Raw genomic sequence first — 144,179 nt, 5'->3', positions numbered from 1 at the left:
GGTCCTGAGTCCAAAGTATTTGCAAACTACTGCTCTACACCAATCTCAACCTCAGAAGTCTATCCTTCAGAACCCAACCCCAAGTGATATAGCTAAAATACAAATCTGCCTATGCCATCCCCTGCTCAAAATTCCTTAATGAAATGTCCCTCTAAAGAAGAATGAATAAACTGCTGTACACTCATACAACAGAGCACTGGAAAGCAAGTAAAATAAATTAATTTCAGCTACATGATTCAACATGGATCTCACAATCATAAATGTTCGAAGAAAAAAGCAAGTTAAGAAGAATATATCTCTAATATGATGATTCCATTAATAAAACATTCAAAAACATGTAAAACAATATCACATATTGCTTAATGAAGCATCTTATATAATAAAAGGATCTAAATGGATAAGAATAATAATCACCAACTTCAGGACAATGGCTAGATCTGAGAGGGAAAGAGGTGAATGTAATTGAGGAGCATATACAGGAGGCTTCAAATATATTTATAATAATTACTCAACATGGGAGCACCTAAATATGTAAAGCAGCCTGGTCAGGCATGGCTCAGCGGTTGAGCATCGACCTAGGATCCAGGAGATTGCAGTTCAATTCCTGGTCAGGGCACATGCCCGGGTTGTGGGCTCAATTCCCAGTTGGGGGTGTGCAGGAGGAAACCGATCAATGACAACTCTCTCATCACTGATATTTGTCTCTCTGTCTCTCTCCCTTCCTCTCTCTCTCTGAAATCAATAAAGATATATAAAAACTAAATAAAGCAGCCATGACCTTATTTTAAATAAGTAAATAAATAAATAAATAAATAAAGCAGCCATGACCTTATTTTAAATAAGTAAGTAAGTAAGTAAGTAAATAAATAAGAAAGAAAGTAAGTAAGTAAGTAAAGCAAATCTTGATGGATATTAAAGGAGAGATTGATAGTAATACAGTCATAGTAGGGGATTTTAACACCCCATTGACATCAATGGATAGCTCTTCCGGACAGAAAATCAACAAAGAAATGGGTGCCTTAAATGCCACACTAGATCAGATGGATTTAATTGCTATCTTCAGAGTATTTCACTCCAAAAAAGCAGAATATACATTCATTTCAAGTGCACATGGAACATTTTCTAGAACAGACCACATGATAGGACACAAAATAAGTCTCAATAAATTTAAGAGGACTGAAATCATATCAAGCATCTTCTCTGACCATAATGGTATAAACCTAGACATCAATCACAAGAAAAAAACTGAAAAACACACAAAGACATGGAGGGTAAAAACATGTTACTAAACCATGAATAAGGTAACAATGAGATCAAGGAAGAAATCGAAAGATACCTTGAAGCAAATGAAAATGAGAACCCAACAGCCCCAAACCTACAGGACACAGCAAAAGCAGTCCTAAGAAGGAAATACAGAGCATTACAGGCCTATCTCAAGAAACAAGAAAAATCTGAAACAATTTAACTTTACACTTAAAGGAACTTGAAAAAGAACAACACAGAAAGCCCAAAGTGAGCAGAAGGAAGGAAATAATAAAGATCAGAACAGAAATAAACGAAACAGAGTCTAAAAAAATACAAAAGATCAATGAAACAAAGAGCTGGTTCTTAGAAAAGATAAACAAGATTGACAAACCTTTAACCAAGCACATCAAGAAAAAAAGAGAGAAGACCCAAATAATAAAATCAAAAATGAAAGAGGAGAAGTAGCAACTGACAGGAAAGAAATACAAAGGACTGTAACAAAATATTATGAACAACTATATGCCAACAAATTGGATGATCTGGAAGAAATGCACAAATTCCTAGAAACATAATCCTCCAAAGTTCAATCAGAAAGAATCAGAGAACCTGAATAGACAGACTATAACTAGTGAAATTGAAGCAGTAATAAAAAAAAAAACCTCCCAACAAACAAAAGTCCTAGACTAAATGGCTTCACAGGACAATTTTTACCAAACATTCAAAAAACTAACACCTATCCTTCTCAAACTATTCCAAAAAATTCAAGAGGAGGGAGAACTCCCAAGTTCACTTTACAAGGCCAGCATTATCCGAATTCCAATATCAGATAAAGACACTACAAATAAAGAAAATTAAAGGCCAATATCCCTGATGAACATAGATGCTAAAATCCTCAACAAAATATTAGCAAGCCAGATCCAGCAATACATTAAAAAGCTCATACACCATGATCCAGTGGGATTTATTCTGGGGATGCAAGGTTGGTACGGTATCTGCAAATCAATAAACATGATAATCACATAAACAAATTGAAGGATAAAAATCACATGATCATATCAATAGATGGAGAAAAAACATTTGATAAAATCCAGCACTTACTTATGATAAAAACTCTCAGTAAAGTGAGAAGAGAGGAAATTATCTCAATGTAATAAGGGCCATATATGACAAACCCACAGCCAACATCATACGCAATGGGCAAAAACTAAAAGCATTTCCCTTAAGATCGGGAACAAGACACGGATGTCTGCTTTCACAACTCTTATTCAACATAGTACTGGAACTCCTAGCCACAGTGATCAGACAAGAAGAAGAAATAAAAAGCAATCAAATTGGAAAGGAAGAAGTGAAACTATCATTATTTGCAAATGACATGATATTATATATAGAGAACCCTAAAGATTCTGCAAAAAAACTACTAGAACTGATAAATGAATTCAGTAAAATAGCAGGATACAAAATAAATATCCAGAAATGAGCTGCATTTTTATACACCAATAATGAACTATCAGAAAGGGAAACTAAGAAATTAATCCCCTTTAAAATTGCATTAAAAAAATCAAATGCCTAGAAATCAATTTAACCAAGGATGTAAAAGGCCTGTACTTTGGAAATTACAAGGCACTGAAGAAAGAAATTAAAGAAGATACAAGTAAGTGGAAGCACATACTGTGTTCATGGATAGGAACAATTAACATCATTAATATGTCCATACTACCCAAAGCAATCTATTGAGTCAAAGCAATTCCTATCAAGACACCAGTGGCATATTTCACAAACTAGAACAAATATTCCAAAATCTTATATGGAACCATAAAAGAACCTGAACAGCCACAGCAATCTTGAGAAAGAAGAACAAAGTTGGAGGAATCATGCTACCTAATATCGAACTATACTACAAAGCCACAATAATCAAAACAGCATGGTACTGGCCTAAAAACAGACATATAGATCAATGGAACAGAATAGAGAGCCCAGAAATAAACCTATGCCTTTATAGTCAATTAATATTTGCCATAAAGGTAAAAACATACAATGTGGTAAAGATAATCTATTCAATAAATAGTACTGGAAAAACTGGACAGGTATGAGCAAAAGAATGAAACTATACCACCTTCTTACACCATACACAAGAATGAACTCAAAATGGATTAAAGACTTAAATGTTAGTCTTGAAACCATAAAAATCCTAGAAGAAAACATAAGCTGTAAAATCTCGGACATTTCTTGTAGCAATATTTTATTAACCAATGTCATCCTACCAAATTCAATTAAAAAGTAAATTGAAAAAAACAAATATATTTGTAATAATTTATGTTTTTAGTTGTTATAAATACATAAATGTTCATTATATTATTCCTTATATCTTTTGGCATATTTGAAATATTTCATTTAAAATGAAATAAGCCCGGTCGGGCGTGGCTCAGTGGTTAAGCGTCGACCTAGGATCCAGGCAATCGGGGTTCGATTCCCGGTCAGGGCACATGCCCGGGTTGCGGGCTTGATCAATGACTCTCTCATCATTGATGTTTCTATCTCTCTCTCTCTCTCCCTCTCCTTTCCTCTCTGAAATCAATAAAGATATTTAAAAAATAAATAAAATAACATAAAAATAAAAATGAAATAAGCCGGGCCAGGTGTGGCTCAGCGGTTGAGTATTAACCTAGGATCCACGAGATCCCGGTTCCATTCCCAGGCAGGCCACGTGCCCAGGTTGTGGGCTCAATCCTTGGTCTGGGGAGTGCAGGAGGCAGCCAATCAATGACGACTCTCTCATCATTGATGTTTGTCTCTCTCCCTTATTCTCTCTGAAATCAATAAAGATATATTTTTTTAAATGAAATAAAACAAACTTATAATGGTTTCCAGTCACCTCAGGGGTAAGTTCAGCCTGCCTACTTTTTCAGCTTCATCTGCTTCCAGTGCTTGATCTTTAGGGTCAGGTATCCATAAACTGCTCCACACAGCCTTGCTTTCTTTGCTTATGCCTTTCCCTATGTCTTTCCTGCCTTTCTTTCCTTCATCAGTCCCTACTTACCCTTCAGGTATCACTCTTCTGAGAAGATTTTAACAAATCTCTGGCTAGACTAAGTGCTCTTCTCTGTGCTCCCAAAACTTCTGATGAATATCTCTATTATGGCTATGATGATAATACACTGAAATGGCCTACTGAACTTTTGTCCCTAGCACCAAGCCCAATGCTGGGGCAGACAGTAGACACTCAACTCCTGTGGAACTAAGTATTCTGCACCAGTTTGTGAAAATTTCTCCCAAGATGCAAACTAATCCAACTCAAATCTCTGATAAGAAAATTCAATTTACCAGTTACTAAGTGCTTAGTGTAGTAAAAGCATTATACCTGTGAATAGAAAACTATAAAAGAGAAAAGCAGATGGATGTGGGGGTGGGGGTGACTTGCCTCACCATATATTAAACATTCTACAAAACCAATGTAACCAAATCAGTATGATGTTGATATACACACAGACCTGTGCAATAGAAAAGAAAATCCAGAATTATACAATATAATGTTAAACAAAGATGTTAGAATTACACGACAAGAATTTTAAAGAAGTCATCATAAAACTGCTTCAGTGAACAATTACAAACATGCTTGAAACAAAAAAGAGAAATAGAAAGAGAAGATATAAATAAGAAACATGGAAATTTTGGAACCGAAACTTACTATAGCTGAAATAAATAATGCAATGGATGGACTCAACCACAGAATGGAGACAACTGAGAAGAGAATCAGAGAACTTGAAGATAGAATAGAAAGTACCCAATATGAACAAGAATGAGGAAACAGACTGACAGAAAGATAAACTTGGGGATCTAGGACTACAACAAAATATGTAACATTCATATAATCAAAGACCCAGAAGAAGAGAAATTAGAGTGTGTGGTTGAAAAAGTATTTAAAGAAATAATGGCTAAAGATATAAACCTATACATTCAAGAGGTTCAGTGAACACATACAATATAAACCCAAAGAAACCCATGCCAGACATTGCTGAAAACTAGATATGTGTATATATATACATATATGGAAAGTAGCAAGAAATGAGCATCATGGGAGAAAAACAATTTGAATGACACAGTACAAGAGTGGTTGACAGGGGCTGGGGGAGGGAGGAATGGGGAGTGACTGCTAATGAACACAGGGTTTCTTTCTAAAGTAATGAAAATTTCTAGTATTAGATAGCTGGTGGTTGCACAACCTTGTGAATATCTATCTATCTATCTATCTATCTATCTATCTATCTATCTATCTATCTATCTATCTATTTATTTATCTTTATTGATTTCAGAGAGAGGAAAGGAGAGGGAGAGAGATAGAAACATCAATGATGAGAGAGTCATTGATCGAGCCCGCAACCCGGGCATGTGCCCTGACCGGGAATCGAACCCCAATCGCCTGGATCCCAGGTCGACGCTCAACCGCTGAGCCACGCCCGGCCGGGCTGAATATTTTTTTTAAAACTGAACTGTACCCTTGAACATGGTTAAGGTTTATGGTATGTGAATTATGTCTCATTTTTTAAAAAGCATATTCAACTAAATGAAAATACAACATATCAAAATATGTGACACAGCTAAATCAGTACTGAGGGGGAAATTTATAGCACTAAATGCTTACATCAGAAAACAGGAAAAGTCTGAAATCGATTATCTAAGCTCCTGTCTAAAGACTGGAAAAGGGAGAGCAAAATAAACTCAAAGCAAGCAGAAGGAATAAAAACAAAAATAAAAGTAGAAATCAGTGAAAATGAAAACAGAAAACAGAAAAAAATCAGTGAAACAAGTGGTTTTTTTAAAGTTCAATAAAATTGATAAACCTCCATCAATATTCACACAGAATAAAAGAGAAGGCACAAAAAACTAGTATCAGGAAGGAAACAGGATTTCACTAGGGAATTGGAAGACATCAAAAGGATAATAGGGAAATACTATGAACAACTCTACACACACAGATTTCACAACTTAGATAAAATGGATCAATTCTCCTTAGCAGTATAATCAGAACTCACCCATTATGAAATAATTTGAATAGCCTAATAAAGTTTAAGAAAATTGAATGCTTATTGAAAACTTTCCCCAAAAGAAATCCCTAGGTCCATGAGATTGCACTAGAGAATTCTACCAAACATTTTGAGAAAATTTAACACTAATTAAGAAATCAAGAAAAAATCTAAATAAATGGAGAGACTTACTGTGTTAATGGAAGACTCAACATAGTAAAGATGTCAACTTTTCCCAAAATGAGACAACTGGGAGGGCTTTTTCAAAATACAAACACTCAAAGCCCACCCAAGACCTACAAATTCATAATTCTAGGGGTGAAGCCTAGGCATATATTGTTTAGGAGAAAAAGCCCCACCCTCGCCCCAGATGATTCTGATTTATAACCTACAATGCCAGCCTCCCAGTCACCATCCCTAGAGTCATAGGGCTTAGAGTCCTGTTCTCTCTTTGTCCACCAAACTGCCATTAGCCCAGTGCAAAGAAGTCTATCAACCTCCTCCTGGGCCTCCCCACCATTAGCTTTCCCAAGCAACCATGCTGCACACTGGCTACCATGTGACTTTTCTTGAGGTCCAGTTCTGAGCACTTCAGCTGATTTGAAAGGGATATCCCAATAATCAGATTGACACATTTTGGGAAGGGGCTGGCTCTGGTGCCACAAGCTCTCTTCCTCTTTCTTCCCTCCTGAAACACTCCCAGAGGGGCCCAGGAAAGACCTGTGGGAATGAAAAGTGTCTGTCCTTGCTTCACAGAACACTTGTAGCACTTGTCCACCTGGTCCCCAAAGAACATCTCATCCTGGTTAGAGGAGCTGCTCCAGCACTCAAAGAGAGTCAGGTTGGCATTTGTTGGGCGGATCAGGTAGAAGATCTTCTCACCCTGAAACAAAAAGAGGTTGAAATGCCAAAAACATCAAGGTTTCCAAATAAGTAAGTCCTCAGGGGGTCACCAAAAGGATATTCTCTCTCCCATGCTTCAAGACCATGTAGTATGCCAGAATTCTTTCCCAAACCCATCCAAAAATCATTTTTATGTGGATTTGGAAAACTTCAAAAGGTGCTTTTTCAATTTTAAGCTTCTATAAGAGTAACAAAAATAATTTGGAAAGGGTATTTCAAACAAAATTGTTCAACTTAGCACAAATGTACACCAAAGGCTCCTATTTTTCATGCAATGCCAAATGAAAAATGGCCTCTACAGATGAAAAGATCAATACTGCTAAGCTTAGGAGAATTTAAGGCCACATTACCAATGAGAAGAAAATTGAATTTGCCTTTAAATGCCATTTACAGAGAGTATTCCTTCTCACACCTGCAATCAAAGCTAATAAAAGTTTAAAAGTCCAGTAATCGCCAAAGGACTTCTGAAAGATTTTATGTTAGGAGATTATCTGATTATCATTTTATTTCCTAATTATGTTATGCCTGAATAATCACCAGATAGATAATTTGGCAGAAAAGACACAAAATGCCACTAGCACAAAATTATCCTTAAAACACAGCTTTATTACTTCAACCAATATTTCATGATATATTTCAATGAAGAAAAGCAACAACAGTAGAAATTATCCAAAAAAATTATCCATTATACAATTAGAGATATTTGAATCAGATCTGAAGATTAAATAATAGCATTATATCAATATTAATTTCCTGATTTTGATAACTATACTGTAATGCCCTTGTGTTTAAGAAATACACACTGAATTATTATGAGATAAAGGGATACCATGTTTGCAACTGCTCTCAATGGTTTCAGAAAAAACATATACATATAAAACCACTTTATTATGTTTGCTTTAGAGAAAGAAAGAATGCAATAAAATGGTAACCTTTGGAGAATCTGAGTGAAGGACACACAGAAATTGTTCCTGTTATTTTTGTATTTTTTCTATAAAAAGAAATTATTTAAAAATAGAAAAGTTAAATGTAACATTTGCATAATAGCTCTTTCATTTAAATGCTCCAATTTCTTCATGAGAAAATAATGGAAACAACTAGTTCAGGATTGGTGATCATGTGGACAAGAGCCCTATCCATTTTCTGCTCTTTCCCTGGCATTTCTGATAAGAAAGCTAAATAGTATAAACAATGGTAGAAAACAATCAAAATTACTTTAAAAATTTGTTTTCTAGACCTAAAAAATCCTTTGTAGTCATTGACAATTGAAATACTAATTACAAAATTGTAACAACAACTAAAAGAAAAACTATAAGAAGGCTGACATTAAAACAAAACTTCTCATACATGTTCTATCTTGATGGTGGTAGAAGTTATAAAACTATATATAAGTGTCAAAACTCATCAAACTATACACTTAAAACATTAATTTTATGGTACATAAATTATACCGGGGGGGGTTCTCAAGTTACCAGGAATTTCAGCAGTAAATATGGACATTTCCATATATCGTGGTAGTATATATTGGTTCAATTAAGATAGTAGTTGGAGAAAAGTTTAGGCATCTGCTGTATTAAAAAATATATATTAAGCACCAACTGTAAAGTAGTTAGTTTACATGGCATACGTACTAAGTACCCAATCCTGACAGAGTAGTTAAATGGAAATGTCACCCAAATACAATCTGGGAGGCAAGTAGGTCTCAGCAGCCTGTTTTGTGCTGCCACCTTTAAAAAACAGGGTGGTCCAAGGCCTGGCTGCCTCCAGAAGCCATATACATTCCTACCTTGAGCACATGGTACCAGACCGAGGTGCCTCCAAAATCAATGTGAAAGTCTGTATAGCTATCCCGCACACTCATGAGGCAGTACTTCTGCACATTGGGCCTCTCAAAGATACACTCTTCCGGCCACAAGTTCTCCACCCATGAGAGCTTCCGAACAATCTTGGGTGTCTCCACAAGGTTAGAAAGCCTAGCAAGGAAGGGATGGAGAACAGATGTCAGCTGATTAGGAACTGAAGTTGAAGTCTGAATAAAATGCCCTCCGTTCCAGTGAGAGTCAGATAAAGACAAAGTTGTTCTCGCCACAGAATCCCCAAGGGTACACAGGACATTGATTTTTGTAAATCTGGTCCGCATCCTCATTCCACTCAGCTCTAGGATTCCCAAGTCTCAGCTCCACAGCTTTCCCCAGTCAAAGGTGATCATTTCCTATACTAAATGTTCGCTCCCCCCACCCAGCCCACTCACTCGGCACTTGGTTTATAACAGTTAATTGTATTGTTCCCATCTCATAGTGTCTTCTTTATGAGGAACCATTAGAGAAACCTCTCTGGGCTCAGCTCCAGGTAAAGAAGTGTTTCTCCCAAACATCTGGTTGTTTTTATCCCATGTGAAAACAACAAATCTTGTAATATTGCATTCCCTTCTTTGTTGTAACCTTCAGGAAATTCAGTGAAAATGCTACAGTCCTTCTCCATCAACTATGCAGACATTCATACATGCATTTTGTGTGCAGATTACCACCAGATGTATCTTATCTCCCCACCTTTATTTTCCCTTTATTACAATTTTTTCTTTTTTTACCCTTTTTGCATCTTCATAAGCTGCTTGAAATAATCTTTCAAAATGAAGTGAGGTATAAAAAAACAGTTTTTTAAAACATCTTCAGGTTAACTTTGCACATTAAAACCAACAGCAAGGGTTTCAATATTGTACTATATTCATTGTAAGATGCTGCTATTGACGGAAACTGGCTGAAGGATACATGGGACCCCCTGTACATTTTTTTGCAACTTCCTGTGAATCTATAATTATGTAAAAATTAAAAGTTAAAGTAGTAAATAGACAGTAAGCTTCCTAAGTGCGAAAGGATATGTTATGATTTGGGGGGATTTCCCGTGGTTCTGAGAACAGAGAAGACTACATATATCTATTCAGTACATGAGTCCAGAAAGAATCTTTTAAAGGTCATAAGCTTTTTTTCTTCTTTTTAAATCTAAGAAACCTTATCCTTAGAGAAACTATTTGGGGGTAATTTTATTAAATCTATTTCCAGGGACAGAGGATCTATCCTGGGAATTAAACAAGTGACCATGCCACATTCTAAATATCAGAAGGTCTAAGAGCCCGGCCAGCGTGGCTCAGTGGTTAAGCATCAACCTAGGATCCAGGCGATCGGGGTTCAATTCCCAGTCAGGGCACATGCCCGGGTTGCGGGCTGCAGCCGATCAATGACTCTCTCATCATTGATGTTTCCAGCTCTCTCTCTCCCTCTCCTTTCCTCTCTCTGAAATCAATAAAGATATATTTTAAAAAAAAAAAAAAAAGGTCTAAGAAAGCTGTCCTAGTCTTGAAGGAGATAAAAATTAATTAAAATAGCTACTGTATAATCTATCCAATGCTAGCAACTGTAAAGGAGAAATATGATTTAGTTGTTATAATATGAGCATCTACCCTAGAAAAGTATAAACCAGCCCCCCATCCCCGAGGAAGTAACCACTAGGAGGAAGGGAAAGGAACACTAATATATATTCAGTATATCACAACTTCCAGGCATTTGTCAGGCTTTTTACTCACCCCTGTCCCTCCTACCTGGTATCGGAGAATTCCAAACTAATGACATTGAGGACTTTCTCTCTCTTCCCACTGTAGTAATATTTCACAAAATCTCCGAGCTTCATCTTGCAGTCAGCCTGGCGCGTCACATCAATCACATCAATCTCTTTGTCAGAACCTGGAGTAGAGAAATGGGTTCTGTACCAAGTGGTCTCAGAGACCAGGGAAGAGTCTCTCATCCCCTTACCAGTCCCTAGAATGGCCTTACACTCAGAACCTCTCCCCTGCCTGGCCAGGCATGGCTCAGCGGTTGAGCATCGACCTAGGATCCAGGAGACTGAGGTTCGATTCTCGGTCAAGTGCACATGCCCAGGTTGTGGGCTTGGTCCCCAGACGGGGGGGTGCAGGAGGTAGCTGATCAATGACTCTCTCATCATTGATGTTTCTATCTCTCTCTCTCTCCCTTCCTCTCTCTGAAATCAATAAAGATATATTAAAAAAAAAAAAAAAGAACCTCTCCCCTCAGACATTGTACTAGTAGTATGTGCATGTTTGAGAGGTGAGTGTAGGAATCCCTCATACTCTCCTAGACCTATGTGCTGGGTCCAGGACTGCTAGGGCAATAGAACTGCCTGACACACAGCCTCTCTCATAGCACAATCCACCTGCTTGGGCCCTGCTTCCTCACTTTTTCTCCTCGTATCCGCCACAACTCATGCTCAGAAGAACACTGGCATGTAAGGGCAAAAGTCAAAGGCTTTCTCATCTCAATAGAGGACAGAGAGACCATCACAATCTTTGGTATTCCACAGGTAAAAAATGGGGCTCTGCCTGGGATTTTGTGGTCTATTAGGAAAAAAAGAAAGAGAACAGAATTTTGGTTCTAACTTTTCCGAAAAATGACTCTGAGCAAGGCACTTCACCTGAGATTCCCAAAAAGGCTAGAAAGGAAATGCAAAAGGTAGGTTGAGGGAGAAGGGTCACAGGTCTTAATGAGGGTAAACAATATCACAATTAAGATGGTCTGTGTTGCTTACCAACATAGTGTTCCACGTCCCTCACAGTGAATGATGGTGAGGGTAGTGTCATCCCCAATCCATCCTTCTTCAAGACTAGGATGGGCACACTGAAGCTATTCTCTTCCAGGAATTCCACAGTCAGCTGACTTCCAGTGGGCTTCAGAATCACTTCATCTGAGCTGTGGGCCAATGAAAGAAACCCTGAGCCCCAAAGGCCCTGCCACTGAAGACCTCACTGGTGCTACCACTCACCCATAGGTGGGATCTTCCTGAAGGGACCTAAGGTAGGCTGGCAACTAATGGCATACACTTCATGTGCCAGAGAAGGAGGGACCTAATCTAAGGCAAGAAGCCAGGTCACTGGCAGAGGTGGGAAGCTTAACCCAGGATATGATTTTAACCCTGGCCAGTGTGGCTCAGTTGGTTGGAGCATTGTCCCATGCACCAAAGGTCATGAGTTCGATTCCAGGTCAGGGCACATACCCAGGTTTCAGGTTCGATTCCCAGTCAGGGTGCCTTTGAGAGGCAACCAATCAATGTCTGTCTGTTTCTCTCTCTCTCCCCCTTCCTCACTCTAAAAATCAATAAAATTTTTAAAAAGATATAATTTTAGATTAAAAAAAGCAAGATGCAGAATATAGAGTGTTTCTATTTATTACTTTAAAAGAGGAATACACACACAAACGCATACACATTCTTGTATAAGCAAAAACTATTTCTGAAAGAATGCACAAGAAATTGGTTGAATTTGGAGATCTGAGGGGTCTGAGGTAGAAAGGAGACTCACTGCCTTTAAATATACAAGTAAAACAAAAAATATTAAGTTGAAGAAAAAGTTATAATTCTAAATAACACAATTACAGGAAAGCTGAAAACAATCAAATGAATTAAAAACTAAGCAGAAGAGAGTTAACTTCATTCATTAACTTTTTAACTCATTATTTTTGCACAATTGATGTAATTTATTTTTAATAAGCCCATCTTAATTTTTTAAAAACAGAAAACTCTTTTTCTTGATTGCAAAAGAAAGACATCACTCAATTTTTTTCTTTATTTTTCAATGAGATAATTAAAGTTTCAGATCTTTAAGACTCCTTCTAGTTATAGCAATCCTTGGGTACATGTAAATATCCTCTCCTGACTTGGGCAAAACTGCCTCCCAATCCACCAAAAGTTTCCACAAGTGGATCTTAATGTACTCTGTACATCAAATGAAATTCTAGCAATGTTTCTCAGAAACTGACTAAAACAGAAGATCCCTCTCCAGAAGGAACTCTCAGAACCCGGTAGACACCTTCAAGTGTGGGAAGCACCTAATGGGACAACCAGCAGGAAAGCTGGAAAGAGAGGGTCCCAGCTTCCCAGAGCCCTGGAGTTCACCAGCCCTTGGGATAAGGGTACTCACCTGTCAAAAGTCCTACTGCGGAGCTCTCGGATGAATGTAGGGCTTCCAGTTTTCACTGGCTTTCCCTTGTGAGTATCATGTCCTTTTGAAGATACACGGCGTTTTTTCACTAAGCCAGAAAAAGACATGAGACCGTGAGTGAGAATGGCTGTGAGCTATGGTTCCAAGAGTAAAGGCCTCAGAAGATCCTGCTTCTCTTTCAATCTAATAACCCATTGGAGCACCTGGAGTCAACAAGGCGCTCACAGACTCAGGAAAGTTCCTGGTAAGGATAGGTGCTTCTTGTGAGGAATCCCTAGGAAGTGAGGGAGGTGAAACTCTGCACTCTGCCCTCTCAGTGGGGCAGCTGCTGTCCTGCAGGACCTACACAGCTTCTGCTATTTCCCAACAGAGATGAATCTGAAGCACCCAGACAAAGGCAATCCCCCTTCTAAACTTCCTTTGCTTTGTCTCTCCTCTGGCCCACTTTCTCTTGGAAACCCCAAGGTCTACTTACTAATGGAAGGCCCATGCAAGACCTCACAGTTGGGGCAGTGGTAGAGGTCAATGTCAGCAGCCTTCTCCTCTTCGACACCAACACAACTAGAAAAGACAAAATCAGCCAAAGTTTAAGGAAATTTTATTTTTCATAAGGTCTAGAACAGTGCTGTCCAGTACACATGACTATTTAAATTAATTAAGTAAAAACTTAAAAGCAGTTCCTCTATCATACTAGCTATAATTCAGTGATTAATAGTCATATGTGGCTAGAGGTTACCATATTGGGCAGATTATCAAATATTTTCATCAATGCAAAAAGTTCCACTGGGCTACACTGGTCTAAAACAATTATGACAGTTAAAAATGTACAGACACTAAACTTCATTAAGACTCAGAATGGCCCTGGTGGCTCAGTTGGTTGGATATTGTCCTGAGCACCGAAAGGTTGCTGGTACAATTCCAGTCAGGGCACATGCCCAGGTTGTGGGCTCGATCCCTGATAGGGGTTATGTAGGAGGCAGTCAATCGATGTTCCTCTCTCCCCCTCTCCCTTTCCCTTTCTCTCTCTCTAAAAATCAATGAAAGTATTTTTTAAAATATGTCTTTATTGATTTCAGAGAGAGGAAGGGAACAGGAGAGAGAGATAGAAATGTCAATGATGAGAGAGTCATTGATCAGCTGGCTCCTGCACACCCCCGAGTGGGGATCAAGCCCGAAACCCGGGCACATGCCTTGACCAGGAATAGAACCATGATCTCCTGGATTACAGGTCTATGCTCAACTGCTGAGCTATGCCAGCAGGGCAATACAAATATTTTTTTTTAAATGGCTCAGAATGGTCAAAGGTGAAAGAGACTCTAGAGCAGTGTTGTCCAATAGAAATATAATGTGAGCCAAATAGGTAATTTTAAATGTTCTAGTAGCCATATGTAAAAGGTAAAAAGAAACAGGTGAAATTGTTTTTTAATCCTCACTTGAGGATATTTTTTCCATTGATTTTTTTAGAAAGAGTGAAAGGGAGGGAAGATGGGGGGGGAGGGGGGAGGAGAGAAACATCGATGTGACAGAAACATATCTATTGGTTGCCTTCCTCACGTGCCCTGACCAGGGCCAAGGATGGAACCTGCAACTGAGGTACTTGCCCTTGACCAGGAATTGAACCTGGGATCCTTATGTCCACGGGCTGACGCTCTAATCACTGAGCAAAACCAGCTAGGGCAAAAGGTGAAATTTTAATAATATTTTATTTAACCAATATACCCAAAATATTATCATTTCAACATATAATCAAAAAATTTAAACTTCATTGAGTTGTTTTACTTTATTAAATGCAAAAGACTAAAAGGGTATTTTATTGTCAACAGTGGTTCTGAGTGAAGGATTACAGGCGATAATTTTTCTCTTCCTTATCTTTATTGTCTAATTTTCTACAATGAACATGTGTCACTTATTTCATATTGTAATGTCTAAAAAATATTTAATTTTGAAAATTGAGTCTGCATGTATATGAGGTGAAATCTCACAAAATTAAACCCTTCCTCACCAAAGAAGTAATTAGCAGTCCTCCAAATAATTCAGGCTAAGATCAAACTCCTAAAATCTTTTGGTCAGCCACACACAACAGGGAGAGTAAAAATAGGGCAGAGCTCCCATTATTTCAGCCAAGATCATGCTCACAAACTGACTTCCTGGCATCAGGACCCCGCCACTTCCTCAACTGCTAATCCTAATGCCTGTAAACCTACTGCATATCAATAAACTGGGGATATCATCATCAACTTGGTAGGATTTTTAAAAGGACTCAATGTATATAAAGTGCCTAGCACAGTGAGCACAGAATATGGTACACAGTAAGTAGTCAGTAATAGCTAATATTTTTGCACCCAGCCTAGACCTCACCCTTCACCTACCTAAACCTTCTTTAAATATATTCCCCAGAACTGGGTGAAATCTACAGGATTATGAGCAGGGATCTGATGTGATCTTAATTGTGCCTGGCTACTTCTGTTTGCCAGTGTACTCTTTTTCTCTTGCCCACTCTTTTTTGATGTTTCTTAGGGCCTCCTGCCTAGGTACTCTTCTCTCCTCGCTTTCCCTGACTGATCTCACACATTCCCAGGGCTCCATGTGCCCTCCATGCATCTATAGGTGTAAGCCATCTCTCTCTGCTGAGTTTCAAACCCTTCCCTTGAAATGCCTCCCACATCTCTCTATTGGATAGCCTATCTACATACTTTAAATTTAACATGTCCAAATTAAATTTCTCCCCCTGCCCACTCCCTAAACCTGCTCTCTCTCTTAGCAGCTGGCACCACAGCCTCACCAGGTATTTAAGCCAGAAACCTGGCAGTCACTGATGACTTGCCTCTCACCCTCTCCCTCCAGTATACCCTGAGTAGGCATTCAAGTGTCAAGAACTTAGGACTTTAAGGCCAGACTGCCTGGGTTTACTCCTGGCTGTACCTGCCATTTACTAGCTGTGGAATCTTGGGCAAATTACTTAACCTCTCTATGCTTCAGTTTCCTCATCTCTAAGGTAGGGATAAAAATTGTATGTACATCATAAAGTTATGAAAAATAAATGAGTTAATTTATATAAAGTGTTTAGAACAGTGCCTGGCACACAGTAAGAGTTCTGTGTTGTATTACCACCCTAGTTATTACCATGTCCTGCCAATCTCTCCTAATTAGCTATCAATGGTACCCTTCTTTCATACTCACTGCCCCTGCTCTAATCCAGGCTACTATTATCTCTAATGGGGATTATTGTCCTCCCCTCCTAAATGGGCTCCTGTACTTTACTCTGTCCTCACTCAACCAGCCCTCCGCACTACAGCCAATGGTATCATTTTAGAAACGCAAATTTGACCCTGTCAACCCTTGCTCAAAACGCCTCACAGGCTTCCTATTTTTCTTAAGATAAAATATAAACTTACCATGGCCTTGCCTCTCTGGCCTTACCTCTTGCCCCTCACACACAGCATCAGCTATATAATTTCTGGTGTCTGGTACAAATGAAAACCAGGGGACCCTCGTTCAGAAAACAGAAAAAAAAAAAAAAAAAAGCTTTTTCCCTTCTTCCAATGGTCTCTCTCTCTCAGTTTGTCATGGGGCTTATTGTTTCTATTTACTGTCATGCTCCCACGGGCATGGCAAGAGAGTGTAGGCCCTCACAGGCACCCAGGGGTCATGCCCTGTGACTCAGTACACAGGGTGCATACATCTGACCCTCACTCTCTTACGTCTGCACCCAAACCCAGCGCCCCAGGCAGCCAACCAAGAACTTGTTCGGGGAGGTGGGACTACACAGGAGCTAAAGTTCTAAGTCCCCAGGACCTGCTCCATTGTCCCACTGGACTTCATATATAAAACACAAATTCAAAGGTAAAATTATTAAGAATTTCAAGACAACAATCACAGAGCATTAAACCTCAAGAAAATATAAAGTTCTGTATGAATATGATGGTCATACTCCCATGAAGTCAGCTCTGCTCTAAAAAGTCAGCTGGACTTTGTGCCATACTCTTTCTGATCTCTGGGTTTCATCACACATGGCTGTGTCTTGAACATTCCTGCTCTTTCTCTTCCTTGCAACTGTGGAACCCCACACACACTACCCCTATTTCAGCACTCACCACATGGCCTTGCAAATGCTCATGTACTTGCTATCTGCCTCCACTGCATTCAGCAGACAACATCTATCTTGTTCACCAGAAGTCCTCACCTTATCAATCTCCCAGTCTTGCTTTACTTATTATTCAACTCAATTCAATATTCATTGGGCTAGATAACTCCCCACATCGGGAAGGCAGATGGATGAAAATCAGGCTTCTGGCAGCACTGTCTCAATAATTACCACCTAGGACAAAGGGTCCTAAATGCCATTTTGCTTCCTCAGTGAAGAAGATAATTATCACAGTATCAGGTCTTAAGATTAAGATGAATTATCCCCAGTAAGTAACACAGAGCCTGGTACATGGTAGGTACTCAATATTTGTTTAAGTAGGTGAGTGCATACATTCAATAAATACTAAGAACAGCTACTGCCCTCACGGAGTGGACATTCATTCTAGGTGGGGAGACAGGCAGGGTGGTGCCAGAACAGTTTCATAAGTGTTACCAAGTAAATAATGCAGGGCAATGAGGTGGTGAGTGAATGAGTAAATTTGAAGCCTGCATGAAATAACTGGGGAGAAAACTGAGCTATGAATTATACATATATCATCACATTTAATCTCCACAAATCAGGGCATTCTGTATGGTATTCAGAGGCACTATAGCAGAGGTTAAAAGCACAGAAGTTTGACTTGGGAGCCAAACTGCCTGGGTTTAAATTTCACCTTTGCCACTTAGTAACTGTGTGAACTTAGGCAATTTACTTAACCTTGCTGTGCCTCAGTTTCTGCACCTATATAATGAGACTCTTAATAGTACCTCACTGTATAGAGTTGTTATGATTAAATTAGCTAAAACAGGTAAAGAACTTAAGAGTATCTGGTACATGATAAGTATTAGCTATCATCATCATTAGCATTCTAATATAACAGATGAGAAACCTGAGTAACTAAATAACTTTTTGGCCATTAAAAAATGAGCAAGCAGCCCAGCTGAGCGTGGCTCAGCGGTTGAGCATCGACCTAGGATCCAGGCAATGGGGATTCAATTCCCAGTCAGGGCACATGCCCGGGTTGTGAGCTGCAGCCGATCAATGACTCTGTCATCATTGATATTGATGTTTCTATCTCTCTCTCCCTCTCCTTTCCTCTCTCTAAAATCAATAAAGATATATAAAAAACACACACAAACAAACAAAAACAAAAAAACGAGCAAGCAGCAGAGCAGGAGAAAAATCCAGATCTGTGTGACTCCACTATATCACGACAATACGTAAATAGAATATAGTTGTGGAAAAAGAATAATTCCATTCACAAAAAAAGAGGAAAAAGAGCATATTTTACCATTCTTCATTATTCAAAAAATACCAGAAAAATACAAATCAATTTCTGGTTTTCTGCAACAACCTTAACCAGGCCAAACACAATCTATATAAACAGGATGGACCATCCCTAGAAGCTGAAGCAGCCACTATTCCCACCAGTGGCCCCCTACCTCCCAGTACACAGGACTTGAAGGAGTACAAAGGACACTGAACAAGTTCTAGTATACCAGGGAAGTTTCTTTTTAGTCTACCTAGTCCCCTGCACATAAGTTTGCCAATAACAGGTGTCACTAAATTCTGGATGCACCAACACAATCACTCCATATGCACTCACATGCACATAAACAGGCTGTAATCTCTATCTCCAAAAATCCCAGCCAAACAAAAAATCCTCTTGTGACCATTTCAGTCACCACCCCATTACTCTGTTCCTCTACATACCAAAACCTCTCAAAATGGAGTCATCCTTTAGTCCTTTCCTTCATGGCCCCAATCCAATCCAGCAGCAAATCCTGTAACAGATTCAAAATCCAACCACTTCTCATCACCACTGGCTCTGGTCCAAGCCACCACTGCCTAACTATACCAGTGTTTCCCAAATATTAGGGGACATCAGAAACACCTGGAGGGCTTAAGACAGATCCCTGGGCCTCATCCCCAGGGATCATGACTCAGTAGGTCTGGGGTGGGGCCTATACATGTGCATTTCTTTTTTATATATCTTTATTGATTTTAGAGAGAGGAAAGGAGAGGGAGAGAGAGAGACAGAAACATCAATGATGAGAGAGTCATTGATCAAGCCCACAACCGGGCATGTGCCCTGACCGGGAATCGAACCCTGATCGCCTGGATCCCAGGTCGACGCTCAACCGCTGAGCCACGCCCGGCTGGGCAACATGTGCATTTCTAACAAACTTCTAGGTGATGCAGATGCTGCTGGTCCAGGGATCACACTGTAAGGAGTAACGACCTAACCCCCAAACAATTCTCCCACCTTCCATCCTTGTGCCTCACCTTGAGGCTGTCCTCACAATAGCCAAAGCATAAATCAGACTACAACTCTCCTTTGCTCAAAACCCTTCTGTGTTCCCATCCCATCTGGAATGAAAACCAAGTTCTTACAATGGCCCATAGGGCCCTATACCTGTGGTTCTCAAACTTTAGCATGTATCAGAATCTCCTGGAGGGATTATTAAAACCTAGATTCTTGCCATAGCCAGTTTTGCTCAGTGGTTAGAGCGTCGGCCTGTGGACTAAAGGGTCCTGGATTCGATTCCAGCCAAGGGCATGTACCTCGGTTGCAGGCTCCATCCCTGGCTCCAATCAGGGCACGTGCAGGAGGCAACCAACTGACATGTCTCTCTGTCTCTCTGTCTCTGTCTCTGTCTCTGTGTCTCTCTCTGTCTCTGTCTCTCTCTGTCTCTCTGTCTCTCTGTCTCTCTGTCTCTCTCTCTGTCTCTCTCTGTCTCTCTCTGTCTCTCTCTGTCTCTCTCTCTCTCTCTCTCTCTCTCTCTCTCTCTCTCGCTTCCACTCTCTCTGAGCAATGGGAAAAAAAAATATCCTCGGGCGAGGATTAAAACAAAACAAACACAGATTCTTACACTCCATCTCCAGAGTTTCTGATTTGGTAGAGGTGGGATAGGATGCAAGAATTTGCTTAACCAGTTCCCAGGTGATGCTGATCCCTGTTTGTCCAGAGACCACACTTGAAGGGCCACTGCCCTACATGATCTGTGCCAACCCCCCAGGGACCCTATCATCAGCTTCTCCTAATCCCCCTTCACTCACTCTGTCCATTGGCCTTGCTGGAACTGGAATGGTAGCATGCCAGGTGTACTCCCCACGCAGGGCCTTTATTTCCTCTACCTGGAACACTCTCCCCCCACTTACCAGCATGGTTTCCTCCCTCACTTTCCTTCAGGCCTCTGCTCAAGTGTTACCCATGAATGCATAATCACCCTTTTAAAATAACCACGCCTCCAGCCCTGGGGGTGGCACTCCAGTTCCTGTTCACCCTGTTTTATGTTTCTCTATACCACTTATTATCACTTGACACACTATATATTTACCTGCTAGTTTACTGTCTCATGTTCACTGCTGTATCCTACCCTTCTGGTGTCTAGAACAATGCTGGGAACATAGCACATAACTATTGAGCAAGTGAGTACATAAATGAGTGAATAAATTAATAAATCCATCTTATTTTCTAGCTTGAGATTACCTAGATAGCCCATGTCTTCATCTCTATCTCCCCTAGTTCTTAGCCTACTCCTTGGCAAACAATAAATATTCAATAAATATTTATTGCATGAACGTTCTAGGTGACAGCCAAAACTAAATATCTACCATATGCCAGGGACTACGCTAGATGCTTTATAGACATTCACTCATTAATCCTTACAACCACCATGTGAAGTATGGATTCTGTTTTAAAGCTAAGAAAGCAGAAGTGTAAACAGGTAAAATGACCTGCCCAAAGCAATAGAGCAAGTTAATGGAAGAACTAGGATTCTAGGTCTGGTTACCTTGACTCCCAAACCATGCTTTCACCACTATGCCTCTGTTTCCAAAGCAGATTTTCATTTAGCTCTCATAATTCAGTCCTGGGCATCATGCCTATCAGATCTTCCACTGTATCCTAAATTTTTTTAAATATGTTTTTATTGGTTTCAGAGAGAGGAAGGGAGAGGGAGAGAAAGACAGAAACGTCAATGATAAGAGTCATTGATCAGCTGCCTCCTGCATACCCCCTACTGGGGATCGACCCCGCAACCCGGACATGTGCCCTGACTGGGAAATGAACTGTGACCTCCTGGTTTCACAGGTCGACACTCAACCACTGAATCACGCCAGCCGGACTGTATCCTAAATTTTCAGGACACTCCTCTTGGAGACACTGACTACCCATTCTTTGGTACATTTGCCATTCCAAACCTCTTCCAGGTGAGCTGGGACAAAAATGCTACCCCAATGATGAAGGAATAGTTCTGTATTTTGATTGTCATGGTTAAACAAATCTACAAATGTGATAAAATTGTGTAGAACTAAACACACGTACACAAAACTATGAGTATATATAAAACTAGTAATAATGAAATAAGATTGGTGGATTAAGCCAATGTCAGTTTCCTGGTTTTGGTATTATACTATCAAAGTTACATAAGACATAAGGAAAACTGGGTTAAAGTACACAGGCATGCTCCATAAACTTTTTTGCAATTTGTGAGATTCTATAATTATTAAAAATTTAAAAATTCTTTAAAAACTATGCCACTCCAAGAGACATCTCAAGAGCCTTGACAGAGCAGGCTGTCCTCTGATCCTTCTAACTCTACACCCTACAAGACCTTCTCCAGGGCAGGGATTCTGCAGCCAATACATTATATCTAGCAAACCCTGGATATAAATGCCAAGACCTCTCTTCCCTTTGCGACCCCCCCCCCCCACACACACACATACACTTGTAAAGCTATGGGTTAGCCTTCTACTGCTTCAAAATAAAAAGTAGTGTAAACTTTAACTTGATTGCATTTGGAACAAAAATGTGGATTGCATGTGAGTTTATAAGTCTGATTTTCTCTATCCCCCACAACGTCTTGAAATAGTTTAGCCTGAACAGTGCTTTATACTATTACAGTACAGTATCTTATAGCAAGAGTCCAAGATATCCAGGTTTGACTGATTGTCAAGCAACTAACTGGCTATGTAACTTAGGGCAAGTTATTTAATTTCATGGGAGAAAATAACAGCTCCAAAGAGCTATTGTAAAGATTAATTGGTCACTTCTGGTTCTGGAACAATATGGAATAGACACACTTCTCCTTATTCCTCCCACTAACTACAGTTGAAAGTCTTGGACATTATATACAAAAAGCAAGGCAACTCTGAAAGATGGAAAGAAGAAGGCAACCTAACTAAGGACAGCAGAACCAGAGGTAGTAGGTGTCAACAGAGACCAAATGGGGAACCTGGAATTCCATTCCCTCCTGGTATAACAAAGTGGTACCCAATTCCCCTGCCACTGAAGTGCAGTGTTTGAAGAGACCCGAAAAACAGAAGATATAATATCTAGAATCTCATAGCACAATACCCCAAATATTCAGAACATAGTAAAAATAAATCATTCATCATATCAAGAATAAGGAAAATCACAACTTGAATGAGCAAAAAAAAAAAAAAAAATCAATCTCAACAATGAGATGACACAGATGTTGAAATTATCTGACAATGATTTTAAAGGAGCAATCAAAAAAAGGTTTCAACGAACAATTACGAACATGCGTGAAACAAATAAAATAGAAATGGTCAGCAAAAAATAGAAATAGAAGACATAGAAAAGAAACAATGGCACTTTTAGAAATGAAAACTATAATAAATGAAAACTCATTCAGTGGGCTCAACAGAATGGAGACTACAGGAAAAAAAAGTAAGCTTGAAGATAGAACAATAGAAATTACCCAAAATGAACAAAAGAAAGAAAATAGAATGAACTATCTGCCAACAAGCTGGACAACTTAGAAGAAATGGATAAATTCTTAGAAACATAAAATATAACCAGCATAAACCAAGAAGATAAAATCTGAAGAGATCAATTATTAGTAAAGAGATTAAATCAGTCATAAAAAAAAATCTTCCCAACAAAGAAATGCCCAGGACCAGGTGGCTTCACTAGTAAGTTTTACCAAACATTTAAAGAAGAATTAATACTAATTCTTCTCTAGCTCTTCAAAAACCCAAAGGGGGATTGCTGGGTCTTATGGTAACTTAAAAAAACCCAAAGAGGAGGAAACACTCCCAAACTCATTACATGAGACCAGCATTACCCTGATTTTTTAAAAAGCCAGATAAGTACATTACAAGAAAAGAAAACTGCAGGCCCTGATGAATATATAGATGCAAAATTCCTCAATAAAATACCAGCAAACCAAATTCAGCAGCACATTAAAAGGGACATTTACCATGATCAAGTGGAATGTATCCTTGGGATGCAAAGATGATTCATCATAAGCAAATCAATAAAGGTGATAGCCCTGGCCGGTGTTATCAGTGGTTAGAGCATCAGCCTGTGCAGCAAAGGGTTTCGGGTTCAATTCACAGTCAAGGGCACGTACCTGGGTTGCAGGTTCAATTCCTGGCCCCAGTGGGGGCCCGTGGAGAAGGCAACCAATCAATGTGTCTCTCTCACATCAATATTTCTCTCTCTCTCCTTCCCTCCCTCATACTCTCAAAAAAAAAAAAAAAAAAAATCAGTGGAAAAAAATCACTGGAGAGGATTAACAACAAAATAATAATAAAGGTGATACATCACAACAAAATGAAAAGAAAAATCATATGATCACCTCAAAAGATGCAGAAAAACCATCTGACAAAATGCAACATCCAATCATAATAAAAATTCTCAAAAACGGGATATAAAAAGAATGTACCTCAACATAACAAAGGCCATATATGACAAACACACAGCTCAATGGTGAAAAGTTGAAAGCTTTTCCTCCAAGATCAGGAGCAAGACAAGAGTGCCCACTCTCACCACTCCTACTTGACATAGTTATAGAAATTCCTGCCAGAACAATTTGGCAAGAAAAAGAAATAAAAGGCATCAGAAAGAAGTAAAAGTGTCTCTATTGGCAGATGACATGATTTTATATAGAGAATATCCTAAATACTGCACCAAAAAACTGTTTAGATTGAATCAACAAATTCAGTCAAGTTGTAGGATATAAATTAACATATAGTAACATCAGCAGCATGGTGACCTGAAAGGACCTCCAGGTTTCTCCCCTTCAAGTTACAATTGGTTGGACAGCTATAACTCAACAAAGGATTCCCTGCTCAACCCTCAAACAACATCTGAGGAATCTGCACATTGAGACATCTGAAGGTGGGCATATCAGAGCAACCAGGGGAAAGGAGTCAGAGTAAGAACAAAGATGAGAGCCACAGATGAAATCTGTCACTTGTTACACATGGGCCCAGTGAATGGGATAACAGTGAAAGGTCAGGGTGCAGCCCCCCACTGGGCGGGCCAGGCAGACCGGGGGGCAGAGGCGACAATCAGGCCTGAGTGGCTGGTACACACTGACGCTCAGGCCCAGGGTCAGGGTCAGAGAAGTGGTGTCCTTTGACGAACAAGTGGATAAAGAAGATGTACATTTATCAATAGAACAGTATGCAGCAATAAAAAAGGATGAGATACTGCCACTTGCAACAACATGGACAGATCTTGAGAGCATAATGCTAAGCGAAACAAGAGAGGTAAAAATGGACAAGAACCATATCATTTCACTCTTATGTGGAATAGAAAACAAAAAGCAACCAAAAAACAAAACAAAAAAAGAAACTCATAGACACTGGCAACAGAAGGGTTGTTACCAAAGGGTAAGGGGGGTTGAGAAGGGTAAAGTGGGTCAAATATGTGGTGATGGAGGGAGACTAGACTTTAGGTGGTGACCACACAATGCAATATACAGATGATATAAGAGTCACACACTTGAAACTTATATAATATTAACCCATGTCACCCTAATAAATTTAACTTAAAAATTAACATACAAAAAATCAGGATATCTATACACTAACAACAAATTATCCGAAAAAGAAATGAAGAAAACAAATCCATTTACAATAGTATCAAAAACTATAAAATATCTAGGAATAAATATAACCAAGGAAGTAAAAGATCTCTACACTGAAAACTAGAAGATATCAATAAAATAAATTGAAGAAGCCCTAGCCAGTTTTGCTCAGTGGTTAAGAGTGTTGGCCTGAAGACTGAAGGGTTCCGGGTTTAATTCCAGCCAAGGGAACATACCTCGGTTGCAGGCTTGATCCCCAACCCTGGTTGGGGCGCACATAGGAGGCAAATAATTGATGTGTCTCTCTCACATCGGTGTTTCCCTTCCTCCTTCTCTCTCTCTCTCTCTCTCTCTGAAAAGCAATAGAAAAAATATACTCAAGTGAGGATTAATGAATTAATTTTTTAAAAAGCCAACTGGTTTCTTTTAATGGATTTCTTCTACAACCTCAGCTTTCCAATAAAGGAGTATTTCTTATACTCTCCTAATCAATAAAATATACTTTCTTCCTTTATTTATCCAATTACTAAAAAACAAAACAAAAAAACTCACACAACTCAATAGCAAAAACAAACAAAAAAATAACCAAACAATCCCATTAAAAAACGGGCAGAGGCCTTAGCCAATCTGGCTATGTTTAGAGCATCGGCCTGTGGACTGAAGGGTCCCAGGTTTGATTCCAGCCAAGGGCATGTACCTCATTTGCAGGCTCAATTCCCAGCCCCAGTTGGGGCATGTGTGGGCGGCAACCATTGCTATATCTCTCTTGCATCCATGTTTCTCTCTCCTTCTCTCTCTCCACCCCCACACTCTCTCTGAAAAGCAATGGAAAAAATACCCTTGGGTGAGAATTAAAAAAAAAAAAAAAAATACAAAAAAAAAAAAACACACAAAGAAAAAATTCTGAAAACAGTGAGAGAGAAATGACACATTACCTAAAAGAGAACACCAATACAAATGACAGAATATCTCTCATCAGAAACTACAGAGACCAAATGGAAATAAGTAGCACAATAGTTTTCAGTGCCGAAAAAAAAGAACTGGAAACCCAGAATTTGGTATCAAATGAAAAGACCCTTCAGGAATTCAAGGGAAATCAAGACATTCTCATAATACCTGGAAACTAAACAACACAGTTCTATATAACTCATAGGTCAAACATAAAGTCTATAAGGAAATGAAAAACTACATTAAACTACATGAAAAGGAAAACATCAAAAGTTACGAGACACAGCTAAATCAGTACTAAGAGGGGAAACTAATAGTACTAAATACATTAGAAAACAGGAATAGTCACTGGCCGGTATTGCTCAGTGGTTGGCGCATCGGCCCATGCACCAAAGGGTCGAGGGCTCAATTCCTGGTCAAGTGCACATACCTGGGTTGTGGGTTCAATTCCCGGCCTGGTCGGGGCACATGTGGGAGGCAACCAATTGATGTCTCTCTCTCTCTCACATCAATGTTTCTTTCTTTCTCCCTCTCTCCCTCTTTCTCTTCCCCTCTCTCCCCCTTCCACTCTCTCTAAAAAATCAATGGAAAAAATATCCTCTGGTGAGGATTAACAAAAACAACACAGGAATAGTCTCCAATCAATAGCCTAAGCTCCCACCTCCAGAAATTAGATAAAGAAGAGCAAAATACACACAAAGCAAGCAGAGGAAGAAACAATAAAGTGCAGAAATCAGTGAAATTGAAAACAGAAAGATAATAAAGTCAATGAAACATAAAACTTGTTCTTTGAGCCCTGGTCTGTGTGACTCAGCTGGTTGGAGAGTCATCCCATGCACCAAAAGGCCGTAGGTTTGATTCCTGGTCAGAGCACATACCTAGGTCGCAGGTTTCAATCTCCGGTTGGGGCATGTGTGGGAGGCCACCCATCAATGTCTCTCTCTCACAGTGATGTTTCTCTTTCTCTTCCTCTCTGTCTCCCCTACTCTCTCTTTCCCCCTATCTCTTTCTCCCTCTCCATCCCGCCCTCCCTAAAAATCAATTTTTAAAAATAGTGTGTGAAAATAATGTTTAAAAAGTTCTGTAATTTGCCCGGCCGGGCGTGGCTCAGCGGTTGAGCCTCTACCCAGGATCCAGGCGATCGGGGTTCAATTCCTGGTCAGGGCACATGCCCGGGTGGCGGGCTCGATCCCCAGTCGGGGGCGTGCAGTAGGCGGCTGAAACATGACTCTCTCATCATGGATGTTTCTATCTCTCTATCCCTCTCTTTCCTTTCTATGAAATCAATAAAGATATATTTTTTTAAAATAAAAATAAAATCAATAAATTAAAAATTCTGTAATTAAAGAAAACTTGTTCTTTGAAAAGATCAATAAAAATGACAAATCTCTAGCAAGTCTGACAAAGAAAAAAGAGATAAGACACCCAGCCTGCAGATATGAAAAGGATAATAAGGGAATAATATGAACACACATTTGACAACTCAGATGAAATGAATAAATTCCTTGGAAAGTACAAACTACCACAACGTACCCAATATAAAACAGATAATGTGAATAGTCCTATAGCTACTAAATAGAGTTCATAATTTAAACTCAAAAAAGATTAAATGAAGATAATTAAGTGGTATTTGGCATATTCATTGCCACATTAGCTAGTAGGGCAAAAAACAAGGGCCATTACCATTTTATTTAAATCATCACAGCCACTCTCAGGGTAACAGGTTTCATGGAGATAAGATCCTTTGCTAAAATGTAACAGTCAGAATTTGAACCTAGATCTGAAGCCAGAGTCATTTCCTCCAGAGTTTATAGTCCATGCCACAGCTACCCCCTTTGGGATGTGCCAATCAATACTTCCTTTATAGATAGGAAAACTGTAAAGAGGTAAGGTTTTGCCAAAGCCCCAGGCATCAATAAATGCTTGTCAACTACCTTTCTCCACCAGTGTAGAACAATGATTCTCAAAAGTTAGAGTGCATTAGAATCTACCTGTCTGTTAAAATACAAATGACTGTGTCCGATCGCAAGAATTTGCATTTTTAACAAATTCCCAGTTAATGAACCACACTTTGAGAATGACTATATACAGTAATGATATGTTAGCCCAGCAATCCTCAACATCAGAAGCTGTCACACTCCACAGAGAGGGAAGGAACTGAGACAGAATAATGCTCTAAATCAGTGAAGGTGGCCTCCACTCACTCACAGTATCAGAAACCCTGCGGGTGGAACCTATTTATCCTGTTTTTTAGTAGGTCTTTTAAGTGATTCTGATGCACACTAAAGTTTGAGAACCACTGCTCTACAAATCAAGGTGCTTTGCAAAACCAAGCCATTTACAGTAGCAGGAATGGAGCAATACTATTTTTCCCTCACTTTTGGGAACCTAGGCTTTGGAGCCAGATAATTCTAAATTCAAATCCAGGCTCAGAAAGTTCAACTTTAAGTTAAACCTCCAAGAATTCCAGATTTTCACCACCAAAATGGGACAACCACCTTCCTTGCTATAAACTTTCCGGGAAGTCATCTGGCATTATTAATCCCTAACTGGACTTTAGGAAATCTAGCCTATGGAAGCCATCAGAGATGTCAACAGATTAAAATCACCTATGTGTGGAATTAACTATCATGAGCAACCATGAAAAGTCCACAATATTTAGTAATTTTCAATCGTGCTGAAGTACAAACTTAAATGGAAGTGTGTGCGTGTGTGAGCGATGTACTGAGAAGCAAGAGCAACCATGCACCAAGAACCTGATTCTCAGCTGGCCTTCTTGTTCTCTGGAAGCCCATAAAGACAAGCATGAGAAGAGATAAAAACTTTCATTAAAAAAAAATTAAGGCAGTTAACTTGTGTCAGGGTATGCACAGAAACACAAGACTCATCACAGAAATGTGATTAAGGAGGGGCCTGGCCCATCAACCCATGTCCATATTTGTAAATTTGGAACTCTTAAAGGCCTCAGTGGTGTTCCTTTCAAATGTCAAGTCTCTACTGTGCAAAGATGCTCACTACTATGTTTTTCTTCTCATTTTAACCAGCACCAATATTAAAATGCAAAACATTTCAGAACCCCTAGTTTCCCTCACATCACAATGTTATTTACAGTATAAAAAAGTAGAAACAACATAAGCATCCAATCATAGAGGGCAAATACATATGGTGATATAGCAGAAATCAAGTAAAATATTCACATTATAATATTAAATAGGAATAAAAACTCAGGCTATAGAATGGTATTTATAATACAATCCTATGTTGTAAAAATACATATTTATATTCTAAGTCAATGATGGGAGCTAGCCATGGCCAGTGTGGCTTAGCAGCTAGAGTGTCAACCCACACACCAAAGGGTCGCTGGTTCAATTTCTGGTCAAAGGCACCTACCTGGGCTGCAGGTTCATTCCCTGGCCCAGTTGGGGCACATGCAGGAGGCAATCAATTGGTGTGTTTCTCTTGCACATGGATGTTTCTTTCTGTTTCTCTCCCTCTCTCCCTCCTTTTCACTCTCTCTAAAAATCAATGGAAAAAATACCTTGGGTGTGGATTAACAACAAAAAAATGGAGTTAATGCAAAAAAAAAATTTAACAGTGGACTGTGCTGGATAGTAGACTCAGGTGATTTTTATTTCCTTCTTTATTCTTTTTTATTTTCTATAATAAGCATGTCTCAACTATATAAGGAAAAAAATTAAAACATTATTTAAAAAAGAAATATGTAACTTTTAGGACTGGGTGCAGGTTGAGATAATTTATGCAGTCCTATCATGGGGCCTGGCACACAGTAAGCACTGAGAAAGCATTCGTTCCTGTTTCTTGTTCCCAAACTGTGAAAACAGGGTCTCTATATTGCGGGTAAGAGTTTACTTTCCAGGTTTGAATCTACACACTTCCCACACAATCCAAAAGAAGGTCCACAGGAATAGCTCTTTTCATGAAGATTCATTCACTTCTTCATTCAAAAATGTAAGGGGTAGGGAGAGGATGAATTGGGTAAAGGGGATCAAATATATGGTAATGAAAGGAAACTAGACACTTGGTGGTGAGCACACAATAGAGTATATAGATATCGAATTATATTGTTGTACAGCTGAAATTTACATAATGTTATTAACCAATGTTACCTCAATAAACTTAATTTTAAAATGTACTCAGCATTGCCCTGGCCTGTTTGGCTCAGTGGTTGGAGTATCAGCTGGCAGACTGAAGGGTCCCAGGTTCAATTCCAGCCAAGGGCACGTTCCTCAGTTGCAGGCTCAATCCACGGCCCTGGTTGGGGTGCATGTGGGAGGCAATGAGTCGATGTGTCTCTCTCTCCCTCTCTCTCTCTCTCTCTCTCCCTTCCACTCTCTCTGAAAAGCAATGGGAAACATAAAAAAAATAAAATGTATTCAGTATCTATTAAATGTTTAGCACTAAACTAGGTTCTGGGAACACCAAAAATGAAGAGCTGCCCTGAGGTAGCTCCAGCTAATGAGTGACACAGATGTATTTATAACTATGATATGATGAAATAATTACTTTCGATAAGGATGTACACAAAGTGCAATGGGAAGTCAGAGGAAGGCGGCCTTTTATAGAAGAGGTATACTATGAGTTGTAAAAGAGAGGACATTAGTCAAAATAGAATGTGCAAAGACAAAAGAGTCAGAGAAAATTTGTCTTAGAACTATAAGTAGTTCAGTCTTGCTGAGGCATAAAGAACAAGGGAGAAGGAGTGGCGGGAACTGAGACTGAACAGTAGATCACAAAAGGTCTTGTTTGTCACACAAAGAAGACTGAATTTTCTTCTGTAGTGGAACCACCAAAATAATCTTAAGCAGAGGAGTGACTTGATCAGCACTAGCAAAGTCACTGGGAGTCCTGAAAGACATCTTAATTCCCACTTAATTTTAGAGGAAAGGAAAAGGCCCTACCCTCTATATCTGTCCCCTCTGAAATGAAATAACATGAGGCAGTAAACAGAATTCTGCACCTGGCACACAGTGAATACTCAATAAAAATCAGATAAATATGAATTTGGATGTGCCATATGAGGCAGTCCCTACTGAGAGCAGAATTTTAAAAACACCAGCACCTTAAGTTTGGTCTTGGGTGTGATAACAGGAACAGCTCCTTTGGAAGGGACAAGTGACAACTGAAAATTCTAAAATCTAACATGCAACAGGAGGAAGGTGCCATATACTGTTTTGTTGTACTCCAGTGTACAAAGCCCTCTCATAGTTTTCTTTCTATAGCAGGGATTTAAGTCCCAATAATAGGATAATATTACAGTTTTATTCCACACAATAACCTCTCTGGAATCCTGGATGACAGGTGCTCATGCGCACACATGGTAAACTGGAGGGGGTTCATCAGTGGTTTTACTCCTGCTGTTTTTACCCAATATCTCTTCTGCTTAATTCAATTTAGTTGGATGGTTCTGCAGATAAATACTATAGAAATAAAATACTGCTACATGTCTGCCTCCATTTACTGAGTGCATGCAAAATGCTTTAAATAATCAGGAAGGATGTATTAGATATATTTTATAGGTGAAGACAATGAGGATCAGAGAGGCAAAGCAATTTGCCCAAGGTAAACTTGTGATAAGTTGCAAAGCCAGAACTCAAATCCATGTTTGTTGGACTCAAGTATCTCAAAAAAGTAGTACTGTCTCCTCCAAAGTCTGGATTTGAGGTAAAACAAAATTACCAAATGATACCTTGCCTTGTGGCTGGAAAGAAAGTATGTTCTAATTTTTTTTTTTTTTTTAAAGTCAAAAGAAGGATGCAAAGAAAAAATACATATGGGAAAAGAGAAAAAAGAGGAGAAACCAGAGGCCAGTGTCAGCTAGACCCTAGTCTGCAAGGAGGAATGGAGAAACCTGGGTCTGGGAGATGGATTGGAGTTAATTCTCCCAGAGAGAGAGGGAAATAAAGTCTGAGTGGGAACCTGAAACAGAGCTGAGAAAAGCAAGTGAACATTACCACTGCACCCTGTCCCACCTGGCCTGCCCTCCTTACCTGCCGTGAAACCAGTCCTGGCACATGTCACACTCGATCATGAAGCGGGTCACATCGTAAGGCAGCCGGCAAAGGCAATACACCGGCACCGTGGCCATCTTCACCTGGCCTTGGAGCGTTCTGTAGCGAGCCAGGTTCGGAGCGTCCAGAGGAGTGGGAGGCAGCAGCACGTGTCCTTCCTGGACTATGGCTGGGCACAAACAACACTTTTTTACGGAGTGAATCAGGTGCCCCAGGGTACCAACCCTCAGTTCACAAATGGGAGTTACCTCAGCTGGGATGCAACACAGGGGTGTGGCTGTAGGGGGCAATCTGAGAAAGTCCACCCGCCTCCAGAATAGCTTTAACAAATAAAGACCTGCGCTATGCCCTGGAGGCTTTTTTTCCCCCCTCACTACCTCCTCCGGGCCCCCAGAGTCAGCGAGAACTTCTTTCTGGGCTTCAGGGAAATGTCTGACGCCTATAAGGAAGGATCTTTAATCCCTCACTGCACCCTCTTCTTGCCTGCAACCTTGCTTCCCAGAGCGCTCTTTATTATGACGCCAGAATGAGGATGGGGGAGCTCAGCCAAAGACCCTTCTCTCTGCCCCCAAATAGAGGCAACTGGAGAGAGATGAGGAATCCATGTATATGAGCTCGGATAGCTCCCAAATTACCTCGCTGCCTTCAAGAGAAAGACAGAGGCGCCCAACTCAAATCACAGTTCTGGGGTCTTGTTCTGAGAACTCTCCCAGTCATTCCACCCCTGACTAGTCCGGAGCCTCATCAGCCCAACAACTGAAATAAATCACAATTGTAAAACTCGTCAGCTCGTCCTCTATTTCAAACAGGGTTCTCACCGCACCCCTGAAACTAAAAAGGGTCACTTAAAACCCCCTGAAACTGACTACAATTTCCTCACACTTCTGCGACTGAGCAAGGATTTGTTTCCTTCCCACCGCTCGGACACTGGCAAGCATCTTCTCCCAACCCCCCAAAACTGACGAGGTCTCCCCGTTCCCCAAAACTGACCAGGATCTCCTTAGAGATCCCAAAACTGACAGGAACATCCCTGCAGCCCGGAAACTTACGAGAATCTCTTCACACCTCCCAAACTGGCAGGAACCTCCTCACGCCCCTCACCTGACAAGAATGTCTACCGTCCCGAGCCCTACAGGGACCTCCTCATCCGCAAAGCTGCTGGAATTACTCCCGCCCGCGGAGCTCAGACCCAGCAACGCGCCGGCGGCCGGGCTCGCTCCGGAGCCACTCTGCCCGTCGCTTGGCGGAGGCTCGGCCGGCAGTTCCGGCCCCACCGGCGGCGCGCGCCGAATTCTGGGATTTTCACTGTAGCGCAGCGAACCTTGCTTGTTGGCCCCTGCGACCACCCGCTGGGTCGCTCAGCCCTGGTCGCCCAGCGATGCTTCCGGGCAGCTTTCTCCACAGCACTTCCCCAGGCCGGCCGGTAGGGCCTACTGGAGACCGTGGCTCGGGCCTAGTCCAGAGGCCGCCCGGAGACCGGGCGAGTGGTGTCGTCGCTGGACCGGCAGGAGCTCGCTGCGAGCAAACCAACGAGGAAGGAGAGGAGCCGGCGGCCAATTCTGAGGAAAATGGCCCGAAAAGTCGCCGGGCTTCTCCCGGTAGCAGTGGGAGGCAAATTCGTAGTAGTCAATAAAGTTTATTCAAAACGAGGAAGTTGAAGCGGAGAGGGGAGGAGAATACAGGGTAAACAGCTACCATACTGAGAGTGGCGGCGCTACCACAAGGAGGCGACCCGACAGCCATCTTACGAGAGCCGGCACCCGAACGCCCAGCGGCACAGATGAAGCAGGGAGGGCCACCGGCTCCCGCGAGACGTCATCGGGGCGGGGCGCGGCCTTGAGAAAGGAGGGGGCGGAACTAGGCTACCTTTGGACCGGCTCTTCTCCTCTAGGTGCCCAATGGACGCCGAGGACCTTGAGCTTAGAGGCGGGGAAGCCGCCATCTTAGACGAGGTGGTCGTTTGGCTCCATTTTGAGAGGAGCCAGAACCTTCCAAGGCAAGGAGGTTGTTAAGCACCTCCGCCATCACTACACACGCACTCTTCCCAGCCTCGTCTCCTATGAGAGGAGGCGAACTCTGTCTGCAAATTGCAAAATGAAGAGGTGGCGGTGGGGGCGGGCTTGGGCCAGGACAGAGGCGGAGTATTCCCCTCAGCTCCCGTTCAGTGAGGTCCTTTGCAGGCTAAGCTCTTTCACACGATCTCCGAGTCATGTATTCACCCTGTAAGGAAGCTCTGTTACTACCCCAAAATAGGACACAGGTTTAGGGATGACTTGCATTTCAGAGCCCGGAAACAGCCTTACACCCTCTACTACCCCCGCGCTCTGTCCTCTGTCCCTCGTTTCCTCTTTATAGCTTCTGTCAATTTCCTAGCTCCCTCCGAACTCTCTTCTCTGACCCTGTTGCTTCACTTCAGTTCAGTTCAGATACAGTTCAAATATTTCCCTGCACATGTCCCACGATTTTCTGACTCCAGCCTGAGGGCTAGGTGGGAGAAGAGATTGAATGAATGGAGCTCCACACACCTGCTTCAAGATGGCGCTGGTTTTCTCAGGCATTTTTAAATGTTCTCCAGGAATCCTCTTATTATTTCATTTTCTCAAAGGGTCCCATGCTTTAAAAAAGAAAGTGGGTGTGTGCACACCTGTTTTCTAAGTGATAGTGGGTTAGGCCCTGGGGGTACAATGATGGAAAGAGGGACTGTGCAGTGAGAAATTGCCAGACCAGGAGACAAGCTTGCAAGTCAACAATTGGAATAAACGTCCAGTAAGCACACAGATACCTCTTGCAAATTGCAAAATAAAGCTAAGAAAGTGCCTCAGCAGCCGCTTGCTGCTGTCAAGGAAGATTTCAGGGAGACTTGGAGGATACATAAAATTTCACTAAATTAACATTGCAGATAAAAGGATCAACAAATACAAATGCATGGAGACACCCGGGGAAACAGTTGAAAAATGATTATTAGATTTTATCCTGCAAGCAATAACAAACCACTAAAGGTCTCTGAGCAAGAACAGCTGAGTTACATTTGTGTCATAGCCAGAGGAAAATCAAGGTTTAGCGGCACCTGAAGCTTACAGAGTTTGCGAGGTGGAACTTCTTAAAGAAAAGAATATACGCTTGTTAATACAAAATTAGGTTCAAAGGGTAGACAGTATGAATATTTCTAGAAGCCATTCCTGGGTAATAACTATAAATACAAGTTATAACGGCCACATATAAATGTCCCACTAAACCCAAACCAAATGTGTGCCCCAAATCAACTTCCACTTATCTGGATCTCAAAAATGTCTGAGGCAGCTCCAACACCACCTGATACAAGGGGAAATGTGACCAGGGAAACTCTCAGTAAGAAGGGACAGTAGTTTTAACCAATTGTGGTTTAAATTTATTTTACAAACTTTATAAAACATGACCATGTAACCATATGGCAAGCTTATTAAGAAAGCTTTCTTAGCTTCACAAGGAGGCAGGAGGATGCCCACTTCAGCAGCACGTGTATTAAATTGGAAAGACACAGAAGAGATTAGCATGGCCCCTACACAAGGATGATGTGCAAATTCACAACATTTTCAAAAAGAAGGAGGCATAGAGGTAAGAGACTGTGGCATTAGTCATGAAAAAAAGATGACGCCCGAGTCAGGATAGTTGTAGCAGGGGTAGAAAAGGATCAGATAAGTGGGATATTTTGGAGGTTGACTAGGCAGGGCTTGGGGACTGATTGAAAATAGTGGGTGAATGAGTGAAGACTGTGTGTTCATTTCTGGATTGGGTGTCAGAGTGGATGGTGATTGAGCTGGAGTACACGAGGAAAAGCAGGTTTGGTAAGGAAGAAGAGACTAAGTTTAGTTTGGAATATGTGGAGTTAAGGTATGTGTGGAACAGTAACTCACCCAACAATTCTTTGTTGGGCATTTACTGTGCACCAGGCATGGTGCTAGGTGCTGAGGATGTAGCAGTAACGCACATAAGGTCCGGGCCTTCATGGAGCTGACATTCTGCTGGGGGGTCAGTCAGTAAATAAATACAGTTTCATTCATATATTTATTGAGCACCTACTATATACCAGGCACTGTTCTAGACACTGGGGATTCAAGGGTAAACAAAAAAGAAAAGGTCCCTGCCCTCCTGCGATTCACATTCCAGTGACGGAGACAGACAATAAAGTGAGGCAAATAAGAGAATTTCAGATTGCAGAGAGTGCTATGAAGAAAATAAAACACATTATGAGAGAAAGATTTGGATGAAAGATAGTCTATTTTAGATAGGGTGGTTAAGGAAGGCCTCTTGAAGGTGACGTGATCTGAGACCTGAATGACAAGAAGAGTTGGCCAGGGGCAAGGCAGGAGAAATAAAAAGCACAAAATACCCATTGTGGTGGGAGGGCCAGTTCAGGGCACCCTCCCAGTTACACCTCCTGAGCATTTGTGATGGACTGGGAGGAGTACAGGTGGGGCTTTGGGTGGGTTCTCCAGACATGAATGAGAGACCGTGTGTGTATCCTAAAGGGATATTCGGACAATCTAATGAAGGAGGCAAGGTTCAATGTACAATAACAAGGCTGAAAAAGGTCAAACTCTGAGTGCTAACTAGAGGTTTGAACAACATGTGTGGGAACAAATGGAGCCATAATTAATTCAAATATGTTCAGTGGGTGTGTCAGGGAAGGCTTCTCAGGAGGTGGAATTTGACCCAGGTACGTTGGTACCCACCCCTAGAAGTTCCTCCCCCGTGTTCTTAGGAGGTGAGGTGGGGGTACTGAAGGATAGATGATGGGGAAGGCAAAGCTGTCAGGGGACTGAATCTGAGGCAGTTAAATTTGCTGACAAAGAATTCTTGATATTCCCATGGATGGCAGGCAGCTGGCTGCTGCCCTGGAAGTGTGCGCTCTGGTGCCTCTCACAGCATCAGTGCATGATCTGAATTGGCTGCCATAGCATGGGGCTGTCCTGGAAACCTCCCTCCCCTACCCCACCTCCACGTAACAGTTGTAAACACTTATTTGTAATTAGGCAATAGTAAATACATTCCCATTGCAGAGATTCAAACAGGCTGAAGATCCCTGCTGACCACCACTCAGTTCCTGCTTGCTTCCCTAGAGGGAACCTCAGCGGACTCTCTTCTGATTCACCTCTGCATACATGTACATGTAATTGTTGAGATGAAAAAAATGATGAGGGCTAAAGTGAACTATAAAATACACGAGGAAAGGGGTGGGGAGCATGGGAAAGAATTACATGAGAAAGAACAGGCTTGCTCCAAAATAGACTCGAAAGTAAAAGGACAGGGAAAACAAAAGACAGAATAATGAGAAATAACATTATCTGAGAATTTACTGTGTGCTCACCACTGCTCTAAACTCTTCACATGGATTAACTCATTCAATCCTTGCAGCAGCCGTTTTGAGATAGGTACTAGTACTAGCCCCATTTTATGGGTAGGGAAGCTGAGTATAGAGACTTTCTATCACTTGCTCAAGGTCCCTTAGCCAGTATGTATCCAATCTGGGCCTTCTGGCGATCTAGGTGACCACTGTATCTGGTGTGGATTTACAGCCACTAGTGTCTCTAAGATCCATGTAATGGGGGAAGGTAATCAATGTTTCTTCGCATGATTTGAATCAGAGTAACAAGATAGGGCTTACACTCACTTGGAATAAAAACTCTCAGGATGGTCCCCCAGGTGCTAAACTAGGTAGCTGAGAACACCAGCCCACTCCTCCAGGGCCAGCTTTAGGGTTCTGCCACCTGTGCAGGACTCAGCTCCCAGGAGGGGCTTCAGGCTTAGTTTAATGCTCTGCTGTCGCCATCTTGACATTCTTAATAATTTTACCTTTGGATTTGTGTCTTGTAAGTGTAGTCCCATGTGGCAATGGAGCATACACATGAGCAGAAGAGATACACTGGGTGGCAGTGTGCACAGCCCGTGAACACGGCAAGTGGCGCACATGCTGAGCAGTTGGTCAGGCTGTCTGGCATGTACAAGCGCATCTGGGGCATTATGGGGTACCATGGGGCCCGGAGGGGAGACACTGAGTCAGTGACAGTGGTGGAAGCAGTTGCAGAAGCAGTAGTGGTGGTAACAGTGACAGGACCATAGTGAGAAGTATTCTTGCCTTTCTGCTATCAGGGTCTGATCCTGCAGCATCTGCACAAATAGTAACTCTGGCCTGAGCACTGGGAGAGCGATTGCTGGTGATCAGGGAGCAAGCCTTGCCAGTAAATTACTACAAAATTAAAGCGTACCCATGGACTTTGCAGTAAAATATATCAAAAGGTTATTAGAAATATTGGAAGAGTTCAGAATCTCTGGTTTTGAACACTGGTACAACATTGTAAAGCAAATATCCAGAGGTTTAGAAATGGAAATTAAATTTAAAGATTGTCACATTAGATACATTAGATGAAAGTGTTGGATGAACTGATTATTAATGAGGAAGACAATTTAAAAGTGTTTTCCTTGTAGTTGAAGATGCAGTGGTAGAATGAACAAACAGGCATTTTGAATTATAAATAAATCATGAAGCCATTTTTAAATTTCTTTTATGACCTTGTCTTAATCTGTTCGGGCTGCTATAATGAAAATGCCATGGATTGGGTGGCTAATAAACAAAAATTAATTTTTCCTAGTTTTGGAGGTTGAGAAGTCCAAGATCAAGGTGCTGGCAGATTCCGTGTCTGGTGAGAGCCCACTTTCTGGTCATAGATGGCCATCTTCTTGCTGTGTGGTGGAAGGCGAAAGAGCTCTTCACCGTCTCTTTCTTTTTTTTCTTTTTTTGTATCCAAAATGTGTTTATTGGGATGGTTCCCCACTCATCTTAATTGGAGGCGCTTTTAGTGCTGCTTCCTTCTGAAGGAGCATCCTTCTGTAAGCCTTGCTTTTCCTCCTGTTGGCTGACAGAGAACAGTGGAGCAACCAACACACAAAACTGCCGTTTGTGCAGGGCTAAAGACGGTGGGGATTTTATAGCATCCTCGGCATTTCACATCCATGAAGTAGGAATTGGGGCTCTGCACCAGGCGCTTCTTCTTGTGTTTCCTCTTCTCCTCTTCCGGAGAGGGATGAAGGAGATCCTTAGCAAGAGGCATATTGTCGTGGGGAGGTCGTCACCGCCAGAAAGCCACCGTCTCTTTCTTAAGGGCACTAATCTCCACCCTCAAAACCTAATCACCTCCCCAAGACCCTACCTCCTAATACCATCAACATATGAATGAGGGGTGGGACACAAGCATCTGTCTATAGTACATCTCCGCAAATTACAGGAAATGACAGAGGAAACATTAAATGTTATTATATAAATTTATATTTAAAATTAGATTTACACAAAACTGATTTGTATGAAGAGTTAAATCTTTTTAGAAAATTTTTTCCACAAGAAATCATCAGCTCTAGATGCATTAACATTTATATTTTGAAATACTTTTTCAGAAAAAAGTCCAAAGCCACCGTCCTGGACACAGGTGTCCCCTGAGCCTCTGGGATCACCTGGCATCTGGCCTCGGAGGGTGCTTCCCAGGGTGGTGATACGCTCCCCTGAAGTTCAGCCACACTGCCTTCCAGGGAGCTGCAATGGATGGGCCACCGTCAGAACTCATGGAGCCCCCTCTGAGTCAGGAGATATTTTCAGACTTGTGGAATCTACTTCATGAAAACAATGTTCTGACCCCCGCAGTCTCCCAGACAGTGAATGAACTGCTGCTGCCCCAAGGCCTTGCAAACTGTCTGGACAAAGATCCAAATGAAGCCTCCAGTACACCAGCAACTCCTGCACCAGCAGCTGCTCTCCTAGCACCAGGCATCTCCTGGCCCCTGTCATCCTTTGTCCCTTCCCAGAAGACCTACCCCGGTACCTATGGTTTCCGTTTAGGATTCCTGAATTCTGGGACAGCCAAGTCTGCAACCTGCACGTACTCCCCTACCCTCAACAAGCTGTTTTGCCAGCTGGCAAAGACCTGCCCCGTGCAGCTGTGGGTCAGCTCCCCACCCCCGCTCGACACCCGTGTCCGTGCCATGGCCATCTACAAGAAGCCTGAGCACATGACAGAGGTTGTGAGGCGCTGCCCCCACCATGAGCGCTGCTCTGACTATAGTGATGGTCTGGCCCCTCCTCAGCATCTCATCCGGGTGGAAGGGAATTCGGGTGCCCAGTATTTGGAGGACAAAATCACGTTTCGACATAGTGTGGTGGTGCCCTATAAGCCGCCCGAGGTGGGCTCGGACTGTACCACCGTCCGCTACAACTTCATGTGTAACAGCTCCTGCCTGGGGGGCATGAACCGGCGGCCCATCCTCGCCATCATCACGCTGGAGGACCCCAATGGGAATCTGCTGGGACGGAACAGCTTTGAAGTGCGTATTTGCGCCTGTCCTGGGAGAGACCGGCGCACAGAGGAAGAAAATTTCCGCAGGAAGGGGGAGCCTTGTCCCAAGCAGCCCCCTGGGAGCACGAAGCGAGCACCGCCCACCGACACTGACTCCTCTCCCCCGCCAAAGATGCCAATGGATGGAGAATACTTCACCCTTCAGATCCGAGGGCGGGAGCGCTTTGAGATGTTCCGAGAATTGAATGAAGCCTTAGAGCTAAAGGATGCCCAGGCTGGAAAGGACCCAGGGGGAAGCAAGACTCACTCCAGCCACCTGAAGTCTGAAAAGGGACAATCCACCTCCCGCCGTAAAAAAACCCATGTTCAAGAGAGAGGGACCTGACTCAGACTGACATCTCCTGCTTCCTGTCCCCCGTTGATACCCCCACCCTTGTCCCCCTTTCCTGGCATTTTTGGGGGCTTAGGAGCTTCAACCTCTGCTTGGTTCAGGTGCGCCTCAGAAAGACCCGTTGGTGGACTGCGCAGCTGGTTAAGAGGAGGGAATTTCTAAGTCCCTTCTCTGCTGGTCTGGCCAAATCCTGTCTAACATCTTGGTGAACCTCACTACCTAAGAGGAGATCTCACCCGATCCCATACCCTGGAGGATTTCATTCCTTCCAAGATCTGTTTTACTTCCCGCAAATGTGCAAGATCAGTTCCTTCTACAGTCTGTAAGTCACATCTGTATTCCTCACCCGCACCCCTCTCTTCCCCTTTTATACCACATTTTTTTATATTGGTTTCTTATTTTACAATAAAACTCTGTTAGCAAAAAATAAAAAAATAAAAAAATAAAAAAATAATTTTTCATATATCTATCCCAAAGTTGTCACAGCCAGTGGTAACAGCTGCTTTAGCAAAACGCTCCCTCTCAAAATGAAAAGTTATCAAATATTATTTGCCATCTGTGACTGATGTTGCTTTTGATTATATTGATTGATAATGAAGTTGCTAAAAATAGAAATTTTGATGACTAAATTGAATTTGAAGAAAAGCAACCCAGAAAAATTATGAACTTTGTTATATAAATTATAACAAAAATATTGTTATGCGATTTGTACATGTATGTTGTTATTCGGGTATCACTATTATCCCTATACTGTTTTATAATAACATATTTTATTTATTTATTATTATTATTATTTTTTAAATATCTTTATTGATTTTAGAGAGAGGAAAGGAGAGGGAAAGAGAGAGAGAGAGAGAGAGAGAGAGAGAGAGAGAAACATCAATGGGAGAGTCATTGATCGGCTGCAGCCCGCAACCCGGGCATGTGCCCTGACCAGGAATTCGAACCCCGATTGCCTGGATCCTAGGTCGACGCTCAACCGCTGAGCCACGCCTGGCCGGGCACATTTTAAAGGAAAAAACAATATTTTAGCACTTTAACTGCACTTCCCGCCTCTCACCTGTTTTTTTATAAAAATATGTTTTTATTGATTTTTAGAGAGAAAGGGAGAGGTATAGAGAGAAACATCTATTGGCTGCCTCCTGCACGCCTCCTACTGAGGACTCAAGTCTACAACCAGGGCATGTACCCTGACCGGAAATAGAATGGGTGACCTCTTGGTTCATGGGTTGATGCTCAACCACTGAGCCACACTGGCCGGGCTCACCTGATTTTTGAACAAGGAGTCCTCCATTATCTTTTCTGTCTTATCTTTTCTTTTTCTTTCTTCCTTAATTCTCACCCGAGGATATTTTCTCCATTGCTTTTCAGAGAGAGTGGAAGGGAGGGAGAGGAGAGAGAGAAACGTTGATGTGAGAGACACATCGACTGGTTTCCTTCTGCTCATACTGGGACCAGAGCTGGGATGAAGCCTGGAACCGAGGTATGTGCCCTTGGCTGGAATCAAACCTGGGACCTTTCAGTCCATGAGCCGATGCTCTAAACACTGAGCCAAACCGGCTAGGGCAGGAGTCCTCCATTTTCATTTTGTTTTAAATATATCTTTATTGATTTCAGAGAGAGGAAGGGAGAGGGAGAGAGATAGAAACATCAGTGAAGAGAGAGTCATTGATCGATTGCCTCCTGCATGCCCCCTCCTGGGGATCAAGCCTGCAACCCGGGCATGTGCCCTGATTGGGGATCGAAACTCGATCTCCTGGATCTTAGGTCGATGCTCAACCACTGATCCATGCCTGGCAGGGCTCCATTTTACTGTTTTGTTTTGTTTTGGTTTTTAATTTATCTTTATTGTTGAGAATATTACAGGTGTCCCATTTCCCCCCCACAATTGACCCCCTCCACTTCGCTCCCACCCCCTCCCCAGGCCTTCACCCCACTATTAACTGTGTCCATGGGTTATGCATATATGCATATAACTTCTTTGGTTAATCTCTTCCCACCCTCCACCTTCCTTCCCTCTGAAATAGGATCGTCTGTTGCATGCGTCAGTGTCTCTGGATCTATTTAGTTCGTCAGATTCTTTTGTTCATTAGCTTCTTTTTAAAGAAGACCCTTCAACTTTTCCTGTAGTCCTAGTCTGGTGGTGATGAACTTCTTTAGCTTTTTCTTATCTGTGAAGCTCTTTATTTGACCTTCAATTCTAAATGATAGCTTTGCTGGGTAGAGCAATCTTGGTTGTAGCTCCATGTTTTTCATCACTTTGAATATTTCTTGCCACTCCCTTCTGGCCTGCAAAGTTTCTGTTGAGAAATCAGCTGACAGTCATATGGGTGCTCCCTTGTAGGTAACTAACTGCTTTTCTCTTGATGCTTTTAAGATTCTCTCTTTGTCTATAACCGTTGGCATTTTAATTATGGTGTGTCTTGCTGTGGGCCTCTTTGGGTTCCTCTTGTTTGGGACCCTCTGTGTTTCCTGGACTTGTAAGTCTATTTCTTTCCCCAGGTAGGGGAAGTGTTCTGTAATTATTTTTTCAAATAAGTTTTCAATTTCTTGGTCTCTTTCTTCTCCTTCTGGCACCCCAATAATATGAATGTTGGGCCTCTTGAAGTTGTCCCAGAGGCTCCTTATACTATCTTCATATTTCTGGATTCTTTTTTTCTTTTTGCTCTTCTGGTTGGGTGTTTTTTGTTTCCTCATGTTCCAAATTGCTGATTTCTCAGCGTCCTCTACTCTACTGTTGATTCCATGTAAATTATTCTTCAGTTTGTGTAGCCTTCATTTCAAATTGGTACTTTATTATGTTATCAATTTTCTCAGTTATTTCCCTAATAGTATGCTTAAACATCCTTATAAACAAAATTCTGAACTCTGTATCTGTTAGCTTGCTTGGATCTATTTCATTTAGTTCCTCTTCTAGAGATTTCTTCTGTTCTTTTGTTTGTTACACGTTTCTTTGCTTCCACATTTTGGCTGCTTCCAGGTGTTTGTTTCTATGTATTAGGTAGAGCTGCTATGTCTCCTGGAATTTGTAGAGTGGCTTTGTGTAGTAGGTGTCCTGTAGGGTCCAGTGGCTCAGCCTCCCCAGTCACCTGAGCTGGGCCTTCTAGGTGCTCCCCTGTGTGGGCTGTGTGCACTGTCCTGTTGTAGTTGAGGCTTGGTTGCTGTTGGCATCACTGGGAGGAATTGAGCCCCTGGCCAATCAGCTGTGAGGACCAGCTGCAACTACAGCCAAAGTGCTGCTGTGTTGGAGACACCCCTATGGAGCAGGATTTACTTCAGTGGGGCTTTGGTGTTCACCAAGTGCGCCCCTTGAGTGTCACTCGTGGATGTGGTAGGGTTGTAATCCAGCGTGGTTGAGTCTGACCACCAGGTGCACTGTCTCTGGGGCCTCCTGGGAGGTGCAAAATCAGCCTGTGCCAGTTCCTTGCCCAGGGCCGCCCAGCATGAGCTACACAGCAAACCGTAGTTGGCTGCTACTTGTGCTGGGCTTGGCATTGTCCAGGAGGCCAAGCTATGAGCCAATGCAGGCTGCTGCTAGTGCCAGGCCTGGGGCCACTTATCAAGCCCTATGGGGCACGCTGCTGCTTGTTTAAGAGATTTTAGGAAAGTCCTAAGCATGAGGCTCAGGAGACCACTTGCATAAAAACGCCACTGGAAATGGCTTGGATGAGCTTGCAGGTGGGGAGAGGCAGGGCCTCCAGGAATCACAGGGCGGGGCCAAAGGTGTGAGTCAGGTGCTGGGGATTCAAATATGGCACCTGCCTGCCTGCTGAGCCATGCCTGGCCAGGCTCCACTTTATTGTTTTAAAAGACCTTCCTTATCCAAGGCACCATCATATTATCTTATCATTTTTCTCATTCTAATATAGTGCATTACACTTAGGTTTTTAATCTACCTTAAACTCGTTTCCTTCTCAAAACTCTTGCATTTCTCCTATCTGGAACTCTCTGTCCCCTGATCTTCCTATGGCTGACACCTGCTGGGCTCAGCTCAAATATTGCTTCTTCAAAGAGGGCTTCCCTGACCACTCTAACTAAATTAACTACCCACTCTCCATTAAGATGTGCCCCATTTCATTACTTTATTTTATTCAGAGATCACCTCTATCTAAAATTATCTAATGTATTTGTTTATTGTCTATCTCTTGTTAGGTTGCAGACTCCATGAGAGTAGGGACTTTGTCTTATCCCCAGGATCTGGAATGCTTTTAGCTTATGCTAGTGAATGTGATATGCTGTAGGGATGACTTAATTTTTTTCCAAAAGGATAGCTGATTGTTTTTAACACCAGGTCTCCCTTTTCTAAAGGAGAAATATTTCCATCATCCTACTTTACATTTAGTCGAGAATGGTCATGATTATTCAGTCCAGTCGTTCTCCACCCTGGTGGTATAACAGAATTACACTTGGAGATTTTTTTTTTAAATCCTCACTCGAGGATATGTTTAGAGAGAGGAAGGGAGACAGAGAAACACTGGTGTGGGAGAGAAACATTGATCCCATCCACACCCTGAATGGGGATCAAACCCGCAACCTAGGTATGTGTCCTGACCGGGAATCCAACCCACAACATTTTGGTGCATGGGATGATACTCCCACCAACTGAGCCACACTGGCCAGGCTCTCAAGTGATGCTAATGGTGCTGGACCATTGGTCAAACTTTGGTAGCAGGAAAAAAGGAGAAGAGGAAAAGGAAAAAGGAAGGAGGAGGGTGCCATGAAGATGAAAAGGAAGGGACAGATATGAGACACTTCAGAAGTAGTAGGAGTTTGGGATGAGAAATGAGCCTTGGATGACAAAGTTTTTGGCCTGGGTGATATGAGGATGCTGGTGACATTAACCAGAGATAAAGGGATCAAACTAGATGAGGAGTTATAGGAAATAATGGAAGAGTGGGAGCAAGACTTCACATTTAAACATATTGGGTTGTGATTTTCTGGGAGAGTGTTACATGGACTTGTCCAGATGACTATTTGAACTCTGTATCTGTTCAGTAGAGTTTAGTTAGGGGTTGATTTGGGAATCATCCATATAAAGGTAAGAGTTGAGGCCATGGGATTAGATGAAACTGATGAGGACGAGAATAGTGAGAAGATGGTTGAAAACAGAAACTCTGACAAATGCTAATCTTAAGAGACATGCTAACGAGGGAAAGAAATAGAGAAACAGTGCAGAAGACTAAATATTCTGAAGGGCCCTCCTACTACAGAACTGGATCCTGCATAAAACATAATTTTTATTGTATTGCTGGATGTGGGAGTTAGCAACTGCTGCATAATAAACCATCTGAAAACTCAGTGGCTTGAAACCAAACTACTTATTGCTCATGAGCCTATGGGTTGGCTATATAGCTCTGCTCATCTGGACCAGTCTTGGCTGATCTTGCCTGGGCTCACTCACATATCTGTGGTTTGCTGGTGGGTTGGCTGGGGGCTGAAAGATCTAGGGTGTTCTTGGCTGGTATAGCTGGACCATTGGATCTCTCATCCTCCAGAAGGCTAGCCCAGGCTTGTTACAGGGGTCCAAGAGTGAGCAGAAGCATGCAAGACTTCTTGAGGCCTAGGCTTAGAATGGACATAATATCACTTTTGCAAGTCTACTCACCAAAGCAAAACACAAGAGTATTCCAGATTTGAAGGGTGAAGAAACAGATGCCATATCTTAACGGGAAGAGATGCAAAAGGTGTAGATGCATGGTGATGTGAACAGCTGTAGCCATTTTTGTAATCAATTTATCATGCTGATTTTACCAGAAGTAAAAGGAGTCTTTAAAGAGCAAGCAAAGCAAAGCAAGCAAGCAAACAAACAAAGCTATGACAACATAGTAACGAACCCCAGTGAGCTGGCTGGGGAGAACAGTGCTCTTGAGGACATTTCTAAAAATGAAATAGAAGTATATCCTTGGAAATTTGAGGTGGTATTACTGGAAGAAACAAGGAAAGGCTGCTGGTCAGGTAGAAAACAGACATCAGCCTCAGAATTCAAGTGTCTAGCCTTTTTTCATGAGAACATCCTAGAAATACTTTAAATTGACATGAAACCAGTATGCACATGGGGCAACTTTTAGGACTTTGAGCTTGGACTCAAAACCAGTATGTCAACTGTGTCTTCTTTTTCATTTTTATTTAATTTTTAAAAGTTGATTTTAGAGGGAGAGAGGAAGGCAGAGGGAGAGAGAGAGAGAGAAATATCAGTGTGACAGAGAAGCATCAATCGGTTCTCTCCCATACACACCCCAACCAGGGATTGAACCTACAACCTGGGTATGTGCCCTGACCGAGACTCGAACTGGTGACCTTTTGGTGCTCAGGGTGACCCTCAAACTATAGAGCCACACCAGCAAAGGCTCAACTATGTCTTCTTAATGTATTGGAACTGTTTTCACATCTATTAGCTTGTGCTATTCTCACAACTACCTGTAAGGGAGGGAGGTTAGTAACAGGCATTATTATTCCTATTTAACACTACTTTTGAAAACAATTTTTACACTATCTTATAAAGGCGAACATTTGATGCCTTAGGTCCCAGCAGGAGACATGTGTGAAAGTATTCGTAGCAACACTAGCAGAAACAAGCCATATTTCTATTGGACAGAATGGGAGGATAAATTATGATGTATTCACACAATAAAATACTATAGAAGTGCAAATGAATTAACTACAGCTACAGCAACAACATGTTTGAGTCTTAGAGAAATCAGTTGAGTGGGAAAAGGAAGTTACAGAAAACTACATAAAAGTAGCATTTTTATAAAATTTAAAAGCAAGTGCCTGGCCGGTGTGGCTCAGTTGGTTGAGCATCATCCTATGGGCCAGGAGGTCACCGGTTTGATTCCTGGTCAGGACACATGCCCGGGTTGCGGCTCCATCCAAGGTAGGGGGTGTGCGGGAGGCAGCCAGTCGATGTTTCTCTCATCATGGATGTTTCTCTCTCTCTCTCCCTCTCCCTTCCTCTCTCTAAAATCAATAAAAAATATTTTTTAAAAAGTAAAACCTAACAAAATATTGTTCAGGGATAATTACGTATGTGATAAAACTAAAAAGAAAATAAGAGAATGAAAAAATGCAAGAGATTGATTATCTCTGGGGAAGGCAGGGAGATGGGATAGTTTTTCGGTTGGGAAGTGAGCTTGATTGTTCATTTTATTATTGAATTTCATAACACCTGTTACATAAATCCTTTTTATCAAATATTACATAATAACTTTTAAAAGCAGTTAACAAAAGGAAAGAGAAACAGGAGAGAAGTGTTGGGGAAGCCAGACTTTCAGGAAATGGACTTGGTGACTGGGAGCACACTGGTCACCTCTGGAAGCAGCCACATGTAAATGGGGAGGGCTGAAGTCAGATTACAGGCTAGGAAGGAATGTGTTATGAGGAAGTCTGGAGTGGGAGCATAAACAAGTCTTTCATTTACTCCCATCTCCCCAAACCCATGACAATAGCTAACATTTATGAAGGCTGCATTATATGCCAGGTACTTCACGTACACTGTCATTTAACCCTAACCACCACCCCCACAGGGTGGGCTAGGGGAGCTAAACTCAATGCTTATGCTATTGCCAGATTATATTCACTTCAGCTCACATACAGAGACTCCCTATGACACTGGAGTGGGAACGAAAGCCTCACTATTCCAATCCAAATTTTAGGTACAATGACTCACGTGGTTAAGTAATGGCAACCAGCCAAAAGGTGATAAATCAAGTCTACTCAGGAATGGGTAATTTCTCCCTGTGATGCTATTATTGCAACTCACCAAACTTGCCTCTCCCTTGTTCTAGGCACATAGAATTGTACTATTCCACCTCTCTGAAATTAGGTGCAATCACGTGACTTGCTTTGGGCAATGGAAAGAGAGAAGTGATGTATGACATTTTAAGCTCTAAAAGTCAGTGTGCATTTTGCTCACATGCCTTCCCCTGACTCGTGATGAGGCTTCTGTTAGTCTGAGTTTCCAAGTGACTATGGATGCCAAAGCCCCCCTGCCAATTCACGGTGGACATATATGAGCAAAAAGTATACCTTACTTATGGTATTGAGATTTGGGGGTTAGTATTGTTGCAAAGCCTAGCCTATCCTGATACACTCCCCTTTTCTAGAGTTGGAGATTATGAATGTATGAGGACTGGAGGAAATGAAAATGTATACGATGTGTACAATAAAGTGCCTAGATCTCTCTCTGACACATACATCACTTTCTGTATCTGCTCCTGCTAAATGACCATGGAATCTTTATATTTCTCACACACAAATAAAGATTAGTTGTAGAAGGTGCAAACAGAAGGTAATGTTCCAGGCTTATATTATTCTGAATGCTTGTGATTTTAGAAGGGATATTTTCATTCCGTCAAATCCACAAAAAAAGCCCTACAGACCTGGCCGGTGTGGCTCAGTGATTAGAGCATCAGCCCGTGGACTGAAGGGTCCCGGGTTTGATTCTGGCCAAGGGCATGTGCCTCTGTTGCAGGCTCGATCCCCGGCCGTGGCCAGGGTGCGTTCGGGAGGCAACCAATCGATGTGTCTCTGTCACATCGATGTTTCTCTCCCCCTTCCACACTCTTGAAAAGCAATGGAGACATTATCCCCGGGTGAGGATTAAAACAAACAAAAAAAGCCCTACAACTGGCCCTGCCTGGGTCATATACCTCTCTCACCGGGGAAGGGTAAGCCGTGTAACTGATGGTCAACCCACCTCCACCCCAACGTAAGTTGGAGCAGTTCCGGATGCCGGGCAGGCAGAAATAAGTTATCTACTTGGTCAAAACGAACTTAGATTTAGAATCCTGGTTTTTATCACTTATTAGCTGTGTATGGACTTGGGTACCACTGAATCAGTCTGCTCATATGTAAAGTGGGGATAATGCTTACTTTGCAGAGTTGTTTGAAGATTAGAAATAATGTCCAAGAGCCTAGTACCTTGCCTGGTACCTAATATGTCCTCAATAAGTGGTAACTTTTAAAAGCCATATGCTAAACATTTCCTACTATTAGATTCTGAGTCCCAACACCCAAAGATCAAAAGGCTACGAAAAGACAACTACAACCATAAGGAACCGAATATAAAACAAAGTATGTTACAAATAATAGCGTTTCATTTAAGGGTAAAGTGTTTACAAGCTTCAGTAAGCCTCTAACGATCACCTTTAGGCCCAGCTGTTCCTTTTGTAATCTGTACACACAAGGCACAGAGCAGTAAGGGAGGCCAAGCCCAGCTGGCATCACTGGGCAGAAGCCATAAGGTAAGAGTGCCTTGAGTCCTGGCTTGAGACTCTTCTCGAGCATCCCTCTATTGTTCAAAGGTGACTCAGGGCTCAACTGTTTTCAGAGACCCACTTAAAAACACATTTAAATGAGTACCATTCAATGCTGAACCTTCATATTCAATTTTGTTTTTGCCATCAACATATCCTCTGCCTCGGAAGTTTATAATCTGCTTTGCACCAGGGAACATTTTCAAAGGTGTCTTAACTGTCCTTGATTTAGTTGTCAAATATTTACTAAGTACGTGCTAGGTGCTAGGTGACAAGAAGACAGAAACAAACAAAAAAATAGAACAGAGATTGTCATGTTTAATCGTGGGGGGCAGAGATGCAGCAACATGCTACAGGGCCTGGCTCTGATGAGTCTGTACAGGGATCCCCAGTCGAGGATCAGAAAAGAATCACAAAGACATGGGGCTGAATCTTGAGGCGGGACCAAGTCAGGAATGCACGAGACAAGGGGAGACGGGCATTCTAGGTAATGGTACAGCAAAAGAGAATAAATGGATATTAACAGCTTAATGTTTATGGCATGTACTTTAGTGTCACTGGAGGGGGTAGGGGTGGTTGGAAATGAGGCTAGAGAAGCAGTCAGGGGCACACCATGAAGGGACCATGGAGGCGGGAGTGCAGCATGTTAGAAGAACAGGTTACTCTGGAAGCTGATAAACACGATGGATTAAAGCAGTGGTTCTGAATGTCTCTAGGGTCACAGACTTCTTTAAGAACCTGAAAAAAGGTATGGGCCCTTTCACCAAGAAAAGGTACATACACTCAGACACTAAATGTTGCTTACAATTGCCTGGATAGGGACACGGGGAAGCAACTGCAACAATTCAGGGGACACATGAGGAGGCCGAAGCTAAGCCATGGCAGCAGGGACAGAAAAGATACAGATGTGAGAAATAGAAAGATGGTTGAGTGTTATTAACAGATCTTGTCACGATTTGAGAAATGAGGGAAAGGCGTGAGTCCAGGATAACGCCGTCGGTTTGTGGTTCAGAGTAGAAAGTAGTGTCACTCATGGAGAGGACTGGGCTTCAGAAAAGAGGATGGGTTCAGTTTAGGAAATGTCGAGTCAAAACTGCCTTTAGAACATCCAAATAAAGAAGTTTAGCAGGAAGCAAAATATGCCCTTCCTTCTGATGATTCTTATACTGGCGCTCTTGCCCTGATATTCAACTACAAATAGGGTACAACTCTCTGAGCAGCACTTCTGCACTGAGACACGTATATCCTGCATTTGCAGAAAGGGATCCAGAAAGTGGGAGAAGAAATGAAACTTCACACTCAAAATTATTTAACAATTTTTTACTAAAAGAATAAACTTTTATTAAGCACTGTAAGTTTCTTTCCATCCATTAACAGAACAACAGACCAATTTCCATCACAGAACAACTCCTGAGACATTTTTGTTCCTTTCTGAAACACTTCCATTAACTCCTGCAGTTTCCCCTAAGAAGCATCCATTCGAACTTACATTAATAAACTATGGAGCTTTTGTGGTGAGGTGGGCCAAAAAGGCAGGGAATTTGGAATCTGGAAGTGGGAAAGAGAAATACATATTATCCATCCACTAATCACACTGTCAAGAGCACAGGAGAAGAGATTAACACAGGAAAAAAACAATGAAAGAATTTCTTACTTTTGTCAATAACATCATTTATCAGGGAGCACAAGAAACATTGACTCCTTGCAGTTACAGCTTCTTTACCTAGTATGTTATTCTAAAAATAGAACAGAATAAAAAAAAGATGGGAAGGGAGGTGTCTTCTGGGAAGTAACTAAAATGAAGTCATCAGATTTGGCAGGGTTATGAGAGAAAACCTGAAATGTTTAATTTGCTTCATTTACATGAAAATTCACTAGTCATTAGTTGCTACTGACACGGACAGAAAGAGCATCTATAGGAGTACAATGGCAACGTCAAAAGCTGAAATGGGCACCCTAGCACAAGGGGTATTTTATTTTGCCTTTAACTTGGTAAAGATGATTTCGTAAAAAATGAAGTTATCTTCTTAGAACATCAAAACAACCTCTGGCAATACTGAAGATAATTATCGGTAACGGGAATAGCACACTGAGTTCTACCTGCACCAGCAGACTACTGCAATAAGCCGAGGAAAAAGAGAATGGAAAGTCAAGTAGAAGAAAATGCCAAAGTCACAAGAGGGAGAAAAATCTAGGGTGACACACACTGAACAGTAAAGTTACCCCCCGCCCCCGCCCCCCAGCATATTAGAAAATATGCATCGGGAAGTGAACAAGTACAACAGCTAAACCTTAGTAGGCTTGTACTAACTACTTCAAACTGTGGTCATTTCAAAGGAGGGGGGCTTAGCGGAGCCTTCTACGGTTCCAATGGACTAGATCACTATAACCGAACAGTGACTGCCACATTCTTCTTCCTACCCTACATAAGCACTGCTCCCCCCGCCTCAACTATCCTCCCTAATGCTTTGTCTGGTTGTTTTTCTCAGTGGTCAAAAAAAGTTAATGTGACTTGGCCAACAATGCCAGGAAATCAAGATGGAGACAAAAATCAAATGTCACTAGCTAAAGCAAGTGCCATTTCTTGGGCTTGAAAATCTACCCGAAGTCCTACTGGCTCAGAATGAAATGATGCAAGTGAGCAGAAGTTTGTCAGACCTGGTCCAGACCAGACTGGCCACTCAGTAAGGGTAGGAGTCATAGACAGACCCCAAGGCACAGCAGCAGAAATCAAGAACCGCAAGCCCTTGGGGATCAGTGTCTACAACCAACCAGGGGGCTTTTGCTTGTGGCCTTACAAGGTAAAGGGGTCATTTCGGGGGGTTGCTATGTTACTGTTCACGAGAGGCCACATCACCGTCGGAAATGGAACCTCAAGTGAAGGATGACAGTCTCTTCAAGTGGTACTCACAGCAAAAATCAGATCTGCCCTCTCCAATTTGTCCTCCAATTAGGAAAAAAGTTCATCTCCCAGTAATGAACCTTAGTCTTTCTGGCTTCCAAATTGCGTATTTTGGCAGATAAATTAAAATATATGAACGTGACCCTTTATGGTTCTTTTTTGTAACCTTCCAAACCCCAAATGCTGACTCTAAATAAAAATCAAGGTTGGAAGTGAGCCACTTGTTTCACCCTGGGCCAGCCTAGGAGAAAGTAGAGGTTTGTGGAAGGGAGAAGAGCAAGCCTTTTGGCAAACTGGAATCACCCCTGTCAAAGCAGCAATTGTACTTCTCACAGCGAATGCCTGCAAAATAAGAAATCTCCTTCATGCTGTGAGAGTTAACAATACTGTCATTTGATTGTATCAAATAGATTCAAGATGCACAGAAACAGCAACTGAAGAAAATACCTTTCCGTATAACTCCAAGTACTTCCTATTAGAAAATGGAGATCTAGATAGATTTACTTTAACACAGCTCAGTGACTCTGGTTACTTTTTGAGATCCTAAGTATTCCTCCCTCTGTGGCTCCAGAAAGAAATTTCCAAGCCATCTAAGCTCACTATTAATCCCTCCCCTGCTGGAGATAATGTCCTAACCTTGGAGATGTTGTTAAAGGCTGGGCAGGCCCAAGAGAAGAGGGGAGACCAAATTAGGGGAGCCAATTCCAAAGAGGTTTCTGTCCACTTTGTTCCTGGTTATATCTGGCTCGATGTGCACTCTTGTCATCCCACTTTGGTTTATGTAAGAAGTGTCTGGGCAGGGGGAGAGGCATTCTAGGGCTCCCTCCCCCTGCAAATTGTAGGTTCTCTTAAACTGGGCCAGACTAGGATTAAACAGTCTGAAACTGTTTTCCATCTCTCATGATACGCTAATTGTACGTGGGCAGTGAGCAAATAGCCTTCTGGTTGTCTGGAAAAAAATCACCAAGGACCTGCAGTGGGTTAAAGTGCATGGGGTTTTTCAAAGAGAGAGAGAACCCTGCTAGAAGTCTAGTCAGGTGAATTCCTGTAGAAATGGTAGTTCTTGGGCAAGAATATCACAAAGCCCAAAAGGAGGTGTGTGAGGCTGAAAGCCTCCATTCTTGAATGAAGACACAAGGCTAATCTGTAGCAAGCCATGTTCCCATCCCTCAGACTTAGACTGCTGAGGAGGGAAGCTGGAAATGCAAGGTTGTCTCAAGGGTATCTCTGGCAAGGAGTAGCCTCTTTGCCCTAGGCAGATTCTAGCCTCACCCAGGGCTGGGAATCTCTTACAGAAAGCCCTAAAGGCCCAGGCCAGAGCCCTCGGAAGTCTTCCTTGCAAAGCAAATGAAAAGGTCCAGTAGTCAAAATGTCAATGAACAAATGAAATAATCTAGGCATGTAAAATCAAATTGTCGATTTCCTCACACTTCCCTACCCCATCTTTCCAATTCTAGTCCTCTCCCCCTCAGGTATTCATGGCAATCAATTCTAGCCTGAGGTCAGTTGTTCCTGCAGTTCCAGATGAGACTTCCTCTGAATTGGCTGCAAACCTTGGTAATCACCTCCCAGCCCCCCCTCAGTCTAAGATCCAGGCGGCTCCTTCATATAAGGAAATGCCCGAATCTCCCCAATCCCATTCCAACCTCCTGTTTTCACCATATGGGATGTGAGGGCTCGGTTCAAGATTAAGCTTGTGACAACCCAACTGTTTGTTGTTCTGAACAGGCAATCTCTGGAAAGTACTTTTTGTCTGCTTTAGAGAAGCCCATCTTCCTATAATTGTGATGGGCTGTGACTTAGTAAGGATTTTAAAGTGTGGTCTTTTGAAATCCACCACTCCATAGCAGTGGAAGCATTTCTGGGAAATTCAGTAAATCCTCTGGGACATCACCATGTATGTATGTATGCATACATATATCTATATATCTACATATAGATATATGCACACACATATACATATATTTATATATAAAATATGTGTAGATAAATAGATCTGTCTCTTTATATAAAGGGTATGTGTATGCATATAGATACACATATTCATATATACATCCACACGGACACCCATACGCCAAGGCGCACACGCACGCACACACACACACACGCGCACACGCAAACACACAGACACAGTCTTTTGAGTTCCCTTTCGTACTCGCGTTTCATTACATTGATTCCCACCCCTCAGGGTGCGGGCAGCAGGGCGTGGGCGAACCGCACCACATCTTCTATTTTACAAACAACGCATTAGTTCAGAGGCAGGAAAAATCTGCCCACTACTTTTCTGACTCACTTGAATCCCCCAGTACAAAGGCCATTGGTAGTTTTTGTTTTTAAAGTGTATAAAATAAAAATAAAAATAAAATAAAATAAAATAACCAACACTACCTCACTACCCTGAAAACATCTACCTATCTGATTGTCAGGCCAGCGCTAGGGGCAATGGTATAAAATCCTGGGGTTGGTAAGTGCGGAAAAAGAGTGGTAAGGAGGAGAATAATGATTATATACAAAGGCCTCACTACTTCATGGAGCGAAAAGGAAGTTAGGAAGCCACAGAGGCAGCTGTCCCTACCACAACATGGGTTTTATAAACGAGTACCATGATGAAGACTCAGAAAACAAAGCCGGAACTTTCCTATATAGGGCCTCGTGTGATGACACCAATTTCTGACAGTCACTACCTTACTAGGCTCCCAGGGGAGATAAAGAGAATACTGGCATTTCATATTAAATCTGACAATAGAAGCCAGTCCTGTTGCCATTGATTTTTGACCAGAGCTTCCCCAGAAGCAGACCACTAGGTCGGGAGGCCCAGAAAAAGGTGGGGAAGGGAGAAGGATGGCTACAATAGGACACTCCAACAAAATCCTGGATAAACCTAGGGGAAGCATTTACGTGCTCCTCTAACTTGGGCCTAAAATCAGACAGGTATATGTTCTCCCCTCTTCCTGATCTGGTAAAGCCATCTGCAGCTTGTCATTCCTCCTTCTGTCGTGCCGCAGTCCCCAGCTTTTGCTCTCCCGAGCGGCTCTGCTCCCCATTCTTCACGGGGAAGTAGCGGCTCCCGCTGCCCTTGCTGCACGGGCCGCTGTCCCTGGGTAAGGCACACTGCGCGGGAGCAGGGAGATGAGGGTCACCCTTCTCTTCCTTGATCAATGCGCCGTTGTTTCCATTTACCTGGGAGCGGGACAGGCTTTGATGAGGCTCCAGGGATTTAGAAACTCCATCTGAAGTGCCCTGTATCAGAAAGAGAGACGCTCAGTGCAAATGGCAATCCCAAACCGGCTGACCCTTCCCAAGCATGGTCATAAGTTAGCCTACAGAAACTGCAAATTCTTCAAAGACGCCAAAGAGCCCACAGCTTGTTAACACCTAATATACTCTGATACCGTCCTGAGAATGTAGGCTGACAACGGATGGATCTGACTGAAATCCAACGGCAATGAGAGCACACAACAATGACACAACTACCATTTACAAGCTTTACAATATATTTTTCTTTCTTTTTTTACAAAAAGGGAGAGGGAGAGAGAGAGAAACATCAATCATGAGAGTCACTGACCCGCTGCCTTCTGCATGCCTCCTGCTGGGGATCGAGCCCGAAACCTGGGCAGGTGGCTGACCGAGGATCGAACTGTGACCTCCAGATTCTTGGGTCAATGCTCAATCGCTAAGCTACACTGGCCGAGCTACGATATATTTTTCTAATACTAATGGGGGCCATATATGGTAGATATTGTTATGCCCCACTTATAGATGAGGAAGCTAAGGCTCAGAGGGAGTAAAGTAACTTGCTCAAGGACACCCAGATAGAAAGAGATAGAAAGTGGTGGGACCAGGATTCCCCTCCAGGTCAGCCAGACGCTAAAGTCTATTCTCTTAACTGCCCTGCGATGCTGTCCAATGCTGACAGTTGGATATATAAATGAAAGGAAAGGAAAACAAACCATGAGATCTATGTGCAATATTCCTCAGAACCTTTCATAACTAAAAACATTGCCTGTTTTTCTTTTAATTCCAGGAATGTGACATTGAAATGCTAATGAAATGAATTGCATTACCTTGCAGCACAGTGCCGGCTCTCAATGAATGTTATTAGGAAATAATAACAGCTTGATTACTAAGTGGTTGGGCCTGACAGATACTCTGTTGTTCATTTTACATATAAGACACATGAGGCTCAAAAAGTAAAATGACTTGCCCAAAGTCATTGGCATGCCTAGACTTGCATCCAAGTCTGACCAACTCTCAAGACCTTTTCTTTTCACTAGGATACAATACATAATAAAAATCTAATTCCTGTTGAATTTGCAGTTAATTATAAATAATAACTACTATTTTTTATCAAGTACTTCCCATGTTCCAAGCTCTGTGCTAAACACTTTACATATATCATCTAACACTCATAACAACTCTCTGAGGTAGATACCAATTTCTCCATTTTACAGGTGAGAAAACCAAGGTACAGAGAGGTCAAATAACTTGTCCAAGGTCACAGAACTGGTAAGTGGCAGAGCCAGATTCAAAGCCAGATCATTTGGCTCCAAAGCCTGTACAACATGGGGGCTACTGTGGACTGTTGCTCAAGAACCTGGAAATAAGATGAAACTACTGTAGTAAAAAATCCACACAACTGATGGAATTAGCCAACTGAGGGAGCCAACAAAGAAAGCAAACCATTACAAATAAGTGACTTAAGAAGAAAACGCAAACTCCAGTGGCCTAGGAATACTCTCAAGAAGACAGGCCTATAATGTAAGCAGATGTAATAAGCTAGAAAAATAAATTATATCACACTCTGAAGAAAGGTGACTGACCAGAAAAAGGAGAGTTAGCAAGGCAACCAGTAGCAGCTCTGCCCAGGGAAGATGCCTTACCTAAAAACAAAGTCAGTACAAAGACTTCCTTGACCAGGCTACTTCTAGAGTAGATAACAGTGCCCTCAGCAATCTTAGTGAAGAGAAACAGCATGATCTACCATCCCTTGCCTCCCCCCGCTTCCTCACCTGTGAAGTAGAGAAAATAGCATCTATTTCATAGTTTCCTGTAAGGGTTCCTGAGGCACTCACTGTAAAGCACTTTGACACGGTGTAGCTGGCACTGTAAGAACTCATTAAATGCCAGCTACTTTTTTGTTCTGATTTCAGGTCCCTAAGCAAACTTGTGATACTGTGGCCTTCCCTGCAGTTTGCACTTAGAGAAAAAAAGCTCTGGTAGACATGGTGAAGAGCACAGTCACTAGAGTCAGTCAGAACTACGTCTACTTCTTGTTTCTAACAATTCAAGTTGTTACACTGTGTTGGAATCAGCACAGCACAGGGCTTTGGATTTAGTCAGCTCAGCCTAAAATATCAGCTCTGACACTGACTTGATGGATAATTTTGAGCAAGATACATCATTCCTCTGAACCTCAGTTTCCTCCTGCTTAAAATGAAGAATACTGCCCAGCCAGGTGTGGCTCAGCGGTTGAGCATCAACCTGGGATCCAGGCGATCGGGGTTCGATTCCTGGTCAGGGCGCATGCCCTGGTTGTGGGCTCGATCCCCCAGTCGAGGGAGTGCAGGAGGCAGCCAATCAATGACTCTCTTATCATTGATGTTTCTATTTCTTTCTCCCCCTCTTCCCCCCCTCTGAAATCAATAAAAATTTATTTTAAAAAATAAATAAATAAAATGAAGAATACTAAATAGCCCGGCAGGCGTGGCTCAGTGGTTGAGCATCGACCTAGCATCCAGGAGATCGTGGTCTGATTCCCAGTCAGGGCACATGCCCGGGTTGTGGGTTTGATCCCCAGTCGGGGATGTGCAGGAGGCAGCAGATCAATGACAACTCTCTCATCACTGATGTTTCTTTCTCCCTCTTCCGCTCCCTTCCTCTCTCTGCAATCAATAAAGATATATATTTAAAAAAAAAATAACACTAAATACCTCACATGAATTTATAAGAGTAGCTGGAATACAGTAAGCGTATAATATATCATGATAATTATTTCTTCTCACCATGAGTAACTTTATCTTTCACTCTCTCCCTTCTCGTCTCCAACCCCTCAGTCTTTTAGCTATATCCACATACTATTTCTGTGATCCTGGTTAATGTGAGTCAACCACTGAGAGACAGATCCACTATTACTGTACCAAAAATAGGAGGTTTTTCAGACTATATACCTAACGATCAGACCCTGAGCCGTGCTCTGTTCCCCAAGGCTGTATTACCTTATGGGAGCCTATCCTAGTGACCAGTTTCCCTTCTCCCTTTTACATTATGGAACAGCTTCTGGAAAAAGTTGAGCTTTGGAAAAAATCCCCAAATTATTGCTCTCTGGCTTTGGAGTGCATTACAAAATACTTTGTGTGGGGAGCTTACCATTCTCATTCCATTTTTGGCTCAAAGTAACATTAGAGCAAATCTGTATTCTTTGAGGAAACATTAGATAATGGGGGTAGATATGGATAGACTGAGGGCTGGCTGTATATAGGAGAGTTCATTTGAGATTGAGAACTGATGATAAAGTGGCCTTGGAGTATGGTCTAATCAGTGACCCATGTAAGGATTAGAGGCTGCACGTAAAATGTTTAGTACAGGGCTTGGTAGAAAGTATGAACTCAAGAAATGGGAGCTGCTATACTATGAGGAGCCCAGTAGTCTGTGTCCAATACAAGGCTTTGGGTCACTTTAAGAATAGGCCTTCATATTTGGGGAGGTGGGGCATGTCTAATAAAGACCAGTGGGGACTGTGATATAATTCAAGGTGTAGATTAGAAGAAAGTTTAAGACCATTCTAAGCCATTAAGAACAAGCAGAATGGTGTCAGCTCCCCGCCTTGCATATTCAGCAAAGTCCAAAGTCCAATTTTCTATGTATCTGTGGTAGCCCCTCAGCAGCTCAGGCATATTGCTGGCAATCAGACTGTTAACTTCACTCTGGCCCCTTTATGGCTGCATGTAGCACACATTATGCTACCTAAAGGTCTTTGGGACACAGCACCTGGTTTCCATATTGTGGCCTCACTCAGTGAAAAGGATGACACTCTGTAGCCCTGTGGAAACAGCCTGGGCAGTCTAACCCCCACTAGACCGCTAGAGAGCAGGGGAATTAAATCAAATGCCAGGAGAAGCTGTGAAAGCACCCAGGTTTCTGACCTCTTGCAACTTAGCTAAAAATATAAGAGCTATCAAACAAGCAAAATAATCTCAAAAAGGTGCTTACTTGTTTACTTCCTTTTTTAGGTCCTTTGGATCCTCTACCAGTCTGTTCTTTTCCATGCCTTTAGAAAGTAGGGGTAAAAGTGATTGTGAGGAACATATAAAGCCCAAACCCTCATTTTCACTTAGTTAACAACTCACCTCCTTAGAAGTTTGGCCCTCGTAAGTCAGATGCCCCTCCTCCGTGCTACCACTGTAAATCTCTATTGCTTTCATTTCTATATTATACTATTTGTTCTCTGTCCCGTGTCCTCCTCTAGGGACAAAAACTTAAAATTTCATCAAGGCAGGGCATTTAGTATGTGGTTCCTGAACTGAAAACTGGCTTTAAAAATGGAAAGTTAGTTAATGCCTTTTGCCGTAACAGAAGGATTCTATAGCTGGGCATATCCTCAAGGGTCCCTTGATTGGCACTAGCTCATACCATCCAATTAGAATACATACCCCTTTCCTGGCCCACCGACAGAAACCACCTGCATGCCAAAGGAGCCTCGGCCCCTGGAGGGTCTGCTGCCAGCCCACTGGCCCACAACCATGCCAGCAATCTCCAGTTTTCCTCCTTGGGGTGGGATTGGATGGAGACCTAGAGAGAGAAGAGGAATGGCAGTGATGAGCAGTAAGTGCAAGGCAGGATAGGAGGTGGAGCAAAAGATCCTACAGGCCACCTACTCGCCTTACTCCCATTTCTCTATGATAAAGACTCTGTGATAACAACGAAGGGTCATGGTGGAAGCAAATTTAGGGACAAGGGGTTGAAGATCTGTACACATCCACTTTAGCAAGTGGGTTGTGGATGATTCAGTTTTCCTATGAGCCTGGCACATAGTAGACATTCAATATTTGTTGAGGGAATGAATGAATGTCTTATAATCTAATTATTGGAAAATTATAGGCCAAAACTACTTTTGATTTAAATATGTATCACTATACCCTGGAGGATTAGCCAAGCAACCAAATAAAGCTGAAAATAATGAAACTAAACTAACAGTAATTTATCACTAAAAAAAAAAAAGAAAAAAAGAATAGCAACAATTGAAAACCAGAATGAATTCAAGACAAGATAGCATATCTCCTTAAAACGGGAAATTCCAATTCTGTGTGTGGGAGCTTATAGGCACAGAACTTTGTAATTTGGCACAAAAGGAATCCTTCATAGAATACAGAGTTCTAGTAAACCTTAAATTTTCGTTTACAGAGAAAACCCAAATGCTAATAACCCTTTACTCTTTTAGCAAGTCATTAGTAAAGAGCCCTTCATTTATATAAGAGTAGGACTCTAAGGGACTAGGGTGCTAGCTAGTCCTAAGAGGGCAAGAAAGACCTGCATTTTGGGGGATCTTGTGGCCTCATGAACCACTCGTAACTGGAGACTAAGCATCACTGGGACCTGGGGCGATGGCTCGGAACTCCTGAGAACCTGGCCTTAATTCTGTCTTCTGTGACACAATAAAATCAATAAGCAAAGAGAGTGGACAGCCATAGTGTCACCTTCAAAGGATGACAAAATATTAGATTTGACCAGGGGACAGGTTGTTTGCATGATTGGGATCAGGATCTGAGCCACCTAAGCATGACAGTCTATTCATCATTAAGCTGCAGCTCAGGTGTTATCATAATTTCATAATGTATACATGTTTGTGGGTGTGGGTGTGTTTCCCCCACTAAACTGCAAGCCCTGGAGGGCATGGTCAGTAACTTACTACTCTCTGTACTTCTGGAAATGTATCAGATGTCCCCCCAGAGTGGAATGGGTACATCATGCTATAGTCATCTGCTGACACTGGTCATTTACTCTTACTTCTCACTGCTCTACCTGCCAGCTCCACTGTACATCTGCCTAATGGGGACTGGGAAACCAAACCAGCAACCATGAAGATCCCATTCACATGTATTATAGTTCTCAAAAGTAATTAAGTGGCTCCTGATTTGTGCAGCAGTTACTTCAGAAGTTTGGTTGGTGAATCAAGTTCTTAGGGATCAACCACCTCTATGGAGAGTGGTCTGGGAAGTCAGTGGACTTTCTTCCCCAGGCTATAGCCCTCTATCTGAATAAGCTCCTCTTCAAACTACCACAACACAGCATGGATGATAAATGAGATGATATATGTGGCACCGCCAATTCTGCAACTGGCAATAATTACTGGATTATTATGAAAGAGACTGAGGACGACAAATACCTCTTTCTTAGGTACTGACCTGCAAACCCCCGGCTCCTTCCTTGAGGGAGAGGTGGCAGTGAGCCCATGGCTCGGGGATAAAATGAAACAGGATAGAGAGGGGGCACCATGGGAGGCACAAAAGTAGGTGACGGAAGTAGAGCAGAAGGCGGTGGATGGTTCATGTTGACTCCTTCAAGGATACTCTGCCTCATTTTTTCCACTTTGGTTGCCAGCTCAGCCTTCGAACGAGGAACAGAATAATAATAGCAGCTGCCATTCATTGAACTTCTACGTTTCAGGTACAGTATTTACTGGGAACTCTAGGTACAGTCTCACAAGTCCATTCCCATTAAGGTAATCAAGGCCTGGAGTTAAATGGCCAAGGTGACACACTCAGGAAAACCTGTCTGGCACCAAAGCCCCCACTTTTCATATGACACTGCACTGCCATCACACTAGTTCTGACTGTGGACTTCAGAGGCACATTGACTAGGTCAAGAAAGACAAATATAACAATAAGCATTTACATGGTCTATTACATGGCAAGCAACAGGGTAGGTCGTTTTTTAAGCGGGAGGTAATAGAATTAGGTAAAAGAGAACAAAATCCTGACATATACAAAGACTCTCAACCTTCTCCTCCATACCCAGGATCGGAGACCCTGACCTGTCCAGGATAAGTCTGTGCCTCTAGTCCAGAGGTCGATGAACTTGCTCTGAAAGGGCCAGAGAGTATCTTAGGCTTCATGGGCCATATGCTTTCTGTTACAACTAGTCTCCTTTGCCGTAAACAAATGAATGTGACTGTGCTCCAATGAAACTTTATGAAAATAAAAACTTCAAATTTGGGTACTTTGCTGACTCCTGCCCTAGTCCTCCAGCTCAAGCCCCCCAAATGGATTAAGGAGTAAGTAAGGGTTCCTTCCTCTTGCTTCTCCCTTCTTTCCCAAAGTTTAATTGCAAAAAAATCCCCCGCTTCTACTGTTATCTGCTTCACTATCCTCTTCTATTTCTAAGCATAGTTCCTTTACAAAAAAATATCATCACTTGCAAAAGTGAGTTACAGTTTTTGTAAATAAGGGAGATGAAATTCTAAGAATTGGAGGAAAGACATACTCTGAGTAAGAAAATATGAAAACATGAAGCTCATAAGAAAAAAGCCTCCCAGCACATGATTTTATAACATGCACATCAAACTCTGCGCCTTTGGGACTATCATTGACCAAGTTAGGTCAAGGTCAGACACATTCTCCCACTTTTGCTCCCCCCCCCCACCAAAGTCTCTGCTCTGCTCCCCTCCCTGCCCATTCATCCCCACAACAGATCAGAGATGGCTCTTAGCAGCTGCCCCAACTGCTGGTACCTGGCCATCACAGAGCTCAACCAGGGAGACTCGCTCACGGCCTGCTTTAATTAGTTTGCTCTGGAACAGCTTGCCATCGAAGTAAATCCAGGGGCAGCAGTGCTCCCAGGGGACTGGCTGGCCACAGGCATCATTAGCAAACAGAGCTGTGTCGACCCCACTCATGAAGAGGGCAGCAAGCTGGATCCCTCGGGCATCCAATTTCTCAATCTGAAACCACCACAAAGGAAAAACGACTATTAGGAAATTAATGTTATTGGTTACATTTACTCTTATTCCTGTTATGCTGATTATTCCAGTTAAATTTGAACATGTTACCTTTCAATACAGACATCTGACTGCACAAGTAGCTTCTATCCACGTCTTTTCCTGAGACGGTTTGAAAGACACTCATTACAACAACAACCAAAAAAAGACATCAGCTTTGAAACTTTAAAAAGAATCAACTTGCGATACCAGGTTCTTTCACTTGTGAAATTAGAGAAAATTAAAAAAACTAAAGACCAAAAGAACACTCAATGCTGATGAGGATGCAGTGAAATAAGTGGGCATGCTCATAAAAAGCTGATGTGGAATGTATATTGCAATTAAGCAATATGTACCAAGAACTGAAAATGTTCCCATTTGTTGACTCAGAAATTCTACTTTTAGGAATCTGTTCTAAGGAAGTAGGGATGTGAATAAAGCTCTATGCATAAAAATGTTAACTGTAATATTAAATATAATAGGGAAAACTGGAAACCAAATGTCCAACATAATAATTAAATATCTATATGATAAAATATTTACTAAAAATTTTAAGACAGAAAACATATGCTATATTAAGTAAAAAACAATATAATTATATAAACAATATCTCCACTATGTAAAAAATGCATGACAAAAGACTGGAAGAAATCATGAAAATTTTCACAGTGGTTACCTCAAGTTGGTGTGCTAGATGGATTTAACAGAAAAGGGGACATACTTGCAGGACCTCCTAGGTGTGGTCTGGAGTTGGTAACTGCTATAGGACCAAGCAATATTACATTTACAGTAAAACGGAACCATGCATTGTCTGTCTTAGACTGTTTCATCTTTCCCTTAGTTGACCTCACTTACATTATGATTTTGCAAGTCTTGTTGGACTTGATCTTCTTCTAGTTTATCCTGGGTCCTCGAAGGTTCATGGCTACTGGAAGTTGGGAGAGGGGTGTCCTGCGTTAATAGCTAAAATTTATTGAGCATCTGAGGCACCATTCTAAGTGTTTCGTATCTATTATTTTACATAATATCCTCATAACCCTACAAGTAAGGAAACTAAAGCTAAACAACCTGCCCAAAGGTCACACAGCTAAGAAGCCAGGCTTCAGAGCCTGCCCCTCTAACCTATTATGTTCTACTACCTTGCGTTATAGGGTGGATTTATTTTCTTTCTTATGCTTTTCTAGACTTCTCTTTAACACCCAGTAAGTATTATTAAAAAAGAGGGGTCCATCAGTGGATGAATGGATAAGGAAGATGTGCTATGTACACAATGGAATATTATTCAGCCTCGAGAAAGAAGGAAATCCTGCTATTTGCGACAACATGGATGGACCTTGAGGGTACTATGCCATGTGAAATAAGTCAGACAGAGAGGGACAAATACTGTATCATCTCATTTATATATGGAACTTAAAACAAAACCCAGCAAAATTCCAACCAAGTCACAGGAAAAAAAGATCAGATTTGAGATTATCAGAAGTGGGGGAATTGGGTAAAAGTGGTCAAAGGCACAAATTTCCAGTTATAAGCTAAATAACGACTAGTGATGTAATGTATAACAGGATGACTACAGCTAACACTGCTGTATGGTATATAGCAAAGTTGTTAGGAGAGTAAATCCTACCCAGCCGGCGTGGCTCAGTGGTTGAGCATCGACCCATGAACCAGGAGGTCAGGGCACATGCCCGCGTTGTGGGCTCGATCCCCAGTACGGGGCATGCAGGAGGCAGCTGATCAATGACTCTCTCTCATCATGGAGTTCCTATCTATCCCTTTCCCTTCCTCTCTCTGGGATTTTATGAAATCAATGGAAACATAAAAAAAGAGAGTAAATCCTAAGAGTTCTCATCACAAGGGAAAAACTGCAGGGGTGGGCAAAAGAAGGTTTACAGTTGTGAGTACGCAGTTTATTCTTGTATTACTGTCGTAATCAGTGCACGATATGTGTGTGTACCATTGCGCTGTACAACCTAAACTTATACAGTGCTATATGTCAATTATATCTCAAGGGAGGGGGGGTGAACGTTTACTCAGAGACAAAAAGGGGACCCCAGGGCAAGCCTCTGAAGTGTATCTGGAAGACTCAGAAGCTTTATCATGGTCGATGGGCCGCAACTTATTTGTCTTGCACTATATCCACCTTTTCTGCCCATTCTCGCCCATCGGTACGGGAACAGTATTACAAGCACCTCTTCATTTTATTAATAGACATAATATTTGGCTAAAGTAAATCAGACACTTACCTGCAGAACTTACTCTTCTCACCAGCTCCAGGGAGGGGAAAAAAAAAAAAAAAAAAAAAAAAGGCCTAAAGTAAAGCTATGAGCTCATACAAGAAAGAATTTAAATGAGGCTGGATGAAATCACCTTGAGTTCTTGAAGCTGATCTGGTTCATAAAGCTGGGCAGATACTGCCTGTGCAAGGAAGGTGTCTAGCTCATGGCGATGCAAGATTCGACCACCAGGCCACTGAACCATGTACCTAGAAAATAAAAGCATTATTAAGTCATAAAAGCTCCTTGAAGAGGGAACTCATGGACATGGACAACCGTGTGGTGATGGTGGTGATGGGATGGAGGCGGAGGTGGGAGGGGGCATAGAGAGGATAAATGGTGTTGGGGAAAAGTTCTTTTAAAAAAGCTCATTGAAGCTAAGACACTGGTCATGAGCCAGATCTTAGCTAAGTTTTGGTGATTCCAATGAAAAAAGTAAAAGAATCTCCGCCTTTGGTTATTTGCAGTCTAGACGGTAGAGGAGACAGGCATGTACACCAACAATGACAGGAGAGTGTGTTAAGTACCAAGACAGAAGAGGGCTACGTGCGGAAGAGTGAGGAAGGGCCACCTGACAAAAACTCAGCAGAGGCTGAGTTTCAAAGGGCATGGAGAAATTAGTGAGATAAAAGGCTGGGGAAAGAATGTTCTAGGTGGAGGAAACAGTATGAGTGAAGGCATAGAGTTGTAGAGTTCAACATGATATACCAGGTTCGATAATGCTCGACCTCAGCGGGTTTGCAGTGACAGGAAGCAAGATTTGAAAGAACAAATCATGAAGGGCCTCAGAAACAGCATTAAGGAATTTAGACCTTTACCCTGAAAATACAGCAAGATGCTTAAGGATTGTCAGCAGGGGAATAATATTGACTGGCTCAGGGAGTAAGGGACAAGAGGCATGGATATCCATTGGGACACTAGCACACTAGTAATCTACAGCCAAAGAGGCCTGAACAAAGGCATTGGCTGAGGGGATGGAGAAGGCCAGGGGACAAAGAACTATTAAGGAGATAAATCTACAGGCTTTGGTAGTGGATTTTATGGGAAGTGGAAAAGAAAAGAGTCCAAGATTCCTAGAATTTTGGCTTGGGCAGATGGCTGGATGATGGATCCACCAATTAAATGAATAAGTATTTGAACTGAATTCCATGAATTGAATATGCCTTACTGTTCTAAGCATCGAGAACGCAGAAAGAGGAAGAGAGAGATGAAAAATACAAATATATCAGTACGAAGCCTAGTTCTTAGCTCCCTGAAGGCCCACAAGACATGTTCATAATTATTGGGCCTTTGTAAGACTTCAGAAACTTGGCGTTTAAAGCAACTGCTGGTCTTTTCTGAGTGGCACATGAGATGCGTTCCTGACGACTCTGCCCAGTTACTACTAGCAGAAGGCAGTACAGTGCCCTGGGAAAAGCCTGAGCTCTGCAGCCAGACAGCCCAGCTTCCAATCTTTAACCTGCTGTTCCTCACCTGGAATGATCACAACAGAGCAGGTAGTCCCACCATCATTACCTTCTCCAAGCCCCAACCATCCAGGATGGTTCTGCAATTACAGAAAATGCCAACAAACCTTTTTGCTTCCTTAGGAAATCAATTCTAAATCAGTGGGCTTTCCAGGAGGAATCTGCCTGAGCCACACAAACTTCCCTTTGCCCACAACAATTATCCTCTTCCTACCTGCACGTCCTCCACTTGAAAAATTTATTCTTACTTTACAATCTATTTTAGACTTTTTGATGCTATATTATATAGTGCATAATTCATAGCTTATATTCTCTATCAATAGAAAATATTCTCTTCTGTCCTCCTTAATGCATTTTTGGCCTTGAGGACTACATTATCTATTAATATTGTTTCTTTTTTTTGATTTGTAGTTCCTTGATTTACCTTTGCTCATTCTTTTATTTTTAATTTTGCCATCTTATTTTGTTGGCAAAATGTGAAGTAAAAATAGAAGAAAATGAACAGAAATGAAATTACAGTAGGAGACTTTAGTATTCTACCATCAAGTTAGGACATGTAAAATATACCTAAATTACATTTAAAGTCACAGATTTGAAAAATACGAGTAAGGTTCAAATGTTTTACCGATTTTGTACAAAGAAAACATTCTTTTCAAGTGTCCACGTGCGTTCCCAGTTCTAGGACCTTGTTGGTTTGCCCTTATCTACTGTCTTTTATTATTCTGATTTATTATGAACCAGCTAGCATATCACATAGCATAGAGTAAGTATCAGTAAATATTTATTTGGGGAATGACTGAATGCATCAATCAGGTCACACCACAAAACCCCACAAAAACAAAAAAAACCTCAACAAAAATCCTCCAAAGCAGAATTGTACCAATCATACCCTGACCACTATGAAAGAAAAGCTCACCTAAAGGAGCTCCAAAGGAGTTGAGTGTGGGAGACAGGCAGGCTCAGGGAATGACTAATACAATGGGAAGGATGTGATTTTATAAGCTGAACAGATTGTTCTCGGTGCTCCAAGGAGAGAATGACTAATTTACCTGGGAGAATCAGAGAAGGGAACATTTCATTTCCTAGGGATTGAGTTTTTTGTTTAGTTTGGTTTTATGCTTTAATATTAATTTGTAATTTTTCATGTCACTCTAACCTTAGTATGGTGCATGGCAGAATGTGTGCTCAATAAATGTTTGCTGAACAAATGAGTCAATGTCAGGATATTCAAAAGGAAATGCTAGCTCCATCTTTTGGCCAGTACTGCTCTTCAACCAGCCTTGAATGAATTATGAGACAAAATGTGTAGGGTCCAAGGAGTCAGAGGAGTGAGAGTTTCATAAATGAGGCAGCAGGAAATGAATATTAACCAATATTTAGTGATGCACGTGATGTGCTATTTTTTAAATTATATGATTCCACTGGGGATTTTCTTTGGAAAAACTATAGCATTGCTAATTTTCCAAGGAAGTTCCTCAATCTCAATGACAAGATGGCATCTGTATTAGTACTACTAGTATTTACATTATTATACATACTATATACAAGCATTATGTATTATATTATGATATATGCAAACTGTAAGTTACTCATAAGAATAACATTTACTAAATGCCTCTTGCTTTCTAGACACCTCAGCAGGAACTTTATTTACACTGAATGTGGTAGCAAAGAATACAGACTTGGAGTCTGACATACTTGGTTCTAATCAGGGTTCCACTTATTTTCTATGTGACTCTAGGCAACTGCCTTAACCTCTAAGGGGCTTCAGTTCACTCATCTCCACAATGGGAATAATACTGCCTGTATCTCAAAAGGTTGTAATAAGTAAAGGAGAAAATGCATGTAAAAGCACTTAGCATAGTGTCTGGTACAGCAGCACTCCTGGTTACCATTCACAACTAAGCCAATTATAATACAACCCTTCCTTTACTATTTGGTGAAACCCCCATATATCACATATTAAAATCTCACATGTACAACCATCTGTTTCTACCCTATTTATTCTGTTTATCTCTCATGTCAGTACCAATATTTGGTAGTGTCCCCTTTTACACTACTTCTTTAATTTTAAATAACATTTACAATTTTATTCTTATTACAAAAGTTCAAGTTCATTCTCATCCAGAAAATGTAAAAAAATGTATAAAGAAAAAGAAAAAGAAAAAAATAATTGTACTCTTACCATTCAGATACAACTACCATTAAGACTGTTATGATTTCGGTTTCTTTCTTCCTAGCATCTCAAATCTCAATTTTTTCTCTTTTCCACACTAAGTATGTATAGAATATTGTATCTTGCTTTTTTCACTCAACATTATGCTATGAGAACTTTTCATTCATTAAATACTTTTTAAAAACATGATTTTTAATAACTGCATGTTCATGTAAGTGTATCAATTTAAAGACTCCTGTAATATTGGAAACTTATACAATTTATACTATTTCTTGTATTATAAATAATACTACAAAGATCACATCCACACATCTTATCAGTATATCTGATTGTTCACTTCCTTAGGATAGATTCCTAGAAGTGGAATTATTATGTCAAGGGTTATATCTATTCTAAAGGTCCTCAACACATATTGCAAAATTGTTTTCCAGACCAGTCTGTCCTATCTCCCAGCAGTGATGCCAGCATGGGTTATCATTACTCTTTGATGACTTAATGGGCAAAAAAAATCCCTTGTTATTTAAATTTCTGTTTGTCTGATTTCTAATGGTAACATTGCATATTTCTTCCAAACACTTACTTACTTCTGACTGGTCTCTATCATAGATGTATCAGTTAATTTGCTTGTTCTGTCTACACCCCCCTCTCAGATAATCTAAAGCCTTATCTTTATAATAGTGATAGCTATTTGGACACAGTGTGGACAGTTGATCCAAGTTAAATCAATCCACGGTGTGCCAGAGTCTTGAGAATTTGAGCTAAGAAATTCAGTGTCTGCCCGGCCGCATGGCTCAGCAGTTGAGCATCGACCTAGGATCCAGGGGACGGCGGTTCGATTCCCAGTCGGGGCGTAAGCCTGGGTTGAGGGCTCGATCCCCAGTCGGGGGGCGCAGGAGGCAGCTGATCAATGACCCTCTCATCATTGATGTTTCTATCGCACTCTCTCCCTCTCCCTTCCTCTCTCTGGAATCAATAAAGATATATTAAAAAAAAAAAAAAGAAATTCAGTGTCTGATGAAACACTAGCAGAAAGAAGAGCTACACAGACCCATGAAAGAGTATGCAGTCTCTGTTCCTGCTTTTCTAGCACTATTCCCTGTGTGCAGCATTTTTATTTTTTGTCCTTGGATGACTACGAGACTACCTGTTATATATTTACAATAAGATAGCTGGAGCGGCTTGTTTCTTGCAAACAAATCTAAAGAGAGTGTCATTTATCCCCTTTTGTTTTTGGGTGCTAGTATTTAAAAAGCCTTTGAATACTGACATACTTTCTGTCCTAACTTGCAAATATTTTCCTAGTTTATCGTATGTCTTTTAATTTTATGTACTGTGGCATACAGATGCATTCAGTTACTGATCTTCTTTTTAACATTATTTTTATTGATTATAGGGAGAGAAGAAGGGAGAGGTATAGAGAGAAACACTGATGAAAGAAACATCTATCGGCTGCCTCTCACAGCCCCCCTATCAGGATTGAGCCCAAAGCCTGGGCATGTGCCCTGATCGGGAACTGAACTAGCGACCTCTTGGTGCATGGGACTATGCTCAACCACTAAGCCACACAGGGTGGGCTGATCTTTTTAAATCTTCCCTTTTTGGGGGGGAGAGTGCCTCTTTATTTTTTTCTTTAACACTACTCAATTTTTAAAATAAACTTTTTACTTTTCAATAATTATACACATACAGAAACTTACCTTTAAAACCTTCATTAAGGTGTAATTTATATAACATAAAATTCATCCATTGTAAGTGTACAATTTAATAATATTTAGTAAATTTATAGATTTGTACCACCACCACCACCACAATTAAGTTGTAGAATATTTCCACTGCCCCAAAAGATTCCTCATGCCCATGTGCAATCACCTCCTTTTCAACCCCAGGCAACCACTAACCTACTTTTTCTTTCTATAGATTTGCCTTTCTGGACTTTTTGTATAAATGGAATAATATCATGTGGTCTTGTGTGTCTGGCTTCTTTCCTTAGCATAATTTGAACATCTTTTTATGCGTTTATTTGCCATTGTATATTCTCTTCAGTGAAATGTCTGTTCATGTCTTTTACCCATTTTCTAATTAGTTTGGTGTTTGTTTTTTACTGTTGAGTTTTGAGAGCTCTTTATATATTCTAGATACTAGTCCTTTATTAGATATGTTGTTTTCAAACATTTTCTTCCAGTTTGTAGGTTTTTTCATCTGTTTTACATGGGTTTTCAACAGGCAAAGTTTTTAGACGTGATGAGGTCAAATTGATCAGCTTTTCCTTTTATGGATCATGCTTTTGGTGACAAGTCTAAGAACTCTTTGCCTAGCCCTAAGGTCCTGAAGATTTTTTGTAAGTTGTATAATTTTATGTTTATATTTAAGTCTGATCCATTTTGAGTTAATTTTTGTACGAGTGATCATTAGGTCAAGGTTCTTTTTTTTTTTTAGTCCATGAATGTCCAATTGCTCCAGTGCCATTTGTTGAAAAGGCTGTCCTTTCTCCACTGAATTGTTTCTGCACCTTTGTCAAAAATCAGTTGAGCATATTTGTGTGGTTCTATTTCTGAGTTTTAAATTTTGTTCCACTGACCTATGTATTTATCCCTTAGCAAATATCCCCACTGTCTTGATTACTTTAGCTACATATTAAGCCTCAACATTGGGTAGAATGTTTCCTTCACTTTTCTTTTTCAAGATTGGTTTAGATATTGGATGGGCATTTCTATAAAAATTTTAGAGTAAGTTTGTCTGTGTCCACAAAAAAACTTGCATTAAGCCTATAAGAATTACATTAAACCTACATATAAATTTGAGGAGAAATGACTGGTAGTGATGAGTTTGATTTTAGCTTGAAGCCTGGATTCCTGGGAGTTGCTTCTGGGTCAGTAAAGCTTATTTTTCAGTCAATGTTTGGTCAACGGTGGTGTCTCAGTCCCTTGTACCCTGTTTCTGCCCTGTGTTGACGAGTCTGTGTGTGGTTTTGGGAATACTCTGAAGTCTGCCCCAAGTCCTGTTCTGGTTGCTCCTGAGTGGGTGCCCTCTAGTGCATGCACACATCCTTCCTCACCCCCCTCCCAAGTTAACTGTTAGCCCAGAGGGCTCTTGGCTGTTTCTTTCCCATGTTCTCTCTATGAAGCTTCTGGATGCTCTGCCGTTTTGCTTATATCATGCTGCTTATATATCTTAATCGCTTACCATCAAGGTCCCTGTTGTTTTTGACATGCTCTTAGCCATGGAATTTCCCATCCTCGGTTCCGAATAAAGACAGTTCCTTCAGGCAGACACATGGAACTCTTCATTCTTGTGGCCTGCTTTTCCCCTTAAGAAGAACTCCTGGTCACTGGACCAGAATGTGGCCTCCTTCTCCCAGAGTGATAACTGACACCCCTGCTCTACAAGCACACGTTAGAAATAGGGGGAAACCACCTGGCCAGGCGTGGCTCAGCAGTTGAGCATCGACCTAGGATCCAAGAGATCGCAGTTTGATTCCCAGTCAGGGCACATGCCTGGGTTTTGGGCTCAATCCCCAGTCAGGGGCGTGCAGGAGGCAGCCGATCAATGACAACTCACTCATCATTGATGTTTCTATCTCTTTCCCTCTCCCTTCCTCTCTCTGAAATCAATAAAGATATATTTAAAAAGAAAAAGAAAAATAGGGGGAAACTGGAAGGCCCCTGGTCTTTTTGGCTTGATCTTCCCAGTGTGGAAACTCTTTCGTATACATCAGCTGGGGTGGGGATGATTGGGACCCCAGGTATTCTTGCAATGATACCCCTGTATTACCCCTGAGTAGAAGCTGGGTGGGTGATTCCCTTTACCATGCCTACTGGACGTAGGGCTGGGGTTAACGAGAAATGGCAATAACCCTCTCCTAGGATGAAACCATAACCCAAGAATGGGAGCTGAGAGAAGGAGTCCTGTCTTCTTGGCTATATATGCCTGAGGGTTAAAGGATTAAAAAAATAATTTTCACCTGTTAAATTGTAATTTGCTGGGGAGACGGTTTTCTGTTCTTCTGGGTGTCCTACCTCTTGTCTTTCTTTCCATCCCACCCCCACTTGTGGTAAAATGTACATAATATTTACCACTTTAATAATTTTTAAGTGTATACTTCAGTGGAATTAAGTACATTCACATGGTGCACTATCATCACCACCCATCTCCAGAACTTTTTCTGTCCCAACTTGAAACTCATACCTATTAAACACTAACTCTCCATTTCCTCCTCCGCCCAGCCTGTGGAAGCCACCATTTTACTTTCTATCTCTGAATTTGATTACTCTAGGCACTTCACATAAGTGGAATCATACAGTATTTGACTGGTTTATTTCACTTAATATGTCTTCAAGGTTTAGCCATGTTGTAGCATGTCAGAATTTCCTTCCTTCTTTTTTATTTATTTTTGTTTTTATCTTTTAAATATATCTTTATTGATTTCAGAGAGAGGAAAGGAGAGGGAGAGGGAGAGATAGAAACATCAATGATGAGAAAGTCATTGATCAGCTGCCTCCTGCACGCCCCGACCGATCTCCTGGATCTTAGGTCAATGCAAGGGCTGAATCATGCCCAGAGCCTTCCTTTTAAAGAAAAAAAAAGTTTTTATTTATTTGAGAGAGAGTGAGGGAGGAGGAGAGAGAGGGAGAGAGAGGGAGGGAGGGGGAGGGAGGGAGGGAGAGAGAGAGAGAGAGAGAGAGAGAGAGAGAGAGAGAGAGAGAGGGAGAGAGAGAGAGAGAGAGAGAAACATCGATGTGAGAGACACACTGATTGGGGACGGGGGAATCAAGCCTGCAACTGAGGTACGTCGCCTTGGCCAGAATCAAATCCAGGACCCTTCAGTCTGTGGGCCGATGCTCTAACCACTGGGCCAAACCGGCTTGGGCTATACCACCTTTTAAAAAAAAAAAATCTTCATTGATTTCAGAGAGAGGAGAGGAGAGGAGGAGAGAGAGATAGAAACATCAATGATGAGAGCGTCATTGATCGGCTGCCTCCTGCACGACCCCGACTGGGGATCGAGCCCACAACCCGGGCATGTGCCCTGACCGGGAATTGAAGCCCGATCGCCTGGATCCTAGGTCGATGCTCAACCGCTGAGCCACGCCCGGCCGGGCTATACCACCTTTTTAAAAAATCAATTAATCCATCTATGGAAATGGGTTACTTCCACCTTTTGACTATTGTTAATCTGCTGTTAAGCCCCTCAAGTTAATTTTTCATTTCAATTACTGTACTTTTTAACTCCAGAATATCTACTGGGTTTCTTTTTGTAATTCCTCTCTTTATTGCTATTCTCTATTTGATGGGTCATTGTTATCATACTTTAAATTCTTAAGTATGATTTCCTTTAGTTCTTTGAATATACTTATAGTAGCTGATTAAAAGTCTTTATTTACTATGACCTACATCTATACCACCTCTGAGAGAGTTTCTATTGACTGCTTTTTGTTCTATGTATGACCACACATTATCATTTCCCTGAAAGTCTTGTAGGTTTTTATTGGACACTGAACAGTTTTGATAATATATCGTAGCAACTCTGGACTTTTGTTTCCTTCCCCAAGTATTGATGGTACTGACACTTTTTTGTTTGTTTAGTGACATGTCTGAACCTATTTTATTTTTTTTGAACCAATTTCAGAGAGTCTGTTAATCCTTCAAGTGTGTGGTCACTGATGTCCCTGCTCAGATTTTTATTTTTATCTTGAATTCTCTTTCCATTTATAAGCCTTGCTTCCTTGGAGTCTCTATTGGATCAGCACAGCTTATTAGTCAGCCAGTGATTAGTCAAAGGTTGTGCAGAAACATCTTGAGCCAATAAATCTGCCTCCCGCACACACCCCAACTGGGGATCAAGCCCCCAACCTGGGCATATGCCCTGACCCGGAATCGAACCGGTGACCTTTTGGTGCACGGGACGATGCTCAACCCACTGAGTCACACTGGCCAGGGCGAACCTGCTGCTTTGTAATACAATTGATTCTCAAAAGAGACTCCTCAACTCCACCTATGAATCTGGAGGAGCGATCTTGTCAAATTTCAAGTTCTTTTTCTGGAAAATTGTTGAGATTTGAATGAACCTTGCTAGAAAAGATAGGGCCTTGGTGCATGCCTCTCCACATTCAGCAGGGCTGCCCCCTAGAGCCTGACAGAATTCCTTATTATCCTTCCCTCCTCATGGTGACTATTATATGTGTAAAGATTCTGCCTTCCTCAAAATGTTTCTACCTTTCCTAGTAGACTCTTCGTTTCTCTAGGACAACTGTCCAAGTGCTTCACCAACTTAAGTTTTAGTCACAACTTCTCCAAGCATTACTTTACAGTGGAACCTCGGTTCTTAAACTTAATTCATTCCACAAGGCTGTTCGAGAAGCGATTTGTTAAACAACCGAATCATTTTTCCCCATTAGAAATAATGTAAATTGAATTAATCCGTTCCAGACCCACAAATGATTTCCTGTTTTAACCTTTCTTACATAAAGTCCATGTCTAATGTACTGTTTAATCTATAAATAAACATTCTCTTAAATTTATCAAACCACCCCCTACTAGCCTTAAATGAATCACTTTCAGCACTCGTTCCCGGGTGTCTTTCAGGTCAGCATGCAGCATCTTTACTAGTTCATTTATAACTGCCTCCGAAATGGCTGTCACTGGCTAACTGCTCTTCATTTATCCAAATCAACAACAGTTTTTCTACCTCTTCAATTGCCTGTGATCACTGCTTCTTTCACACCCTTAGCAACAAAAGCATTCTCTCCTTTGTTGCCTGAGAGATGCTTTCTGTCATGCTGAAAGGGTTTCCCGCTTTTTTCAGCATGAAAGGGCTGTCAGACATTTTTTTTCCTTGTGAACAACTTGGTCGAGAAGCGAATTAATTGTTCAAGATGGAAGACGTCCAAGAAACGAGGTTTGACTGTACTTTCTTTTACCTACAGTTAGAAGCAATTGAAGAGTTTAGACTCTAGTACTCAGTTGGGCCATAGTTCAGTACTCCTACCAGTGTTTACATGACATTTCCGGGCAATGCAGTTATTTAGGATAAGTTAAGCTTCTCTTAAAATTGAATTATATTTCCAACTAGATTTATGTTAATCTTTAAAACTGCATTGTTTTGCCATTTTGCCTTTTTAAAAGCATAGGAATTCGGAGCTGGAGAGACTTGGGTTCAAGGTCTTTCACTACCCCTTACTAGCTATGCAGCCTTTGAACCTTTATTTCCTCATCTATAAATAGAGATAAATAATACTTTTTAGCATATTATGAGGATTTAGTAGTATCACACACAAAGGGCTGACTTAGCATATTGCCAGGTACATAAGTATGTAATCTTAGAAAATCTATTCTTGATGATTGTACAAACACTGATTATTGCCTTGTGCTTTAATAAAGGGCTTATATGGGGTACAGATTTATGCAGGTCAGTTTCCCCTTACGCTAAACAACTCCAGATGATGACTCTTCTATTTTGGTTCTTAGGTCTTTTAAAAAGTAATCTTTATATCTTTTCCAAGGCTTTTAGGCAACAGGCTATCACTTATCACTGCTGTCACTAGGGCTGGTTCTAAGAATAGCTCCTACTCCCTGAGTCACCTCCTTTACAACTGGCTACTTCTGATTTGTTGTACACTGGGTAATCAGATGACCAAATTGTTAGAAATGTGTCTAAATTAAAAATAAATAGGTTGGGCAGAAGGTAAGGTTCTCTTCAGTGGAAGCATACAGAAACTATTAGGCTATTAGAGCATACTCTAAGTTGGGGGTGGGGAACCCTTTCTCTGCCAAGGGCCATTTGGATATTTATAACACCATTCACAGGCCATACAAAATTATCAACTTAAAAATTAGCTATGAAAAAAGCTCCTAGATTTATTGAATTTCGAGTCCTGCCTGTGGTTGCCTTGACAGGGCCAGACCAAATGATTTCGCTGGCAGTATATGGCCTGAGGGCCAGACGTTCCCCATCCCTGGTCTAAGTGATAGTTTATAGCTGTTCATGAACAATTTTTACTTATTTTCATGTTCCTAGATATGTTAAAAAAACACAGAGAATCAAATAAATTGGAAAATGAACTACTACTATACTTTTGAGAGAAAAGATAAAAACATGTAATTCCAGAGTTAATATGAGACAATGTAGGGCTGTAGCCAGGAATATATTAGTAGCTAGAAGGTATAAATCCTATCTATTATTCTTATTGGGAAGACTTCTTAAATCACCAATCTTAATCTCAAGGTAGTTAGAAGATTAAAATATATTAAGATTACGCATCTCTTATTAGTTATAGGCCCCCTGCATGTATTATCTAAATCCTCAGCAGCTCTGAGAAGAATTATTATACCCATTTTTGATGAGGTAATGGATTATTTTAAAAGGTTTAAGTGACTTATCCAAACTGCAAAGTACCACAGCCAGAATTCAAACTAAGGTCTGTTGAGTTTCAAAGTTCAATGGTCTATAACAACCTTCTGGTGACTTGTAGGGATTGACTTCTTCGCACAAAAACTTATTTCCTCTACATCAGCAAATAAACAATGAGAAAGTATAATAAAAAACAGAATACTATCTATAATCACAATAATATATATCAAGTACCTAGTAATTAATTTTTTTAAAAAATATATCTTTATTGATTTCAGAGAGAGGAAAGGAGAGGGAGAGAGAGAAAGAGAAACATCAATGATGAGAGAGTCATTGATCTGCTGCAGCCCACAACCCAGGCATGTGCCCTGACCGGGAATCGAACCCTGATCGCCTGGATCCTAGGTCGACGCTTAACCGCTGAGCCATGCCCGGCCGGGCCTAGTAATTAATTTAAAACAGCAGACTTTTATGGAAAAAATTAAGTCTACTAAGAGATAAAGGAAAAGATCCAAATAAAGGGAGAGGTCAACAATGATCTTTGGATGAGAAAACTTAACTTTATAAAGATGTCAACTCTCCCCAAATTAATCTATAAATTCATTTCATTGAAGAAAAAAAACCCAACAAGATTTTTGTGGAAAGTGGATTAACTCTAAATTATATTTGGAAGAATAAACTATAATTTTATTTTACTTTTACTTTTTAAAAATATATCTTTATTGATTTCAGAGAGAGGAAAGGAGAGGGAGAGAGAGAGAGAAACATCAATGATGATGTCCGGCCAGGTGTGGCTCAGCAGTTGAGTGTTGACCTAGGATCCAGGAGATCGGGACTCGATCAATGACTTTCTCATCATTGATGTTTCTATCTTTCTCTCTCCCTCTCCTTTCCTCTCTCTGAAATCAATAAAGATATATTAAAAAAGAAAAGAAAAAGAAACATCAATGATGAGAGAGTCATTGATCAGCTGCCTCCTGCACACCCCTGGCTGGAGATTGAGCCGTCAACCCGGGCATGTGCCCTGACTGGGAATAGAATCCTGATCGCCTGGATCCTGGATTGACGCTCAACAGCTCAGCCACGCTGGGCCAGGCAAAACTATTTTATTTACGTGGTGCAGGAATAGCTACAAATATGAAACATGGAAAGCAAAGAGCGGAGATTTGCCCTACCTGAAATTAAGGCAAACTATAAACCCTTAATAATTAAAACAATGCTGTCCTGGCGAGGAATCAAATAGGCAATGGAACAAGATAGAATCCAGGAAAGGACTCATGTATATACAGGAACTTGGCATATATGAAAGGTAGTAATAAAATCAGTGAGGAAAGAAGAAATCATTTAATAAATGGAATTGGGAAAACTGGCTTCTTTTGTAGAGAAAATAAAATTAGATCCTTTCTTAAAGCACATATAGAATAAATACCTGCTATATTTAAAGAACTGACATGGAAGGCAACATTATAAACTATATTAAAATGTAAAGAATATTTTTATCACCCAGGAGTAGAGAAGAATTTATTGACAAAGATCCCAAATGCACACACCATAAAGGTACAATTTGATGGGTTTGACAAAACCAAAATTAAATACTTTTCAGTTAGGGGTGAAGTGTACCATTATCTGCAATTTACTTGGAAATCCATCAAAACGGATGGATACATGGATGGCTAGAGATGGATAGTTATGTGGAATAAAGTAAGTATAGTAAAATATTAACTGTAGAATCGAAGTGGTAGGCATATGGCTGTTCATAATACTAGTCTTCCAGCTTTTCTGTATATATGAATAAAGAGTTGGTGAAAATTTAATACTTTTGTTCAACAAAGCTACTGTACATAAAGTTTTTAAAAATTGTGACTGGTTGGAAAAGATATTATACACACACACAGATATAAAAATTTGCTATATATGTATGTGTATACTTCTGTAATCAGCAAGAAAGATAAGTAACCTAAAAAAGTTTGCAACATAAATAGGCACCTCAGAGAATGAGAAAATAAATGGCTATATGTACAAAATAGAAGCTCAACATCACCTATACTCAAAGAAACGCAAATTAAAAAGATACTACTAGTTGAAGTGCTAGATTGGCAAAAAATTAAGAAGTTATATGAGTCCTGCTGGCATGGCTTAGTGGTTGAGCATCGACCTATGATCCAGTAGATCACAGTTCGATTGCCAGTCAGGGCACGTGCCCGGGTTGCGGGCTCGATCCCTAGCCGGGGGGGGGGAGTGCAGGAGGCAGCTGATCAATGATGTCTCTCTCATCATTGATGTTTCTATCTCTCTCTCCCTCTCCCTTCCTCTCTCTGAAATCAATAAAATATATAAAAAAAAGAAGTTATATGATATTAGTACTGGCAATAATATGAAGAAATAAAAACCCTTATGCATTGTTCATAGGATTATAAATTAGTATATATACAATCCAGAGCAATTTGTCAATATTTGGTGAAAAACCTATATGCATATTTTACAGGATCCAGGAATTCTACTCTGAGTATATACTTCAGATAAACTGATACAGGAACACAAAGAGAGACATCTATGAAAATATTCCCTGCAGCACTATTTGTGATATCCAAGAACTGGAAATAACTATCTATCAATTGATAAATAAAATACAGTTGACCCTTAAACATAGGAGTTAGGGGCGCTGACCACCAGCACAGTTGAAAATCCATGTATAACTTTTGACTTCTCAAAAACTTGATGACTAAATAGTAGCCTACTACTGATCACATAAACAGTCGATTATACGTATTTTGTACATTATATGTATTGTACACTGTATTCTTCCAATTAAACAACCTAGAGAAAAGAAAATGTTATTAAGAAAATCGTAAGGGCCCAGCCAGCGTGGCTTAGTGGTTGAGCGTCGACCTAGGATCCAGATTGCAGTTCAATTCCCAGTCAGGGCACATGCCTGGGTTGTGGGCTCGACTCCCAGTAGGGGGCGTGCAGGAGGCAGCCGATCAATGACTCATCATTGATGCTTCTCTTTCTCCCTCTCCCTTCCTCTCTCTGAAATCAATAAAAATATATTTTTAAAAAAATAGAAAATCGTAAGAAAGAGAAAATACATTTATAGTATTTATTGAAAAAAATCAGCATATAAACAGACCTGCACAGTTCAAACCCATGCTGTTCAAGGGTCAACTGTACTGTGATATTAGTATTTGAGGGAACATAATCTGGTAGTCAGGAGGAGTGAACCATATATGAATATGGATAGATCTCAAAAATACATTGAATGAAAAAATAAGAAATAAAATGAGATGTTCAGCACAATATCTTTTATATAAAAAAGGAAAAAAATCTACAAATACAAGTGGTACTATAGACTGTGCATAGATAGTATTTAAATAAATATATGTAAGATAGCTTGGAAAGACACACATCAAATATTCCATAGTAGATAACTATGGGTTGAGAGAAAAATGGAACTGGATCAGGAATAAAGACTAAAAGGGACAAAACTACATATAAAACCACATATAAAAGAGATTATGCATGGAGTGATGATGACAGAGAGATCATAAACTGAAAAGACTATCATAGCAATCAATTTCAGTGTTTTTGAAGTCTAAGCTAAATACAAAACCAAAACCTCCCCACCCCAAACACCATAAAAACACTTGATTAAAGGAAATGTCCAAAAAGTAAAAGAGAAATGAACTGGCTACCTCCCTGTCACATGGCTTACCGGAGTACACAGCACATGAGCAGCAGATGGGTGGGCACATTAGCTGGATTGAGCATACTGGGTGTATCTGACTTCATACAGGCCAGGAAGGCCCTCATCCTTCTGTTCTTGTCCTCAACTGCTTTGCCCAGCCAGAGCTTCTTGAGGTTTGGGCAAGTCCATTCCCGAAATGTCAGCGCAGACACCAGCTCGGGGGTTTGAGGTGACTTCCCTTTATAGGCAGACCACTCTTTAAGGATCACTGAAGGAACTGGAAAACAAATTGAGGAAAAACAAGTTCTAGAGAATCTCTGAGCACTTCTGCAGCTGGCCACAATGGACAAGATCAATCACATTTCAACATCTTTTTATTTTTGTTGCTGTAATTTTTATTGTTAGCAGAAGTAGTAAGCATTTACTATATGCTTGATATGTGTTAAGTACTTTGCATATAAATGTAAATCTCATTTACTCTTCAGAACAATCCTGAGAGAGGTTATGCCTATATTATGAAAAACGTAGTGTTCATTTTGCAGATGAAGAAATCAAGGTTCAATGTCACACAGTTCTTCTTTTTTTAAAAAAAGATATATCTTTATTGATTTCAGAGAGAGGAAGGGAGAGAAAGAGAGAGAAACATCAATGATGAGAGAGTCGTCATTGATCAGCTGCCTCCTGCACACCCCCAACTGGGGATCGAGACCGCAACCCCAGCATGTGCCCTGACCGGGAATTGAACTGCAATCTCCTGGATCCTAGGTCGAGGCTCAACCACTGAGCCACGCCCGGCCGGGCTCACACAGTTCTTAATTACATTGAAACTCATTTCTGAAGTAGGTGTACCAGCCTAGGCAAGGAAAGAAGTCCAGAAAGAATTATGTGACTACCTGGCTTCATAACAGATTATAGAACACACCAAAAGAATTTTAAAGAATTTCCCAAAAAGCCAACCTCTTTTAAATTTACAAAGGTGTAACAGACAACGAAAACATGGTTTCTGTCAAGACATCTGCCATCTACTCAGTTACCCACGCTACTAACCTGGAAGTCATCCTAGAATCCTTGCTCTCCTTCACCTCCTACATAGCTGGTTATCCCAAAGGTCCTGGTGACTCTACTACCTTATCACCCCTTATATCTTCTCCCTTTTCTTCATCATGACAAATATTGCAGAAATTCAGATTTCATCATCTTTCATCTGACAAGAGTCTCTAGACTATTGTCCCTGCCTTAACTTAATCCTTCCAGGTCCCCCTCACACCCATGTTCCACAGCCACTGGAGTGTTCTTTTTTAAAAAAAACCTCTTAGTTTGAAAAAATTACAGATTCACAGGGAGTCACAAAGATAGTAGAGAGAGGTCCTGTGTACTCCCTACCCAGTTTTCCCCAATGGTTATATCTAAAATAATTACAGCAAAATATCAAAACTAGGAAACTGACATTGGTATAATTGTGTGTATAGTTCTGTGTAGATTTGTGTAACCACTACCACAATCAAGATATAGAACTATTTCATCACCACAAAGATCTCCCTTATGCTACCCCTTTTATGGTCACACCCAGTGACCTCCAGCACCATCCCCAGTCCCTGGCAATCACTAATCTGTACTCCAACTCTATAATTTTGTCAATTTGAGAATGTTATATAAATGGAATCATAAAGTATGCAATCTTTTGCGACTGGCATTTTCACTCAGAATAACACCCTTGAGATCCACCCATGTTGTTGCATGTATGAATAGTTCATTCCTTTTTTCTTTTTTTTTTTTTGCCAAATAGTATTCCATGATATGGATGTATCACAGTTTAACCATTCACCTTTTGAAGGATATCTGGGTTGTTTCCAGTTGGGCCTATCATGAATAAAGCTGTTATTGTACTTTGTGTACAAGTTCCTGAATGAAAATAAGACTTCATTTCTCTGAGATAAATGCCTGAAAGTCTAAGTGCTGGGTTGTATGTTAAGTACATTTTTAGTTTTGAAAGGAACTACCAAATTATTTTCCAGAGTAGTGGTACCATTTTACATTCCCAACAGCAATTTATAGATGATGTTTCTCCACATCCAATCCAGCACGTGGTATTATCACCATTATTCGTTTTAGCCATTCTGATAGGCATGTAGCAATAATACCTCATTGTTGTTTTAATTTGCATTTCTCAAATGGCTAATAATGAATATCTTTTCATATCTTTACTTGTTCTATGCATATCTTCTTCAATGAAATGTCAGCGCATGTCTTGCTTATTTCCTAATTGAATTGTTTTTCTAATGTTCAGTTTTGAGAGTTCTTTACATATTTTAGATACTAGTCTATATATGTGGTATGTGTTCATCTATGGATGTCCAACTGATCCAGTGCCACTTGTGAAAAAGACTATATTTTCTCCAATGAAATGCTTCTGTAGCTTGTCAAAAATCAGTTGGCTGTACTTTTATGGGGTTATTTCTGGGTTCCCTATTCTGTTCCATTGATCTATGTGTCTATATCACTGCCAACACTTGTCTTTTTAAACTTATTTATTTATTTATGTCAATCCTCACCCAAGGATATTTTTCCCATTGATTTTTAGAGAGAGTGGAAGGGAGGGAGCCAGGAGAGAGGAACATCTATGTGAGAGACACACTGATTAGTTGCCTCCTGCACACACCCAGCCACGGCCAGGGATCAAACCTGCAACCCAGGTACATGCCCTTGACTGGAAATCGAACCTGCTACCCTTTGGTGCACAGGCCAACGCTCTAATCATTTAGCAACACCAGCCAGGGATCCCTTTTTTTTAAACTTAAAAACCTTTTTGCCCAGCCAGTGTGGCTCAGTGGTTGAGAATTGACCTATGATCCAGAAGATCGCAGTCCAATTCCCGGTCAGGGCACATGCCCGGGTTTCGGGCTCGATTCCCAGTGGGGGGGGGGGGGGCGTGCAGGAGGCAGCCGATCAATGACTCTCATCATTGATGTTTCTATCGAATTCTCTCCCTCTCCCTTCCTCTCTCTGAAATCAATAAAGACATATTTAAAAAAAAAAAAATTTTGTTTTTAAAAAACTATTTAGGACACAAAACAAGGCAACATTTATTCTTTTTTTTCTCATCTTCTGGTATGGGATCTGTTGGTGGCTCCTCCATTCTTCCACTATTGCTCTCTAAGCCAGTGTTACTATCACTGGCCCCTTCCTGTCACACTGTCCACCCTCTCCTGTTTGCTCTCCTTGCCTTCTACAGGAGTAGATGTGCCTTCACCCTTCTGTTGGCTTTCCGTTGTTTCTTCATTGTGTGTCTCCTCTGTCTCCATTGGAACACTCTCATCTTCTTTCTTTTCTTCGGTCTTGTTAGCTGCTTGCGCTTCCCCGGGAACAATATGCGCTGACTGCATGCAGCTCGCTCTGCTGCCCCCTTCTCCCTAGCCTCCTGCCTTTTCTGAGCCCATTCCTCTGCCGGTGCAATTTCACCTGCAGTTTTTTCCATATCCACTTCTACTTTTAAACTGCACAACCTTTTAAGTTCATTGTTAAACAGATCTGTGCTTTCCAGTAATTTCCTCTTTTCCTGGTATCACCTCCCTATTTGAAGTTTGGCTTCCAGTTTTCGCTGATGTACCATTAAGGACTGTACCTGTCGTTTGAGCACTTGCATTCTAGCTATTGTGGCAACTGACCAAACATCTGGCACCACGCTCTCACTAAGGATTTTACTGATGAGGCAGTGGTTTCTCTGAAAATGGGCAGTGGCTATATATGCTTCATTGACAAGCCATCATCATAATCATCTGGATCTTTAGCAGGCTGAACGCTCATGTAAGGTTCACCTTTCTCCATGTGAGACTGCCTATCAACTTTCTTCCTCTAAAGCAAGTTCTGCATGATTTTTTGCATTTATGTAAGCAAGGTATATGGGGGAATTATGGTAAGCCTTCATAGATTCACTGTCCTCTTATCTTTTCTGCTTCATATTCATTTAACTATTCTTTTTTTTTCTTTCTTAATTGATGGGATCTCCCCGCATGTCACCAATAATCTTGCCAATCTCTCACAGCTTTAGGTCAGGGTTGGAAGCCTGTACTTGGTCCTAGACCTTTCTGCTGTACCTCATGTAGGGCATCAGTGGCTTATCTGGTGGCATTGGGGGTTTTGAAATTGTAATACCAGAGGACATTGTGCCTGGGTTTCCTCCCAGACTGTAGTTGTTGTAGGCAAGATGACTGTATGAATTGTATCCCTCAAACCCTGGTGTGCTGGGCATTTGTGTTTTAGGAGACGCTGTTGGAGGTGGGGCATAAGATGGTCTTTTTGACATTTCGGAAGATTAAGCTCTCAGTTCCTTAAGAATGAATCTGTGCCCTACCGGTGTGGCTCAGTGGTTGAGCATCAACCCATGAACCAAGAGGTCACTGGTTCGATTCCTGACCAGGGCACATGCCTGGGCTGCAGGCTCGATCCCTAGTAAGGGGCATGCAGAAGGCGGCCAATCGGTGTTTCTCTCTCATTGATGTTTCTATCTCTCCCTCTCCCTTCCTCTCTTTCTAAAATCAATAAAAACATATACTTTTTTTAAAAAATAGAATAAACCTAAGACACTGTGGGCAGAAAAACACCTGCAGGTCTGGCCTCGCTTCCCTTTATCCATTGCACACCCTGGCCCTCCCACAATCTTAATTATTGTAGCTACATATATGTCTTATAATCAGGTAGAATGATTGCTTCCAATTTATTATTCCTTTTCATAAGTGTTTTAGCTATTCTAGTTCCTTTGTCATTCCATATAAATATTAGAATATTTTTGTCTACATCTACAACGAAATCTGGTGAGATTTTTTATTTGTTAATCCTCACCCGAGGATATTTTTTCCATTTATTTTTAGAGAGAGTGGAAGGGAGGGAGTGGGAGAGGGATGGAGAGAGAAGGAGAGGGAGAGAGAGAAACAGAGAGACATCAATTGGCTGCCTCCCGCACATGCCCTGATGGGGCCAGGAATGAACCTGCAACTCAGGTATGTGCCCTTGACCAGGAATCCAACCTGCAACCTTTTTGGTGCAGGGGCAGATGCTCTACCACTGGACCACACCTGCCAGGGGTCTGGTGAGATTTTTTTTTTTTTTAAATATATCTTTATTGATTTCAGAGAGAGGAAGGGAGAGGGAAAGACAGATAGAAACATCAATGATGAGAGAGTCACTGATCAAGCCCGCAACTGGGAATCGAACCCCGATCGCCTGGATCCTAGGTCAACGCTCAACTGCTGAGCCACGCCCGGCCGGGCTCTGGTGAGATTTTTATAGGAATTGTGTTAAACCTGTATATCAATGTGGGGAGAGTTGACATCTTTACTATGTTGAGTCTTCCAATCCATGGACATGTATGCCTCTCCATTTATGTAGGTCTTCATTGATTTTTTTCAGCAGCATTTTGTAATTCTCAGCATACAGATCCTGAACATCTTTTGTTAAATATATACCTTAGTATTTCATTTTCTTTGGAGGGACTGTAAATGGTATTGTATTTTTTATGTCAGCTACATATATTCATTGTTAATATACAGAAATACAATTAATTTCTCTGTTTATTTTATATTTTATAACCTTCATAAACTCACCTTTCAATGCTAGAAGTTTTGTTGTAGATTCCCTGTGATTTTCTACATAGACTGTATGTCATATGCAACTAGGGACAGTTTTATTTCTTCCTTTCTGGTTTGTATGTCTGCTATTTCATTTTCTTGCCTTCGTACACTGGTTAGAACTTGTAGTACTATGAAGAGCAGTGGTAAGGGTGGACATCTTAGTCTTGTTCCTGATTTTAGAATAAATATATTCCGTCTTTCACCATTAAGTATCATGTTAGCTGCAAGGTTTTTATAGATGTTTATCATACTGAAGAAACTCCCCTCTATTCCTAGTTTTCTGAATTGTTTTATCGTGAGTGGTTGTCAAATGTTTTTCCGAATCCACCAAGATAATCATGTTATTTTTCTTCTTTAGCCTGTTTATATGGTAAATTACATTGATTGATATTTCAAATACTGAATCAGCTTGCAACCATGGAATAAACCCTACTTGGCCATCCTTTTAATAAATGGATGAACTCTATTGACTAATCTTTTAAGTTTTTTTACATCTATATTGATCAGTCTAAAGTGTTGTTTTAATGTACTGTCCTGATCTGGCTTTAGTATCAGAGTAATACTGGCTTCATAGAATGAGGTGGGAAGTGTTCTCTCCTAGTTTCTGAAAAAAGGTGTGTATAATTGATGTTAATTCTTTGTTAAACATTTAGGAGAATTCTCTAGTGAAACCAATTGAGCAAGATTTCTTTTTTGGGAAGTTTCAAATTAAGTTTCATTGATATTTATAGGGCTATTCAAATTTTCTATTTCATATTAGGCTAGTTGTAGTTTTTATATTTTCAGAAATTGGTCCAATTTGTCTAAGTTGTCAAATTTATGTATTAGAGTTGTTTACGGTGTTCCCATATCTAACTAGGTATCTGTAGGCTTTGTGGTGATAGCCCGTCTCAATATTAGCAACTGTGTCTTCACTCTATTTCTCTTTGTAGTCTTGCTAGAAGTTTGTCAATTTCATTGTTCTTTTCAAAGAACTAGGTTTCTGTTAATTTTTTTGTTTTGTTTTGCTGTATTAATTTCATTGGTTTTTGGCTCTTATCTTTGCTATTTCCTCCTTTTGGTTTGCTGCAGGTTTAGTTTTCTCTTGTTTCTTGAAGTGAAAGTTTAAATGATTGATTAGAGCATTTTCTTCTTTTCTACTATGAACATTTAGTGCTGTAAATTTCCCTCTCAGCAATTATTTATCTCTATCTCACAAATTTTAATATGCTATACTTTAATTTTCATTTAGTTCCATGTATTTTTTTCTTTTCTTTAGATTATATATAGAAGTGCTTTGTTATTTTCCAAGTATTTGTAGACTTTCCTGTTATCTTTCTGTTTTTGATTTTGAGTTTGATTCCATAGTGATCTGAGAGTATACTCTGTTATGGTTTCAATTCTTTTAAATGTACTGAGGTTTGTTTTGTGGCCCAGGATACGATCTATCATGGCATATGTACTGTGGACACGTGAAAAAAACATGTACTATGCTCTTGTTGAGTGTTCTATGAGTCAATTAGATCCTATTCATTGAGTTCCAGATTCTTGATGATTTTCTGTCTAGTTGTTGTACCCATTATTGAGAGGGTAGTTGAAGTCTCTAATTATAATTGTGGATTTGTCTACTTCTCACTTAAATTCTATCAGTTATTGCATCACATAATTTGTGGCTCTGTTGTTTGGTGATACACATTTAGGACTGTTTTATGTCTTCTTGATGGATTGAACCTTTGCCGTTATGTAATGTACCTCTCTTCCTGGTAATTTTCTTTGCTCTGATGTCTACTTTATATGGTATTAATATAGCCATTCCTGCTTTCTTTTGATTGTTTTCATGGTATATCATTTTCCACCCTTTTACTTTCAACCCATCTATATCATTTATATTTGAAGTGAATATTTTGTAGGCAGCATAGAGTTGGGTCATGTTTTTATCCAGTCTGTCAATTTCTGTATTTTAATTGGTGTAGTTAGACCACTTATATATAGTTATTGATACATTAGGGATTAAATCTGTCATTTTATTTTTTCTATTTGTTCTGTTTTTTATATCTCTACTTTCTAATTCTTCCCTTCCTATGGGTTACCTGAACTTATTTTAGAATTCCATTTTGATTTATCTATAGCGTTTTTTAGTGTATCTCTTTGTAAAGCTTTATCAGTGTACTTTCTTTTTCTTTTTTTTTATCCTCACCTGAGGACATTTTTTCCATTGCTTTTTCAGAGAGAGTGGAAGGGAGAAAAAGAGGGATAGAAACATTGATGTGAGAGAGACACATCAACTGGTTGCCTCCTGCACATGCCCTGACTGGGGCCAGGGATCGAGCCTGCAACTGAGGTACATGCCCTTGGCCGGAATCAAACCTGGGACACTTCAGTCCATAGGCCAACGCTCTAACCACTGAGCCAAATAGGCCAGGGCTCAGTGCATTTTCTTGGTATTACACTATATATACATAATTTTTCACAGTCTACTGGTGTTGACATTTTACTAGTTCAAGTGAAGTGTAGAAACTTGACCTGTTATATCCCTTCCGTATGTAATTGTCTTTAATATTTTCTCTACAGACACTGAGAATCATATTAAACAGTGTTCTAGTTTTTGCTTCAACTATAAAACATAATTTAGAAAACTCAAGAGAAGAAGGAAAGTCTATTGGATTTATCCATATTTTTGTCTTTCCATTGTTTTTTCTTTTTTTGTAATGTCCCAAGATTTCTTCTTTCATCATTTCCTTTCTGTGTGGAGAACTACAGTTAGCTATTCTTTTAGGATAGTCTGCTACAAAAAATTACCCTAGTTTTCCTTCATTTAATAATGTTTTGATTTCCCCTTTATTCCTGGAGGATATTTTTGTTTGATATAGAATTCTGAGTTGACAGCTCTTTTTTTTTTCAGCCATTGAAAATGTGCTACTTCCTTCTAGACACTATAGCTTCTGATGAGAGGTCAGCTGTTACTCATATTACTTTGCCCTATAGGTCAAAAGCATTGTTTCTCTCTGGCTACTTTCAATAATTTATCTGTCTTTAGCTTTCAAAGGTTTGACCATAATATATCTTGGCATGGCTTTCTTTGTGGTTTATACTGTTTATAATTCACTTAGATTTTTTTTCTCTCCAAATACTTGTTCTTTATTTCTCTAAAATACTGTCCTGTGTTCATTACTAAGCAAAAAAATCGAAGATCCTAAGAAATCCCATTTACTGTTAAACCTTGGACTTACTGTTTTCTTTCTTTTTTTTTTAAATACCTTTATTGATTTCAGGGAGAGGGAGAGAGAAAGACAGAAACATCAATGATGAGAGAGTCATTGATTGGCGGCCTCCTGCATGCCCCCCACTGGGGGCTGAGCCCACAACCTGGGCATGTGCCCCGACCAGGAATTGAACTGCAATCTCCTGGACCCCAGGTCAATGCTCAACTGCTAAGCCATGCCCAGTAAAGCTTCTTCTTCTTCTTTTTTTTTTTTAATCTATCTTTATTGTTGAAAATTTTACAGATGTCCTTTTCCCTCCCTATTGATCTCCTCCACCTGGCATCCACTTCTGGTCCCCCACCCAGGCCTTCTCCACACTATTGTCTGTGTTCATAGGTTATGCATATATGCATATAAGTTCTTGATTAATACCTCCCCCCCCGACTCCCTACCCCCGCCTTAGATCTCTCGGCTCTGCCCTGGCTGGTTTGGCTCAGTGGTTAGAGCATTGGCCTGCTGACTAAAGGGTCTCGGGTTTGATTCCTGGTCAAGGGCAGTACCTTGGTTGCAGCCTCAATACCGGCCCTGACCAGGGTATGTGTGGGAGTCAACCAATCGATGTGTCTCTCTCACATCAATGTTTATCTCTGTCTCTCCCCCTCCCTTCCACACTAAAAAACCAATGGGAAAAAAATACCTTCGGGTGAGAATTAACAACAACAAAATCTCTAGGTTTTGTTTTTTCTTTGCCAAATTTGGGAATATTTTGGCTATTATTTCTTTGAATACTTTTACAGTCCAATTCATTTTCTCCTCTCCTTCTGGGACTCTGATGACACAAATATTAGCTCTTTTGTCATAGTTCCACTGGTCTCTGTTCATTTTTTCAGTCTATTTTCTCTCTGTTACTCAGATTGGGTAATTTCTATAGTTCTCTCTCCATGTGCATTGATTATTTCCTCTGTTATCTCCAATCTGCTGTTTAACCCAATTATTGAGTATCTTATTTCAGTTATTGTAATCTTTAGTTCTTAATTTCCATTTGTTTTTTATACTTATATTTCCTTGCTAAGGCTTTCTATTTTTAATTTGTATCCAGAATGTTCACAATTGTCAAAGCATTTTTATGATGACTGATTTGAAATCCTTGTCAGGTATTTCAAACACCTGTGTCATCTCAATGTTGGTGTCTATTTTCTTTCCTCGGTCAGTTTGAGATCTGTTTGAAATCTTTCTGGTTCTTGGTATGATAAATTTTTCAGTTGAAACATGGACAGTTTGGGTATTAAACCTTGTGTTTTAGCAGGTCTTTTCTGACACCCTCTGGTGGTTGAAGAGGGTTGTTGCCTACTTCCAAGTGGGAGTCAAAGTCCTGGCTCCCCACTTGGCCCTGTCTGACACCTCCCCAACAGGAGCAGGTAGGGCACCTTATTACAGTCTCACAAGGGCCGAAGAAGTCTAGGCTCTTCATTAAGCCTTTACTGGTGGGGGTAGGGGTGGGCTGCAGGTTTTCTGTGGTATTTGGCTAAAGTAGAGTGGTTATTATCTCCAAATTGTATGCATTGCTAGATTGTTCTTTTTAGGTCCTTTGGCTAGAGAAAGCAGGCTTTTCTTGGAGTTTTCATGGTCTGCACCTGTTAGCATCTCTGGGCTGCGAGCTTGTTCCACACTGTCTAGGATATATGAGGCAAAAGTAAACCCAAGGTCCTTAGCCAGTCTGCCTTTTTCTCTTCACTTCCTAAAGTGCCCAATGCTTGTTTCATATACAATATCCTGGGCTTTTAGCTGTATTTAGGAGAAAGAATAGGAAAAAGTGTATCTACTCCCTCTTCCCAGAAGCAGAAATCTAGAAGGTTCTTTTGAACAAACTAATTTGATCGTGGCACCCTGCAGCTTAAAAACATCTCAATGGCTCCGATTACCTGCAGGATCAAGTTCCAAAACAAAAACCTCACTGAAGAGGAGAGATTGTGTCAGGCACACCTCTGCATTCTCCAAGTACGGCACGGTTCTTATAAGTAGTGAATGCTTAATGGTTAAAGAATTAGGGCTTAAGTTAATGTATTCCCCATACCAATAAGTATCCCTGTGAATTATACATTTTTCTCAAAGACTGCTCCATAGCTGAAAGTAACATGTGCCTCCATAGACATTTTTGCCCTGCATCTAACTTTGAGAGATCTGTCAAAGCCAGAACTACGCTTACCTTCCACAGGCAGCCGTCGTCGTATGGCGAGGCGTTCCAATTTCCGCTGTGTTTCTGCCAGACTGAAAAGGACCCCGTACACATACTGACGAGCTGACCGGAATAGGAGAGCAGCTGGAGGCAGCTCCATGTTACATTCATCCTCAATACAGACAGGGATCTTAATCTCACCCTAACAAGAAAATGGTCCAGAAGAAAGGAGAAAATGAGTTACTTCAAGGTTTGGAGTTGAGCTGAGAAGAACCAGTAAGGAACGGTAGCCTAGCCACTAAATTTCATACTTGCATTTAGAAAGAGAGTTTCAGACTAAAAAGAGCTGTAACAAACCCAGCTGACCATAGCCATTTTCAAAGCTATGTTCCATTTTTAAAGTCTCTGCTATGACTGACTAGCTAACTAAATGGGGAAAGTCCATCTTAGACATTTTGCTGGGGGATGGATTTGTACGGTAAGACTGGTGGAGGGGAACAGCTCTGAAGAAGTAGAGGAAGAGGAGAAGAACAAGGGAATAAAGCCTCTTCTTATATTGTGGCCATCCCTGGACCAGAATCGACCAAGTTGGTGTATTATCTTCTTTGAAATCTCACAATTACACTTCTTGGGGCCTCATTTATTGCACAGTCCCATCTCCTGCTGGTCTTGCCTCACCTAAGACCTTTAACACAATGAAAGGCCCCAGCACACCTGGTCTCCTTTCATCTCCCTATAAATAACAATAATCAGAATTTTCTCTGGTAACTTACAGTTCTAGGAAGTGTGAAGTACACTGTCAAGAGCAGGGAGGGAGGTAGGTACTGAGGTACCCTCTCACCTTAGTGAGGACATGGTAGATATATGGGTACATAAGACCTCTTCGGTGTCTATGTTCAGCAACCCGCAAGACTTCTGGAGCTACTGGAGGTAAGGGCGGAATGGTGATATCCATGTGGTTCCTCGTAGACATAGAAAGCAGAGATGGGATGTGGGGCTCACCATCACCCAGGGTAGCATCTGAAACTCCAGCATCAATAGGCTGTACCCAGGACCCTCTGTTACCATTTGGATCCTCCCATCCAGGCTGCTGCTGAAATGTTTCTGTGACGTGACTAAAAAATTTAGAAAGACAATGTAGAGAGAGAACAGAGGTTGATAAAGATATTCCAACTCAAGATATCTGTTCTGATCTCAAGGAATCTTACAAATCCTCTGGAAGTTAGGACACTGGGTTAGCAATGGACCCGGTATCTTTCAACTCAGTGGCCATCACCACCCTCCTGGCTTCTTTCATCTGACACAAACCAAAGTGATCAAAAGTTGTGGGAATCATTCTGAATCCTTTGCACCACGTAAGATACCATGTTCAGAGTCTGCTTATCTTCTAAAAAAATAATTACAACTAAAACCTCAAAGCAGCCCCGTTCCCCAGGAATAATCTGCTTAGAGGAATAATCTAGAACAAATGAGCTAGTACAAAGTGCCACTATTTTAATCCTCAGAACCCTGTCAGCGTTACTAAGAATATAACTGCCTACTTAACTGTTCCAATACTTCAACTCTATAAATTCTTTTCATTTCTTTTACATTTACTCCACTCTCCTCACAAATTGAGAAATGACAGCCATGACATGTAGCACACCTACACCAGGCCTTCCCTAACCAGCTGCTATGGTGCCTTTTGCCTCCGTGCCTGGTATTCAAAAATTACCACCTGTCTAGGGTCAAAAATAACATCAAGTGGCCAGGCAGAAAGAGAGTTTTCTTACTTTGCTTAAGAACAAACAGCCACAGAGAAAAGCCAGGAACGTACTCTTCCCCACACCCCTGCTCAGGTAGCAATAAAAGAATACAGATGGCCTGGCCCACATGGCTCAGTGGTTGAGCATCGACCTAGGAACCAGGAGGTCACAGTTCGATTCCCAGTCGGGGCACATGCCTGGGTTGTGGGCTCCATCCCCAGTAGGGGTCGCGCAGGAGGCAGCCGATCAATGACTCTCTCACATCATTGATGATTTTATCTCTCTCCTTTCCTCTCTCTGAAATAAATAAATAAATATCTTACTTTAAAAAAAAGAAGAAAAAAAAAGAATGCAGATGCTTCAGAAGTCTGTTTCCTTGGGTACCTATACAGATACTTACTCAGAGCTGACTCCATTTGGCTCATCACCATCAGAGGAAGAAGAATGGGAAGAGTCTGGTCCCAGAGGAGGTGAGGCTTTGGAAGTCAGGTAATTGGAAAACTGTGATGAATCATAAGAGACACCCCAACTGGCAAGGGGGTTGTCTTCCAGGATGGGATTCTCAGAAAAAGCATGGGATTCCCCCAAAGCATGGGGGGGGAAGAGAAGAGAGGAGTTGGGTCCCAATGGGAATGGTGGTGGATATTTCATTTTCTGGGGCACATGGTGAGAAAACTAAAGGATAAAACAGACAGAAAAGCTCTTTAACATTTTACCAGGCTCCAAGATGGTTCCCTCAAAAATTGTGACATAGCAGATGATGCCAGTAGCAAGGATTAATGGGATACAAAGAACCTACTGAGAATAACAAGAAATAATTCTAACAATGATGTATGAACAGAATTCTCCAGAGGCAGGACAATGAACCAACCCATGTCTCCTAGATCCACTCTCCAACATTAGCTAATCTACCTTTGCAATGCCCTAGTGGTTACTGATTTGGGTGTTTTCTTTACATAGTCTGCTAGACTCAAGCTGAGAATGTGACACAGGTATATACAGCCTTGACATTCTGATTACACCAAATGTAACTGAGTTCATGTTACACTGAGTTAAGTTGCTCTTTAACTCAGATTATAAAAGTCAGGAAACCACCTGTGTCTAATGCTAACAAATGGTCTCAGGCCTCTTAAAAGGTACTTACCATTGGCTTCCCAGCAGAAATAGTGCCCATCTGACTTCGTGGAAGGGGAGGATTTCCAAGCCGATTATTACGAAAACCTGAAGCCAAGAGAAAGGGCTATATTTTAGGCAATCTTAATATTTTTACCATGTTACATTCTACTAACCCCATATCACCTGAAAAGTTATTATTAATAAGTAACAATTTATTGAACAGCTATTACGCATCATGCCAGGAATCTTACATGAATTATTTTATCTATAACAACCCTATACAGTAGGTATCATGAGCCACCTTTCATATAAATGTGACTTGCCAAGATCACACAGCTAGTAAACAGCAGAGGTGGAGTTCAAACTCAGGTCTGACACCACAGATAGGGCTATTTTACATATACTAGGCCACAATGGAGGTTAGTACCAGAAGAAGCCCAAGCTGAGAAAATGGCATTGGCCCCCATCTAAAATTTTGAGGTATCGGGGCCCTATCTCATGTCACCCCTCTTATTACATGGAAATCAAAAGGAGAATGTCTAGCAAACAGGAATGACTTCTAGGAGGATGCAATACAAACAAGTGATTCTACTCTGGCCCAGGAGTTTCTGAGGGACTACCTCAGTTTCCTCTATGGACAGAGCAGCTCTGGGTCAGATGGAAGCCTTACCTAGAAAGGAGGAGGAACCCACTGGCAGCGAAGAGATTTTGGTTGTGACTGAATAGTACTCAACTGCTTTCTTGAATCGCTCTATTTTATCTTCTGTCCTGGACTGGATGTTGCAACATCAGATGTTCAGAAGAAGAAACAACACGAGAGTATCTTTTTCACGCAATTTATAATTTGAGAGTCAAAACAGTAGCAGAAATCAAATATTTAAAGAAACCCAAGAGAGCAATTTTTCATGTTGCAGGAAAGATTAGATAAGGAGAAAGCATTATAGAACACAAAATCTGGAAAAAGTTTTTAAATTAAGTTTAAAAATAAATAAAAGTTTAAATTTTGTAGTCTTCTAAAATAGTCACATGATCATTAGCAAAAAACATAAGGATAGGAGGAAAATTACATAGTACCACCACAGACAGATATTTTGGTGTGTTTTCTCCTTCCAGTATTTTTTTAAATAAACTTTTCCCCAGATCTTGGCTATTGTAAATAGCACTGCTATGAACATAGGGGTGCATATATTCTTTCTGATTGGTGTTTCGGGATTCTTAGGTTATATTCCCAAAAGTGGGATTGCTGGGTCAAAAGGCAGTTCCATTTTTAACGTTTTGAGGAACCTCCATACTTTTTTCCATAGTGGCTGCACTAATCTGCATTCACATCAGCAGTGCACAAAGGTTCCCTTTTCTCCACACCCTCACCAGCACTTGTTGTTTGTTGATTATTGATGTAGCCATTCTGGCAGGTGTGACATGATATTTCATTGTGGTTTTAATTTGCATCTCTCTGATTAGTGATGTTGAGCATTTTTTCATATATCTATTGGCCATCTTTATGTCCTCTTTGGACAAAATAGAGCCAGAGGCATGGGTACATGAAACAGACTGACGGAGGTCAGAGGGAGGGGGTTGGGGGGCACCAGATGAAAGAAGGTGAAGAGATTAGCCAAAGAACATATATGCATAGCCTATGAACACAGACAAGTGTGGTGATAGCCAGAGGGAAGGGGGGCTGGGCGGAGGTAGGTAAAGGGGGAGGGAATGGGGGACATCTGTGATAATGTCAACAATAAATTAAAAAGTAAATAAATAAAATTGTTACTTAAAAATAAACTTTTTTGTTGACGTATATAGCTGCACTAGTTTAATACACATATTTTCTATAGTCAATACCTTACTCTATGTACAATTTTGTATCCTTTTATTATAAGATAATTTTCAGTGGCTGCATATTTTATCATTATAAATATCATAAATTATGTATGTACTTCCCTAATGCCTGACATTTAGGTTATTTCTCATGCTTGGCTTTTGTAAGTTATAAAGCAGAGAACCTATCAAATAAGATCTTCTGGATTTCAGATTATGTCCTTAGGAAAATGTCCCCAAAGTAAATTCATTGGTTCAAAAGGTATGAACGTTAAAACCAAAAGCACTTAAACACATATAGAACCACAATGTGACATCACTTATATATCCATAGAATGGCTAAAATTAAAGATTATAAATATCAGCACTGGTAAGGATATGGAGTAACTGAACTTCCAGTAAACTGCTAGTGGGCATATACTGGAACAGCTTGGGAAACAGTTTGGCAGTTCCTTATAAAGTTAAACACATATTTACCACATGGCACAGTAATCCTACTAAGTAATTTACCCAGGAGAAATGAGTACATTTGTCCACCAAAAAATATGAATAAGCTAACAACAGTTTTATTCATAATAGCCCTAAACTGGAAATAACATAAATGCGTATCAACAGAAGAATGGGTAAACTGTGGTATAGTCATAAAATGGAACACTATATAGTAATTAAAAAGAGCCAAGTGCTGATACCTGCAATGCTATGGATAAATCTCAAAGACACACTGAGTGAAAGAAGACAGACACAAAAGAGTACATATAAAGTTCAAGTAGAAGCAAAACTAATCTATGGCAATGGAAGTAAAATTGCTGTTTACCTCTGTGGGGTTGGGACTGACTGAGAAGGGGATTTTCCTTATCAAGCCTTTTCTAATATAATTTAAAAATCCCCTTAACATAATCTTATGATTCATATTTCATCAAATAAAACATAAGATATTAAAGTCATTTCTAAGTTCTCATTATAAATAATGCTCTGATATATTAACATAAATTTCCTGGGTTATTTCATAGGGCAAATTCTTAGAAGTAGAACTACTCGGTCAAAGGATATGGTCATTTTCATAGACTCCTGACACATGACACTAAATCTCTTTCCAGAATAGATGTCACAAGGTATAGTCTCATCATCAATGCATGAGAGTGCCCAATTCGCCATGTAGCCCCAAGTGTTGAGTATTTTCTACAAAAAAAACCATCTACTAACTATAACAATCATGTGTTTCTTCTAGAAAAATTAAAATACATAATAAAAAAGGAAAACTTAAAATATTTATCTTATCTCTCAGAGTCTGTAATTATTAACACCCCAGGATCTAGACAGCATTCCAGATCTTTTTTATGTGCATGCATGCAGGCACACAAACACAGAAATCAAGAAATCAAGATCTCCAGGTCCTCCAGCCTCACCTAAAAACAAAATCACTGTTTTCTAAAAAAATTAGACTCAATATAATTGTTTGAAAAAGGGGTTCAATGTCTAAAGAATGTTTGCGAAGTACACTGACTTACAGAATATCTACATGGTTGAATAACGTTCTGTTGCATGAAGGTTTCATTATTTATGTACTCATTATTTCATTAGTATATTCAATAATACATGTAATAATTGAAAACAATAAACAATTTCCTAGAAGATAAAAGCTCTACAGAGTCTTCCCTAATAACGTGCTCGCTTCGGCAGCACATATACTAAAATTAGAGTCTTCCCTAGTATCTACCTCTGCACTCACTCCTCTCCCCAGAAGTGACCATAGTTACCAGTTTGGTGTATGACCTGTCATAACTTTTGCTGTATGTACACCAATAGTTTTTTTTTTCTTTCACATAAATGAAATCCTATCATGTTTTTAACCTGCTTCTTATACTTAACAATATGACTTGTAAATTACTGTCAGTGAGTACAGGTCTATGATGCAATCCCTTGAAATACAAAGTATGCATACTTCTCTCAATGTATCACTCTGTTCTGCGTCCTGACAAATATTTACTCTTCCTTCAACGGGCACCACTTGTATGACACCTTTCTTTCCCGTGAAACCTTCATTATGGTTTTTCTTTGTTGTGCTTATTTGTTTCTGCCTCCCAATTTAACTTCAAGTTCTGTGAGGACAAAGAATGATGTATTGCCCGGCCTGGCGTGGCTCAGTGGTTGAGCATCGACCTAGGATCCTAGAGATCGCAGTTCGATTCCTGGTCAGGGCATGTGCCGGGATTGCGGGCTCGATCCCCAGGCCAGGGATGTGCAGGAGGCAGCCGATCAATGACTCGCTCATCATTGATGTTTCTCTCTCTCTCCCTCTCCCTTCCTCTCTCTGAAATCAATAAAGATATATTTTTTTTTAAATGATGTATTCACATTTATATCCTAGTGTCTAGCATGGGACCTTGTCTACATAGGTTCATTTAGTATTTGATATATGACTGTATTTAATGAAGTCCTACCCTTTTCTTTTATAGATTCACAAAGGTGATGTGTATGAAAATGATACAACAATGAAAAGTGGTTAAGGCACAATATTAAGTGAAAACAAGCAGGCTAAAATTTTTTACACTGACATGACTACCACAGCACATCAAAACACACGTATAAAGGAGATAGGAAATACTATAAACAATTTAGGATGGAATTAGGAGCAAAGTCTCTATTTTAATTTTGTGGGGTTTTTTTAATTAAAAAGGGACAACAGTGTGGTGATTGCTGGGGGGAGAAGGGTGTGGGGAGGTGGAACAGGATACAGAGGGATAAACGGTGATGGAAGGAGACTTGACTTGGGGTGCTGGACACACAATACAGTGTACAGATGATGTGTTGTAGAATTATGCATCTGAAACCTGTATAATTTTGTTAACCGGTGTCATCCCAATTAAAAAACGTTTATGGCCTTAAAAATAAAAGGGGATCTTTGTTATTGAGAATAGTCATTATCCAAGTTCCAAAATTCATGAAGCTACAAATGGAAGCAAAAGCTATAACATTAAAAATATTCAACTGAGCAATTATAAAATTTTCCCTCCATCTGCACACAATGGAATATTATTCAGCCTTCAAAAGGAAGGAACTTCGGACATATGCCACAACATAGATGAACCTTGAGGACATTATGCTAAGTGAAATGAGCTAGTTGCAAAAAGACAAATACTGTATCATTCCACTTACATGAGGAACCTAAAGTAGTCAAAATCTTAGAGAGAAAATTGAATGGTGGTTGCAAGGGGCTGTGCGGGAGGGTAAAATTGGGACTAATTTAATGGGCATAGAGTTTCAGTTTCACAAGATAAAAAGAGTTATGGAGATGGGAGATGGTGGTGGTTGTAAAACATTAGGAATGTATTCAATACCACTGAACTGTACACAAAATGGTTACAATGGTAAATTTTACGTTATGTGTACTTTACAATAAAAAAAATTGGAAGGAAAATTTATTCTCCATCTAAACAGTATCCCCTACTTAACACTAGCATTTATCCCTATCCAACATGTTAATTTCTTTCTCTGTGGGTCGATCTCTTCCTAATTATGTGATATAAACAGCTGAAAGTATAATGCCAAGCAACAAAGTGAATGAACAAATCTGTCATAAAAGTCAGGATTTCCCAAAGTCAAGGAAATTAATGGAGTGCTGCTCATCTGCTAGAAGTCACCAACAATGAGGATCTGCTTCAGTTAGTGTTCAACGGTGGTGGAAGGGTAGAGAATTATGAAAGATGACGGCAGGAAAGGCACTTGAAAAGAGAATGATTTGAATATCAAAAGATGTAAGCCCTGTGGGAAAATAAAGCCCAAGTACCCATTTTATTAAAAAACCAACCCTCTTTATGATGGTGCTAGAAAGTTAAATGTCAAGTAACGGATATAACAAAATTTTGTTAGGAAAACTTATGCCTCCAATACCAAACACAGATGTCATTCTCTATTCATTTAAAGAAATCCATAGAGAGGTTTCTGCCCTGGGTAAGACAGAGTAAGCATACTCCACTTGTTCCCACTAAAAGTAGTTACAAAAACCAGGAACACCTACTTGAAGGCTGAAAAGTGAACAGTGGCAGGAGGACTAGGGAAGAAGACCAGAATTCAAAGTACCACCAAACCAAGGATGAGTTGAGCATTTCTTTTTCCTCTAGTATCCCCTGGTATGGACACACCACAGCATGAAATCTGGAAGCATCCGTGGATGTAGACAGAGAGAGCTCCAGGAGAAACTCTAGTCTAGTTTGGGCTTGAAGAGTGGGAGAGGGGCTTCCAAAAACTCAAGGAAGTACATAGACATACCCTGTTTTTCTTTCCTTTTCTTTTTTCTGTTCTCATGTGTGCCAGCCCAAAGCAAACTTGTGGTGGCAGAAGTGGCAATAGGGGAATACAGAAAACTAACACTGAATGACAGGAACCTTCCTCTCCAATCAGAGAAGCAGTAGTCTGAATAGGTGGAGCGAGCTTTCGATGCTTTCTCTCTCTCTGTTCTCCTGTTACTTAGCCCCAGACACTGAAAAATGTTGTTCCAATGAACCATGAAGCACTGAAGAAATCGCAGACAAGGGGCAGCACACACATGGATTTGACGTTAAACAGCAGAGCACAGACTCTGAGAACTGAAGAGATAAGCCATAGCCCAAGTCCCAGACTGGCCCCTGGGTGGCATATACACAGGACCGGATCCAAATAGGTTTGCAAAAGACTTGAAAATCGCACTGACATTGAAACCACAGCCCACAAAAGGAAGGTGAGAACTTGCGATCTGAACCTAAATGGGTCGATTGCCTCTTAAAACAAAACTATCAACATTCCCCATTATATTGACACAAGACCAAGAATCTCGTAACCTAATGCTCAAAATGTCCAAGATCCAATCCAAAAGTACATGGCCTGGGGAGAACCAGGAAAATCTTACCTTGCGTTAAAAATTCAATTAATAGCCCTAGCCGGTTTGGCTCAGTGGTTAGAGCACTGGCCTGCAGACTGAAAGGTCCTGGGTTCCATTCCGGCCAAGAGTACGTCTCTCCGTTGCAGGCTTGATCCCCGGCCCCGGTCCGGGCGCATGTGGGAGGCAACCAATCGATGTGTCTCTCTCACATTGATGTTTCTCTCTCTTTCTCTTTCTCTCTCTCTCCCCCTTCCTCTCTCTGAAAAGCAACAGAAAAAATATCCTCAGGTAAGGATTAAAAAAAAAAATTCAATTAATAGATGCCAATGCTGACATGACACACATGTTGGAATTATCTGACAATGACTTTAAAGCAGCTTTATAAAAATGCTTGAAAGTAAAGGGAACACTTTTGAAACAAACAGAAAGATAGAAAGTCTCCACAAAGAACATAAAGAAAAACCAAATGGAAATTTTAAAACTAAAAAATACGATAGCCAAAATTTTAAAACTGAGAGAAAAATAATTTTTAAAAATCCACAGTGCCTCAGGGATCTATGGGACAATACCAAAAGGTCTAACATTGGTGCAGCTGTAGTCATGGAAGGAAAGGAGAATGTGGAACAGAAAAGCCATTTGAAGAACTAACAGCTGAAAATTTCTCAAATTTAGTGAAAGACAAACTTAGATATTCAAGAAGCTCAGCAAACTCTAAAAAGGATAAATTTAAAGAAATACAGGCCAGATGCATCACTGGCAAATTCTACTAAACAATTAAAGAAGAAACAACACTAATTCTACATAATCTCCTCCCAAAAATAGAACAGGAACACTTGCCAACCAGACCAAGACAGACCTATATCCCTTATGAAAATAAATGCAAAAGTACTCAATAAAATACTAGGAATTGAAATCCAAAAATATAAAAAAGGAATAATATACTATGACTACATTCTGGGAATGTAAGAATGGTTCAATATTCAAAAATCAGCAGGTGGGTGGAGGGGGAGAGATTAACCAAAGAATTTATATGCATATGTGTACAACCCAGGGACATGGACAATGGTGGAGAGAGGGACTGGGGAGGGGGAGGGGATAGGGGGGAATGGGTCATTGGGGAGAAAAAGGGACATCTGTAATATTTTAAACAAAAATAAACAAACAAAACAAAACAAAAATATTCAAAAATCAATGGACTAAAAAAGAAAAACCACACATCCTAGCAATAGATGCAGAAAATGCATTTGACAAAATACATCCATCATAATAAAAACTCTCAGTAAACTAGGAATAGCAGAGAACTTCCTCAAGCTGATAATGTGCATCTACAAAACCTATAGCTAATATCATACTCAGTGCTAACTGAATGCTTTCCCTGAAGATCAGGAACAAGACAAGGATATCCTCTCTCAGCACCGCTATTCAACGCCATTTGGAAATCCTAGATAGAGTAGTAAGCCAAGAAAAAAAAAGCATACAGACTGGAAAAGAAAGAAAACTGTCCCTACTTACAACATAATCACCTACACAGAAAATACTAAGAAAATCTACCAAAAAACTCCTGAGTTTAGAAAGGTTGCAGGATATAAGGCAAATAGACAAAAATCAATCATATTCCTCTATCTAGCAATGAACAATTAGAAAGTGAAATGAAGAAAACAATATTCTTTAAAATATGTGCCTCAAATATTAAATATTTAAGTATAAATATAAAAAAGACATGCATAGGACTAAAACCTATAAAACGCTGATTAAAGAAATCAAGGATCACCTAAATAAATGGAGAGGCATACTGTATTCAGTATTTGAAGATTCACCAAATTCATCTGTATAGTTAAAGAAACTCCAATTAAAATCGCAGCAGGAGCTCTTGCCAGTGTGGCTCAGTTGGTTAAAGTCGTGGGTTCGATTTCTGGTCAGGGCACATACTCAGGTTGTGGGTTTGATCCCCAGTCAGGGCGCATACAAGAGGCAGGCAAACAATGTTTCTCTTCTCCCTCCCCACCCCTTCCTATCTCTCTAGAATCAAAGAAAAACATATCCTCAGGGAAGGATTAAAAAAAATAATAACAATAAAAGAATAAAATAAAATCCCAGCAGTATATTTTTGTAGATATAGACAAGATTTTTCTAAATGTATATGGAATGGCAAAGAAACTAGAATAGACAAAGTATTTTGAAAAAGAAGAATAAAATTAGAGGAATCACTGCCAAATTTTAAGATTTACCATAAGTTACAGTACTCAAGACTATGTGCTATTTGCAAAGGGATAGACACATAGGTTAACTGAACAGAACAGAGTACAGAAATAGATCCACACAAATATGGACAATTGATTTCTGACAAAGGCAATTCAATGGAGAAAAGACAGCCTTTTCAACAAACTGTGTTGAGACAATTGGACAGCCATAAGCAAAACCAAAACAAAACACCTCGCACTTTATAAAAAAATGAACTCAAAACAGATGATTTGTTCTAAATGTAAAACTATAATTTTTAGAAGAAAACGGGAGAATTTGTAATGCCTACAGTTACACAAAGAGTTCTTAGACATGACACCAAAAGCATGATCCATAAAAGATAAATATTGATAAAAATAAAAACTTTTGTTTTGCAAAAGACACTGCTAAAAGAAAGTAAAGACAGGTGCTCCATTCTTTGTGCTCAGGTAAGGAGGAGCCAGGCAAGGTCTCGAGCAGGCAACGCTGGAAAAATATTGCTTCAATGGGCCACATGGTGCAGGGGGGCATTTGTTACAGTGATGCTGAAGAGTGGGGAAGAAGGGAGCGGTGGCAGAAGACAAGAAAGAACCCAAGTCTGTGCCAGAGGGGTCAAGAAGAGTAAGTAGGGAGCAGGAGCAAAGAAAAATGAAAAAGAGGCATCAGGAGTGGGGCCAGTCCTGTATGAGGATGCCGCCCAGATTAAAAAACTTCGCCCAGGTCGGCTGGGCATGGCTCAGCGGTTGAGCATCGACCTAGGATCCAGGCGATTGGGGTTCGATTCCTGGTCAGGGCACATGCCCGGGTTGCGGGCTCGATCAGTGACTCTCTCATCATTGATGTTTCTCTCTCTCTCTCTCTCTCCCTCTCCTGTCTTCTCTCTGAAATCAATAAAGATATATTTAAAAATTAAAAAAAGAAAAAGAAAACTTCGCCCAGTGGCAAATCAGGCACACATAATATCTGCTCCTGGAATGTGGATGGGTGTTAAGCCTGGATTAAGGAGAAAGGTTTAGATTGGATAAAGGAAGAAGCCCCAGATATCCTGTGCCTGCAGGAGACCAAATGCTCAGAGAATAAACTACCAGCTGAACTTCAAGAGCTGCCTGGACTAGCCCATCAGTACTGGTCAGCTCCTTCAGCCAAGGAAGGATTCAGTGGCGTGGGCCTACTCTCCAGCCAATGCCCACTCAAAGTTTCCCACGGCATTGGCGGAATTTGACGCATTTGTGCTGGTAACAGACTATGTACCTAATGCAGGCTAAGGTCTGGTGCGCCTGGAGTACCAATGGCCCTGGGATGAAGCCTTTCAAAAGTTCCTGAAGGGCTTGGCTTCCTGCAAGCTCCTTGTGCTATATGAGAACCTCAATGTGGCTCATGAAGAAACTGACGTTTGCAACCCCAAGGGAAACAAAAAGAATGCTGGCTTCATTCCGAAAGAGTAGCAAAATTATGGGGAATTGTAGCAGGCTGTGCCACTGGCTGGCAATTTCTGGCACCTCCATCCCAACAAAGCCTGTATCTATACTTTCTGGACCTACATGATGAATGCTCAATTCGAAAATGCTGGTTGTTGCCTTAATTACTTTTGGGTGTCACTCTGTTACCTGCATTGTGTGACAGCAAGACCCATTCCAAGGCCCTGGGCAGTGACTACTATCCTATCACCCTATACCTAGCACTGTGATACCTCCTCCAAATAACTTTGATCCTGGGGAATAAGCCCCCCAAACTAGTTAATACTCCTTTGCTCTCTAGAGAATTCTGCACTGTATTTTCCTTCTAAAAATATGAATCCTTCAGCCAGGCTCCTAGTGACAGATGGGTTTCCTTTAAGCCCAAGGTTTTCTTTGTGTGTGTGTGTGGGGGGGGCTGCTTCTTCTTTTTTTTTAACATTAAACAAAAGTAGGCCCTGGCCAGGTAGGTCAGTTGATTAGAGCATTGTGCAGATATACCAAGGTTGCGGGTTTGATCCCTAGTCAGGGCACGTACAAGAAGCAACCAATTAAGGCATAAATAAGTGGAACAATAAACTGATGTTTCTCTTTCTCTCTCAAAAAAATCAATCAATAAATTTTATTTTAAAAAAAAACACAGCAAAACAAAACAAAGAAAAGCTGATGGCTTCCTTTGAACTGTCCACCAGCAAAACAAAACAAACAAAAGCTGATGACTTCCTTTGAATTGTCCATGTGAAAATAAAGAGCCATAGTTTTTTTTAAAAAAGCATGTAAAAACAAACTACAGACTGGGGAAAAATATTTATAAACCAGATATCTGAGAAGGGACTTGTATGCAGAACATATAAAGAACTCTCAAAACTCAACAATAAATAAACAAATGACCCAATTAAAAAATGGGCAAAAGACCATTAATCAACAGACCATTCACCAAAGAGGACATACAGACACCAAATAAACACAAGAAAAAAATTGTTGATCATTAGTCATTTGAGAAATGCAAATTAAAATTATGATGGGCTACCACAACACATCTATCAGAATGCCTATAAAAAATACTGACAGCCCTGGCCGGTTTGGCTCAGTGATTAGAGCATCAGCCTGAAGAGTCAAGTCCAGCCAAGGACACAAAACTCTGATGTTCAATCCCTGGCCCCGGTTGGGGCGCATGCAGGAGGCAACCAATCAATGTGTCTCTCTCACATGTCTCTCTTTCGTTCTCTCCTCCCACCTTCCACTCTCTCTGAAAAGCAATGGAAAAATATCCTCCGGTGAGGATTAAAAAAAAAATACCGACAATAATATGTGCTGATGAGGAATGAAACAGCCACTCTGGAAAATGGTTTGGTAGAGTCTTACAAAGTTAAACATACACTTACCATATGACCCAGAAATCCCATTCCTAGGTATTTACATTAGAAAAATGAAATCTTACGTTCATACAAAAACCTACACAAATGTTTACAGCAGCTCTACCAAAAATTGGAAACAACTCAAATATCCTCTAGGAATGAATGCATAAACAAACGGTGGTATACCCACACAATGTATACTACTTGGCAGTAAAAATGAATAAATTATTGCTGGATGCAACATGCAACAACTTGAAGACTGTCAAAGACATTATGTTGAGTGAAAAATGCCATTCTCAAAAGATTACATAGTGTATGATGCCAGTCAAACGCTGTTCTCTAAAAGATATAACTATAGCGACAGAGAATAGACTGGCAGTTGCCAGGAGTTAGGGATAAGTTTGGGTGTAACTACAAAGGGATAACATGAGAGACTTTGGAGTGGTTCAACTGCTCTGACCCTACCTGCAATGGTGATTACAGAAATTTATATGTGTTAAAAATTCAACTGCACACACACATATACAAAAGTCACTTTTACTGTACGTTAACTTAGAAAATAAAGCTGAAAAACCCAGAGAGCAAGTATAAATTAAATTGTTAAAAATAAAAGTAACATATTTTCCTCACTTTTAGTTTCACAAAACAAAATCCTAGTCGAGCTCTTTTTTCACTAACAATGAAATCTCGATTCTTGTTTTATGTGAACCTACTTTAAGAAGCCTTTTTCACCCGGCTGGGCATGGCTCAGCAGTTGAGCATCAATCCAGGATCCAGGAGATCGCAATTCAATTCCTAGTCAGGGCACATGCCCGGGTTGGGGGCTCAATCCCAGTTGGGAGAGTGCAGGAGGCAGCCAATAAATGATGACTCTCTCATCACTGACGTTTCTCTCTCTCTCTCCTTCTCCTTTCCTCTCTCTGAAATCAATAAAGATATATTTAAAAAACAAAAGAAGTGTTTTTCATTATCTTCCACTAAGCAAGATCTCCTTTATATATATATATATTTAAAACATATCTTTATTGATTTCAGAGAGAGGAAAGGAGAGGGAGAGAGAGAGAGAGAAATATCAGTGATGAGAGAGTCATTGATCGGCTGCCTCCTGCATGCCCTGACTGGGGATCGAGCCCAAAACCCGGGCACGTGCCCTGAGCGGGAATCAAACCCCAATCGCCTGGATCCTAGGTTGACGCTCAATCGCTAAGCCACACCCAGCTGGGTAAGACCTCCTTTATATTAAAATATATATTGAAATAAAAAAGAGGGGGAGGAGCCTGGCCGGTGTTGCTCAGTGGTTGAGCGTTGACCAAAGTGTTGAGGGTTCACTTCCTGGTCAGGGCACGTGACTGGCTTGCAGGCTCATCCCAGGTGAGGGATGTGCAGGAGGCAGCTGATTGGTGGATGCTTCTCTCTCATCGATGTTTCTGTCTCTCTATCCCTGTCCCTTTCTCTCTCTCTAAAATCAATAAAAACATATTTTAAAAAAAGAGAAGAATATATGCTAGTGATAATACAGCAAGTTGTTTCTGGGTAATGAGATGTTAAGTGACTTTTTTTCTTTTATTTTCTAAATTTTCCAGAATGAACTTGCATAACTGATAATCAGTGGGGAAAAGGTAAAGAACCCTTTCAATCTAGTCCTAGTAACGTTTCCTCAAGGGAACTCTGGGGCACTGGTCTTTATGCCCAGAGAAGATAGGCGGATAGGAGGAGAGAAGGTATCCAACACAGGAAAGATCACATCCATTGGCGGTACTGGTGAAGGTAAGAAAACTGGCTCTTTTTAGAAAGGAGGAGGCTAGCTCACCTGAGACTGTTTGAAAACATCCTTCCCAACCACATCCAGGTTAGAGGGGTCTTTGATGGCACTAACATACTCAGAAACAGCCTTGATCACCACATCACAAGGAGGAAGAACCAGCTGATGAGCTCGGACCTAGAAGAGTTAATATAAGCAAGGAACACTGGCATTAGACATGGTGACATTAAGAAAACTGGTGAGGTTGGGGTGAGATACAGAACTCAAATTCAGTAAATCCACTGACAGTTAAACTCTTTTATTGAAAAATAGTTTTCATCCTAATTCTCAGTAAAGAACACTTAGAAAAAATTGAGAAGTATTAAAGAAAAGTAAAATATTATCCATAATCCTACTAGAGAGATAACCAGTTTTATGACAGTGCAGTGATTAACCAGTTTTCTTTCATGATACATTTTGGCTGCTTCCAATTTTTTTGCTGTTAAAGGTAGCATTATAATATGTAGACCAACCATGTTTGGAGCCTGATGTGAAGTAACCACAAAAAGGCCTTTTGGAGCCCAGCCGGCGTGGCTTAGTGGTTGAGCATCGACCTATGATCCAGGAGAATGTGGTTTGATTCCCGGTCAGGGCACATGCCTGGGTTGCGAGCTCGATCCCCAGTGTGGGGTATACAGGAAACAGCTGATCAATGACTCTCTCATCATTGATATTTCTATCTCTCTCTCCCTCTCCCTTCCTCTCTCTGAAATAAATAAAGATATATATACACACACATATATATAAAGGCCTTTTTGAGACAATCAGGAAAATCCAAAAATAGACTGGATATTAAGATGATAAAAAGAAATTATCATTTCAATTTTGTGATACAACCACACACAGAAATAAATTGTATTCTACATAAAAGAAAAGAAATTATTAATTTTGTTAGGAGTAATAATGGCATTGTGATTATGTATGAAAATGCCTATATGTTTTAGAGATGCGTATTGAATAATGTGGGAGTGAACTGACTTTAAGTATGGAATTTATTTTATTTTATTTATTTTTTAAATATACCTTTATTGTATTTTAAAATATTTTAGCAACAGCAGCAAAACTCCAGCAAATGTAGCTACATCTTCGTAACTGTTGGAGCTGGAAGATCTTACAATAGTAGCTCACTATGTAATTATATTATTTTCTCTACTTTTGGAATGCTTGAAAAATTTTAAAACAAAGGCTTTTTTTAATACTGTGATAAAATATAGGTACGATTTGTTGTCCACTTTCCAATTATTTAATTATAAGCTTCCTAAAATGGTAATTACTGAGTCAAAGGCTATAAACTTCTTAAAGGCTTTTTATATAAATGGTTTAGGCAAAAAGCTGTAGCATTCATTCCTTCTACAAATATTTACTGCCTACTGTGTGCTAGGTACTGTTTTAAGCACCAGGGATATAGCCTAGATAAACGCGGATCCCTGCCCTCATGGAAGTTTACCTTCCATTGTTGGGATGGGTGAAGGGAATCAAAGAAAGAGAATAAATAAGTAAAATGTAGTGTGTTTGATGTAGATAAGTGTTATGAAGAAAATCTAAGCTGAGAAGGGGCTAAGGAATGCAACTGAGTGTATATGTGTGTATGTGTGTACACAATTTTAAATTGGGTGGTGACTGAGAAAATAACATTTGAGAAAATCTATGGAAGTGAAGAAACAGCTGCGTGGGAAGAAAAAGTCTTCCAAGCAGAGGCGATGCTAAGTGCAAAGGTTCAAAGAGCAGAAAAGGGAAGGCGAGATCAGAGCTGCAACGGGGTCCGATAGTACAAGGCTTTGTAGGCTATGGTAAAGATTGGGTAAATGATATAAAGAACCACTGGAGAATTTCGAATAGAGAAGTGATATGATCAGAGCTAGTTTTTAAGGGGATCACTTTGGCAGTTGTATTGAAAATAGATTTGGGGGAAGGGGGTGACAGGAAAGAGTGTAAGCAGAAGACCAACAGTTAGTAAACTATTATAGTAATCCAGGCAAGAAAGAATGGTGGATTGACCAGGGTAGTAGCAGGGAAAACTGGTAGTATTTGCTGACAGAGGAGATGTGGGGTGTGAGAAAAAGAGAAAAGTCAAGGATGGCCCCAAGATTTCTTTATCCTGAGCAACTGGAAGGATGAGGTTGCCATTCATGAAAATGGGGAAGGCTATGGAGTGACAGCTTTAGGGGAAAGATCAGGAGTTTCCACTTGAACGTATTTCTTTGAAATATTCAGTAGGTCATATTAGACTCTCGACTTCAAGGGAAACTCAAAGCTGGAGACATATGTTTAGGATTCATCACTGGATAGATGGTATCTAAAGTCATGAGACTAGATGAAATCAATCACTAAGGCAGTGTCTGTAGACAGAAAAGAGAAGGGACCAAGGACAGGACTCTGAGACATCCCAAAGTTAAGAAGTAGAGAAGAAGACAAGGAAATAGCAAAGGAGACAGAAGCAACAGCCAGTGAAGGAGAAAGGAACCAGAAGAGAGTGGTGTCCTTAAAACCAAGTGAAAAACATTCTAGCCCTAGCCGGTTTTGCTCAGTGGTTAGAGCGCTGGCCTGAGGACTGGAGGGTCCTAGGTTCAATTTTGGCCAAGGGCACGTACCTCGGTTGCAGGCTCAATCCCTGGCCCCAGTTGGGGTGCGTGCGGGAGGCAACCAGTCGATGTGTCTCTCTCACATCAATGTTTCTCTCCCCCGCTTCCACTCTCTCTGAAAAGCAATAGAAAAATATCCTTGCGTGAGGATTAAAAAAACACACAAAAACCCCACATTCTATGGAAGAGGGAGTGAGCAACTGGGTCATATGCTGCTGATTTGGTCAAGTAAGACAAAAACTGAGAGCTGGCCATTGGATTGATTAACATCAATGTCATTGGTGACTTTGTCAAGAGCAATTTCAGCAAAGCAGAACAATGAAGAGAACAAGGAAAAGGGACAGTAAACAGTTAAACTCTCAAGAATTTAGATAACTCTCAAGAGTTTGATAGCCCTAGCCAGTGTGGCTCCGCTGGTTGGAGCGTCCTCCTGTACACCAAAGGGTGGTGGCAGGTTCAATTCTCGGTCATGGCACATACCCAGGTTGCGGATTCGATCCCCGGTCAGGGCGCGTGCAGGACACAACTGATCAATGTTTCTCTCTCACATCAATGTTTCTCTCTCTCTCTTCCCCTCTCTCTAAAAAAAATCAATAGAGGTATTCTTTAAAAAAAAAAAGAAGAGTTTGATATAAGGGAAGAAATATGGAGCAGTAGCTTGGGTGAAGGGAATGAGGTCAAGAGCAGGTTTTGTTTTATTTTTAAGATGGGTGCATACTTATACATCTGATGGGAAAGAGCCAATGAAGACAGGGAAATCAATGCAGGAGAAAGAGTGGGCAATTGATGAAGTGATGCCCTTAAGTTAGCTAGAGGGGATGGGATCTAGTATAAGAGTGGAGGGGTTGGCCTTAGATAGGAACATGGACAGGCGATCCACAGTTAACAGGAGGCAGGCAGAGCATTTGGGCACAGGAGGCAGATGCACGCAAGAGAGAAGATGAAAGGGTGGGAGCTGGTGGAAGTTCTCTTCGAACTGCTTCAATTTTCTCAGTGAAATAGGAAGCCAGGAGGTCATGAGCTGAAGTGAGCAAGGAGGAGGGAGCATTAGAGACCCAAGAAGAGAGGGAAAGGTGTGAAATAGTTGTCTAGGAGAGTAAAAGAACTAGAGAAATATAATACAATCACCAATTTACACTATCACCACAAGTGTATGAAAAGTATCAGTCTCACCATTGCCTTGAAAGAAACAGGTACATTAATTTTGCAATATTTACTCAACTGTTAGGTTAAAAAATCACACTGTCCCTTTAATTTGCATGTCTGATCATTTGTGAGGTTCAACATTTAGTCACACTATTGGCCACTGTATTTCTTCTTTTGTGAATTGTCAGTTTCTGTCCTTTATCCATTGGTTCATTTATTGGGATATTAGTATCTTTCTTCATAGGTTTGTACAAATCCTTAAGATATTAAGGATGTGAGATAATAGAAAATATATATTGGTTGTTGCCTCCGGTTCCTGGGACAGAGCTTCTGAAACCGTTAAAATCTCGTAAGTGGTAAGAGCACTAGGAGCATCTCTTGTCCTATTGAGGTGATTCTGGGTGGGCTCCTGGATCAGGACTGGCCACTGGAAACACCAAGCCATGCTCAGAAGCTTGGAACTTTCAGCCCTCCTCCCATTCTCTTGAGAAGGGAGAAGGGCTGAAAATGGAGTTCATGGTCAATCATGCCTACATGATGAAGTCTCCAGAAAAATCCCAAAAGTATGGGGTTCAGAGAGCTTCTGGGTTGGTGCACACATCCACCCTGGGAGGATGAGGCACCCCAACTCCAGGGGGACAGAAGCTCCTGAGCTAGGGACCCTCCCAGACTTCACTCTATGTCTCTCTTCATCTGGCTATTGATCCTGTATCTTTTATCATATCCTTTAATAAACTGGTAAATGTAAGTTTCCCTGAGTTCTGTAAGCTGCTCTAGCAAATTAATCAAACCGAAGGGGCAGGGGTTATGGAAACCTCCGACCTATAACAGGTTGGTCAGAAGCACGGGTGATAACCTGGGTTTGCAACTGGTGTCTGAAATTGGGAGGGAGGGCAGGGGCAGTTGTGTGGGACTGAGACTTAACCTGTGAATCTGATAGCATCTTCAGGTAGGTAGCGTCAAAACTGAGTTCAACTGGAGGATACTCAGCAGCTATTGCAGAGAAGTGCTTGGTGTGGGGGAAAACCCTGACACATTTGGTGACCAGAAGTATCAGAAGTGATGTAGTCTGTGTGCGTGTGGTAGAAGTGTGGAATTGAAGGAGACACACAGGAAAGAACTGGGTCTTCCCCTATACAGAAGGTAGAAAACGGACTTTTTCCTTTTTAAAGGGTATTGAGCATAATTATAAATTTTTGTAAGTATTTGGAATATTTTATACCTAATGAAAGATCATTATTCTATCAAAACTCCAATCAAAACCTGATGTCCCCTAGGCATGGATGTATATGCAGGAAATGGGGCACATTACCTTAAGTGATGCGAGGGGATGTTCTGGTCCCAAGAGGCTCCAGTGAAAAGCAGCCAGGTCCTCATCTGGGAGAATGTGGTTACCTATAAAATACATTTGTCACTTACTGACTGTACAAATGTTTTCTTAGAACCTCCAGGGCATCAAAGGGATTCTGGGAGAGAAAATGATTGAATAGGTCGATATTCTTTGTGTAATGACTACAGTAGCTATGTGTTGATTATCTATTATGTATCATACGCATTATATGTGTCATCTTCCTAACAACCATATATGGTAGTATTATTTTCCCCATTTTACACATAAGGAAACTGAGATTTGGACAAGTTTGGTGACAGCCTAAGGTGGCATAGTTAACAAGTATCCACACCAGGATAAGAAGCTAAGGACTGTCTGAATCCAAAGCCCATTCTATTTTCTATTACCTAGTCATCCTGCCTTTTATAATAGCAGCCACCAATTACTACCTGCCTAGTTAGTGCTGGACATTTTATATATCTCATTTCATTTGACCTTATCAAGTACACCATGAGGTATTATTCCATCTCACAGAGGAGACTGAAACCAGGGAGGTATAACTTCAGTGATTTGCCCAAGGCCTAATTCCAAAATTTGTGCTGACTCCATTAGATTATCCAAGCTCAACTCCTTTGGGATTATAGAGTTCACATCTGAAACAAGATATTAACCTTCATACTGTCAATACTTGGAAAACCAACTCAAAACATAATCAATTCTCTGCCATTTACTTTGAAATATGTCTTTAAAAGATAGACGGATAGATGGCTAGAATGGATAGATATATAATAAAGCAAGTATAGTAAAATGTTATGGCAGATTCAGGATTCTCTCCACAAAATTCTTTCAAGTTTGCTTATGTTTGGAAATTTTCATTATAAAATGTTAGCCCAACAGAAGCGGAAAGAAGAACATAATAATTTGTGTTCTTGATCTAAATTTAGACACTGGGGAAATGTTTTGAGTGGGAAACCAAAGCTTTATAAACATTTGGCCTAAGATAGTACTCGGCATAAAATAGTTACGGAATATAACAAGAGTGCACATGAGTTACAATAATGTTCTGGAATATCCTGTACTAATTCATAAGACAAACATGCTGAGTTTCTAATAAGAAGCCCAGAAGCACAGTATTCGGCATGAGGACTTCCATAAGATAGGCTAAATGATAGGCTAGATGGCTTTGTATCTCTTAACACTGGAAGGGGAAACTTAACTAATCACTGGGGTCTGTTTTTTAGACTACCTACCTAGCAGCGCAGCAAATATGGGAAAACTCATCCGCTTCAGGCCCAGCTGCTTGGCCACCTCCTGCATCAGGAACTGGTTGGTAGTGAGGTTCTTCCCATTCCAGCTCAGCTTCAGAGCATGGGAACTGTAGTAAAAGGGAATATTGTAGAGAGCATACTCGGAGTCATGGGCAAGAAGGCCATGGAAGCCATTTTCCCTGAAAAAAGCCACCACTTCCAAATGGTGGTCTTCAAGGCTCTGAAAGACCTAGGAGGGAAGAAGAGAAGAACCAGTCACGCAACAGAAGCTGACCTGTATTTGGTTAGATGTCAGGAAGGTAACTGAATTTTATAGTTTGTTGAAACTTAAGATTATATGAGACTGAACAGAAGACTCTTTAAAAAAAAAAAAAAAGCCTCTCTTATAAACGCAGGCAGAATTATCTATGGGTTTGTTCAAATGCCCAGTCTTTTTCTGACTTTCATGAAACTGAGGCCTGAGTCTCTTTAAAAGAACACTAAAATTAACATGGTATATAAGTTTTTACTTTAAACAATAACAGAAGATACCTTCGTTAGAAAGATAATAAAGCTATTATTTATTGCTCAGCACCTCTATGTGCCCACACACTTTACATAAATTACCTCATCATCAGAACCATGTGCAAGGTAGATATGGATAAAAAACTTATATGTGAAAACAGACAAGAAAGGTTAAACATTTAGTTAGAATCTGAATCTAAGTTCATCTAACTCTCTTTAAAAAATCCTTTCTTTCTTTCTTAGGAGCAAGTTACATGGTAGTCCTGCTATCTAAGGGAGTTCCAACATGTAGGGGTCAGAAACTTCACCCCATTTTTATTTTTATTATTTTTTTAATCCTTACCCGAGGGTGTTTTTATTGATTTTTAGAGAGAGAGGAAGGGGGGGGGGAGACAAACAGAGACAGAGAGAGAAACACTGATGTGAGGTTGCCTCCCATATGCACCCTGACCAGGGATCAAACCTGCAACCATTCTGGCACACGGGACAATGCTCCAACCAACTGAGCCACCTGGCCAGGGTAACTTCACTTCATTTTTTTAAATGGGAAAACTAAGGCTGCAAGAAGTTGGCTGCCCCAAAGTTACATAGTGGAGATGGTTCAAACCCAAGCTCATCTGATGCCAGCATGCACACTTTCCATTATACCAAGCTTCTTCCTGCAGAGCAGTCTATTTTATGTAATAGAGGCAGATCATTAAGGGCCCTTCCTATGAATCCCTCTCTAGCTGCACTTGGAGCATACTGAAGTGATCTACACACTGGCTCCACCACACTAACATCCTTGATCACAGAAATTTTATTTCTTTATTCTTAGCTCCCACATAAGACCTAGAACACAGTAATAGGAATAATAATGGCTAACAAATACTGAACATATACTATGTGCTAAGTAATGTTCCAAATACTTTACATGCGTTAACTCACTTAATACCCAAAACAATCTTATAAGGCCATAACTATTAGTACTATACCCATTTTACATTACTATCCTTAAGGTCACATGGCCGGAAGGAGCCAAGCCTGGATTTTGGCTCTAGAGCCTATGGACCTCGATAATTTCGTTGAATCCAACTGACCTATTTCTTCATTTAAGTTGTAAAGGAATGGTAGTTTTCTGGAGTCTCACAGGAATCTCAATGCATTAAGCTTTTGCTAGGTTATGGAAAGAGAGTCTAGTCACAGTAGATAGTCATGTCACACACAGAGTCATACAAGGGCAGGGAGACTGGTAAGCAGATAGCAAAGCAAGGTCTGAGTCTCATATCCAAGCAAAGGAACCAAAAAGCCTTACTTTGCACTGTAACATATTTAAGCATAGAGTTATGATAAACTCCAGAAGGGTCAGGGTAGTACAGTTTTATGCTGCCCCCTGGTGATAATTTCTTCCAGCACGTCTCTCGTACAAGTCAGTGATTGAGCATCCTTCTGCCTTGTACCAGGCATCATGGTAACTGTGATATATTCTCCCTGATCATCACACCCTAACCATGCAAGCTTTATAAGCCCCATTTTACAGATGAGGAAACTGAGGCTTACAGAAGTGAGGTGCCATACTCAGGGCCACAGAACTGGGAAACAGAAACCTGGGTCAGACTGACACCAAGGCCCATGCTCTTTTGACTACAACACATTACTTTCATCTGGTCTAAAGCTGATTATGCCACCATCCAAGTGATTTCAATTCCGGAAAGCCAAGGACTAAGTGATTTTTAAACTAATCTGGTGGCTCTTATAACACTATGAATGTAAATTACAATGACCTAGAGAGCATTTTCAAGATACACAAACCTGTGCTTCAGACAGGCTGATGGCAATTAAACCCTGACCAGGGCAAAGAAAAAGCCTTCCAGCCACAATGCTTCTTAGAATAGCTGAGCACCCAGTCTCCATTTCTACATCTGTGATGACTACTACCACTTATGCAGAATGACTTCCAGTCCGTAGCCCAAACTGACCCAGTTTCGCCGGCAACCTTGCAACTTTCCAGGAGACTAAAATTATTTAGGTGAAATTAAACAACATACCCAAATAACTAAGCAGAAAAGAAGTACATTTGAGCTTTAAAGAAAGTAAGAGCTGAGATTCTGAACTGTCTATAGCTTTTAATCACTGACTCAATTTTAGTTCAACAGGTATGAATTGAGGGCCTACTAAGTGCCAGGATGCAGAAAGCACAGAGTGGCATGAGTACAAACAGGAAAGGCATCTAACCAGTCAGCGGGGTAATGCTTTCTAGAAGTGACACCTATTTCTAAAACTCAGGGTAAAACAGCTCCCTGAGAGAAGTTTAATGTCTCATATCCAATTACAATTAGTCTAAAGCAGTAGCTGTTAAACTGTGCTTTCCAAATCAGGATTTGGGTAAGTGGAAAATTGGACCAAATAACCAGACAGAACAGATGCTCCTACTTTCGCTTCAATCTCAGCTCATATTCATCATTTTATCTATTTTATATTTTGGCTCTTTCAGAAATATTTTATTGAAGAATATTTGCTGTTAAAAACAACTAGAAGTATTTATCACTAAAATGTAAGCTACCAGAAGGCCAGGATTTCTTGGTCTGTTTTGTTTACTGCTGTATCTCTGGTGCACAGAACACTTGCACGGAATAGAGAACCAATGAACCATTTCAACTTTCAACCAGTATTTACTGAGCCAGAAACTGTTATATGCCAGTCACTGACCTAGGTGCAGGGATACAGCAGTGAGTAAGAGCCCCAAATTCCTGTCCTCATCGAGCTGACATTCTAATGATTAATATTTCACAACAGGCACTAGGCTAAGCAATTTAAGACATATTCTTCTAACCCTGTGAAGTAAGTATTATTGATCCCCCCATACCTTCCTTTTTGTTAGCAGAAAAATGTAAATATCTTGCCCCAAATCACACAGCTGGCCATATAGAATTGGATTTGAACTCAGGTCTGACTTCAAAATACTGCTCTTTCTTTTTTGTGTGTAGTTTTCCTAGCACTACTTATTGAAGAGACTGTCTACCTCGCTGTATATACTTGCCTCCTTTGTCAAAGATTAATTGACCATATAAGCAAGGATTTATTTCTGGGCTCTATTATGTTTCATTGATCTATATGTCTGTTTTTATGCTAGTACAATACTATTTTGATTATTTAGCTTTGTAGTATACTTTGAAATCAGGGAGAACGATACCTCTTACTTTGTTATTTCTCAAGATTTCTTAGGGTAGTAAGGGTCTTTTGTGGTTCCATATAAATTTTAGGATTAGTTTTTAGTTCTGAGAAGAATGCCATTGGTATTTTAATGGGGATTGCCATGAATCTATCTATTGCTTTAGGTAGTAAGCACATTTTAACAATATTAATCTATCCAATCATAAGCATAGTATATCCTTCCATTTACTTGTATCCTCTTCAATTTCCTTCTTCAATGTCTTATAATTTTCAAAATACAGGTCTTTCACCTCTTTGGTTAAATTTATGCCTAGGTATTTTATGCTATTTATGCAATTGATATGGGATTGTTTTCTTCTTAATTTCCCCTGATTGTTCATTACTGGTGTATAGAAATGCAAGATTTCTGTATATTGGTTTTGTATCCTGCAACTTTGCTGAATTCTTCAATTATTCTAATAGATTTTGGTGGAGTCTTTAGGGTTTTCTATATATAGTATCATGTTGTCTTTGAATAGTGAGTTTTACTTCTTTTCTGATTTGGATGCCTTTTATCCTTTTTCTTGTCTGATTGCTGTGTCTAGAACTTGCAATACTATGTTAAATAAAAGTGGTGAGCCCGGCCGGGTGTGGCTCAGCAGTTGAGCATCAACCTAGGATCCAGGAGATCGCGGTTCAATTCCCAGTCAGGGCACATGCCCGGGTTGTGGGCTCGATCTCCAGTTGGGGGCGTGCAGGAGGCAGCCCATCAGTGACTCTCTCATCATTGATGTTTCTATCTCTCTCTCTGAAGTCAATAAAGATACATTTAAATAAATAAATAAATAGAAGTGGTGATAGTGGCCATCCCTTTCTTCTTTTTTTCTTCTTTATCCTCACCTGAGGATGTTTTTTCCATTGCTTTTCAGAGAGCATGGAAAGGGGGGGGCGGGAGGGAGAGAGAGAATTAATGTGAGAGAGACACACACATTGATTGGTTGCCTCTCGCACGTGTCCCAATGGGAGCTGGGGATTGAGCCTGAAACTAAGGTATGCACCCTTGGCTGGAATCGAACCCAGGACCTTTCAGTCCACAGGCTGATGCTCTAACCACAGAGCCAAACCAGCTAGGGCCCTGTCTTATTTCTGACATTAGAGGAAAAGCACTAAAAAAATGAAGCTGACCATCCAGGCTGTGTGGTTCAGTGGTTGAGCATCGACCCAGGAATGAAGAGGTCACACAGTTTGATTGCTGGTCAGGGCACATGCCTGGGCTGCAGGCTCGATCCCCAGTAGGGGTGTGTGCAGGAGGCAGCCGATCAATGATGCTTCTCTCTCACCGATGTTTCTACTTTTCTATCCCTTTACCTTCCTCTCTCATCTAAAAATCAATAAAAAACTTTTTTTTTTTTTTTAAAAAGAAACTGGACCACTTTCTTACACCACATAGAAAAATAAATTCAAAATGGATCAAAGACCTAAATGTAAGACCAGAAACCATAAAACTTCTAGAAGAAAACATATGCATTAACTCTTTGACATCAGTCTTAGCACTATTATTTTTTAATGTCTCCTCTGGCAAGGGAAACAAAAGAAAAAATAAACAAAGTGGACTATATCATACTAAAAAGTTTTTGCACAGTAAAGGAAACCATCAACAAAACAAAAAGGTAACCTACTGAATGTGAAAAGATATCCATAAATGATATATCTGATAAGGGGCTAATATTCAAAATATATAAGGAACTCATACAAATTACTAAAAAAAAAAAAAAAAAATCCAATTAAAAATTGGGCAGAGGACCTGAATAGGCATGTCTCCAAAGAAGATATACAGATGGCCAAAAGACATATGAAAAGATGCTTAACATCACTAATCATCAGGGAAATGCAAATCAAAACCACACTGAGATACCACCTCACACCTGTCAAAATGGCTATCATAAAAAAATGGTCAAGATAGTGGTGTAGGTAAATGTGGTACTTGCACCCTCCCCAAACTGTGTCTGCCTCAGCATCAGCACCAGCCCAGGACTCCGGAGTGCATTTTGCCTGCCCCATACAACCTGTCACATGCAGGGACCATGGCCATTCCAGAGTCTCCCAACACATAGTGACTTGGCCATATTTTCATAGCAGCTTATATGGTTCATTAAAGCAGCAAATTTTAATCAGGACATTGCAAACAAAATGGATAGAGGAAAGTTTACCATTGTTCTATTCTGTAGCGGCAAGAAAATCTCAGTATCACTCACATTTAGTTTAGCCAAATGATTTGGCAGAAGTGAGGGAGTTTGGGAAAATTAACCTTTAAAAAATGTAACAAGGTAAAAGAGGGTATAAGGGGGGATAAATGTTGATGGAAAAAATACAATAAAATAAACTTTAAAAAGGAGAAAAAATGTAAAAATTTATACCTGCATATTTCGTATCATTAACTGTAATAAATCTGCTGAGTATTTTGATGTTTAAAAAGGTGGGGTTGCCCTGAAGGATCACCAGTTTGATTATCAGTCAAGGGCACATACCTGGGTTGCAGGTTCGATCCCCACCCCTGGTCAGGTGCATGCGGGAGGCAACCAATCAATGTGTCTCTCTCACATTGATGATTCATATATTCTCTCTCCCTCTCTCCTTTCCACTTTCTCTAAAAAAATCAATGGAAAAAATATACTCAGGTGAAGATTAACAAAAAAACAAAAGGGCAAGGTTACCGTGGCCAATATGGCTCTGTTGGTTGACCAACGTCCTGTGGACCAAAAGGTCACCAGTTCAATTCCCGGTCAGGGCACATGCCCAGGTTGTGGGTTTGGTCCCTGGTTGAGGTGTGTAAGGAAGGCAACCAATCCATGTCACTATCTCTCTCTCCCCACTTCTCCCTTGCTCTCTCTTTAAAATCAATAAAAACATATTTTTTAAAAGGAGAGTTGATCCTGGTGGTAGCCTTGGCTCTGGTTCTTCAGCTGTTAGCACCTGCAGGGCACATGGGGTTTGTGTTGCTGCTCATAGTTGCACGTGCATCTAGTTATTTCAAAATAAAAGGTTTCATTAACAAATTGTGAGAAAAACACACACAAAAATTACAACTAAACTACAGAACAGCCATCATTCAGAACCACATGAAATCTAGCTGAACAGAAGTGCTGTAACTAAGGATATACAGAAGAAGCCACATAGAGACTGGCAGGAGGGGCAGAGATGCTGAATGGGCTGGTCACATACCCATGTGTGGTGGTTAAAAATCAAGAGGGATACCTTGTCTGAAGAGGTTCCCCCCTAAGGAGCGAGGAGTCCCAGCCCAACACCAAGCCTCCCAGCCAAGGGTTCCAGTGCCAGGAAGAAAAGTCTCCATAACTTCTGGCTATGAAAACCAGGGGAATTGTGGCCAAGTGAGATGGAGGGCTGCTAGAGTCCCAGGTGTTCCTCACACAGGGCCTGCACACAGACTTATTCACACTCACTCACTCTGAAATCCAGTGATGGGGCAGCAAGTCAAAAGACACTATGGACATATGGAGAGGAACTGAATTGTCTGGCATCTGGACAATGGCTAGAGAGGCAGCTTTCTCCCAGACAGAAGTGCTGGCCGAAGCCTTTGTTCCTATGCTGAGCCCTCCCCCTACAAAGTCAGCAGGAGGGCACCATATCTGAGTGTCTATCACCCTGGCTAACACTGTTAGCACTGCCCTAGTGATTAGCTGAGACCCCCTCCCCATTCAACTTGTGAGCTCACACAAGCCATTTCCAGTGACTTTTATATAGGAATGGCTTGTCTTGGCTCATGCTGCAAATTTTCTAAAATCTCTTGAGGAAGCAGCACCTGACTTGGATGTACCACATACCTCTCACTATGTGGCCCTAGGCCCAGCACTAGTGTCAGCTGGTCTCAGTTCACACCTTGGCCTCTCCCAGGCACCTCCAAGACCAGCACAAGTTAATAGCCATCTTCAGATCGCTTTTTTTAAGTCATGCAAAGTGGCCCCAGGCAGGGTACAGGCAGAGGCTGATCTTGGCCTGCACTTTCCAGAAGGCCCCAGAGCCAGCACACCTGGTGGTCAGCTTCAGACCACACTGGAATTAGTGACCTAACCACTTCCATTAGCCACACACTCAAGGATGGATTCATCTGGTGCCAGAACCCCACTGAAGCGAGTCCTGCTGTGTTGGGTTAGCCCCTGTACAGCAGCTCCTCTGCTAGAGTCACAACCAGTTCTCACAGCCACTCAGCCTGGGTTAAGTATCTCCCAATCCTGTTCCAACAGCAATCAAGGCTCAACTTCAACAGGAGTGTGCACAAAGCCCACAAAGGGGGTGCACCTGGAGTGCCCAGTTCAGGTGGCCATGGAGGCTGTGCCACTGGGCCCTACAGGGCACCTACTACATAAGACCACTCTACCAAGACTTGGAGATGTAGCAGTTCTACCTAATATATAGAAATAAACACAGGGAGGCAGCCAAAATGAGGAGACAAAAAGAACTAAACAAAATGGAGACAAGCAATTTACCAGATACAGAGTTCAAGCACTGGTTATAAGGATGCTCAATGAACTTAGGGGAAGAGTATAAGAACTTAGTGAGAACTTCAACAAAGAGATAGGAAACATAAAAAAAAGAACCAGTCAGAAATGAAAACTACATTAACTGAAATGAAGAATAATTACAGAGAATCAACAGTGGAGTACATAAAGCAGAGGATCAAATCAAAGATTTGGAATATAAGAAAGCACTAAACATCCAATCAGAACTGAAAAATAAAGAATCTCCCCCCCAAATGAGGTTAGTATAAGGAGCATCTGGGACAACTTCAAGTGTACATTTGCATCATGGGGTGCCAGAAGGAGAAGAGAGAGCGCAAGAAATTAAAAACCTATGTGAAAAAATAATGACAGAAAATTTCCTTAACCTGGTGAAGGAAATGGACATACAAGTCCAGGAAGTGCAGTCCCAAACAAGATGAACCCAAAGAGGCCCACACCAAGACACATCATAATTAAAGTGTCAAAGGTTAAAGACAAAGAGAGAATCTTAAAAGCAGCAAGAGAAAAGCAGTTAGTTATCTACAAGGGAGCTCCCCTAAGAATGTCAGCTGATTTCTCTACAGACTCTTTTCAGGCCAGAAGGGATTGGCACAAAATATTGAAAGTGATGAAAACCAAGGACTTACAAACAAGATTACTGTAACAGCAAAGCTATCATTTAAAATTGAAGGAGAGCCTCTTTCTGTGCCTAGCACAGCCATGGCTCGTGGTCCCAAGAAGCATCTGAAGTTTGTAGCTCCAAAGCATTGGATGCTGGATAAACTGACCGGTGTGTTTGCTCCTCGGCCATCTACCGGTCCCCACAAGTTGAGAGAATGTCTCCCTCTCATCATTTTCTTAAGGAACAGACTTAAGTATGCTCTAACTGGAGACAAAGTAAAGGAGATCTGCATGCAACGGTTTATTAAGATTGATGGAAGGTCCGAACTGATATAACCTACCCTGCTGGTTTTATGGATGTCATCAGCATTGACAAGACTGGAGAGAATTTCCGTCTGATCTATGACACCAAGGGTCGCTTTGCTGTTCATTGTATTACACCTGAGGAGGCCAAGTATAAGTTGTGCAAAATGAGGAAGATCTTTGTGGGCACAAAAGGAATCCCTCATCTGGTAACCCATGATGCTCGCACCATCCGCTACCCTGATACACTCATCAAGGTGAATGACACCATTCAGATTGATTTGGAGACTAGCAAAATTACTGAGTTCATCAAGTTTGACACTGGTAATCTGTGTATGGTGACTGGAGGTGCTAATCTGGGAAGAACTGGCGTGATAATCAACAGAGAGAGGCACCTTGGTTCTTTTGACATAGTTCATATAAAGGATGCCAATAGCAACAGCTTTGCCACCCGGCTCTCCAACATTTTTGTAATTGGCAAAGGCAACAAACCATGGATTTCCCTTCCCCGTGGAAAGGGTATCCGTGTCACTATTGCTGAAGAGAGAGACAAGAGATGGGTGGCCAAACAGAGCAGTGGGTGAAATGAGCTCTAGGTGACATAATTGGAAAAGTCTTTGTACTTAATTAAAGATAATACAGCATAAAAATAAATAAATACATACATAAATAATTAATTAAAATCGAAGGAGAAATAAAGAGCTTCCCAGACAAGAAAAAACTAAAGGAGTTCATCACCACCAAACCAGTATTACAAAAAATATTAAAGGGTCTTCTTTAAGTAGAAAAAAAAGATTAAAAATATGAATAAAATGGCAATAAATACATATCTATTGATAATTAACTTGTTAATCCTCACCTGAGGATATTTTTTCCATTGATTTTTTTAGAGAGAGTGGAAGGGAGGAAGGGAGGGAGAGAGGGAGGGAGAGGGAGAGAGAGAAACATTGATGTGAGAGAGACACACTGATTGGCTGCCTCCCGCACGAGCCCCAACCAGGTGCCAGGGAATGAACCTGCAACCCAGGTACGTGCCCTTGACTGGGAATCGAACCCAAGACCCTTTGGTGGGAGAGCCAATGCTCTACCACTGAGCCACACCAGCCAGGACTCAACAAGTACTTTAAATGCAAATGGATTAAATGCTCCAATCAAAAGACATACGGTGGTTGAATGAATAATAAAACAAGACCCTTACATATTCTATCTACAAAAGACTCACTTGAGATTGAAAGACACACACAGACTGAAAGTAAAGGGATGGAAAAAGATATTTCATGAAAATGGAAACACAAAAACCGAGGGGTAGCAATACTTATACCAGATAAAACAGACTTGAAAACAAAGGCTATATCAAGAGATGACAAAGGACCCAGCAATTCCATTTCTGGGTATTTATCCGAAGAAACCCAAAATACTAAAGTGAAAAGGCATATGTATCTGGTGTTATTTCTATGCAAACCTACTAATAAAAAGTTTGTACTGTTGTACAACTTTAATAAAAGTTCAGGAAGAACAGCAAAAAGAAAAAGACATATGCAGCCATATAGTCATTGCATTCTTTATAATAAGATATGGAAGCAATCTAAGTGTTCATCAATGGATGAATGAATAAAGAAGAGGTAGGTGGTGTATATATACCATGAAATATAACTCAGCCATAAAAAAAAAAAAGAATGAAATCTTGCCATCTGCAACAACATGGATGGAACTAGAGGGTATTATGCTGAGTGAAATAAGTCAGACAGAAAGACAAATGCCATAGGATTTCACTCATATGTGGAATCTACAAAACAAAATAATTAAGTCCAGGGCATGCAGAAGGCAGCCGATCAATGATGACTCTCTCATCGTTGATGTTTCTCTCTCTCTCTCCCTCTGCCTTCCTCTCTCTGAAATCAATATATATTTAGAAAGAGAGAGCAGAGAGAGAGAGAGAGAGGAAAGGAAGGAAGGAAGGAAGGAAGGAAGGAAGGAAGGAAGGAAGGAAGGAAGGAAGGAAGGAAGGAAGGAAGGAAGGAAGGAAGGAAGGAAGGAAGGAAGGAAGGAAGGAGAGAGAGAGAGGGAAGGAAGGAAGGAAGGAAGGAAGGAAGGAAGGAAGGAAGGAAGGAAGGAAGGAAGGAAGGAAGGAAGGAAGGAAGGAAGGAAGGAAGGAAGGAAGGAAGGAAGGAAGGAAGGAAGGAGAGAGAGAGAGAGGAAAGAAAGAAAGAAAGAAAGAAAGAAAGAAAGAAAGAAAGAAAGAAAGAAAGAAAGAAAGAAAGAAAGAAAGAAAGAAAGAAAGAAAGAAAGAGAAAGAAAGAAAGAAAGAAAGAGAAAGAGAGAAAGAAAAAGACTCATAGATACAGAGAATATTTTGATGGTTGCCAGGTGGGAGGGGGAACTGGAGGGATGGGTAAAAAAGATGAAGGGATTAAGAAGTACAAATTGGTAGTTACAGAATAGTCATGAGGATATAAAGCACAGCATAGGGAATAGAGTCAATAATATTATAACAACTATTTACGGTGTCAGATGATGTACTAGATTTATTGGGATGATCATTTCGTAAGTTATGTAAATGTTTAATCACTGGGTTGTGTACCTGAAACTAATATAATATTGTACATCAACTGCAGCTGAAAAATAAAAATTATTTAAAAAATCAATAGGGCCCAGCTGGGCTTGGCTCAGCGGTTGAGCGTCGACCTAGGATCCAGGAGATCGGGGTTTGATTCCCGGTCAGGACACATGCCTGGGTTGTGGGCTGCAGCCGATCAATGACTCATCATTGATGTTTCTGTCTCTCTCTCTCTCCCCTTCCTCTCTCTGAAATCAATAAAGGTATGTTTTAAAAAACACAAAAACAGTGAATTAATAACAAAAAAATAACCTGTTAATTTAATTATAAGCAACTCTTGGTTAAAAGCATTTTAAAATTAACAGGGTGTTCATTTTCATATATGACATATGAACCAGAAATTTTGTCCATTAAGTCCGAAGTTTGTTAAATAGAGGTCCATAAAATTGAGGGTTTACTGTACCTATAATTACTCTTAGGATACCAGAGCCAGCCCATTTCTGTAGGTGAAACTGCCTGTCATGTGTGAGAACAAAAGGAAAAACTTTTATTTTTTAATGTTGTGGCTCATCTATGGTCTAGAAACTATACTTTGAGAATAACTTTTGTAATCAGTGATAACAGCAGGAACTTTCACATCCAGTGAACCTATGCTCAAATTCAAGTGGTCATGCAAGTCACTTAGCTTGTTCATCTATAAAATGGAGATTTTACTAATTCCTACCTGATTATAAGACTTAGAAATCACTTATATAAAATACCTGATACCCAGGCTCTGAGAAAGTAGTTACAAAATAAGTCATAGCCTGTTTATTCTCCAGAGATGAAGTCTGTGGTACATACTACTGTCTGCAGGTTCTTCAGAAATAATTTGAGATAAGTAGATACCAGATACTTGTTCTGCCCAAAGAAAATCTTCAGGATTGAAAACTCAGAAGGCCTGATGAAAGGTATCCTTAGGAATAAGAAGCATACAAAGGTCCAAGGGAGCTTTTGGATTACATCGAAAAGGAAGACAGGAACTGCAGAGAGGAAATGAAAGCAAGAAATTTCTAGGAATCCTTGGACCAGGGGCTGCAAATGCTTCCAGGGGCTGGGAAGCCAACAAATGAATGAAGGGGGTTGAGTTAAGAAAAATCAACTGCCAGTAATGTTGTTGTTGTTTTTTAACTAAACGATACTTTGGGCGTTAACATAAACATGCAAAATCTTGACGTTTATATTTAAGTTCAAAACTGAAAACACAAGTCAAAAAAATAGAAAAATTTAATCATTACATTTCTGTGTGTGACTTATTATCCTTGACTTGGAACAGAAAGTCTGATGTCCTTCTTATGGATCAAGAGGTCAATGTTAGATCTTATATTTTTGTGTTACAATGTGAAGGACTTAGCATTGAATCCTTTTACTGGGAATGATTAATTTTATCCTATTTCATAATAGAAAGCAGTTACTTATTAATGTAGGCATTTCCAAACACAGATAGACATTTTGCAGTGTTTTTTATAATTAGGGTAACTACTCTCAAGATATTTGTAGAATTCTGGTACTTCAATAACACAATGCTCCATTTCCAGTACCACATGACAGCAATTCAGTATCTCCATTGTAGCTCTTCTTTCACACCATGAACACTGAGAAAGGCTAACTGAACAATATTGGTTCTTTTTCATAAAATATAACGTCAGAGAGCCTTTTCTGGAATTCAATAGACAGCTCCATAATTTTGGGAATGTAATTCAGGCTTCACTTTCATTTCTTGGAAACCAATTTCAGCAAAGGAAAGTCAGCCAGTTTATATCCTGGCAAATGAGTTTCCTAAAGGCATAATTTTGCTAGGAATGAGCAAATACAAGCACACATTTGTGAAGGTATTTCCGAACAAACCTGCTTTAATTCAAAGTGTCTAGATGAGTTGAAATGTGAACTAAACAGGTCAAATATTTTATTCCAATCATTGCTGGTGTGCTGAGTGCCCTTTGGATGCCAAGAAAGTCATTTTTACAGTTATCTTCAGTACCATGCATGCCTCAACTAAGCCAATCAATCTCCATATAACAGGGCAGATTTCCATAACATGAATCTAGTAATTCACCAAGCAAAGTATTCAGCTATGTATGGTGCAAACCACAATGTTAATTACTAGTTCCTGACATGTTTCACTCTGAACATTTTTGCACAAAAACTGAGTCCTAAGGAGTGGTACATTTTTAAGTTGAAGTCCTTGTAAAATGTCTCTGCTTCAAATGGAAGCTCCCTAAGTCCAACAGTAATGCTTTTACAGAAGTGCACATGTAGTCATATTCACTAGTTTTGACCAATTTATACTAAAAATGTCAAGACTTTTCTCCACACACAAAATCCAGTTATTTCTGGATGTACCTGTCACAGGGTGCAAGTCCAAGAGTTAGTCTCCATCAAAATTCTTAGCACAGGAATTATATTTAGGTGCAGGGGTTCTCAAACTTTAGCGTCTATCATAATCAGCTGGACAGCTTGTTAAAAAAGATTGACAAGCCCTATCTTCAGATTCTGACTCAGTAGGTCTGGGGTAGGGCCTGAGAATTTGCATTTCTAACAAGTTTCCAGGTGGTACAGTGCTGTTGATCAGGGATAATATTTTGAGAATTACTGGCTGGCTAGGCACATAGCTAAGTGTATGGGTAGTGTTTATATCTGTTGTAACTAGCTGCAACCTAAAACCTCACAAATAACTTCTTGACCCAATTTGTCCCAAAAATGTTCGGTCAACAATCTTTAACATTTGGAGCAACAGTATTTCCTACCCTTGCAAGTGCTTGTTTACGACATAATTTCTACTGTACTCAACAGACACTCTTCTCAAACTACTACCTACAAAAGGCTTTCAAGGCTCAGCAATGTTTCACTTACTACATAACTGTATTTCATGTCAGTATCACTTATTCTACCTATAATTCTATCTGTATTCAAAAACACAGCCTATTGAAATTTCAAGTGCTTTTTAAAGTTCTTTTTGTTTCAGCACTCCTCATTTTTTTGTTGTTTTTAATCCTCACCCGAGGATATTTTTCCCACTGATTTTTAGAGAGAGTGGAAGGGAGGCAGGAGAGGGAGGGAGTGGGGGGGGGAGGGGGGAGAGAGACAGAGACAGAGACAGAGAGAGAGGGAGAGAGAGCACACATCAATGGGAGAGACACAATGATTGGTTGCCTTCCGCAAGTACCCCTACCGGCGCTGGGGATCAAATGTGCAACCCAGGTTCCTGTCCTTTACCGGGAATTGAACCCAAGACCCTTTGGTGTGCAGGCCAATGCTCTAACCATCAAGCCACACCAGCCAGGGTAGCACTCATTGCTTTTGTATACTAGCTGTATTTCTTATAATGGTTTATTTTAAAATGGTGTCTTAAACTGTAGCCTTTCAATAGACATGTTTTATTTAGGTATAGAGGAATGCTCATCACTTCCAACAAGAAATAGGCTCTCTCCAGTTTTCCTTTAAATATATGACTTTCTTATATAACTTTTTCCCCACTTTTCATAGATAAGTGTACAAAAAATATTTCAAGTTCATCAAAACTGCTATAAAAAGTACAAGCACAACAATCAATGCTGTTTTCCTTATCTATTTCTGTGTAAGAAATTACCCCAAAACTTAGTGGTTTAAAAAAACATTTATTATCTCATAGTATCTGTGGGTGTGGCTTAACTGGGTCCTCTGGCTCAGGCTCTCACAAGCTGCAATCAAGGTGTCAGCTGGGGCTGCATCATCTCAAGGCTTGACTGGGGAAGGATCCACTTCCAAGCTCACTCACATGGCTGTTGGCAGGATTCAGTTTCTTGTGGTTTGTTGGACTAAGGGCCTCAGTTCCTCACTGGATGGAGGTTGGAGGCTGCGTTCAGTACCTTATAATGTGGGCCTCTCCATAGCGTAGCTCACAACACAGCATCTTGTTTCATCAGAGTGATCAAGCAAGAAGATCCAGGGAGAGAAGAAGAGAGGGAAAGAGGGAGAAAGAGGGAGAGAGAGGGAGAGAGAGGGAGAGAGGGAGAGAGGAGAGAGGGAGAGAGGAGAGACGGAGAGAGGGAGAGGGAGAGAGGGAGAGAGAGAGAGTGCGAGTGCAAGCAAACAAGATGGAAATTGCAGTTTCTTTATAACCTAATCTTGGAAGTGACATCTCATCGCTTTTGTTGTAGTCTACTCATTAGAAGCAAGTCACTAAGTCCAGCCCACACACGGGGGGGGGGGGGGGGGAGGACAGAAATTACACAAGAGTGTGAATACCAGAAGGCAGAAATCACTGGGAGCCACTGTAGAAGACGGTTATCACGAATGGCAAGTGGCACTTGGTCAGTGCGTCAGGGAGACACCATGGAGAGGTAGAGACTGTATTGTCAGAGGATCTGATATTTCAAGAGTGGTTGGAGCCCGGCAGGGCATGGCTCAGTGGCTGAGCATGGACCTAGAATCCAGGTGATCAGAGTTCGATTTCCGGTCAGGGCCCATGCCCGGGTTGTGGGCTCGATCCCCAGTCGGGGGCATGCAGGAGTCAGCCGATCAATGACTCCGTCATCATTGATGTTTCTCTCTCTCTCTCTCTCTCTCCCTCTCCTTTCCTCTCTCTGAAATCAATAAATATATATTAAAAAAAAAAGAGTGGTTGGAAAAATCAGACTTTTTTGGTAACATTTCACAATTTTTTAAATGTTGGCAACAAACATATTTGTTAAAACAGAAACATGTTCATATAATGCAAGTTAAATGACAGAGGGAAATGAAAACTTATTCAACTACATGTCAGATTCTGATAAACACTACTGATCAATGTAAATCAATGAATTTCTTTTTTAAAAAATGTGTGGGCCTATGCGCTGCAAGTTTGCCATCCTTGTAATATCCTTTGTGGTATAGATGAAAGGGCAAGGGTTTTGGTGTCTGATATGCAAATCCTAGTTCTGCCACTTCCCCTGACTATGTCCTTGGGCCTATGACAAGGGCCAGAGAAATAATCCTTGGGACTCGTACTGTTAGCATTTTCTTATTTGCCTCCCTACTACTGGGCTCCTGGGCTTTAAAGGTCAGATAAGGAAGAGGGAAAGAGTACCCTCCTGACCTCAGCACTCCCTTATCTCACTTTCCTACTTCATTTTTCTCTTACTATTATCACCTAAAATACTGTAGATTTTCTTTTTATCTTGTCTGTCCTCCCCAATAGAAAATAAATTTCATGAGGTCAGAAATCTGTTTTGTTCACTCCTTTATCCTCACAGTCTTGAACTGCGCCTGGCACACAGTAGAAATCCATAAATATTTGTTGAATGAATGAATTCCATTGTTCTTAGTACTTAGCACAGGGTTTGGCATGGAGTAGGTGCTCAAAAAAAGTTAACGGCACTGAAAAATATTCATTGTCCTGGTTAAGAAAAATGGGGTTAAATGAGGCCAGAGAACAGTAAGCAGATCATGAAAAACCCTGCATACCAGGCTACGCTAAGCTTAAAGCATGAGAGTAAAATGATCAATGTCCAACCTACTTGGAACATAAGATATTTTGGTCAAAGTCATGGTAGCTGGCATTTATATGGCATTTACTATGTGCTATATAATGTTCTAAGCACTTTGTTTATATTAAAACATTTAACACTCACAACAAAGTCTGCGATATAGGTATTATTACTATCATCATCTTCCAGGCGAGGAAACTGAGATAGAGGTTAACTTGCCCAAGCTTATATAATTAATAGGCAGAAGAACAATGATTTACACCCAGGCAGTCCGGCTCTGAGGTCTGTGCTCTTAACTATTATGCTACACAAACTACATATAAGTATTCTGGAAAAAGTTATTAAAATGCAACTGTACTGTTTTGAGATATGCTAAAGATGAAGGATTTTGATGTCAAATACATTTAGGTTCATATCTTGGCTCAGCCACGCTGTAGCAGTGCAACCTTCAGCCACTGACTATGCTGAGCCTGTTTTATTTTAGCTATAATGAAGATTAATACGCATCCTGAGGGTGGTTGTGAGGATTAAATGATATGAATCTATGTAAGGTACCAGCCCATGTAGTAGCTATTATTGCTACCACCACGGGGGAAGTTAGTCTATAAGTGCATTACTAAGCAGCTACAAAATTTACTTTTACTTAACAGAGTCTGGCAATTCTGTTTGGAGTCTGAGTTGATTTACATGGAATTAACATATAACATTATAAAACACTGGTTCTAAATTCTTCCTTATCTGATTTTTAAAGCTCTCTATAGCCCTAGCCGGTTTGGCTCAATGATTAGAGCATCAGCCCACACACTGAAGGGTCCCAGGTTCAATTCTGACCAAGGGCACATACCTCCGTTGCAGGCTTGATCCCTGGCCCCAGTTGGGCACGTGCAGGAGGCAACCAATCAATGTGTCTCTCTCACATCAATGTTTCTCTCTCCCTCCCTTCCACTCTCTCTGAAAAGCAATGGAAAAAATATCCTCGGGTGAGGATTAAAAAATAATAACAAGCCCTCTACAGTCTCTTTCCCCCTCCTCCCCTCCCTCCAACCATTACTGAGCAAATCCCTGCAGTCTTGGAACTCAATTAAGAGAACTACATACAAACTCCCATTTGTGAGATAACTAAGTTCTAGGGATGTACTATACAGAGCATGGGGGTAAAGAGAATTATAATGTGATATGAAAAGAGTGTGAGAGAGAGAAATATGAGAGGTAAAAAGCATTCTGGTAGCACAAGGGAAGATGACATTCACCTTGGCTGGGAAAGATTTCATAGTGATAACTTTTAAGAATATGTAGGAATTTCTATGCAAAGTTGAGAGTAACATAAGAAAAGCACTGTGTGCGAAGACACGGTGTGTCTGGGAAACTAAAAAAGTTCAGAATGGTTGGAACTTTCCAATGCTGGAACAGGTGTGAGCGAAAGCAAGCACGAAGCAAGCCTGATAAGAGTTTGGGATCACGCAGTGAAAGGCATTGTCTGCCATGCTGAGAAGTCTGGACTTGGTAGGGTAGGCGAAAAGCAGCCAGTGGGTATCTTCAGGCACAAAACAAAGCTTTGGTTTTCAGAATCACATCTATGACAGTAATATGGAAGATAGACTACAGTCCAGAGAGTGGTAAAGGAACAAGTTGAGGCTATTTTCATGGTTCAGATAAGAAATGATGGTGGGTCATATGGTAGTTCTAAATTTTTTGAGAAACCTCCATACTGTTTTCCACAGTGACTGCATCAACTTACATTCCCACCAGCAGTGTGCGAGGGTTCCCTTTCCTCCGCAATATTTCTTTCTTGATAACAGCCATTCTAAAGGTTTTGAGGCAGTATCTCATTGTTTTTTTAAATCCTCACCCGAGGATATGTTTATTGATTTTGAGAGAGGATTGGGGGGTGGGGGAAGAAATATCGATCGGCCACCTCCTATTCGCGCCCCAACACGGGATCAAGTCTGTAACCTGGGTATGTGTGCTGACTGGGAATCAAACCTACAATCTTTTTGGTGTACGAGACGACATTCCAAGCAACAGAGCCACCAACCTGGGCTCATTCTGGTTTTGATTTGCATTTTTCTATTAACTAGTGATATTGAACATCTTTCATGTGTCTGCACATCTTCCTTGGAAAGTTATCTATTCAGGTCCTCTGCCCATTTTTAAAATCTCATTGTGTTTTTGTTGTTGTTGTTGAGCTGTATAAGTTCTTTATATATTTTGAATATTAGCCCCTTGTTGGATGGATGTATCATTTGCAAATATCTTCTTCCATTTGGTTGGCTGCCTTTTTGTTTTGCTGATGACGGCATGCACTAAAGCAATATGGGCAGAAGTGGCTAGACTCAGGAGACATTTTGGGGGCAGAAGTGACAGGATTTGGTGACCAAGTAGATATGGCAAGAGACAAGAGAGTGAAGAATCAAGAACTCCACAGTTCCTGGCTTGAAATGGATGAGACAACATTCATAGAAAAAGAGAACACAGCCCTGGCCGGGTGGCTCAGCTGGAGCATCGTCCCATGCACCAAGAGGCTGCTGGTTCGATTTCTGGTCAGGGTGCATATGGGAGGAAGCCAGTTGATGTTAGTCTCTCACACCGATGTTTCTCCCTTTCTCTCTCTCACTCCTCCCTCTCTTATTCTCTCTCTAAAATCAATAAAAACATACCCTCGGGTGAGGATTAAAAAGAGAATACAGAAAGTAGAATAAGTTTGAGGGGAAAATATTGAGTTCTATCTTGGATAGTTTTTAGTTTGAGTGACCTAAGTTGTGCCGTAAGTTCATGAGAAAGGCTGGGAGTAGAGAAAGAGCTCTAGGCGTCATCAGAATAGACAATATTTAAAGTCATAATAATGAATGAGATTGCTAAAGAAATAAATAGAAGAATTGGTGCTCTCAAGGCACCAATGCTTAAGGAAGAAGGCAAAGGAGGAGTAACTTAGGGAAGGAGAAAGAACTAGAGACTTGTAAGGAGAATCAGAAGTGAGCAGCACGATGGTATCCGAGGAAGGATATTTAAGGAAAGGATGGTTCAATGGTGTCAACGATCTCACAGAGGACCAAGAAAGGGTAACAATGGACATGGATTTGGCAGCTTCAAAATGGCAACATCAGGTATCAAGTGGCAATAGGTTAGGGAATGGGAATTAATAGTCTTCTTTTTTCAAGAATAATGATTAAAAGGGAAGTACAGGGATAAGGGTAATGGCTTAAGAGAATTACAAAGTAAATGGGAAGTTTTTGGTTTTTTAAAGGTTATTTGTGTATGCTGTAAGTGAAAGAAACCAGAGCTGGAGAGACTGAAAATGCAGAAAAGAGATTATTTTGAATTATTATAACATCACTATATGATTCCCTCACTTGCCACTTAGCTTATATATTTGCCTTGTACTGGCAATACCGTACCTTTAGCAAGCTGGCACAAATTAAGTGCTCAATAAACTTAATTAGTGTTTTTCTTCATGTATCTATGCATATTATCTGGATAATAAAAGTTCACAATTTTACATAAGAATGTACAAAACAGCCCGGCCAGGTGTGGCTCAGCAGGTGAGCATCAACCTAGGATCCAGGGGATGGTGGTTCAGTTCCCGGTCAGGGCACATGTCCAGGTTGCAGGCTCAATCCCCGGTTGGGGCCTGCAGGAGGCAGCCGATCAGTGACTCTCTCATCATTGATGCTTCTATCTCCATCTCCCTCTCTCTCTCTGAAATCAATAAAGATATATTAAAAAAAAAAAGAATGTACAAAACAAAGGAAATAGTGTGGTAGGATTGTGGAAAGAGACTCTGAGAGATACAGACCCAGAATAAGGATTTTTTATCCACCACTTCCTAGTATCCAAACCAAAGAAAAATAATTTCACCTCTATGCACCTCAGTTATTCAACTGTTAAATGGGAAGAATACCATGCATTCTTGCAAGCTTGTGAGGATTAAGCAAGATATTTAAAAAGCACTTTATATACAACTTGGTGCTCAAGTAGTAATACAGTGGGACCTCAGTTCTCAAACTTAATTCATTCCACAAGGCTGTTCGAGAAGCAATTTGTTCGAAAACCGAAACATTTTTTCCCATTAGAATGTGAACTGAATTAATCCATTCCAGACCCCCAAATAATTCCGTTTTAACTTTTCTTACATATGGTTAATGTCTAATGTATTGTTTAATCTATAAATAAACACTTAAATTTATTGAACCACCCCCTACTAGCCTTAAATGAATCACTTTCAGCACTCGTTCCCGGGTGTCTTTCAGGTCAGCATGCAGCATCTTTACTAGTTCATTTATCACTGACTCCGAAATAGCTGTCACTGGCTGTTTTTCGTTTATCTAAATCGACAAGTTTTTCTACCTCTTCAATTGCCTGTGATCACTGCTTCTTTCACACCCTTAGCAACATTAGCATTCTTGGTGACCTCTTTATGTTTTAAAATTGTGCTAACCATTGGCTTCCCCAGCAACAAAAGCATTCTCTTCTTTGTTTGTTGCCTGACAGATGCTTTCTGTCTGCTGAGGTATCGGCAGGAAAGGGTTGTCAGGCAGAAAACCAAAGTTTGGTTTGACAACAACCTAGACATTTTTTTCTGTGAACTTGGTCACAACTTAGAGAACAGAATTGTTCTAAATGGGAGATATTTGAGAAACCCAACAAACCTTTCATGCTGATACCTGTATGATCAAGTCACAGTTCTCTCAGGAGACAAAGGAGAATGCATGAGTATGAGTTAACTGCTAAACCTCACATTGTTAACATCTCAGGAAATTCTGCTATGAATATTTTCATGATTTTTGGTTTTGCTGCTGCTTATTATTATTAAATTTTCATTTTTTACCGTACAGTTCACTGCCTTTTTATTAAATATTTATTTACATTTCACGTCCTTTTTGTATTTAAAGTGTTTATTTATAGATTAAACAGTACATTAGACATGTACTGTATATAATGTGAAAAAATGATTTGGTTTTTATACAGCCTTCTGGAACAAATTAAGTTCTAGAACCGAGGTTCCACAGTATTGCACCTTAATAATTTCTTTAAATCAACTCATGCTTCTTTCTTTCTTTTTTAAAATTTGTCTTTATTGATTTCAGAGAGAGGAAGGGAGAGGGAGAGGGAGAGAGAGAGATAGAAACATCAGTGATGAGAGAGTCACTGATCGGCTGCCTCCTGCACGCCCCCAACTGGGGATCAAGGCCACAACCCAGGCATGTGCCCTGACCAGGAGCTGAACTGTGATCTCCTGGATCATAGGTTGATGCTCAACCACTGACCCATGCCAGCCTGGCAGAAAGAAGTATACCTGTGAGCCCTGGCCGGTGTGGCTCAGTTGGCTAGAGCATCGTCCCATACACCAAAAGGTGGTGGGTTCAATTCCTGGTTGGGGTGCATGCAGGAGGCAACCTTTGATGTTACTCTCTCATAGCGATGTTTCTTTCTCTCCCTCTCTCTCTCAAATCAATTTTAAAAAGGTATAGCTGCGAAACAGTGGGTTTGATGTAATTATCTTTTTTTCTAATACAGTAAAACCTCGATATAACGGAAGTAAAACCTCGATATAACGCACTAATTTGGGTGAGGGGGTGCCTGAAGCCAAAAGGCTGTTATATAATAAAGCAGGTTTTCCAAATGTGTAATATTAAAAAATTAATAAATTAGTTAACCTGTTTTTACTTATGTAGACATGTTTGTATAATTAAAATTAGGCATGTATGAAAAGTTTAATTTCACAGAAAAGTTTTCTATAAGTATTACTGTAATTTTAAATTTCTACTGAATAGGTCTAATAAATGAGTACATTCACCAGTCAATGCGAGTAAACAAATGAACATGGCTGGGGCGTGGCTTATCGCACATGGGAACACTGGCCAGCATGCTAAAACTGCTACAGAAAGTCTTACCCCGCAGGATGCAGTGTGATCACATGCTAATCATTTGCTGAACCGTTTATGAGCAGTGACTCTTGGGTTTAAATATGTAGACTATAGTTGTAGATATGCAATATTTATTTATGTTGGCAAAATTAATTTAGTGAATAGGCCATATGTTTTTTCTAACATATGGCCTATTCACTAAAATTTGTTTAAAATAACAGTGAATTAATAACACAAAATAACCTGTTAATTTCATTATAAGCAAACCTTGGTTTAAAGCATTTTAAAATTAACAGGGTGTTAATTTTCACATATGACATAGGGACTGGCAATTATCCAAAGTCCGTTAAATGGAGGTCTGTAAAATCAAGGGTTTACTGTATATAATAACCATTAAAACAAAGTATTCATACCCTTAACCACCCCACATCATCTCCCAAATTACATTCTAAAACTGCTTTGGGTTGCTCTGCTTCTGAAACCCTTAGGAAGAGATGAGGCCAGCAATTTGTGGGTTTATTTAATTTTTCCGCTACTGGTGATTACCACTTAAAGAGGTTTATAGAACATACAAATGAAACCAACCAAATAACAAAATTCATCTCAATATATGCACTGAATCTTTTCATGGGAAGTCCTACCTTGTCTAAAGCTAAACATACAACCTAGCAATTTATCTTTTATTTAATCTCTCTCCCTCTATTTTCTCTATCACATATGAAAATGAGATTGGAATAAAGGCCCATCTTGTGGCCTAGTCTGAAGAACAAAGCCAAGAGGAGGAGAAATACAGTAGTGGGTTTTGTTTTGAAGCATTTCAGTCACTATGTTGTACACCTGAAACTAATACAAAATCATATTGAATGCAAATTTTAATTGAATACACATATACACACACAGATATATGTGTGTGTGTGTGTATATATATAGATATCCTAGAATACATTAAAAAAAAAGAAATTATAGGCATGCAGATCATCCAAGTGAAAATCTATTATCTTCAAGATAGTGGAACACCCCTTTGAAAAGACAAACAGCCCTAGCCAGTTTGGTTCAATGGTTACAGCGTCGGCCCTCGGACTGAAGGGTCCCGGGTTCGATTCTGGCCAAGGGCACATACCTCGGTTGCAGGCTCGATCACCCACCCTGGTCAGGGCACGTGCAGGAGGCAACCAATCGATGTGTCTCTCTCATATTGATGATTCTCTCTCTCTCTCCCCCTCCCACTCTCTCTGAAAAGCAATGAAAAAAATATCCTCAGGTAAGGATTATAAAAAGAAAAGGCAAACCACAATCAGTTATTCACCAATACCTTTCAAGTCTGTGCTATTAACCAGGAAGTTCTCTATAATAGTAACAACAACAACCACAAAAATCACTGACCAGAAACAGGAGAACTTCACTCACTGGTAATATCTAGAGATACTTTACACATGCAATTTTGGAGCCAGTCTTAAATCCACTATATGAAGAGACACATTCCACACTTTTTAACACCCTCACCCTGAATTAACCATGTTCCTCCAAAGGGCCACATGTTTCATCTTTTGCAATTGGCCCACAGTATGTGCCACTGTTTTCAGTCTGGCTCTTTTACTGAACTGACCTCCTTGAGGGCAGGGGTCCCCTTATTTACCTCTGAATCCTCAGCAACCAGCACAGTATCCAGCCTATAGAGCAAGCACTCAATAAATGAATAATATCAGGTGTCCCAAAAAATGTATACACACTTTAACAGCTGACTCTATTACATTTTGAAAATGAAATGTATTTTAATAAACACTGCCTTTATAATTATTCAAGGTGTGTACACATTTTGGGGGGACACCCTATATAAATGAATGACCCAGACCTGTCTTTACCCAGGAGCCAGGGAAGATTTTAAATGAGTATGGGAATGACCTAATCACGTTGGCACTTTAGAAAGATTCCTCTTAGAGAGCAAGCACCGTTGTTAAGAGCATGAGCTTTGGAGCCAGACTGCCTGGGCATGAATCCCAGAATCCCAGCTCTGTCATTTATTGCTCGGTGACTCTAGGCAAGTTTCTAAACTTCCTGTGCCTCAGTTTCCTCTTTTGGAAAAGGAATTAAGACTGTTTCACAGGTTATTGTGAGGATCAAATGAGATAAATCTTTTTTGTTAAAGCACATACATTAGCACCTGGGTCATAATAAGTGTTCCATCAATGTTAGCCACTGCTGCCAGCAACCCGGTTAATAATGACAATGAGGTAAGAAGTCTTTAAAGTTTGGGTGGGCCCTAGCCTGTGTGGCTCAGTTCGTTGGAGTGTTGTCCAGTGCACTGAAAGGTAGCCGGCTCAATTCCCTGTCAGGGCACAAAGCCAGGTTGAGGGTTTGATTCCCCAGTTGGGCGCATTCGGGAGGCAACTGATCGATAGTTCTCTCTCACATCGATGTTTTCTCTCTCCCCCCTTTCCTGTCTCTCCAACATAAATTAAAAAATTTTTTTGTTTAAAGAAAAAAAAAAAGCTTGAATGGTAGTGGTGGAAACAAAGTGGAAAGAATGGCCATGAATGATGAATCTCCTGAAAAGTGTTCAGTCAGGAAGGCAAGCAAAATGAGTGTTATATTTTTTTCTACTTTGTACATTTGACTTAGCTCATGATTGGATTTTTCATTATTAAAAGCAGCTATAATTTACCCAGCCTGGGCACAGATTTGATGCTGGGCACAAGTCTAGTATGACTGAACTCTAGCCACAAGTTCTATGACCACTGCAAGCTTCTCTATGCAGGTCTTTCAGTCTTTCAGCTGCGATTTTTTTTTTCATGACTCCCTGCAGCACCATTTCTTTAGTTTATGATTCCCACAATTTCCTGTCCTGCCTTTTGACTGTGAGCACATCTCCAAGAGCCTTGGTTGGTGAATGGGTTTGAGGTTTTGTCCTACTCAACCGTGCACTACTTTTCTTTTTCTTCTTCCTGCCCATCTCATTTACTTCTCAAGCCTTGCTATTCCCCACACGTAGGAACTTGAAACCCAAGAGCATGGGAAAGCAACAGAGCAACAGCAGTAGTGCCAAGAACTGGGGATGCTGCCAAGCTCTTCCCCAGGCCCCATATGCAGTGACTAACTACATGAGGAGATTAGACTTAACTGCCCATGGGGCCTCACACGCTTGATATTCCTTTTTGCTTCTGTTCATTTTCTGTCTCCCACTTAAAGCAGCCTCCTCCCAAACCGGTAACCAATTAGAATCCAACTCATCCTTGAAGACCCAGCTTCTTCAAAGAAACCTCCCCTTGACCATTTTAGCACACAGATATCCCCTCCAACACACACACACACACACACACACACACACAAAACAGGTACTGTACTTAAAATGTGTACTATAAAGCACAATCACATACATACTTATACCATTAAATAAATATTTCATGTGTATATATTTGATTTTCCAAGGGTAGGACCATGTCTCACATGTTTTTAAAACCTCTCACTCTCAGTGAGTTAATACTTTTTGAACCGTAACTGAATCAGTGGCGTTTTTTGTTTGTGTGTTTAGGCTAAGGAAGGAGGAGGTAGAAGCATGCGGAAATGAAAAAAAGGTTGAATGGACATATGGGTAAAAAAAAAAAGCACTTAGGTCAAAACGGGGGGAAAAATATTGTAGAAGAAAGGTGTTTATATAACATCTGTTTAACTGATTTGCTTCAAGGTTGGAAAGAGACATACAGAAGAGAGGTGCTAACTGGAAAAAAATTGGAAAAGAGCATTTCAGCTTTAGGCAGAAGACAGCAGGAAAAGATGAGACTGCAAAAGAAATTCTTCTAACACCTAGGGACAGGCCAACTGGATAAGCGGAAGGTAAAGGGAATTACTTGGATGACATGGATGGAGATGTGGTTAAGTAGGTGATGGACTGGATAGGGGGGTGGTTTGAATGGGTGGGTAGATGGATAACATAATAGATGGTAGTTAGGCAAACAGGCTAGATGGACGGTAAGGGGGTAGATGGGAGGCAGGTAAGTGGGTGGGTGGTTAGATGTTTAGTTAGGAAGGAACAGGTGTGGGGCATATTAAGATAGGGCCCTTCCCTCACCTTGACCCGGAAGCGGATGAGTGCCAGCCTCACGCAGTGGCTCAGGCAGGCTGGTGGCAGGAACCAGGCCCGTGGAGGAGGGGTGCCCTTGTTGCCCACGTGTCCCACGATCAGTTGCGCTGTCTGCCGCTCAGTCTGGCACCTACGGCCCCACTCAGCCAGCCGGTCCTTGCCCAGGCCCCCGGGGAACATGACCACCAGCTCCAAGCCGTCACCGCCGGGATAGGCACAAGCTTGGCACAGCGCTGACAAGTAGCCCAGCATGGCGTTCCACTGGCCGCCACACACCCAATCCGTCTGGTAGCCGCCATAGAGCCGTTGCAGCGCCGAGCCAGCGTCTACCAGCACCCGAGCCCCTGGGAGCGTAGGGGGAGGGGGCGGGGGCGGCGGCGGCGGCGGTGGCGGCGGCGGGTGCAGGCCGGGATGCCCCTGGCCGTGGTGGTGGAAGTGGTGAGCTGGGTGATGGTGCCGCGTCGGCCCCGCGCCCCCAGAGTAGGCACCCAAGCCAGCGGGCGGGAGCGGCGGCTGCAGAGGAGCGGATCCCCTGGCGACGCGTGGAGCCCCGGGCGCTAGGGCTACTGCAGGTGGCAGCTGGCAATGCTGGAACTGCTGCTGCTGGCGCGAGACCGTGCGCGCGAGTTTGAGAAGGTCCACGGGCACCACGGCCCCGGGACAGCGCTTCTCCAGAAACTCTTGGAAGCCCTGGACGCCCATGCTTCGTCGGCGGGCAGACGAGACGGCGGCTGCGCGAGCAGGCTAGGCGGCGATCTGGGCGCGAAGCTGGGGGCGGGCGCCTGCGCACTCCGCGGGGGGCGATGGGGGTGGGAAAAGGATTCCCGAGGGGAGGGGTGAGGGAGCGAGGGAGCGAGGGAGTGAGGGAGTGAGGGAGTGAGGGCGGGGTGGGGAGACCGCCGATTGGATTTGGGTGGAGAGGAGGGATGAGGCCAACCGGATTTAGGAAAGATTGGGAGGATAAAAGCGATGACGGGCTCTAGTCACTTTTTTATTTTCCTCTCCGACTGCTCTTCATCTCTTCAAAAGTGGTGATGCCTCTTCCTTCCACCTCCGGAAGCCATGTTGCCTAGTATGTACCTTACACACTTTCTGGCAGAAGGAGTGGAGTGGGGCGGGGCGGGGAAGAGATGCATCCTGGGAGTTGTAGTGTTCTCTATGGCCTCGGTGTACAGAGGAGGAACAAGATTACCACCCCTGTCAGCCCTTGCTGTCACAGGGTCACCAGCGGCGGGGCGCGATGATATGTGTTTAGGATTTGCACGTCAACTCCTGACATATCACCGAGTTGCTTCATGCTATTTACTGCCTTTCCCAGGGAAGAGGGGGAAGGAGTGATGCATCATGGGAAAGGAAGTGGAGTGGATTAATTGAATTCAGCTAAAGTATGCCAAAATTCTCCAGGAGGTGGAATTTTCATTTCAGGGGGGAAAATAGCATGTGTAGCTTTTTTTTTTCTTTTTGTTAATCCTCACCTGAGGGTATTTTGTCCATTGATTTTCTAGAGAGAGTGGAAGGGAGAGAGGGAG

The 144,179-nt window shown here is 40.8% G+C and overlaps 3 protein-coding genes, 1 non-coding gene and 4 pseudogenes across 7 annotated transcripts in view; 4 read left to right on the top strand and 4 right to left on the bottom strand.

Annotated features, from left to right (window-relative positions):
- PHF8 (PHD finger protein 8) overlaps positions 1 to 33,887 on the bottom strand; it is a 71,088-nt gene extending 37,201 nt beyond the window's left edge. The window contains exons 1-8 of one of the 3 annotated variants that reach the window (XM_016215180.2): positions 33,225 to 33,887; positions 32,103 to 32,292; positions 13,649 to 13,734; positions 13,153 to 13,261; positions 11,766 to 11,926; positions 10,765 to 10,906; positions 8,956 to 9,142; positions 6,987 to 7,149 (exon numbers count right to left, since the gene is read on the bottom strand). In XM_016215180.2, coding sequence (XP_016070666.1) covers positions 6,987 to 7,149; positions 8,956 to 9,142; positions 10,765 to 10,906; positions 11,766 to 11,926; positions 13,153 to 13,261; positions 13,649 to 13,734; positions 32,103 to 32,200 — 946 coding nt within the window. In that variant the 5' untranslated portion in view covers positions 32,201 to 32,292; positions 33,225 to 33,887. Of the gene's footprint in view, positions 1 to 6,986; positions 7,150 to 8,955; positions 9,143 to 10,764; positions 10,907 to 11,765; positions 11,927 to 13,152; positions 13,262 to 13,648; positions 13,735 to 32,102; positions 32,293 to 33,224 lie in introns of those variants that run through there. The other 2 variants (XM_087829421.1, XM_016215181.2) reach the window with 2 other exon arrangements.
- Positions 33,888 to 35,600: 1,713 nt separating this feature from the next.
- Positions 35,601 to 35,706, top strand: LOC148090561 (U6 spliceosomal RNA). The gene has a single exon (XR_015713742.1). It is a non-coding gene; the product is annotated as a U6 spliceosomal RNA (small nuclear RNA).
- A 3,189-nt stretch (positions 35,707 to 38,895) lies between these two features.
- On the bottom strand, positions 38,896 to 39,236 carry LOC107538829 (small ribosomal subunit protein eS27 pseudogene; annotated as a pseudogene).
- A 331-nt stretch (positions 39,237 to 39,567) lies between these two features.
- LOC107538830 (cellular tumor antigen p53 pseudogene) lies at positions 39,568 to 40,839 on the top strand (annotated as a pseudogene).
- A 14,096-nt stretch (positions 40,840 to 54,935) lies between these two features.
- On the bottom strand, positions 54,936 to 143,352 carry FAM120C (family with sequence similarity 120 member C). 2 transcript variants are annotated; one of them, XM_016215178.2, is made up of 16 exons: positions 142,639 to 143,352; positions 115,571 to 115,817; positions 114,303 to 114,385; positions 109,272 to 109,400; positions 96,427 to 96,529; positions 95,785 to 95,861; positions 95,041 to 95,315; positions 93,737 to 94,010; positions 92,926 to 93,097; positions 81,938 to 82,187; positions 66,331 to 66,445; positions 63,718 to 63,927; positions 62,393 to 62,594; positions 60,641 to 60,779; positions 60,201 to 60,258; positions 54,936 to 56,231 (listed from the first exon to the last, which is right to left on the bottom strand). In XM_016215178.2, exons 1-16 carry the CDS (start codon positions 143,350 to 143,352, stop codon positions 55,971 to 55,973), a joined length of 3,309 nt encoding a protein of 1,102 aa, XP_016070664.2. In that variant the 3' UTR covers positions 54,936 to 55,970. The 2 variants fall into 2 exon arrangements, with proteins under 2 accessions (XP_016070664.2, XP_087685604.1); XM_087829478.1 differs by lacking the exons at positions 62,393 to 62,594; positions 63,718 to 63,927 and having other exon boundaries at positions 56,075 to 56,231.
- LOC148090560 (SWI/SNF-related matrix-associated actin-dependent regulator of chromatin subfamily E member 1 pseudogene) lies at positions 84,966 to 86,306 on the bottom strand (annotated as a pseudogene).
- Positions 103,398 to 106,336, top strand: LOC107538824 (DNA repair nuclease/redox regulator APEX1 pseudogene; annotated as a pseudogene).
- On the top strand, positions 124,462 to 125,249 carry LOC107538838 (small ribosomal subunit protein eS4, X isoform-like). Its single transcript, XM_016215179.2, is given in 2 exon segments — positions 124,462 to 124,678; positions 124,681 to 125,249. Coding segments are annotated over 2 exon segments (786 nt in total).
- Positions 143,353 to 144,179: the final 827 nt, after the last annotated feature.

This window comes from Miniopterus natalensis, chromosome X, assembly GCF_054644295.1.
Source record: "Miniopterus natalensis isolate mMinNat1 chromosome X, mMinNat1.hap1, whole genome shotgun sequence".
NCBI classification, from domain to species: Eukaryota; Metazoa; Chordata; class Mammalia; order Chiroptera; family Miniopteridae; genus Miniopterus; species Miniopterus natalensis.
The sequence above is the reverse complement of the archived record's forward strand: the minus strand, read 5'-3'. Positions and strand labels throughout refer to the sequence as shown.

Bases quoted from the DNA above. Each gene is read 5' to 3' on its own strand.
- FAM120C (XM_016215178.2), bottom strand. From the start codon at position 143,352: ATGGGCGTCCAGGGCTTCCAAGAGTTTCTGGAGAAGCGCTGTCCCGGG. The intron at 115,818-142,638 runs GTGAGGGAAGGG...CTTCCCTCCTAG, and splicing joins TCATCCGCTTCCGGGTCAAG to GTCTTTCAGAGCCTTGAAGA. The intron at 66,446-81,937 runs GTAAGCCATGTG...TTTATTTTCTAG, and splicing joins CTCATGTGCTGTGTACTCCG to GTACATGGTTCAGTGGCCTG.